The sequence below is a fragment of the Rattus rattus genome, chromosome 3 (genome assembly GCF_011064425.1).
Source record: "Rattus rattus isolate New Zealand chromosome 3, Rrattus_CSIRO_v1, whole genome shotgun sequence".
NCBI lineage: Eukaryota > Metazoa > Chordata > Mammalia > Rodentia > Muridae > Rattus > Rattus rattus.
In genome coordinates this window covers 197,636,487-197,762,253 of record NC_046156.1, presented here as the reverse complement: position 1 = coordinate 197,762,253, position 125,767 = coordinate 197,636,487, and the positions used below count along the sequence as shown (strand labels likewise).

Below are 125,767 nucleotides of genomic sequence, written 5' to 3'. Positions count from 1 at the left end.
TACACATATGAAATACTGACTTACGTAGTGGATTCATATATTTCAAGGTCACACCATAAGCTGCAATGTTGAGAGAGCAGCTGAGCAGCCTAAGGCCCCTTGGGGAACAGTGCTCCAGCTGGATACCGGGAGGCACAACCCAGAAGGTAAGAAAGTCCAAAACTCGATTCTTGTTAGGGTGGTATAAATGACAGAACACATCGAAGATAATGAGCCAGTTTTATTTATTTGCAGAGAATATTGCCAATATGCAAAAGGGGAGCTGTTGGAGGGAATTACAGTTGAAGATGTCAATATGAAGCTATGTTTAACTTTATATAGTTACAGAATCAAATGTAGACAGTCACTGTAAATGACAGGTGTACATGCAATTATTCCTCTCCACTGAGAAACAACTGTGGCAACTGTTTCTAAAGGGCAATTTTCTAGAAAATGGAAAAGTGGGAGAAGCCTGTGTCAGTGCACACAATCCATCAGCGTGAAGCAACTTCTGGGCCTTTTCACTCTTGCTAACCTCCACTGCAGTAACATGGCTTTCTCTTCATCCCCCTTTTCCTGGCGGCTGCTAAGACTTACAGCTTGCCTGCCTTGTTGCTCCCCTACAAGTCCCTGTTGGGGTTAAAGGTGTGCACCACCACTGCTTGACCATAATTTTCTCTTACAAATAAAATCTACTAAAATTGTTGAGCTTAAAAAAAACAAAAACCCCAGGGGTGGAGGTAGGTCAGACATTTTTTGTTGCCTAGGTTGGCCTTGAACTATTATAAGTGACTATAACTGACATTCCTGCCTCCACATTAGCACTACAGGCAAGACTCACACCACTAAATGTGTGCATTTTAAGGATTAAAATGTGTATATACACTGAAAACCAGAATGGTTATTTAAAAAAAACAAAAACAAAAACAAAAAAAAACAAAACACAAAAACAACCAGCCCACCTACCTAGCTAGCGACTTGGGGCTGAAGAGAGAGTTCAGCAGTTGACTTGGTTCTTCTCTTGCAGAGGCTCTGGTCAGTTCCCACCACCTGCCCTGGGCCTGCACTCAACTGCTGGACCTCCAGGACAGGACATTCTTTTCTGGCCTCACAACTCATACTTGAGAGAGCACGTATGTACTCAAAAACAAACCAACCTGTTACTTAGTAACCTTCTCACCTTTGCTTTTCAGAGCGGGCCTACAATCAAATGTTAACTATTTTGGTTTGCTGAGGTGTAGAAACAACAAACTCGATAAACATTTACACTATTTACCTTCCATGTACATTGGGCTGTCGTCTTTTTTTTTCCTTTTTCAAGACAAGGCTTCTCTGTGTAGCCTTGGCTGCCCTTGAAGTTTTGAGATCCACCTGCCTCTGCTTCCTCTGGGATTAAAGATGCGCACAACTGGCAGTCGACTAGACTAATGTTAACACACCATTACATAAGCTGGCCTGCGTCAGGCCTATTTTTATAAAGCATCACTAGTCCTGCTTGGTTTGTTTGTGCTCAATCTGCAAGTGTGATACTAAATATGGAGAGCTACTTACTCAAAGTAGTCTTGGAAGCTGAATTATGTACTATGACTGCCCAAATTTTCTAATTCCTGTTTGGTTTTGGGATATACATAAGTGGCTTTTCCCTGGGCACTCTAGAGAATATGTGTAGGTTTCTGTATTGCCTTTGGTAGTTCAGGTTTACTGAGTAAGGACAAACTCCTTCCAATGGTAAGTGTACTAGATCAACACCGAAGGTTCAGCTCTGCTGATGACGTGTCTTTCATTAGCAATATATACTGGATTTTTATTTATCAGTCTAGAGAATGTATAGATATCCAGTAGCCTCTCACTTTTACATAAAGTACCCAAGCAAAAATTCTGCTTCAGTCAGAAATGAAAACAAATTTCAAAACCATCACCTAAGATAAACAGCTGGAAGCTTCTTTTATTGAGCTTTTCCTGTTCACTGTTAAAACTTCATGGGGTTGGGGATTTAGCTCAGTGGTAGAGCGCTTGCCTAGTAAGCGCAAGGCCCTGGGTTCGGTCCCCAGCTCCGAAAAAAAGAAAAAAGAAGAAGAAGAAAAAAAAAAAAAAACCTTCATGCAGCGTTCAGCCTACACATTAACAAGTTACAGTCCAGGGAGAAGAGGCCCCACCAATCTTCTGTAGATAATCTATGAAGCTCAAGCATGTCTGTTGGGCACAAATGCCTATGTGGTTTGGGGCCTTTTCAGACTGCTCTATACCCTAAGGATCTCACTTTCCCTCACTGTTTAGGTGACCAAACTGGAGTTGGATTTCAACTCATGGCATGGCATACTCTTAGCACTTGAGTGCATCTGTCTGACAGTGGACTTAAGACCCATCCTGCTATTGTGGTAAAAGCATAGAGTAACACCCCCACCCCCAGCAAGAAACATAAACAGGTATCTCTGGGATACATGGATAGTGAAAACCTGCAAAGAAAAATAGATGAAACTGGAAGATATATAGTGAGGTAATCAGAACTCAAAACAGCAATACTCTATCATTTCATTTCTCTACGTGGATGCCAGCTTCTGAAGTAGATAGTCTAATGTTCAGATGTTTCTGGGCTTAGCACTGAGAAGTTACTTATTCCCAGCAGTAATCTGTATCATCGATCTGAAAATGCAGAACTGTTTCACTCTTATAATTTTTATTTCCTGCTTGCTTTTATGAACTAACTTTATCCAGTTAAGGAAAATTATAAATCTCCTGAAGGTGGTGTTAAAATTATCTCAAGCTACATCAACTTGATTTTCACAAGCTTCTACATTTTAGTTTTGTAAAATCAAAGACTTCATGCATGCACCCCACACCCTCCTACACATGTTCAGACGCAACACGCGTCTCTGTTTTTCTTTTTTTAAAGGTTTACATTTTATGTATTTAAGTTTTTATCTACATGTATCCACCATGTGAGTGCTGGAAATTGAACTCAAGAACAGTAAGTGTTCCTTTTAAGATTTATTTTATGTATGTGGGTACACTGTCGCTGTCTTCAGACACACCAGAAAAGGGCATCAGACCCCATTACAGATGCTTGTGAGCCACCATGTGGTTGCTGGGAATTGAACTCAGGACCTCTGGACAAGCAGATGGTGCTCTTAACCACTGAGCCATCTCTCCAGTCTCAACTTCTCTGGTTTTCTTTACTCACGTGAGTGCCAATGCTGGAATGCTTCACGTCTGGCCCCTGACTTTTTTCACGTCCTTTGCCATTCTTAGATATGATTTGATTTTCCCCTCCATAACAAGTTCAGTATATTGTCAAAGTCCTCGTTACTCCAAACCCAATCTTTCCGCCCGTCTCCAGTACTACTCTCCCCTGACCACAACAGCATCCCTCAGTGCCACAGGGTACTTACAATCAGTTGTTCATTTCCTACCTGTCTACAGAGTCCTTTCCATTGGCTTTTGGCGACCTTCCTTTAACCCTTCTCTTTCTCTTCCTTGCTGTAGACGCCTACCTAGTCAACATCCAAATACGTTACCATCCAGGCCATGTATCTCTGTTCCCTCACCTGAGACAATCTCCCCCAATCACCGACAGCCTCGCTCCTTCAGACTTTAATGCCATCCTCTCTGGCCTACTTTGATCTCCTTCAGCTCATGACAACAGTGCTTTCCCATCAGCTGCAGTCTTTACACCAGCACTAACTCTGACTGCATAACATGCTGCTTTACATAGCTCTCTCTCCACAAAGGCTAACTAAGCCTCGTGACTAGAAACAGTGTCTTGAATACAAGACTTGGCTAACTGTTAAATTTGTAATTTGAGACATACTTTTTATTCATAAAACTTCTTCAAAACAGAAATCTAAGCCATTAGACTACAACTTACAGTACACAAGGTGCTGCTGGCTATAAAAAAACAAAACAAAACAAAACAAAACAAAAAACTAACCCTACATATCACATAACCTTGCTGTAACTACTCTGTTTGGCCTGACTATTCCACCAAAAAGACCACTGCAAACGAAGGCCACGTTTAAGCATCCGCACACCATCAATTGTCCACTCTAACAGTGCGTGCAAGAGGACCACTGTAGAAGCCGTGGTATAAGTCAATCAAGTGTTATGTAGCTACAGCTATGTGCACCGCTTAGCTGACAAACCTGGACACATTACTGCCTAGGAACATTAACGCATTACTAGTAAAACACATTTGCTGTTCTTTTAAAGGTCCTCTCTATGTAGTCCTGGTTATCTTAGAACTTGCTATGAAGACCAAGCTGAGCTTGAAGTCAGATCCCTCTGCCTCTGCCTCTGCCTCCTAAGTGCAGTTCACTTCTTACTCACCCATTTAGCGACCTTCTTTAAGAGCCAACATAAAGGCTGAAGAGGCACACTTGGAATGGCCCTGGTAAGAGCGACTAACTGCTGACAGTCACTGATGGGAGCTGCACGGTAACTAGAGCATCTTCACACCACTGCCAGGGGACTGAAAGTCTCATTAAACTGTAGTAAGAAAGATGTCTCAGGAAACCACTGCTTTACAAACTAACTTAAGACTCAGTCAAGTCCCAATGGCAGTATCTCCCACTGCCAAGTGTACAACAAAGAAAACTCATCCAAGATTTGTATGTTTTCCACTGCCACTTTAATCGTGGCCCCAAAATAATCACATGATATACAATTGTTGACGTCAGATTGTGAATTCAGCATGGAAATGCCAGTTCAGAAATGGGTAGACCCATTCACTCACTTATTGATACAACTGTCTTGTAAACTGAGATTTTAAAAAATCATCTGGTGAATGAAACTCATGAGACTGCAGCTTCACTGAAATATCATTATTTTTATCTTCAGAAACAGTTGCTGTAGGAAGCAAATTAAAATCCAGAACTAATGACCAGAAGAAATTTTAATGAACTTCTCCCACAACCTTACTCCACACTCTAGAATCTTAAATTCCTTTTCCACGGTGTTTTAGAGGACACAGCATCTCAGTTCCATTCAACACAGTTTTGTTACCTCAAATACTTTTAGCAAAAGCAAGGAAATTCAAGCTTCCCTTAAGTGTCTGGGCTACAAGGACTCACCTCAGGCCCTATATTGTTCTACAGTAGTCTAGATCCTGAGTACAAAAACCACCCCCCTCACGGTGTTTACACATATACCCATACACCTACACTCTGGACAAGTGCTAACTCTCAAACTCAGAAGCCTTACTCCTCTGCGTGAAACCCCGCTTCTTAGCACTGCGCCTTCACCACCTCGGCACCGCTGCAGCTTCACCGTTAGCCATTCCTTTGGCACAGCAGTTATTCACCCAGATCTCCCTCAGCTCCAAGTGAAAAGCACCAGAAGTAGTTAACTTAAAATGTATGTGAAACTTTCATCCTACTGTAGCACATAAGGAAAAAAGTTGTTTGGTTGACAATAGGTCACTAACACACGTGTTGCTAAGGCACAGCAAGAGCACAACACACAACACTTTAATCCCTCCCCCACCCCCCAAAGAACAAAGTGGAAGAGGACAAAGATAACTTCTTTCTATTAAAAATCAAGAGTGCAACGTCTATAGTTAAACAACTTTATTAACATAGTCAAGCAGTGATTAACATTCACATCTATTATGTCACATCATACAAATGTAAATACAAAATTACTACAGTACAATATATATTCTCTGCATGATCCAAAATATTTGGTGGCCCCAAAAAACTCTCTTTAAAATTCAGCAGCTTATCAAAAATTAAAACCGTATTCTATTTAAAATGAAGATCTGTTAGCACAGAGTTAGACTTCAAGAACTACCAATTTAGTACAGTTTGAGAAGTTGCAGGATATGTTTGAAGGACACATTCTAACATAGTGTGGCAGGTACAGGAAACATCAGATTTAAAGCTTTTAAGCATAACTCATACAACCTAAGTTGTCAGCAGAAAGATCCAGTTATTTATAACTAAGCAGGTTCTACTAAGTTATTGCACCCAATGTTAACATGAATACTAAGTGTAAAACTCTCATAATATGAAGTGATTTACCACATTTAAGCATCTCTTAAGATGATAATCTACCAAGTAAAATTAATTACATAGTATTATCTAATTATTATCTCCATAAAAAACCAAAGAATCAGTCTGGTTATATATATATCCACATAGGAGAACAGTGACAGAAAGATGAGGGGAACGTCTTTATGAGGTGACCATTGGAGGAGACAACACTGCCTTGTAGGCTAAGCATGTTAGAGCAGGCATTTGACAAGATGACTAGACCCATGACATAGGGTTCCTTAGAACTGAGCCACAGTACGGCAGCGATGGATAACAAACAAAAGCTCCTACTGAAAGGGAAAAGAGCTTTGTAATTAGTGATCTCTGATTGGCAATACATTTGCCTTGGTTGTTCAATGTACAGAGGGGGGAAAGAAAACCAGCCTGAGCTTCCCTCAAGGTCATGCACACATTCTGCTGCTACACATCTTTTATGTCAACACAATAAACTCTGGGATACAAACTATAACAACAGTTGCTGCAATTATGCTTATACCTTACAAATGTATAATAATTAGGCATTGAGAATTATCTATATATATATATGTAATACCAACAGGGAGAAGATCTATATCAAGCCTGAAGTTAGATTCCAGTTACCTAGAAAGCACACAGGTAAGAGGAGCTAACTTTCATGTGAAACTTAACGTTAACGAGGCTTAGAAGCACTGCCATAGTTAATGCAGCATGAAATGCCCCAGCTGATATACAATGCTACCGCACGGCACTGAACTAGAGAAATCCTTACCAACACAGGCCACTCCTGCGCACGTGCCCACCTCAATTATCCCAGGGTGTTAACCAGTCTTCTTATAGCTTCCTATGACCACATCATTAAACAGCACTAGCAGCAACAATTAGTGTCCCCCCACCGTGTAACAGTTGCTGAAGTAGCTCCACAAGGAGGCTGTGTGCACCTGAAGCCCCAGAGGAGGGGCCAGGGCTGCAGCTGTGCACCACACACGCTTCCCTCGGGAAGAGTGCGTTTGCACTCTATCTGTTAATACATTCAATATGAATATAATAACTATGTGAAGCAAAAAAAAGTCACTGCAAAGGTGTTAAATGGAGACAAGAGTTCAACACATAATTTAATTCTGGCACCCCAACTTTGCAGAATTTTATGTAGGGAGAAAGGTTCCACTTTTGTATTTTGAGTGTCTGGAAAAAGAGAGGACCAAACTCAACTCATTTTCAGTTAAATCTCCGTATCAAATGTGAGGAGAGCCTTTTATTTCTCTCTCCAGTCTGATAAAACAATTGGAGAGGGGCGAAACTGACTAACTGGGAAGAAAACACATTAAATCCTAACAAAACAAAACAAAACAAAAAAAACCCAAACACCTCACAAACCCCCACAGACTAGAAGGTATGATGATCTTTCTTTATAAACATGTCACCAAAGCAAAAATGATACAAGGATATTCACCTGAGATAAAACTTGTATCTGAATATTTCATAACTGAGTAGACAAAGCAGTCAGAGGAAAGTCAGCTGAAATTATTTTAAAATATACATCTGACTCTATTTTACAATATATGCAATTTAAGCAATTCAGATCAATGAAAAAGTTTTAACCAAAAAAATCACAGTGTTTATCAATGTTAATTACAAAATGTTGCTACCTGTTTTGCTTTAAGATGTAATGGCTTGGTTAAGTGTTCTGCGATCTGAGATCTAGGCTGCATAACAAAATCAGGTAGCAGTGATGTAAAGCATCAAACTGGCTCTAAGGGTATTTACAAGTCAGTTATTTGGAAATAACCAACAAACAATACAAAAGTGATTTTTCTTACACAGTATGAAGTCATTAAAGAGATTAGACAATACAAAAAGCAAAACCATTTCCCAAGTAAATGAACACCTGTGGCACTAAGTTCACTTGCTAATTAATGGGCTGTGACATGGAACTGCCAAGTACGTGTTTCAACGACACTAGACATACTTTCTGTTTCCAACTTAGGTTGATCAGCAGCTTTTGTTCTGTTAGAATCCTTCAGAGAGAGAAGCTCAAACAGGAAAAAGAAGGCATATATAAAACAGTAAACACTGACCTCCTGAGGTTCCTACAACATAAAAATATTCAAGTAGAAAATCTACATCACTCAGCAGCGGCTATCTCTGTAGTTGAGCACACTAAGAGCAGTTTAGTGTGTGAGGAGCGGATGAAGTGAGCCGTGCTTTAAGCATGCCAAGAGGCAGAAACACTGGAATGTAACAATGACAAACTCACAACCTCATAGACATTTAGGCAACATTCAAAACTATCAACACTGCACCACAAGAATTAAGTTCTTTATATATATATATCCCATGATGTGTTACGTCTCATCAAAACAATAAATGCTAACTCAGCGCTGACCTCAAAAAACTTAAATGGCTTCTGCAAATTCCTGTGCTATATACGATGTTGTCTAAAATAGAATATAAATTTAAGAAGAAACAAAAGCCTCAACAGGGAAAGCTGCATTAGGAAAGAAAACCACCCTAGTTTTAGGTTTTAAGTAATATTTACTTAAGCTTCTATTTTAAAGTTATTAGATTTAGAAACAAATTTACTATAAAGCCAATATTGTTTTTGAGCTGCATAACTGCTAAATTGGAAATAAATTCTTAATTAGACAGGTAATAGAACTGCTCTTTTACTTAACAGAATTGTTTATCACAAGTCCAGAAAACGTTCCTCCACTTCTTATGCATTACTGGACAATGTGGCCGTTTCCTTATTCACTACTTACGTAAGACTATCTCTTATATTAACTTCCCCGAGTATCTGAGGCGCTGCAGGGAACACTACAACCTAAGGCTAGAACAGCTATTACACTCTAGCTTTAAAGGCCAACTCAGAAGCAAATTTTAAGCTTCCAGTAAGGTAATTTACTAAAAAGTGAAAATACCAGACACCCTCGAGTCTAGCTTACTGGGCACTACATATGGTTTTATTTCAGGCCCTACAGACTGAAATTTGCAAAGCCAAAATAAAAAGAAAGAAAGTAAAAGAACATGTTAAAACAAACATATACACGACAACAAAAACCTTTGTGCATGCTACCATGCATGTGAAATGTTTTAAAATTGTATTTATAAAGTCACACGCACACAGCTCACACTTCAGTGCAATGGCTGTTATCAGTCACTTTTATAGAACAGAACCATGCAAAGAGGAGCGACTGCTTATAAAAAACGGTTATTCGGTATTTATTCTGCAATGCAAAGGTGACAAAGTAAAATAGAAAAAGGCTGTTATGGCTTAACTTTTTTTGCAGATTAAATATGCAGCATTGAAAAATGGAAAGGTGTGGCTTCATCTCTGACCAGCAGAGCTAAAAGGAAAAATCTCTCCATTTTCCTTCATCATCATGGGATACACACTGCTCAGGCAATCCAAATTAATAAAGATTTGCACTTTCATATGGACATAAGATCAAGTGTACCAGTTAGGGTCTTCACATTCACAGTATATAAGAAAATACACATGGAAGGAAAAGTAAAGGGTTAACTTAACAAGGATTTATTCACAGAAATACATGTAAGTAGAGGGAAAAAAATAACAGAAAAGCCAAACAAATGAAATGAAGAGGATCCAAACCAACTCTCACTCTGTAGCTTTGTACGTGCCCTATGTGCACAAGCCTAGGACACAGAGGGCCACCAACATGCGCCAATACAGTGTAGGAACCCTGCATTACATCCATTAACTTAAACATATCTTTAAGATCATGCTTCGAACACAAATAAAAATAAAAAAAATTAAAGGAAAGCTTAGAGGCAATATGTTGAGTGGGAATAAACATTGAAATATAGCAATCATGTTTCAACTTCTACAATTGTCTTTATGTGCCAACTAACATTTATGCAGCCTTTTACAGATCTTTTACCATGTAATTTGAAATTTGATAAAATTACTAGTCGCATATAACCATGCAGAAAGCACACCACACTGACAGCACAGAGGCAAAGATTTTGCACAGGTATATCAGCTTTCCACATTGTGCAGGTTACACACAATACAATATCAATCTTATTCCTAACAGATCCTAAAAAGATATTTCAAGGCCTAGTTGTAAACTACAGTACTTTATATATCTATATTCTTAATAAAAATAAAATCCACGAATCTCAAAAGGAATTTTAAATGCAGGGCTATATTGAACTGGTAAACGGCAACCCAAACTGGCGCGACATCGGTGAATGGATACCAACCGCACTCTATGAGGCAAGCATGCTGCGGTCCACTAATGCACACCACGTCAATCACTATGAGCCCGAGCGCATGCCTGGACCTTAAACTGCACCTTAGATAACATGTTGGCCTAGAAATTAAATCTAAGAAGTACAACCATGAACTTATATCCACTAACATTTTAATGTAAAATTAGATGTCACCTTTCCTTTGACCCCGACCCCATTTATTCCTCCCTCCCTGCCCAGCCCGCAAAGGTAAAAGGAGTGGCGCGTCGGCATGTCACAGGGTGCTTCGTTGTTCAAATTTGTTTCCTTTTATTTCCAACTTTTTGGGGGTACCTTAAATTGTAACTTTCAAGAACCTGCGTCTACCAGGGGAGGCAGCTGATTTTAATCGTTAGTTCTAAGTAGCTCTTCATCAGCATGCAAAACAAGGCCCCATGATGTGGGAAAATTTATATAAAACCTTTAATAAAAAGCTTCCTTACTGTTGCAGCTTCCCACTCTTAGGTGTCCTTTGTTGTGGACCATGTGAGTTTCCTCCTCCTTATCCCTAGGCATTGCTTACGTGGTTCTTGTTTGGTACAATTCCCCATAATATTCCAGAAAGTACTGTTCTGTGAGTAGACGGAATAGTTTTTGCTTCTTCACATCCAGTGCAGAGTTGTAATTGGAGACAGATTTCCACCCACAAAGGCTCCAGATGTTAAAACATTTCCCAACATCGACTTAATACAGTGACGGCAACACCTCCCTCCCGCCCCTCCCAGTAGGGTTGGGATTGTACTGTATTCCCTACTGGTTTACCCTTCCCCCCTGTAAAGGGTAACATTTTCCCTGGGTGCAGAGGCTCCCATATAGTCTCCAAGACTGACGGACCTGCAAAGAACAAGACAAAGTTTATCTTCAATACCTTCCTCTGTTTCAAAGCCAATAGAGCATAAAACCAGTCCAGTAACAACTCTAGGTTTAGCTATAAACAAAGTAAGAAACTGGGCAAACCGAGATCATGCTGTGTTCCATGAGACTGTCAACATTCTGCATCAGACATGCAAGTGAGCCCACCGGGAACATACAATGGATCCCACCTTGCACAGTGTTACTCATCTTTACCTTCTTCAGCAGAATGGCCCCAAGTCCAAACTGAACATTTCCTGCATAATGTGACTTTACTTCCTATCCAATGTTTAAGACAACAAATTCTTATTTTACCCTACTAGGTCAGAACATGTGGTAATGTCCAAAAATAAAATTTAACAGCCATTTTCTTGATGTTCTTAATTAAACACTATTTGATTTGGTATTTTCTATATTCTCGGGCAATTTCATGTTGCTGATGTTAAGTTTTTAAATTGCTAACACAGTTTAATGTGAAGACAGACATAAGAAATCAAGGTTATTGAGCTGCTTAAACCAATGTCTGATAGTGGTTGTTTCACAAAAACACTACCAACCACTCATGTCAAACCTTGGACACTTGGGAAATGTTCATTATGAATTCACAGTGACAACCAGTCCCTATTGTCCTGCTTCAGCAAGGGAGCACAAGAAGCAAGAATGAAAGGCCCTGTCCCTCTTTTAAATCTAACTAGGAAACAATTACTTCACAGTTAACTCCTGTTGGTGGTGGCACCAGGAATGACAAACTCCCAAGACTTACTGACCCAACACTGAGTCTTTACAGCTAAGTCACCCCTCTATTGCAGTCGTAGGACCCGAGAAAGCAAACAGGATACCTTTCAAAATGCTGGAGCCGAGGGCTCTAACTAAAGTGGAACAACGCAGAAGAGCGGGAGAATCTGAGGCTACAAACTAATTTGTACTCCCTTCTAGGTTAGGTAACTTAAGACAATGAAATCTTTCTAGCTTGGATTAAACAAGCAGCTAGCAGAATCTAAAATGAGAATAATGCCATCCCTGTGGTATAACGGGTACTTCAGTTTAGTACCTGTTTTCACATCTATCCCGTCCTTTGGCTTTAGGATGGGTCTCAGATTCTGTTCAAACCCTGAAAACTTTACTTGCTCACTGTACTGGTCCAAACAGCGAGCTACTGTTTAGTTCAGTTTAACTCTCAACACAACTTGGCAAGGCAACTGGAGCTAACCAGCAGGCTAGCACCAATCAGGAGCTGTGAACAGAGACTATCAAGAGCAAAACCCCAGTGCAGGTGGCTCTGTACTTCCTCAGACTGAGACAGCCTTCCATGAACAACTTTGAAAGCATGCTGGGTACCTGACAAAGGGTGTTAAACATCATCTATTCCCAGAATTTGGTTTCAATATTGAATGTGTTTCCCTAAAGGTCATAACATACAGCCTCTTATCCTTGCCATGTGTAGGATTATAAAGTAAGGCTTCAAATGTGAACCACTGTGCCACCCCCCACCCCCACCCCATGAATTCAACCCCTATAGGGAAAAAGAGAGACTGAGAAGGATAAAGTAATATATAGATAGATATCAAACCAGTGTACCAACCAGGATTTCTGTTTATCTAAGATTCAAGGGGAGCCATTATTTGACCGCAGTATTAGTCTTTCACTCTGAAAGTTTCTAAAATTTATAACTTACCCCTAGTTTTGGGACTGCAGCTTAAGTGTATTAGGTTAAACACCATAAAAAGCCGCAAGACGCTCTTTTAAGGGAAGAGGAAACTGGTCAGAGAATCGCCTCCAATTTTCATCCCCAACTTGGTTTTTAAATCCATGAAGGATCTGCAAAGAGCGAAAAACTATTAACTTATTAATAAAGATAAAACCTCAGATCTAAGTAGCTTTAGAAATCAATTTAGTATTGATATTAATTATGACTTTTAGACATTTCAAAGTGGTAATTCTCAAACTCTGTTAATTAAGCTCTCTACATCCTATGACTTCACCAAAACACCTCCATATTTTAAAATTCAGGCAATGTCCTTAGCAACATGATGTGCTCAAGAAATCTCTGCATATCAAATTAAAAGAAAAAAAAAAAAACCCAATCAAACATAAAACCTATTCAATGGGTAAGTTTTTAAAAAGTGTTGGGTTATTTCAAGTTAGCAATGTACAAGCCCTGGGCCTCTGACTGTGAATGTCCTCACTAGGCTCACTATGGAGCTCCTCGGTGTAGCAGTGTTGCGTCTCTCACTGTTACAGCTGAGCACAGACTGTACTGAGAACAGAGCACTGATAAAGAAGAACATCGCTCCATCTCTGTGAAAGGAGTGTGTAGTTTAAACTTCTATTCCAAATTCATCGAGAACGTCAAGCCATTTCCACAATTGTAACAGTAAGACAGTATGAATTAGTAATATTAATTGGAAAAATACAGGCAAATGTTAGTTCTATATCCTAAGATCAAGCCAGGTTCTTTGCTAAAAATTTAGTTCACATAGTCATTCAATACTGCTCTAAAGAGTCCAAGTTTAAATAGAGAGGAACGCAAACGTCCGGGCTCTGAGTGAACAGTCACAAATGCTTATTAGTTACCTTACAGAACATGTCTCTGAGGTCGTCTTTGGGATTAATCCATGATGCAACAGCATCACAAAAAAATATAAAATCCTGTAACGAGCAAGAGGCATTTATTTACAAAATTCAGTAAAACACACCCAAACTTCAGTGCCTGCCACAACAGACTTAGCTAAAACAAAAACATTTAAAACCAACTACAACCATTATTGAATTAGAAGTAACTGCTGAACATTTCCATTACTTCATTAACTTCCAGTAATTTATATCACATTGGAGTTTAATGTCCTATTGTATTTTGTATTAAAAAGGAGCAAACCCAGCCTAGCAAATATTTAGTATTAGAAATGGTCTGAAAGTACCAGACAAAGTCAATAACGACAAGGTTCTGACTGGACCTGCAATCCTCCGACGTTAGACTACGGGACTAGGCTGAAATAGAGGAAGGGACTGATTTAAAAGCCACCTTGATGAAGTAAGCTCAAACTAGGAGCCTTCTGTCCTCCAAACCTCCACATCTTAGGTTAGAACCGTAACTAAGGCGCCGAAGAGAAGGCTCAGTAGTTAAGAGACTGGTTGCTTTCAGAGGACCTCGGTTCAGACCTCGGCACAACAGGTTGTACACAGTGAGATCCTATTTCAAAAGAACCAACCAGGGTCTGCAGAGACGGTTCAGGGCTAAAAAGATACTTGCTCTTGGAGAGGACCAACTAACCAACCAAAACCCAACCAACCCACCCACCAATCAAATACATGCTGAGTGTTTAACTTAGTGTTCATACACATTTTGTATTTTGGGGAAGTGGTGTAGAATTCAATGGTTTCTTCTATGCTGTGTCTGACAAACTGGCAGTTGGAACTTTTGATTCAACTCCCACATACAAAACCTAACACTAAATAATTAAATGTCAAGAGAGGGGTTGGAGAGATGGCTCAGCAGTTAAGACAGCATGAGCTCAGGAAATAAATTAAATGAATTAATAAGCTCTCAAAAACAATTTCACAGAATAAATTATTATTCTATTTTATTTGCTATTTTTAAGTTCAAACTCAGTAAAGCTGTATCCATGGACAGGAGGCATGTACAAAATTAATAAATGAGGGAATGTGCATAAAAAGGCCTGGTCCAGGAGCAAACAATGTAACCTTCCTCTCCCAATCTGCCAAGACAAGACACCAGTGGTATGCCGCCATGCCTTAGAACCTCAGGTCAGCCCCAAGAAAACCTACTTGTTAGAGGACAGAACTGACTTCTACAGGTTGTCCGGACTCTCACGTGTGTGCAATGGCACATGTGTGTCCACACACAATAAACAAATATAACTAAATACTTAAAATGTATTCCCTTTAAAAATGTATTATTTAGCACTCGGTCCACTCAAAACAAAGCCCTGTGAACACCTTACTTGGATTACGCCACTAGGATTCACACTGATCATGGTACAAATCCCACGGAATGCTGAATCTTTTTCTTCATTGTCTCTTATGTTTCTCAGAGAGGTACACCTATTGAATTACAGAACTGAATTTAGTATTTAAAGTAGAAAGCGGATCCAACACGATGCTCACAGACAGTATTTAATGGAATAGGCTTCACAACAGAGATGATGGTCACTACATTTTCAGGAAGCTTGCTTGACTTTCATCAAAGTTTCTCATACTCCTGTATTTCTGACCCATCTCAACAGTGTTAACAGTGAAGTTCACACTTTTTAATAGATTAAATCTATAAAAATAGACAACTGGTCTTTCTTACACAAACTATCAATCAGTCTGAGACAAAGAGAGTATAGTACCAAGTTATTTTTAAAAATTGTTTAATGTCTTGTATTCCATTAAACACTACTAGAAATGATTTGATTGAAAGATTATCAATTGAAAGAAGCAGAACACAGGCTATACTGTCACAATATAAACTATTACTATACACTTAGGGTGTAGATGTTTAACTCTGACATTAACAAGCAAATAAGATTTTATACGTAACAAATTTAAACATGTATTTAATGCAATCCAAGTTTCCAAATTAATTCTAAAGGAAATGTAATGCAAGAACCTAAATTTATAAAAATTTGCATGCATCTTAATCTCTCTGGTGGATATTTAAATGCTTTTATGTATAATCAAGCTTTTAAACACAGCAAGCATGTGACAATCTTATCCCATGCATCCATTAGTTGTTAGCCACAACATAAAATAAATAAACATGACGGTACTACTGAAAACCTCACAAACCTGATAGGACAAGATTAGTCACATGGTTGGCAATGATTAAGGATTGTGATTTTTGTAACCAACTGAAAATATATCTAAAAGTGAGATAGAGAAAGAAAGAGTGAAGAAAAATGAATTAAAAAAAAAGATTGAATAATACACACCAGGGTCTTATAAACTGCTGTAGCATGGGGGCCACCTCTTGAGGACAAACGTAACCAAGACGACCAATTGTTATTGCTAAGGTAACGCAATCACGGTTATACACCACCAAACGCCAACCAAGACATGAGCAAATGAGGGGGAAGGAGAAAAAATAAAGAAAAAACAACAAATAACTCAGAAACAGAAACCAACAGAATTTGTGTATGATAATAAACATAAGATCTCACCAGTGCTGGCTATTACCACCCCCGATGGAAGGGGCAGCAACACATATGGCATACTCTTAGAAAAGGAAAACAAAGGGATTAAATAACTAAAGCTTGAGAGAACACCAAAAACCGTCAAGTGCTTTGCTCGCTCACCTAAATGTCAAGTATGGTAAGAGCTGAGCGATTAAGTGAGCGGCTTGAGGGCCTTCATTCAGTGCCACTCAACATTGCAGAGGATGAAATCTTTCCCCAAGAATTACCAGGAAATGTGATTATGTTTATGAATAATTTATTCAAACATCAATCTCTGTAGCTGTATTAGTTCAAAATTTCAACTTTTTGTATGTGATTACACCTTTAGGGAAAAAAAAAATCACCTAGGGATATTAACCCAAATTTTGGTAGTTTTTAAGTTAACTTTTATCAAACTAATTAATGGGACTTTGCTGCTCATGTTAAAATCAGTTGTCAGACACGACGTACCATGGTGTCTACTGAATGAAACACTGAAAATTGCTCCAGCATATCAGAATCCACTCTGACTATCCTCTGATTACTCAGGTAACAGTCCACTAGCTTCTACCCACACACGAGATAAAATCCTAGCAAAGGAAATAAATTTACATAGTCCGTTGGGACGACGGTGATATGGACTGTAGGGAAAAAACCTTTGCTGTAAAAGGCCTGACCAAAATAGATAATGACAGAGTACATTATTTGATTTTTAAAAAAATTGAAGTGGGTAAACATTGTCCATCAAAATTAAAGAATCCCTAAGAGCTAAAAAGCTACAATCAGAACTGCATCTTGCAATTCAAAAATACATACATGTAAGTACATTTATACACAAAATACAAACAGAAAACAAACTATGAGGTGCTTTAATGGTGTTCTCTCAAAAACTTACAGGTTAACCTTTTATAAAAAAAGGGTGGGGTTGGGGAGTAAAGAAAAATGTTTAAGGATTACTTGAAGCAAACTACACAGATAATACTAAAATTCAGCAGATTCATATGAAGCAAGAGAAAGAAAACCTATGTTCAAAAGACACGAACTATGCAACATTCTCATTAAACAGGCAAGTATGAACAATCCAATGAGACATGCGAGAGAGCAGATGATGGTCCATTGAAAAAGTTCAGTGCAGGATATACGAGTTGGAAAACAAATAGACACACTAAGGAACTGACCTCAGGGAATAGCGAGGATATGGTTGTTAAGTCGCTAAACTGTACGGTGATTTTTAATAGTTTAAAACCCATTGTTCTGGGCAAGGAATGAAGAAGTCAATAACTTATGTGGCCACTGTGGCAAATATGACTCAGCGAATCTGGGTGTTTCCCATCCTGATTCACCAAGTTTACGGCATCATCAGCTATTTGATTATTACTTGGGTGTGATGATCATGCCAGAGTATAATCGGATAAAGCCAATTAGTTAAAGAAATATGCTGACATCCACCAGCTGATATCCCACAAGAAACTTCAGCATACATTACACTCAACATTTATTTCCAGTTATGCATTCACATTTAAAAATAAATAAACTTTTCTTTAGGTTCAACAATATATAGGTACTGCATTCTAGGAAGATAAAGATCTGCCAAGATTTCAAGACCACCCTACATGTAGACTGTTGTACTTTTCAAGAATAAAAAGTAATTTACTTTGCACTAAACAGTACCCATACAGCCAATCAGCCAGATAACTGTCCCATAATTAAAAGATTTCCTTCCATATCAATAAACGTTATAAGCTTTAGTTATTTGAGGATAAACTGTGTAATTTAAAAATATGAAATTAAAATGAAAGCTTTCATACTTAGAAAAACCTTATTTTAAACTTTATCCAGTTACTGTGGTAGGACTCACATTAACTATGAAACGACTAGAATCATTACCTCAGTATGTAAGGAAACTTAAGTATTAATTAGCAGCAGTCAGAGAGGGTGGAGGGAAAGGATGGAGTCGCCCTATGAGTGCTGTTGTATGGAGGCATTCATTCTTTAACACCAACATGCTTTCTATAAATGCAGGAGAGAAACCCCAACAGGAACCACTACGTTCCTGGTTTAAAAAGATTTTAGGATGAAATACAAAACACATGTGCCATTTTTAGCCAATCAGTTGCTGAATTACAATGTATTTCTGGCCATATGTAAATTATTGACCCAACTGATCTTATTTATTATATTTATTGTATCTTAGCAAAAATAACATTTTAGAGTACTAAATGAGAATTCACAGAAAAAAATTTTTTCAATGTTTCTGTAAACGGGCTATGGACACAGCTAGCCTAAGACATCAGTATGAATTCAAACACACAGTAAACAGTAAGCAGCTGGGTCTGCGAGCCTAGCTTTGCTTTGGTTTCTCTATGCATCTTGGTTCAGAGTTAGGAAGCAGGTCATTTTCCCTTCACCGCCTCAGCCACGCGGTACCTGTGTTCTCCAACAGCGTCTTTGGGGTGTTGGGTCTGTTAATGATCTCCACGAGCTGGTGCAGCACCATAGGGATGTAAGGCTGCATCTCTATGCCTAGCACAGCACAGGAAGAGAGAGAGACGAGAGACAGACAGTCAGACAGCGTCACCAACACTCCGCTTCCCTTCCAACTGTGAGCAAGTCTGTCTCTCCGCTCCCCTCCCTCCAACTCCGTCAGAAACTTAAGTATCAAAACTAATACAGAACAGTGACAAAAATGACTAAGGCACACATCTCCAAGAAAAACAGTCTCACCCATTTGAATTGATATTTCCCCAATTGCCCAGGTGGCGTTGTTGCAGACTGAAATAAACTCTGGATTTAGATTGGTTCCCAATATTGGCATGAAATCAGCTAGGAAAAACAAAAAAGAACAAAATAATAAAATAAAGTCAACAACAGACGTCTTACTTTTAAAGGAAATCTAGATAGAAACTGAAATCCGGGCTAAAATAAGTTTTATCAAAAAACAAACATCACAGTGTCAATTCTGAAACTGGTAAAAACATGCAAATAAATATTTTTACAGGAGCTGGTAATCCTTTTCTTAAAACTACAAGAGGTAATATCAGGTTACTGAATTCTCATACAAGGCCTAAGTCTACTTCAGGAAACAGCTCCCCATTACATTCATTTTTCTCTTATGTGACTGGATGTTTGCCTGCCTGCCTGCCTATGAACGCGTGCGTGCGCGCGCGCATGCACACGCACAGACGCACACACACCCCCACACACCCACCAACACTAGTAATACTAATTTACTTGAACAGAATATCTCTAGATACTGTAAAATTCCAAAGACAGCAAACCTAATCCAGGCTGAGAACCACTGTCTATTTAATAACCACTGTGATTGCCAGAGAGAAAAGCAGCTCAGTGGCTGACGGCACTTGCTGCTCTCCAAGAGAACGAGAGTCAGTTCCCGGCAACCACACTAGGTGGCTACAAGTCTGCAACTCTAGCTACAGGAGATCCATGCCCTTTGGCCTCCTTGGATATGTGTCTACACACAACCCAACAATGCATGCTGGCATACACACATGAACATAGATACAAATACTCCTCAAATAAAAACAAGCACACAAAACCACCTGTAAGCACTTTGGGAAAACCAACCTACAGAGCTCCACTCTAAAGCTGGAATCGAATTGAAGCTTAGCGTCTAGACCTAACTGAATTTATGGTGAATACTGAGGAATGGGGTGTGTATTAAAGACCCCAGAGGTGGGATCAGTACACTAAAATCGGCTGTAAATGCGTGACAAAACCTTGGATCCTTTTAGCAATGAAAACCATTACAAGAAAGAGACTTAGAGATAAGTTAAAAAAAAAAAATACTGAGTTTAAAAATACCATGGTCTTTTTGTCTATAAATAGCAACATATGGGAAACGTGACTTAATGTGTAACGACACATTAAGGGTTTGTCACACACTTTTGTAAACAGCTTCTCATATTGATGTATTATAATTTAGAGTATTAAGCCAATACTTAACGATTTAACATATCGCCATTGACATTATTTAAAAATCTAGAAACAGTTAAGATTAAAAAGCATATTCCTACTGGGTGTGGTAGCAAACACCTTTAATCCCAGTGCCAGGAGGTAGAGACAGGTCAACCTTTGTAAGTTCTAGGCCAGTCAGAACTATAAAATAAGACCCCCCTCCAAAAAAGGCAAATTCATGTCAAACAAAGCTAGCTACATTGTTACACGCTAATACTACATAAATTAAATAGTTGCAATCTAACATTCTCTATAAACTGATACTATTCAAACATTCCCAGATACAATGGTAACTCAGTAGCTGCTAATGGAAAACAACAGTTCCCTCAACCCTGTAAAAGGTACACTTTACTTTCAAATAAAAGAAACAGTTAAAACAAGTAGAACAGCCCACACCAAAAGCAGAAAACATTCATACCTATACAAGGCTTAACGTGCTGAAAGCAAGCTTTAGTCAGATCACCTAGTAATGCAAAAGAACTCTGCCGAACTTCGGGCATTTTATCCTATGAGAAATAAGAAGATGTTAGCTTCTTGTAACACAAAGAAGCAGGTTCCAAGTCCCCCACTGATACAAGTCTTACCTGCATGCATTGATACATCAGTGTCAGGATGTTACTTCGGGCCACCAGCTGCTCAATGTTGCCTCCCAGTCCTTCAGCCAGGCCACTGAGCAAGTCAAGAGCCACAATCATAAAGTCTTTATCTGGAGCTTCATATTGTTCTGGCTGAGCATTGTTTAGCTGAAATTAAACATATTATCTTTGTTGATGGACACTAAAAAAAGTGTACATATTATTTATACCTATCTCTAAAAAAAGTTTATGAGAGGAAGGAAAAAATAACTAAAAAAAGTGTATATACACACACATACCATGGCTTGTGCTAGTGTCTTCTGTACCAGGTTTACACAACGCTGATACACAGGTTCACAATATGGAAGGAAACCAGATTGCAAGGCTGTGGCAACAGATGAGAGGCACTAAAAAGAATCAAGCACACACACTAAGTTTTAGATTACAGTAGAGATATATGTGCTTTAAAGCAAGCAAAAAGGTTTCATTTATGAACCCGTTCTACAGTGCTACGATGACGGGTTTATCTTCTCAACCCTCACTCATAGCCAATCTGTCAATTCACCAGAAAAAAACTTAAACTTACACTGTATCAGGCTTTACAGGTAATCTAGATGTGCTTTAACTACACAGAGGTGTAGAGGACATGTAAAGGTTGTGTATGACAAACATGACAGGTAACTTGATCATACGAACAGACTTTTGAGTTTGAGGAAGTGAGTCTGCCAGGCAGACAACTATGCCTATGGTACAGTGGTGGCAGACTGTTAACAAAGGAACCGATTACTTTATAATTTAATCAGAGGCCTGTTCCACTGCAAAGAATTCATGCTTGGCACTGTAAACCTAGTCAAAAGTTCATGGCTAAGTAGTCATAAATTAATGATACCTTTAACCCCGGAGAGGGAAGCTTCTCTTTTATTGCACTGGGAAGCAGTCAAAAGCTGAGAGTGACTTCTGAACACTCAGCTCTAAATGGGACATCCATACCCCCACCAAGCTCAGTGAACGTCATGGACGAGGGGTTAGGAAGAATATAAAAGATGGAGGATGAGGAGGAGTGTTATGAAATGCTGTTCTGGATATGGCAAGACCACTGCACTCATGAACTCACAATGGCATAGCATCAAGTTAGGATGGGGGGATTGTGAGGGCCACCCCTAGCTAAGCAGCTATTAGCTGCTGAACAACAGGATAATTACTTCTCTTCAGGGGCATGGCCTCTGGTAGGTTGCTCGTCCTCTAGTGGACAGTTCCATACCCATGGACACACAAAGGCAACATTAATTAGAAACAACAGGTTATTTAAAAAGAAAAACAAAACAAAAGCTAGATATGGTGATGTACTCTTTTAATTCCAGAACCTAGGAGACAGGAACAGGCGGATGTCTATAAGTTTTAGGCCAACCTGGTCTACATAATGAATTTCAGAACATCCAGGGCTACATACATATTGAGATCTTGTCTCAAAATAAAACAAAGGACTTGGGAGTGGGAGGGAGGCACAAGTGCACTCTGGGTAGGTGTTGGGGTGGGTGGATATGTTAACTTTAGAAGCAGGAAAGGTGATTTGGGTTAAAAATGACCAAGATACATTCTATCGTCAAAGAACAAATTCTGCAAAAGGCAAGTTATATTCTACACAACTCAACAGAAATTATTCTCAAAAACTGTTATTTTACCACATGCACACATTTTGGTTCAGGACATGTATGTTTGTTCTTAAATGACAGTTAGAATAACATCACCAGTTCAACATACCTCAAGTAAAGGGAAAAGATCCTTGTCTTCATCTTTTAACATGTTCCACTTCTGGATCAGAGGAGGCATTAGCATCTGAATATATTCCTGTTTACAATAATAAACAAAAGGCTTCACTATTTTCTGTAAACATGCTCATTTGACACTATACAAATTAAAACCCATCTAGAGCAACTGTGCTAAATTTTTACATTTTAAGACTCACTCTTTACAGTTTCCTCAATATTTTTTCTGCTCTACCTCTCCTTTTTAATTCAGATGACCCTGATTTAAAGTAATCTGCATCTTTTCTAAAAGAAAACGTGTTATCAGTAAGTACCTTATTCCATTGAAACCTACTACTTGGGTTTTTTTCCTTATTCAGATGGTCTCACTGTGTAGCCCTGGCTGTCCTAGAATTCACTATGTAGTCAGAGCTGGCCCCAAAGCCAGAGATCCATTTGCCTCTGCCTCCCAAATGATGGTACTAAGTGTCACCAAACCCAGCATAATCCATAAGTTGGTAAATCACAAGCTTTAAAAAAAAAAAAAAAAAGGGCTGGAGAGATGGCTCAGTGGTTAAGAGTACCAACTGCTCTTCCAGAGGTCCTGAGTTCAAATCCCAGCAACCACATGGTGGCTCACAACCATCTGTAATGGGATCTGATGCCCTCCTCTGGTGTATCTGAAGACAGCTACAGTGAACTTATACATAATAATAAATAAGATCTTTAAAAAAAAAATTTATTTACTTATTTAATGTATACGAATGCTCTATCTGCATGTACTCCTGGATGCCTGAACAAGGCATCAGATCCCATTACAGATGGCTGTGAGCCACCATGTGGGTGCTGGGAATTGAACCCAGGACCTCTGGAAGAGCAGCCAGTGATCCCAAGCACAGAGTCATCCATCTCTGCAGTCCAAATCACAAGTTTCATTCTCAAGTGACATCTGTTCTCAGGTGGGAGGGGCTGGCTGTGGCCTGCACCATAGCGACTGCTGCTTTATAATGTACCCACATTAATTAAGTAAAAAGTACAGGCTGTAAAACGTGATCTACTCCTCAGCTAATCGAACCAGCCACTACCAAAGCAAAATAAAAGCAAAACTGTCTTGCTCAAATTTTGAGCATAATTAAAAAAAAAAACAAAAAATAACAAAAAACAAGAGTGAGTTAAGTTACTTACTGATAACGCATTTCCTACAGACTGTGTATCTTATCCAACAGTACTCAGCAGAGACATTTGACTCTGTTAAAATCCAAACCCTCGCCCCATGTTCTATACCACTACAGCCAATACACTTCTGCACTGCTACTCAGCAGTTTCAGCCGTCATTCCTGCTCTCACTTTCACAGAGGAGACACCTACAGTCTGGCACACTCTCAAGAGGAAGGAGTGTGTAGATCTTACCCTCTTTCTTCCAGACACTGTGAAGTGTACTCATGTGATATTACTAATTTCTGTACTAACCATGAGCTTACTTCAACTCTTTAAGATTTATATTTTCAGAGGTGCAAAAAAAAAAAAAAAAAAGCTAACTGTTCACACTTGCCAGTCTTTTTACTTTGAATATACACTATGTATTTATTGCAGCTCATTGTAATGTCCCCACAGCAGTCACCCTCAGGTCCTTACTGGCTTGTTTAAATGATGTCCTACTGAATCTGCTAGTGTCCCTATGGCATCGTACAGAATGAGCAGGTTCTTGTGCTGGTATTTACTGAAGGCGAAGACGAGGGTGTCGAGTATATAAGCAAGGTAGGGGACAAGCTCTGTACAAGCCTCCTCTTCTAACGTAGCAAAGGCACTACAATGAGAAAACAAACAACACATGAAGTCTCCAGTTCATAGATGATTACACTCTGTATCACATGTACCTCTCACTGCTTCACTCTGCATGATGCTTTGGTTTGAAAACATTTTTATTAAAAATTATTCATTTTTGTGTAGATGCCCGAGTCTGCATATGTGGTACCACGTGCATGTAGGAGCTCTTGACAATCATAGTAAGCCTCTAATCCCTGAAATGGAGTTACAGATGGTGGTGAGTTAACATGTATTGCTGGGAACTGAACCCAGGCCTTCTGCAAGAGTGGGTAAATGTCTCTAAGTGACATCTCTGATGTGAACAGAGTGCCCAAATCCAACAGGACAGCCACTGGCACTGACTCAGTAAGAGCCCAGCCCCACGGAGGACGTGTCAAAGTCTGCAGGACATTCTGTCTTCCAGTAAAGGCAATGGATCCACACACTGGAGAAGTACCTAAAATTGTTATTCTGTTGAGAACCACCAATACCTCAGGTGACAGAATGAGAAAGAAAGCAGAGGTTTATATCTTTAGCTAAAAGTCCCATTTTGTTTAGTAAAACCATTAGTAAATATATTTCAGAACCCCCTTGAAATGGCAACGTGTAAACGCTACCAATCAGTTCCATTAATATTTAACCAACGAAAACTAAATTTTCCATCATAACTGCAGCACTTTGTGGTATAAAAACCCCACTAACATTCTACTGCTGGTTCGAAACCAGGGTCTCATCTTCGTAACGGACACTGTGTTATGAATCTGTCCTACCTGCAAGCAGCTTCTTGTACTCTCTTGTTGCTATCCAGGATACGCTTCAGCAATTCTGTCATTAATGGCTTCAGGTATGTATCTGGTGGCTGGCTGACTACCCAGTGTGCATAGCGGCTTAGAGTCCAGCAGGTGATGGAACGCACAAGAGCCTTTTTGTCAGAAAGGCACTGAATGAGGTGAGGAATGAGCTCGGGCAGGTACGGAATCATGCCTTGCATGCAACCTAGAAAAGAACAGTAGTCTTTCAGGAAGTGCTAACTCAACCTACACAGAGAGCACACAGCATCCACAAAGAAACATTTATTATAGTCCCAGTGCTACAAATATAAAAGTTGATACCAAACTATTAAAAAATAACAAATCAGAGTTAATTATTGCTAGGTATCTTAAAGGAGGTTAAGACTTCATTCCATTTCTTTTTTTTTTGTCATGAAATTTCTGGTTTTCAAGATCATCTATAAATATTTTGAGACAGATGTTTACAGTGTAGACCGCCATTTTAGAGACATCCTTTAAAAAGAAGATCATGACACTTGTGTTATCAAGTTCCTAGATTTATCTGGGGAATGATAAAGCTATTTTACAAGAAACAGCCCTCACACATCAGATTTCTTTTAGTTTCATGTACAAAAACACCACAGAACATATGGTTGAGCTAGCTGGCTGGGGACAGGAGAAAGCCTCTGATTGTTTATACCTAGTAGCAGCTTACCTTAATTGGTGTGGATCAATCCTATATACCGTATCTGGCATTACAAGCAGATCCAGGGACAAGTCTCCGCTTACTCAATCATCAGCTCCTCACAGGAGCCTGCCTTACCGACTAACACCTAGCGAGAACGCGGGATTCAGCCCACATACCTTCAGCAATTGCTCCTAAAACCAAGATGCCAGACTCTTTCACAACCCATTCGTGATGGAAAAGCAATTCTTTCAAAAGTGGCAAAATGTGTGGCAAAAGCTCATCACGATAAACGTTTGCGAGAACATCGAGAGCAGCAGCAGAACACTTTCCTAAGGAAATGAATTTTGTGACAGAATTAGCCAATTTATTAAGATACTTTAGTCTGTACTTGATTACAGAAATCTTCCATCTTTATGGGAAAATCTAATGTTTCATTCAACCCAATGCTTCTAGAAGGCCATCGTTACTGTTAAAATTCTGTGGCAAAATGTGCTCACTTTAAGCAACAGATAAGAGGTCACAGCTAAGACTGAGTTCTACCCAGGACCAGGCCTGTAGTGGCATGTTTTCAATCCCAGCACTTCGGGGAAATCTCTCCAAAGCCAGCCCGCTTGACACTGAGTTCCAGGCCAGTTAGGGCTACATGACACCATGTCTCAAAAACAAAACAAATAAACAACAAACAAAACACCAACTTAGTTCTATTTAACAGTTCTAGTAGTAGATAATTTTGAATCAAGTATATAATTTTTTAATTGGAAGTTATCTAAGTATAAATTAAAATTACCAAACAAAATAAAATATACCAGAAAAAAAATCTTTAAAAGACTATAAACCAGCTAAAATTTCATTACCAAGATAATTACATTACAATAACAAGGATATAAAGTATAAACTTCTTACAATGTGAACTAGTTGATCACAAACTTTAGTCAACAGCAAACATTCTCTAACAGTAAAGATGCTATATTGCCCATAAGAAACCGGTAATCTCTTAGAAAAGTCTTAATCAACAAATGGTAGATTTGTGCAACTGAAGAGCATATGGGCAAAAAACAAAAGAGATTTTCTGTGTGCAGGGTATGAAGGTAACCGGATATAAGCATCTGCTGTCCATCCATCTATCCACACCACTCTGCAGAGTTCCCTTCTTACCTAAGGTTAATGGGATGACTACTGTGATATGTATACGAAGTCTCTGGCGTCGTGCACAGCAAACAAGACATTTTAAAACTTAAAAGATTATATATAAGAAATTAAGCACGCATAAAATTATGTGTTCCAGGATAATGCATTAAAAATTACTAAAAATTTCAAATACTTTCAAAATAGTAAGAAGTGGTGAGGGGGCTGGGAAGATGGCTCAGTGGTTTAAGAGCACTTACTGCTCTTCCAGAGGTCCTGAGTTCAAATCCCAGCAACCACATGGTGGCTCACAACCATCTGTAATAAGATCTGGTGCCCTCTTCTGGTGTGTCTGAAGACAGCGACAGTGCACTTATATATAATATATAAATAATTTAAAAAAAAAAAAAGGGTAAGCCCTTACGAGAGTGTTTTAGTTGCGGGGGTGTCTAGTAATGCATGGGAACACCACTGATTGTACGACAGCAACATATTAAATGTGCAAGACAATCCTTACAACAATCAAATTGTATGAACTCAAATGTGAATAATGTCAAGGGTGAGAAATCCTGAACCAGAGCAGACTTTAAAAACCAGCTAATGAGTAAAGACAACCACGGGCTGAGGTCCTTGCCATGTGGGAACCACACTGTGGCACTAAGGGCATCTTTTAACCAAGGAAATAAGTGGCATTTCTGTATATTAAGCTAGGGACAGTAGCATGCAGCCTTCCTTGACATGTAGATCCAATTATGTTGTGAAATCAGAACCAATTCTCAGAAGATGTACCATGATCTAGTCTATGGCTGGAAAAGAATGTAGTAAGGGCCTAGAGGTGAAATTCCAAGGCTTCAGGTAAGCAAGCCAGCAAGCTGCTACTCTTCAATTAGGAGTGTGGGCTGGGGGCTGCAGAGACGGCTCAGCAGGTAAAGTTTGCTGCTCTTGCAGAGGTCTGGGGTTCAATTCCCGGCACTCACATGGTAGCTCAGAACCATCTGTCACTGCACTTTGAGTTTATCAGATGCCCTGCTCTGGCCTCCTCAGGCACCAGTCACTTGATATAGAGACATATGCAGGCAAAACACCCAAACCAAACAACAACTTAAAAAGAAAAAAAAAAAGGATGTGGGTCAGAATGCCAGTTCCTTAGGTGATGAGCTTCCAGGTTTGTCAGGAAGAGAGCAAACAAGATGGAGATTCTCCCTTATTCTTAATGCCAACTATATATATCAAACATACAAAAACTTGTTGGGAAAACAGGAAGGGCCTTTTGAGGAATGCAGTGATGTGCTGGGTACAGTAATGGGCGTGTAACATGTACAATATGCACCCTGGAAGCTAACGGCAATTGGATTGATACAATCCAGAGGCCAGCCTGGTCTACACAGTAAAATCTAGACCTCCCAGTGAGACTCTGCCTAGAGAGGTATAATCCAACAAACAAGGTAAATATGATTATTAATTACAAGAATGTGTTATAAGGGTAATAAAAGCCAAAGATTCCTGGTTTTCATTAGCGACAACAGGACAAGAGACATGAATGTGAGAAACAAACACTGGTGCTGGTGTGGGAAGTACAGCAGTGCAGCCCCATGGAGAACATGCTCCGGTCAGAGCACCGTCGCCCAGGAACCTTGAGGTGGATGCACTGGCCAACAGACCAGAGAATCTGTCCACATAAAAACCTGCACATCGGGGTTCGGGATTTAGCTCAGTGGTAGAGCGCTTTTGCCTAGCAAGCACAGGGCCCTGGGTTCAGTCCCCAGCTCAAAAAAAAAAGAAAAAAAAAAAAAAAAAAAAAAAAAAAAAAAAAAAAACCTGCACATCAATCTTCATGGTTTGTTACTCCCCAAACCAAAATAGGAAACATAATGCAAGTAAGTAGCTACCTACTGATCCAGGAAAGAGCTATGGACACATGCTACAAAGTGGGTGAGCCTTAAAAACATCACACTAGGTAGAAGCCGCTGAGGGACAGCTAAGCAGCACATCCTCAGACAGACACAGACTGACAGCAGTGGGATGTGGGGATGCAGCTAACAATCATATCCTGCATTAATGACCATGGTGACAGTCAGACAGATTTACAAGTCAAACTCACGTATTACCAATACCTTTTCTTTGACAAAAGGCCTTGCTACATAGTTCAGGCTGATGACAAACATGTGAACCTTCTCTTCGGCTTCCTAAGAATTGGATCCCACACCAACAACAGAGTTACTCCATGTAAGCGACCGTGCTTTACCTATCCAACTTACTGAGATTCCAGTCAGAAATGGTATCGTCATCATCAATTTCATCGTCGTCGTCATCATCCTCTTCAATCCCATCCTCTTCATGCTGCTGAGCCACCGTCCTTGAGCGATGGAACCGTGGCCGTATATCCTGCTCACTATCAGGGATGGCCTCGTCTTCTTCAACATCACCCTGTGGTTATTTTACAGAAACCTTCAGTGGCTACTCTACGCTGTTAATACCAATGCAAGTAAAGGAACCGGAACATTATATGGGCTGAGTCACACACATACAGGCTGCTGGAGTGTGTCCCGATTGAGAACTACTCCCTTCTGCAGTGAACAGGTCCCTGTGAAAGGGACAATGGAGTATATGGCACTTGCTAAGTTAGAAGTAGTAGGCCCTGTCAACTATTACTTGGTACAATAAGAATAACCTGAATCAAATTCAGTGTATTTAAAATAAACCCCAGAGAAAATAAGATGGACTTAAAGAAAACACATTACAAACAACAATGACAACAACAAAACCAAAAAACTCCAAATAGTTTTGCTCAAAGTAAATAATGGAAAACCCAAAGTCACTGTCGATGAAGGTATGACTTCCTGCCATGAACATTCATCATGCTTGTTGTGGCCTAGCATATGTAACAGGGAGTCTTTCCATAGGGTCTATCCTAAAGAAGCATCCTCTGATCAAATCCAAAGCCTTATAATCAATATAGATATTACCCTCCCCAGTCAGAGAATGGCTTCCTTACCTTCAGCAGGATGATGTCTATATCTGAGTACTTCATGCCATTCACTAACACGGGAATCAACCTAGAAAGAATTCATGAAACAAAAATCTAAATATTAACGGTTTTAAGTTGTCTTTGCCAACCTTATCTGTACTAATTAAACCCACAGAGGCAGGATGTCTTTCAGCATATCCAGTGCTACATCACCGCCCCACCCCCAATAACTCAAGGAATACAGACAGGACACGTTTAACAAAGTTGGGCCAGTGCCAACCTTAATGTTCACAAAGTTCCAAAATAGAAGACCAATAGCAAGTGACTATTGCAATTATGTTTCTGTGTCTGGGCGGAGCTTCAGGACAGTGTCCTGACCTCCACACGCCTGTTCTGGTGCCTGTGCACCCACCCCCAAACACAGGGACAGACTATTTTTCACATTGTTTTAAAAAGGCAATCCTGGCAGTCTACTGATGGGGACAATGAAGCGGCTCTTTAGAAGACCCCTACAGCGCGAGGATGCACGCTCAGAGTACATATGGGTTTGCCGAGGACAAGCAACACTCGGCGCGGACACTTACTTAGGCAGATGCCTTACAAGTACATCTTTGCATATTGGCTGTTCAGCCAAAGTCAGCCAGAATTCACAGGCCTCCAGAGCCACATTCTCATCTTGGTCTTGGGTCCTCTGAAGCATGTACTGTGAAGAGAATCCATACTCTTGTTCACCAGCTTCATCTGGACAGCGACTAACAATCCAGCCCTGACCCCCACTGCAAACCACATCCCACCCGTGCTTCTCTCTCTCTTACAGCTCCCGGTGCGCCTTTAAAACAAGGCTGACATTCAAGAACCACTGCTTAAGAAGGAAGGTTTTATTTGTATGCACAAAAGGAAACTGCTATATATTCTGACATGTCAATGCTAATCAGAGAAAAGCAAAACTAACTCTACATAGCTTCCTTAAAATAATATAAAAAAACTAACACACTGTCTCTGTAGACAGACTTTCCCCCATATTTTAGAGTGAATATAATCAATCACTTTAATCTGGAAAGGTGTCTAGGTTGTTCCCCCTTTTTGCTTTTGTCTTCTGCAGACGGTCTCAGCGTGGACCCCGGGTTATATAGCCCATCTGGCCTCACACTCAGGATCCTCCTCCTGTCTCCAAAGTGCCAGGGCTACAGGTAAGCATCACCACACCTAGCTCTAACGGTCCTTCAGTATAGTTTGTAGCTTCAACAAGGCTTCATCATGGCCTCTGAGCATAACAAGCTGAATCACTCACGTACTTCCCAGTATGCCTGGGACTAGAATCAAGTCAACTGGTGCATTCCTAGTACACTCTCTCTTTTGGACTGAAACATACTGCATGGCAAATATGGAAAGAGCCACAGGCCTGCTCTACTGTATGTCAAATATTATGCTCCAGAGGACTGCTGATTAAAGTATTACCTAACATTATAAAATTAGGCCCCCTAGGTGTGACCTACACCAAGTAATACATTTTAAACTTTCCAATTACTTTCTGACTTTTAACTTTTCAATCTATTATAGCTGACTTCATAGATGAAACAGACTCAAAGACATAACTTCTATATTTCTGTCAACAGAAGATGCTGCAGAATGTGGATGCCAGCATTTTTCTAATACATTTAAAAAAGATTTACTTATGAATTTGGCATTTGTATGTATATTGTATGTGACTGCAAGTGTGAGGACCTTGTGCACAAAGTGTCACTGAAGTCGGAGGAGAGAGTGGACCTTTGGGAACTGGAGTTACAAGCAGCTGTGAGACTAGAACCCTCAGCCTCTAACCATCTCTGCAGAGCCTAGCACACTAACTCCATTTCTAAGAGACCCACTCTCAGCAGATTACAAGTGAGGCTCTGACGACGCTGCTTAAAGCACTTGGAAAGTCAAGTAATAAACAAATATGATTGTCCTCAGCAATGTGAAACTACAAGGTGGAGCCTGACTCTAGAGTAGTAAACAAGGCCTACACACCTGCTTTGTCACCTTACACAGCCCAACACTTAGTCAGCAAATTTACTTCAACTGTGTGAGAACTGAAAAGCCTTCAAAGTCCACATGGCTTGTTGACACTGTAATGGTCAACAGTCCTTTTCGTTTTTTTCCAGCCAGGGTTTCTCTGTGCAGCCTCTGCTGTCCTGGAACTCACTCTGTAGACCCCGCTGGCCTGCCTCTGCCTTTCCAGTGCTGGGATTAAGGGTGTGCCAATGTCCTTCTTAGAAACCTCAACCTTCCCATAAGTCACAAAAATCAAACGAATTATATTGATAACGAAACTATAAATTGATAATATCCCCAAAATACCTGTAACTTGGCATACCATTTTTAAAGAGAATTTCCTAGTTACAATGACCAAAACCTAGTCTCTATGCTTAAATAATTCCTCCAACAGTATCTTAACACTCTCTCTCTCTCTCTCTCTCTCTCTCTCTCTCTCTCTCATACACACACACATATGTACACACACAAGAGGATTTACAATTTTAAAACAATCATCTATTTTATGTCTTTTCCCTTAAAAGTGTCACAGAAAAAAAATCAGAAAAATTTATCTTTACATTACACATTTTGTGCCAAATATTTCTCTTGAAAAGAAATGAGGTAGGTAACAGTTGCGAGCTGTGGTTACCTCGACTATGTTATGCATGTGCGGCAGCAGACGGTCCATCCGGACTTCGAGCAGCATCACTAGCGCCCGGCACACGTTCTTCCGCACCTCGGCTTCCTCGTCACCAGCCAGTGCAAAGAGGTTCTGTTGTACAAGAAACACATTTTTCCCTCCTAGTTTAAAATCTCCCAAGCATTAAATAAAAAGGTTTATTTTAATAGGAATGCTAAGGTAACAGGGTTCAAAAAGACCAAACTGGAAGCTTGACATAGCACTTGACAGCTGAAGGCAGGAAGATTTTAAAGCTCAAGGCCAGAATGAGATCCTACAGACTTTTCTTCAAAAAACCCAAACCAACAAACATTCCCACACCCAGAATTGCCCTTCAAACAATTAATGATAAAACAGAACTAAGTAACTGTGGGATGGCAATTACCAAAGCCCACAATTGTGATATAAAGACAAAAGGCCATTTTCTTTCTCCTTTCTGGTTTTTGAGGAAAGGTCTCTGTATACTGCTGGCTTATCATATTGCTCTGTGTAGAGAAGGCTGGCCAGGAACTCAGAAATCCACTGCCTCTGCTGCCCAATGGCCAGGACTAAAATACGCACCCTAAGAATATATTTAAAAACGTTTATTTCTTTTTGTTATGTGCATGTACATGTCTGGGGGCTGCACACAGTACAAGTACCCATAGAGACTAAGAGGGTGTCAGTCCTTGGAGTTGGAGTTAAAGGTGGCTGTGAGCCATGTGATGTGAGTGTTGGGATTAGCTCAGGTTCTCTAGAGGAGTGGTCATGCTCCTGACACCCTCTCCAGGCCTAAAACACCATTCTTAATGACAGCTACACTTGGGGACGGTTTGTGTGCAGTATATACATGTAAGTGATGTGAGTACACGTGTGTGTGGAGTGTGTGCACATGGAGACCAGAGTATCAAACAGCCAATCTACACTGCTACTGCTACTGCTACTCCATCATCGTCCCCACCATCACCATCAGGCGAGCTCACTCCCTGAACTGAAGCCACACCAATTCTTCCAGACACTGCTGAATATCAAGCTTAAGGGATCTCCCCTCCTTGAACCCAACCCAGTGTTAGGGTTGCAGGGACACAATGCCATGCTTTTTATGTTGAGTTAGGGAAAATCTGAGCTCAAATCACTTTATAGACCGAGCCATCTTCTCAGCTGTTCAGCTGTAGTTTAAAGTAATTTTTAAGTTTTTTTGGTTGAGTTATTTTAGATTGTTGAATGTGCTGTGCTAGTCATCTTAAAGTGAGGCAGAAGTTATAGGCTACCCTACAGAGCTGACCCTGTTCCAAAGAACCAACCAACCAACTAATCAAACAAATGGAACTGTATCATCCAGGTCTAAGTGTTCACTCCCATACTGGAGCAGCAGAGGGGGCAGGATAACCACCAACCTAACCCTAAATCCTGCTGTTCACCCAGTCAACTACCACTAGTAGGAGGAAAGGGAACAGTGACCAAGGTAATGACTCCTGTGCGGTTTCTTACAAACTCCTAGAAGGTTAAGGGGCGGGAGCAAAAATAGACGACAGAGCAACATAGCCACTCACCACAGCCTGAGAGACTACTACTCATTTCACAGATGACTAAGCCAACTTCAGGATGGGCACAGCAGCTTGTGCTCTCTAGGTGTCCTGTCACCCCATCACTTGAGAGATGGGAGGTAGGATGACTAAGAGTTCAAGGTCACTCTAGGATACATTCAAGAAAACCTCAAAAATTGCTGAGAGTTGGCTCAGGGACTTGAACACGTGTGCTGTCTGAAAGTCTAAAGACCTGAGATTTATCCTTAGGACCATGTTTTGTTTTGCCTTTTTAAAGGGAGAAAACAGAAGAACCTGATGTAGTGATAGCGTTGGCAATGCCAGCAAGCCCGAAGGCCTGAGAGCTAGCAGTTCTGTGACGCAGGAACAGAAACAAGAAGCTCAGCGGGAACACGGTGGGGAGAAGTGACTTATGTGTGCGCTTCCCACAAATTCTTAACACAGCCGAGGTGGTGAACACCTTTACTGCCAGCACTGAGGAGGCCGAGGCAGGCGGATCCGCGAGTTAGAGGCTAGCCTGGTCCACAGAGTAAATTCAGAAAGAAGCTGTTAAGAAAATTGAAATGATTCCATCCCCTTGTAGAATTTCAGCTTGGATGCGCGCTGTAATCAAGCAGAGGTTCTGAAAGGAATTGCACTGCTGATGGATCACGGCCAGGTGTTAGGGTCTTAGTCTTCTTCGCTAATCCATCTATTCACTTTACATCCAGTAGCAGCCCACACCCCTCCCAGATCTACCCTCACAAATCCCTCCTCCCGTTACCCATACCCCCTTGGGCACCTGCCTGCCCGGGACATCAGGTAGCAGCAGGATTAAGCACATCTTCTCCCACTGAGGCCACACCAGTCAGTCCAGCTAGGGGAAGGGATCCAATGGCAGGCAGAGTCACAGATAGCCCTGATCCAATAGTTTAGGACCCACATGAGACCAAGCTGTACTTTTGTTACAAATATGTAGGGGGCCTCGGTCCAGCCCCCAAATGCTTTGGTTGGTGGCTCAGTCTCTGTGAGACCCCATGACGTCATTTATTCTTTCTGTATTTATGCCAGTAAGATGGCATTTAGTATTTAAGAGTGAATAGTTTGACTCCTCTGTATTCATAATGTAAATCAATGGAAGAATAAAAACCATTCCTAAATGGTCTGGACTACATACTGAGGTGATTTAAGACCACCATGCAATGCCCAGCCAACAGCCAGGTCAAGCATTATGCAGCTGTTCTTTCAGTGCGCACCTTTGGACTGTTACAGGCCACCTTCATCCAATCTCACTAGATACCTTGTGTTTGCTTGTTTCAAATGTTACTCATGGTCTAGGAAAATCAGTCTGCATGTACAAACTGTGTGCTGAGGAGGACGTCTAAGTAGTCAAGCTAGGAGGCTGGACTCCATATACTCAGCCCGTAACCCAACGTTCCATCACACAAAGAATGCTTTTATTCTCAGCTAGGAAGAACTAGTAATATTGTATCCAATTTTAATACCACCAGCAATAATAAGTATGTCTATATTGCAAATTCTTAGCTGTATACTGAAGGAGCAGCACAGGGCAGCCCTCTGCGGGCAGTGATGAGTCTTACCTCAATGAAGGAGTCGATGTGCAACATGAGCGCTTGGGTCCGACTGATGATGAACTGATTGACACATGCAACAGCGTGAGACCTAGAAACCAAGCCACACATTAATCAACATGCACTTACTGTGGTTACAAACTCAATATACATCTCTGGAGATCCTGTGATGTGTGTATCCATCAAAGTCTAAGCCGGAGTCCGTACATCCACGGCACAGCAGAATAGTCCTGGCACGGAGCCATTCACTTTGATTTAACTGATTTCTGAGGAAGACCTCCTCGATATCCTACAAATGGCACTTACTCAAATAACATGTTTTTACAGTGCCATTTCTTTCCTGTAGAACAAAATACTTGCAAATTGAAGAAAGACTAAAAGTGCTTTCTTTAGAAGCATCTGAATATTTAGTAAATGCAAACTTAAATAAAGCCAAACGCATTTCCACTCCAATTCCCATTTCGGGATGCTTGTACGGTTTAGGCGAGATAATGGCCTTTCTTCAACCCACTTTCAGTAGACAGAACTTTTGAAGTAAGTTTTCATCTCTTCTCGACAGTAGCTTGACACCATCACAACTTTCTTCTGTACCAGAGAAGAACTTGTAAGTGGAGTCCGTATTCCTGCAAGCATCCGCTGTCTTACCTCTTTTCTTGCCTCACTCCCAATTCTCTTTTATGAGCTATATTTTAAATGAATGTAATTTGCTAAAACCTCAAAAGTTCTTGTTCAAAGAGCAAACTACAGCCCAGTATGATATTGTGGTCATGAAACAAAAACACAGAAGGAGCTACATATACATGGAATTTACATTGACAAGTGAGACTTTTTTTTTTTTAAAACTAATGTGGGAATTTTTTTTTTCTTTTTTTGAGACAAGGTTTTCACCACATAGCCCCAGTTGGTCTCAAGCTCACTTGCCTCTGCCTCCCAAGATCTGGGATCAAAGGTGTATGTGATCATGCCTGGCAAAAGAACACATTACTTTAACGAACGTGTTAGTGTGGTAGTTGGAATGAGAATGGCCTCCATAGGCTGATATATTTGAGCCTAAGACGCTTAGTCACCAGGGAGTGGAACTGTCGGAAACAAATATTAGGACTGTAGCCTTGTTTGAGTGGGAGTGGTCTTGTTGGAGAAAGTGTCACTAGGGGTGAACTCTGAGGTTCCAAAGTCCATGCCAGGCCCAGTCTCTCTCTCTCTGTCTCTGTCTCCCTCTCCCCCCCCCCCGCTGTGCATCAGGACACACTGCTTAGTCACTGCTCTTCTGCATCTGCCTGCACACTTCTTCCAGGATGACAAGGACCAAATTAAATGCTTCCTTTTAGGAGTTGCCTTGATGGTGGTTTCTCTTCACAGCAATACAACCAAGACAGCTAGGGGGAAATAGACTATTCAAATGGAATCCTGACCTCCAGAGCAGCAGTCTGGGTTCTGACCCCTTTGGAGGTCAGATAACCCTTTCATAGGGGTCGAATATCAGATATCCTATCAGACATTATGATTCCCATCAGTAGTAAACTACAGCTGCAAATTAGTAAAAAAAATAATTTTATGGTTGGGGTCACCACAATGTGAGGAACTGTATTAAAGGTTTCAAGCATCAAGGAAGTTGAAAACAACTATGCTAGAGTCATGTGGTGGTCTGTACCCAGAAATCACGTGAAGGTCGAGATATATATGCAATGTGAGACCATTCTGAACAACATCATAGACTATCTTAAACAGAAGGAGATAGATCTGTAGACACCCAAAGATAAAATGAAAAAAGCAAAAAGTAATGCTTATAATTAATATGAAGAGGTAACAGCCTTAATGATAAAAAGTACACAATCAATGCAAAACATTCTATACCTTCCTGATTAGCAACATTTTAAATGTGATGAACAAAAATAAAATAAAAAATAAAACTATATCAAAATTCATACCAAAGATCCCAGGTAGGCAAAACCAATTCTTATTGAAAAGAGAAATGCTAGAGGAATCACCATTCCAGACCTTAGGATGTTACAGAGCCATAGTAACGAAAACTAACGTGAGCGCTACGTAGTGATGCACATATTAAATCCCAGTACTTGGGAAGCCGAGCTAGGCAGATTTCTGAATTCGAGGTCAGCATGGCGTACAAAGAGATCCAAGACAGCCAGGGCTACATAAAAAGACCCTATACAAAAACCAAAAACAACAACACCAACACCAACAATACACACACACCAAAAACCAAACCAAACAAACAAACAAAAAACCCCAATATGCCTCTGGCACAAGAACAGACATGCAGGCCACTGGAACAATAATCAAAGGCCCAAATATGAGCACGTGTGACTCCAGCTATTTCTGTGACAAATAATGCCAAAAGCATAGGCTACAGAAAAGAAAACAACTTTAACAAATGGTGATGGGAAAACTGGACATCCATATGTCTAAGAATGAAATTAAGACTCCTGTCTATCTTATGACCCTCATAAAATCTCCAAATGGATCAAACACCTAAATGTAAAACCTGAAACACTGGAACTGCTCCAAGAGAACACAGGTAGTCCCCTGTAAATGATTTAGGTGGAGGAAAAGACTTCCTGAATAGGATTTGACTTGCCCCAAAATAAAAATCAACAATTACTGACATGTGGTACTCAAAATTAAATAAATAAATAAATAAATAAATAAATATAAGTAAATAAATAAATGAAAGGTTTCTGCATAGCTGAGGAAACAGTCATCAACTAGGTAAGAGGAAGCCCACAGAACAGAGGGAAATGTCTACCAGCTACATACCAGACAAAGGACTAATATCCAAAATATATGTATAAACAAATGAAGAAATAAACCCATCACCAAATGGGTCTAGGACGTACAGTTCTTAAGTGAATTTAAAAATAAATGGCAAAGAAATATCTAAAAAATGTCCATTGCCTCTAGTAATTAGAAAAAGTAAATCAAAATAACTCTGAGATTTCATCTTACCCAGTCAGAATGGCAAAGATCAAGAGAAAACTCTACTACAAATGCTGGGGGGGAAGGGAGTTTGGAAAGGGAGCCATTACCCACTGCTGATGGGATGGCGGGCTGGTGCAGTCCCTACAGAAAGGCTGGGGAGTGATCATGAGGCTGACAGTGAATTTGGCGACTGCCCAGCTAGAGCACTCTTTGACACACACCCAGAGGGTGGAGCTCCTGGTCCACAGATGCTGCTAGGGCATGCTCGCTGCAGCCCTCCCTCGTCATAATAGCTAGGGAGTGCCAGCAACCTACATGAACGACAATGGAAGCCTAGTAGGTATGCTTATAGTGCAGGGTACTACTCGGCTATAAAGAAAAATGGAGTCATCACCTGTGCAGATAAATAAAATTAGGAAAGATCACACTGAGTGAGGTGACCCAGGCCCAGGAAAGACAGACACAATGTATGTTCTCTCGACTCAGAAGCTCAAAGCTTCTGATCAAAGTTCTATCAACTGTGATCCAACACTATCAACAACGGGCATGCTACCTATGGGTGCAGCAATGGCACACATGCTTTGGCAGTAACCAACAGCTCTTCAACTGGACTTAGCTCTGTTCAGCAAGAGGGAAGTCATGCCTGGTACTAAAAACCCAGCCAAGTACGCAAACGGATCTCGAAGAAGCACCTAAGTATATTCTAAATTATTTGTCCTTACACCCATAGATAAGTAGTCAGTCCTCACTCTGGTCCAGGACTCTCTTTGCAACAGACACAGACCATTCAGAAAACCACAGATGCAGGGCGGTGGAGTCCAGTACCAAGAGCCAAAATGAAACACGAATGTTTTGGAAGGGGCTGGGGAGGAAAGGCTGTAAAAGCCAGAGGCCTGGAGAGTTTGCTGTGGCATTGTGTCCTGGGACTATCAGACGCCACACCTGTCTCCCCAAGATGACTGTTTAACAATGAAGAATGAAGGCCATGCAACCTCAAAGACAGGAAGGAAGGGTGTAAGAAGAATTTGGAGGAAGAAAAAGGAAGGGTGGAAATGATGTGATTAATCTCAAAAAATAAATGTAGTAGAAGAGTGATAAAGCTAAACATAGCTCCAGTCACATGATGTCTGTGGCAGGCAGAAGAAAAGCAGAAGCCTCACCTGAAGGCAAGGCCCACACAGGACAAGCCTCTCTGAAACCTCAAATCTAGTCATGGTCCCTGCTGAGACCATGCCCTCTGTGCCAGGACAGATCAGCAGTAGGAAAGAGTTTCCAATAGGGCTGCGGCCCAGTGGGATCCTAAGAGGGATGCTAATGTTTAAAACTGAGCTAACCTGGGCATCTGAGAACAGAAAAGAATCGAAGTCATAGGACCTAAGTGCAATGTACCATTGTCCCAGAATGAGGGATAATTCTGGAAGTCAATTTCAACCAAAGGTAGCAGGTCCTCCGTGTAGGCAGAGGAGTATTTAGGGAAGGAGAAAGGCACCGTAGCCTCTGGTGCCCATGCAAACTCAGCTGCTGAGAGGAAGTCTAGAGTATTAAGGTCACACCTCCTGATGGCCGCAGGTGGAGTCACCTTTGGAGCAGCTACCATTACAGACTCAACTCTGAAGCTCCAGAGGAGCATGTGACATCCCGGCCCCATCCCACCAGCAGGGATTGAAGAGTAGCAAAGGAGTTTCGCCTGTGCAGCCCTCAGTGCCTGGGTTGCTGTCTACTCTCACTCTCAGGAAGCGGAGGAGAGAACTCCCCAGGGCACAGTACACAGGGTGAACCTTGGTGGGCAGAGAGCTCCGGAGCGCAACGAAGCCTAAGTGGAGACCACCAAAGCTTACACCAGAGAGGACTGAAGAAAGCCAAGAGCCCTCAGGCACAACTGTCCTTCCAACAATGTGCACATCCCCAGCATGCTCCAATTCAAAGGCCCAGTAAGACTCTACACCAGTGTGCTACTACTGGCTGTCCCTTTCCTTTTGGAGTTAGCATTTTTACTTTTTCATAGTTTACTACCTTTCATGTATTTGTGTGTGCATTCCCATCATCGGGCAAGTTTAATGTCTGATGAATCTTTTTTAGTATAAAAACTTCTAGTAAAACTTCTAATTAAAAAAAAAAGAAACAAATTTTTTTTGTATTCTGTCTCCAAGTGCTTTGTCAGCATGTGTATCTATCTGCACCATGTGTGTGTACGCATGTGGTATCTATCTGTATACCACATGTATGCAGGTCTGCAGAAACCAGAAAAGCAGCTGTGAGCTGCTATGTAGGTGCTGGGAATCAAACCTGACTCCACTCCAGCCACTGAGCCCTCTCTCCAGCCCAGGTTTTTAAATCACATGTATGTGTGTTTGTATATATGTATTTGTGCAGGTGACTGCAACGGTCCGTGGAGTGTCACATCTTTTTGTTTGTTTGAGACAGGGTTTCTCTGTGTATCCCTGGCTGTCCTCAAACTTGGGAGATCCACCTGCCTCTGCCTCCTAAGTGCTAGGATTAAACAAGTGAGCCACCACCACCCACTCAAGTAATCACATCTTAAAAGGTGGTTGTGAGCCTTAGTATGGGTCCTGGGAACTTAACTCAGGCCCTCTGAAATAGGGCCATCTCTCTAACATCTCTCTCTCTCTGTGATTTTTATTTGCTGTCTTGGAACTCACTATGTAGACCAACTACCTGGCCTCCAACCCTGAGATCCACCTGCCTGCCTCTGCCTCTTTGAATGCTGGAATTAAAGGCAATGCTGCCACACCCAGTTCCTATATTTGAAGAGCCTTTGTTATGTTAGCTTTATTCCCCCTACTTACTTGTATCTTACTCTGTTCACATATTTTCTCATTATTGGAGAATTCTTTTTATTTAACTGCCTGTTCTCTCTTCCCCCTCAGAATCTCCACAATCTCCCCCCCCCCACCCCAGCTGAGGACCGAACCCAGGGCCTTGCGCTTGCTAGGCAAGTGCTCTACCACTGAGCTAAATCCCCAACCCCTTCTTTTCCCTTTCTATTTACCTAACCTCATCTTCCCTGAGCTCCTGCCTCCTCCTTTCATCTGACCTGATTACCGTGTCCACATTCACTCTACATCTTCAGTTTCACGATACACTGACTACACTAATCTTCTTATCTTCGGCTGCTCAGTAGAATGAATGCCCACTGATTCTGACTGTGTACCTGTTGTGCACTGGTGCTGTAGCTGCTGCTACTATAACTCTATTTTCTCTTCACAAAGTCAAACTGGGAATTAACTGAGCCCACTAAAGTAGATAAATAAAGTAGTAAATAAGATCCCTACATAAAAGAGGAAGAGGAAACCCAGAGCTGTACAGACTGCAACATAGAAGCACAGAAGTGTGAAAGGCCAAGGCCACAAGACTCCTTTCAAGATCTTAACTTCACTTACGACTCAAGGTTAACAGCAAAAAGAATCAATGTTTTCAAGCAGGATATAAACAAGCAGATGGATTAAGAAAGAAATCAAGGCACCATCTAGAGGAAAGCCAGAAGCACAGAGAAGAAAGTTAGCAAAATGGTTGAGAACCTCAGCCACATAGCCAAAAAAGCAAAATGAGAGAAATTCAGTTAAATAAGTTGATATTGAGGGGTGGGGGTAGAAGAGGTATCAGAGATGAGAAATTCACATAAACTAAATTAAAAAGGGAAATAGAACATATCATCAACAGAATCAACAAGACAGAAGAGATTATCAGAGATGTAAAATAAGGCTACAGATGGTTCAGTAGTTAAAAGCACTGGCTGCTCTTCCAGAGGATCTAGGCTCTTCTCAGCACCCGCATGGCAGTTAACAACGGTCTGTAACTATAGTTCCAGACAGCCAAACCTAGCTTCTGGCCTCCATGGGCATCGCATGAATATGGCATCGACATACGTGCACACAAAACACCCAGACACATAAAATGTTTATTTTCTTTCAATTTTTAATTTCATGTGCGGTGGTGGTGGCGGTGGCAGTGTGTATATCTGGTCCCTTGAAACTGGAGTTCAGACAGATGTGAGCTGCTGTGTGGATGTTGTGAACTGAACTCAGGTCCTTAGTGCTCTTAAGCATTGAGCCATCATCTCTCTAACCCACAAAATAAAATACAAACAAACAACAAAAACCAAAGTCAAGGAGGCACTATGTTCAAACAGATATCCAAAGAAAAAAGCCACTCACAATGCCCAAATTAACACCAAGAACTTGTTCATAGAGTACATGGTGGTCAAAATGAGGTAGCAGGGAAAGTTCTAAGGGAAGGCACTAACTGGCAGTTAGTTCACTCATTCAGAGTCACAAAGACAATGGACAGACCTAGGACCCTAAGCACAGAGCAGTGCTAAAGGCAGCATGGTACCCGTCTCGGATTAGAGTCACAGCACTAGGAACTGCACCACAAACACAAAACACCCATGACATACAACACAGTCCAGAAGGAAATGCGCTTGTCCACAGCTACCAATCCTTGACAAAGGTCGCAGACACTGAAAAGGAGCCTCTTCTTCAAGGTCCCTGGGGAAACTGGGCATCTGCACAAGTAGAATGAACAACTAGACCCATACTTTACAAATTTGCAGAAAAATCAATTCAAAAATAAATCAAAGCCCTTAATGCCAGACCTGAAAACTGAAACTGCTAGAGGAAAACAGCATAGAAAATAGGAGAAAACATTTGACAACTATACACAGATCAATATGCAGAATATGAAGAACTCAAAAACATTAAAAAAAAAAAATCACATCACTAAATGGGATAATAACTGAAGAGACAGCTCTCAAAGAAATACATGAAATGATCAATAAATATTAGAAAGTGTTGCACATCTTTAGCATTAGTGAAATGTCAATTAAAACTACATGAGATATGGTCTTCCCCCTCCTGGAATGGCTACCACTTAACAAATGACTTACAATGTGTGCTGGCAAGGACACTGAGAACAGGAACTACTTTAGCTGATGATGGGAACAGCAACCATCATACAGTTTCCTCAAAAAACTAAAAACACAACCACCATACGATCTAGCTGGACCACGCCTGGTACACACACACAAATACCCTAAACCTAGAGACACTGCATGTCCATGCTCACTGACTCACCTACTGCAAAATGGACTTTTATTCACAGAGCTGTGAAGAACAAAATCATAACATGTGCAGACTCGGACAGAGCTGGAGATGTGAAATCCGCCTTATCCAGAGACTAAGTTCACATCGCACTAGGTTCATAAGCAGAACCTAGGTGTAAATTTAAATATACACAGGAAACACATCGAAGTTCAAAGAGGACCAGGGAAGGGGAAGGACAGTGTCAAAGAGGGAAACAGCTGCAGGACAATAACATAGACGGGGAATTTAACCAAGAAATAAATTCAGGTTAGCTCTCTGATCACAGTTGAAACAAGTCTGTGAGATAGAATACTGAACCCCAAGTATTAGCTGTAGTCTGCACTGAAGTTCATTTATCCTGAGTGACTGATTACTTTAGCCAATGATCCTTAGTCATATGCCAGTACATCTGTTTATTCTATGGAAACACAGGAAACAGTGACCAAAAAAAAAAAAAAGATATCAAAGGAACTAATAATTAGCAGAAACGGCAACACCTTCCTTAACAAGTTAGGAAACTCAACCAACCACACACCAAAACAAAAGGCAACAAGTTCAACAGCTCAGAAGGCTACAGGAGACAACAGAGTTGCACACTTGTAATAACACACTACAATTGCAGTTTCTAGGGAAAGTGACTGCATAGGTTTAACCAAGGCTCCCTTATCTTCAAATACAGCATCTTCACCATTACCCGGCAGATTCTCCACCATCCCTTTAAGATCTGCAACTGCTCAGGTGAAGACAAGACACTAGTCTAGACTAAGCTTGAGGAGCTGTCACATCAGACTATGTCATTTCAGAGTATTAAAAGGTTTTGGTGCCTATGTGTTTAAATGAGCCCTCCTCTCTGTAATTAGATGCAACACCTTCAAAGTAACAATAGCCACAACTCAATGAAAACATGTCTTCATGACAATTCAGACAAAATAGGGGTAAGGCAGGCACACTGGCTGGTTTTGTGTGTTAACTTGACACAAGCTGGAGTTATCACAGAAAAGGAGCCTTAGCTGTGGAAATGCCTCCATGAGACTCAGCTGTAAGGCATTTTCTCAATTAGTGATCAAGGGGGAACGACCCAGCACATTGTAAGTGGTACCGACCCTGGGCTGGTGGTCCTGGGTTCTATAAGAAAGCAAGCTGAGCAAGCCAGGGGAAGCAAGCCAGTAAGTAGCATCCCTCCATGGCCTCTGCATCAGCTCCTGCTGGATTTCCAGTCCTGACTTCCTTTGGAGTGAACAGCAAAGTGGAAGTGTAAGCTGAATAAACCCTTTCCTCCCCAACTTGCTTCTTGGTCACAATGCTTGTGCAGGAATAGGAACCCTGACCAAGACAGCAGTAAAGAGGACATGTTGTTTAAAAGCTCACAGAACATTAGCTACTCTTGCTGCCCTCAATGGGCATGTCAAAGTTGCACTGGAAGGCTTAGTCATTCAGTTATACATGAAGGTATTTGGATGTGACAAGGCAGATAATTTAAAACAATTTTCCCAAACTAATCTTGGTTTTAGACAAAATAGCTGACCAATACCGCTATATACGCACCTTATTTTGGGACTACTGTGCTTGAAAAACTGTAAGAACTTGGGGATCATGATGTTGAGAGGGCGATCCAAGACATCGCTGTCTAAAATCTCCGCGGAGTCCTCACATATCTTCTGAAGGGCACCGAATGCCCCCTGCAAGATAAGTTTGTAACGTTAGACTTCACTGGAATCAGTTACTAGTAGTCGGGGGCACAGCACGGTATCTGTAATCCCAGCTCTTGGGAGGCGAGACATGCACATCACAAACTAGTTTGAGACAACACGGCAAGATCCCATGTGAAAGAATTGGAACAAAGCTACACAAAGCAAAAACCCAAGATGTGTGAGATGCTAATTTAGGTACATTTATGTTCTCTGTCCACATATAATTTATAGAACTTAAAAACAATTCAGAGTAGTAAAATATTATCCTAATGATACATTTAATTTCTAGCATTAAGTAAGTTAAAAGTGGAAAATATTTTGGTTAGTTATAAATATCTAATCTCATCTAATTCCACTGAGATGCTCATCAATTTTAAGTCCATATTTAAATTTTCTTATTAAATGCTAAAATGAATGTAAAGCCATCTTTTCATAGGAATGCATTAAACCACTCTAACACATTTATTTGACTGCATAACTTATTAATACTTTAAAACAATCACATGAGGCATATATTGGAAACTGACAACGAACTAACAGAAGATTCAACTCGACCACTGTTTTCCTCACAAGAGGGTAGCCCAGAGTTCGTGTGCCTGGCATGACATTCTAAGTAGGTCTAGTGCTTTACTCTTTCTGCTCCCATCAATGACAACTTGGTATTCAACTGTAGTAGTTAGTTTATAACAGTGCTAACAAAAAGCAGTCTTTTAAGGTGATTATTTTAGAATTCTTTTTGGAATTTACAATGCCTCAAAAGTTAATTTCGAAATTTAAACCTAAAATTTTATCAAAACTATAAAGTCAGTCTTAGATTTACCATGCTAACCTAACATAGGTTTTAGCGATCTTAAAACAGATATATTGGGGATTGGAAAGATGGCTTGATGGTTAAGAGTCCTGGCTGCTCTTCCAGAGGTCCTGAGTTCAATTCCCAGCAACCACATGGTGGCTCATAACCATCTGTAATGGGATCCAATGATGTCCTCTTCTGATGTGTTTGAAGACACCAACAGTGTACTCACATACATAAAATAAATTTTAAAAATAGGTATATTCAAATATTAAGATTTTTGCACACAAGTTATATTTCTTTTTTTTTTTTCTTTTCTTTTTTTCGGAGCTGGGGACCGAACCCAGGGCCTTGTGCTTGCTAGGCAAGCGCTCTACCACTGAGCTAAATCCCCAACCCCACAAGTTATATTTCTGAAAGGCAATGACTGAAGTCAAATGTTCACTCATTTCCTATTGTGGGAATAACAATTTCAACCAACCAGCCACCAAAATAATAATAGAGAAGAATATATTGGCTTTATTTTTTTTTGTTTTGCAAGACAGGGTTCTCTTTGTACCCCTGGCTGGTCTAAAACTCACTCTGTAGACAACACTGGCCTTAAACACAGAGAGCCACCTGCCTCTGCCTCCACACTGGGATTAAAGACTTGTGCCACCCACCACTGTCTGGCAGAAGAATGCATTTTTAAAAAGACAAGGACAAAAGCAAAAATACAAACCAAACCCAACCAACCAACCAACCAAGCAAACAAAAAAAACTGACCAAATTTCCACTAATAACATTTAGAAATTATTCTGAACCAACATCTAGAAATCCTTCATCTTTAGCCATTAGTATAGTTTATACTTCTGTTCCCAGAAACTGCTTGGTTGTATCTGATCTTTTATATTTACCATATATCAAAGTGCTATTTAAGTTGTGCCACTGTGTTTCCTAGACTGCAGCATATATCTGAGAATTACATTTTGTTTTGTTTTTAAAAATGACTTACTTAATGTACATTGGTGTTCTGCCTGCATTCATTCGTGAAACAGGAGTTACAGATGGTGGTGAGCTGCCATGTGGGTGCTAGGAATTGAACCCAGGTACTCTGAAGAGCAGCCAGTGATCCCTACCACTGAGCCATCTCTCCAGCCCGAGAATTAAGTTTTTTAACGAGTGATTTAAAAGACTGCTTTGACAAAATCTCTCTTCTCCCCAGACTGCTGCTCCAGGCTGGTCATAAAATCATCCATACGATCTTGTTTTTTTATACCTCCAAGGAGTGTTGCTTTAGCGCCAAAGCATCTAACTGTTTCTGCCCCAGGACGACGTTCACTCTACCACTCAGAAGAAAGCTAGTTGGATCTCTAGGAGACATTCTAGGCTGCCCAGCGCTAGATTATGAGATTCTGTCTTGGAAGGAAGGAAGGAAGGAGGGAGGGAGGTAGGGAGGGAAGGTAGGTTGGTTCATTCTGTGTGCTAGTAAATCAAACACATTGGTGCTTATCAATATCAAGGATGTGTAAGAAAGGAACTCTAAATGGGCGTGGTGGGTCACGTTTGCAGTTCAATCCTGACGATTTGGGAAGTAGGTTAGGCAAGTCAGAAGAGTTCAAGGTCACATGAGACCTTGATCCAAACAACCCAAATCCAAACGACTTCTTTACTTCCTCAAGCATACATAATATATCTATATAATTTCCTAGTGGCAAGAAAAAGGCAACCCACACACCAAATAAATAAATACCAAGAAACTAAACCATGAAATCAAGATCAGAATCACAATTACTCTATGATTAGAAATGTTTGAGCCTTTTCTTGCATGTCATTAATTTAGAGAAAAAAAAAACAAAACAAACAAACAAAAAAAAACAACGATTTATGGTCTGGTGCTTTGGTAGATTTCAGTTTGTTTCTGTAAGTATGTGAAAGCATCAGCGAGGGCTGGCGAGAGCTTGCTGGTCAGGTTAACAGTGCTCTTGCAGAGAACACAAATCTGGTTCCCAGCACTCACATAGTAATTCAAAACCATCACTAACCCCAGCTGTAGGGAAATCTGATGACTTTCTGACCTTGAGAGCACACATGGTACACACATATACATTTCCACACATACAATTAAAATTTGATTAAATGCAGTATTAAACAGCTGTCAATCACATGCATGTAACACTTAAGAGTAACTTTAGAAAGACAAAGTATCTCCTTATTCCCAGAAGGCATAAAGGTTAACAACTATCAAGTACACAGGCAGCTGTTGGCTCTGAGCTCTGAAGCTGTCCGTTGCAGGAGCATCTCATCAGAGGTTAACCGGTGCTATGCAAAGACAGACAGACAGCCGTACCTCACAGGTGTTGTAGTCTTCAGAATCCAGCAGGCTACAGAGTTTTGGTAAGAGGTCAGGCCAATTCTGCAGTTCTCCCTTGGAGGCTATGGTTGTAATTAAAATACCTAGAAAGACAACACACATTTGGAGCGCACTGTACTGTGTGAGGTGTGCACAACACACATCAGTCACCATCACCCCACACCCATCAGATCTTTCTCATCTCGTTGCCCAATGTTTCCTCCAAATTTTAAAATTTTACCAAACATCTGTACAAAAAGCCTACAACTTGCTTTTCTATATATAATACCTGATACTTCCACTAATTAAAATTAACAAAATTTCATGAAAATCACCTACAGGTAAATAGAAAGACACCAACATGCCCCCAGAAGCTCTACCATTGAACAATGAGCTTATGATCTATATTATATGGCTTGTAATCAAGATTCACCAAAAAGCTAAGAATAAGGCAGGTGGTGGTGGTGGTGGTGGTGGTAGTGGCAGCACATGCCTTTGATCCCAACAGAGAAAGGAAGATCTCTGGTTGTAGGCTAACCTGGTCTACAGAGCAAGTTCCAGGACAGCCAGGGCTACACAGAGAAACCCTGGCTCATAAAAAGGAGAAGAAACTAAGACTGGCTTTCCACTGTAAATAGGAACCCAGCCACCAAGGACTACAGCAGGATAAACAAGCAGTTGTGAGCCTCACTGAGGCAGACTAATCCAGTCTGTCCACGTGCTTTCTCAGGCCCTGTGCTTATGTGTGTGAATGCTTGGCCAAAGGAAGTGGCACTATTAGGAGGTATGGCCTTGTTAGAGGAAGTGAGTCACTATGAGGACATTGAGATCCTAAATGTGAAAGTCTCCTTGCTGCCTGCAGACCAAGATGCAGAGCTCTCAGCTCTTCTCTAGAACCACCTGCCAGCACACCGCTGTACTTTCCACCGCCAGGGCTAATTGACGAAACCTTTGCAACCATGACCCAGCCCAAATTCAATGTTTTCCTTCCTAAGAGCTGCCTTGGTCCTGGTCTCTTCACTGTAATGAATCTCTAAGACAGACAGACCCCTACTTCAAGAAGACATTATGAAATGCTACAAGAGTCCGCACTGGTGGCACATTCTAACTAAGCATCTCCTTCTGACTGTGTTGTCACCATCCATTTCAGAAAACTTGGTGGCTGTGGATCTTTCCATAATACGAAGGTATAAACTGACAATAGGTAAATTATGTATAATCTAAGCTGCAAAACGAAAAAATAATTTCTTCATAGAGTTATTCTGAAAATTCAGGAAAACTCACACAAAATTGCCTGGCACCTAACAGATATCAAGATACTGAGCAAGCTGCAGAGTGAAGACAAGCTTTAACTTTCCCCTTTAGTTCTAACGAGAGTACTCTGAGCAATAAGCAAAACTGCTGACAGAGATTTAGCTTTTCACCCAGCAGTTACTGACGCACACCTTTAATCCCAGCAGAGGCAGGGGCAGGGGCAGGGGCAGAGGCAGGCAGATCTCTGTGGATTACAGGCTATCTGAGTTCTGGGTCAGCTAGAACTACATAGTAGTTTTTATTTTTAGTTTGTCACAAACAAACAAACAAACAAACAATTCACTTTTTAAAAGGTAATCAAGTAGAAAAACGAATAAACAAACCTTAAGTCCTGAAGACCTCTTAAAGCTACCCCTCTTACTCTTGGCCTTTAGGCGAGAATCTATTTGGTACCAAGACCTTGCTCTTCTTCATGTCAACCAGTCTGTCTTGTACTCACTATAGCTGCAATTGCAGACTTGGAAAGTGAAAGCAGGAAGAATACAAGCTCCAGCCAAACTAGGCCCAGTGCAGACAGCTTTCATTCCAGCACTGTGGAAAAAGGAAGGCAGATCTCCAAGTTCTAGGCCAGGATGATCTAGAGGTCTTTAAGGACCACATAGAGAATCCCTGTCTCAAAAACTCCAACCAAGCTCCGAACAAGAACAAAACCAAATAAAATTTCAGAGAAATCAAGTGTACCAAAAGAGACACAATCTACAACTTGAATGGCATCCCCTTTGCTAGGGAAACATTAAAGAATGTTGACAGATAGACAAACTCCAACGTATATATTCCTATAAGTCCATCTACTTCTGAAAAATAGCAAGAAGAGTTAAAAAAGGGTCACATACATAACTCCAACATGCAAGAGAACGGAGGTAGAAGATCAACAACTCTGCCAACCTGGACTACCTGAGACTTTCTCACAAAACCAAAAGAACAAATGAGAACTGTAATTGTGTTTGATAATACTTACTTAAAATCTTAAGAACTTAAAATAGTATCCTGGCCAATAAGGTTAGTTCTATGAATTAATCTCATATAAACTTTTCCACTAGTGTATAATTAGAATAATAACATTACAAGCAAGACATGTATCATTTGATAAGACAAGCAATTTATTCAGGCAATAGATTACCATACAATCATTAAAACAAAGTACCTTCCAAATGAGTTGAGAAGATTGACATCACACAAGACACGGAGAGAGAAAGAAAAAAAATTTGGGTACAGTGGGCACATGCCTGCAGCTACAGCTCAGGAGAATGGACAGAAAACAAGATACCATCTCAAAATACATCTTTAAGATTTTAAAATCTTTTCTCATGTGAACTAAGATTAACTAATCAAAAAAAAAAAAATCCCAGGTTTCTTGGAAACCATCATCTTACTAATATGCTTGTGTTTATTTTCCGGAAGGAAGCAAAAAAGCAAAAAAAAAAAAAAAAAAAAAAAAGCTAAAACAGCACTCCCACAATTCCAGGTAACTGTTTCCTGTGAGCCTACCTCCACCACAAAAGTACCTTATTGTGTCCTGTGCAATAATTTCTCTTCTCCTACTGTTCTACCATCTTTACTCTGCATCAAAACAGAGGAGAAGGACACCATTTTCAAGGTTTTTGTCCCTTGATAATTTTACACCCTTGATACTTCCACACTCATCTGCCTCTTTTTTCTTCACACCCCCTTTCCACATTCAGTCTTCCTTCTATGACCATCCTTTGAAGCTGTATATTGGAGCTTTGTGGATCACCAGTGGGCACACAAATGAAGACAATGACCATACTTCTCCCACAGTGTTTCAGATGCCACAGTTCAGCAGGTAGTGGGACCCCATGAACCCCACCTTTACCTATGACAGGCTGTTTACAGGACCAATCTGGTACAGTCCCAGGACAGGAGAATTCAACGGCCATGTCATGCCCAGAATACAGCATTCTGAAGCCCTGCTCACTGGCTGCCTGTACTTCCTCACACTCTTCCTGCCCTCGCCTTCCGGGATGTTCCCTGACAGGAACCTGTTTAGACAGGGTAGTAGACATGTGGCATCTGAGCTGAGCAGTCCACCACCTCTCATCCTCAGCATCATCCACAGCAGTAAACGTCTACAGTACACTGCTGTGCTTTCAGACACCTGAAGAGGGCACTGGATCCCGTTACAGATGGTTGTGAAGCACCATGTGGGTGCTGGAAACTGAACTCAGGACCTCTGGAAGAGCAGTCAGTGCTCTTAACCACTGAGCTATCTCTCCAGGCCTAATCTGCATATTTTTTTTCTTTTTTTCTTTCTTTTTTTTTTTTTTCCGGGCTGGGGAGCTGGGGACCGAACCCAGGGTCTTGCGCAAGCGCTCTACCACTGAGCTAAATCCCCAACCCCTAATCTGCATATTTTTAAGCTTTTGTTTTATTGTCTTGGAGTACCACTGGCCTTTCATTTTTAATTAACAACACAAAGCAAATAATTTAACTGGCCAATCTATTTAACTGGTAGCTTTCTGTAATTAGTATTTCAGACTTTTAAATACCAGAAATTATTAGCCAGCTATAGTGGCCCATGCCTTGAACCCCAGTACTCATGGGGGCAGAAGCAAGGAGACCTTGCCAGCGTGGTTTACATAGTGAGTTCAAGGCCACATAGAGATACAGTGAGATTGTCTCAGAACAGTCATATTTTATAGCAATGTGAATCCTGGTAAAGGTTGCCCAACTGGCAAAATATGTGAACATTCCAAAACCCCAAGAGATACTTAATCTGCACATGGAAGTGAAGATATCCAATGACTAACTGAAGGTACTCACCTCACACCCCAACCACGGCTTTAACTGTTCTACCCACAACAAGCCGGACTCACAATTACTCTTTACCCGTATTCCAGGCATCACTTGGAAACACACTGCACTTACACCTGAAGCTAGATTAAACTGTTGGTTATACTGAAAAATGTCAGTGGCCTCTCACAGTCAGAACACCAGAGTACATACCGAAAACAAGACCTAAGATCCAAGAATCATACAAACTTTAATGAAATGATATCAAGAAATACAAATTACAGTCATCAACATTTCTATTTTGAAATAAAAAAACAACAGATAATAATTAATTAATTTTAAACTTGATAAGGCACAGGGCAAGGTGTGGTTATCATGCCTACCTAAGGCCTTGGGTTCAATTTCTAGAACCACATGGGGAATGATCCTAAAATAAACCAGCCCAGAGAGGTTGGAAAGAAGTGCAGGCTTTACTCGCTGAAAGGTAAATGAGGACTCTTTCCAGTACTCCCAACCTCCACGGCCAAGCTACGGAGCACTATCAACTGGACACCAGAAATGGCAGGCTTATAACACAACTGTTCAGGGAGCCAAGAATCTCACTTAATCTTCATATCTCACCCATTCCTTGCCTTTCAGCTGAACTGCTTTTTCTCTGAGGAAACTACCTTTTTAATCCCATTTTGCTACATTTACAGTTTTCCCTTGGTTTTAAGTAGAGAATTGCTAGCCCACTCCATTCTTTTCATCACTGTCAAGAGCTGGCTGTACCTTTAAGAGGATCCACAAAGGCACGAGAATAATCTGCACCCCAAACTACAAATGGGCCACGCTCCTCAGAACTGAAGTCAGAGTAATGGCGTCTCTAACATGGAAACGCCTGAAGAGAGTCATGGAGCCTCAGATATGAACAGTACTTCTCAAACCTCCAAGAAAAACTGTATAAAAACAAAGGATCCTGGTAAAAGACGGCCTCTTAAAGGCTGGGCACACTACTGATGGTGGGGGCTTCTCTGAGTGCAGCTGCCTATTTCTGTGGTGAGCTCCTAACACACACTTACCAACAGCAGTTGTGTGCTCTCAACATGACTTATATCAGCTATTGTAATTATTTTAATTTACTATTTATTAAATAAACAGTTTCAATCCCTGAAAACAAGATGTACACTGAAGACTTTAAAAACAAAGAAACCAAACCCTGTTATTGAAGCAGATTTAAAGAAGGCTAGTACTGGAAGAGTAAACATTTAGAATCCTATACTTAAGACTGATGCTGCACCTTAGAGAGTGACACCAGAAATGATCCAAGGCATTACAGACAATGCCTGACAGCCCTCGATGCCCCATTCTAATCACCTCACTAGTTAGCAACCAGTGACTTAGAACTGTTACTGCCATGGTGAATGCTAAAGGAAGGATTTAAAAGGCTATGCTGTCTATCCCGAGTGAACTTGGAAAGCCTAAGCAAGGCTTCTGTGACTTGGCCTACTTACCAACAGTGGCCCTGATCAGCGGAGAGGAGTCCCCAATATTATTTAGACATTCACTCTTGATGAAGTCCGTCACACCGTTCGGGAAGTTCTGAAAATGAGCTTTCACATTGTTCTTCAAGATCAGACCGCTCAATGACCGTGTGGGCTCATCTGGAAGAAAGCCGTGACAGCACTGAGTGTTAAAGGAATTCTGTGTTTCCGGATGTCAAAAACATCCGGTTTTTGGTTGGTTGTTTTCTGCAACAGGGTTTCTCTCTGTAGCCCTGGCTGGCCATCCTGAATTCAAAGATCCACATGCCTCTGCCTCTGGGATGAAAAGCATGTTCTACCACTGTCAAGCATCAACAACAGTCATTTTAAAACCATTTATAGTCAGAGATTGATTCCAATTTCTTCTTGCTATAGTTAGTTTTTAAAAACTTATAAATTATAAAAAAAAAATCAGCTCTATAAGGCGTGGTTCAGTGTTTCTCAACTTTGGCATTACTGACATTTTCAAAGTAATTCTCTGGAGCAGGGTACTGGCTAAGTTCCTTTTTAAGATGCTTAGTGGAATTACTGGTCATAGATACCAGTGGCACCCATTCAGAACATGGCAATCTAAAATATTTTTACATAATGCTAAATGTCTTATTGAAAGAAAACTGTTCCTGAGAAGAAGAAAACAAACAAACAAACAAGAAACTTCCTGGTTGGAAAAACAAAAAAGCAAGCAAAGATATAAACAGGGTCACTGTCCTACACTACAACTGCAATGCTTGTCACTTGTCTGGGAGTGGAGAGTGGGGGGTGGGGCACAGCAAAGCAAAATTTCCCTCCCAAAGCATTAAAAATAAATTGACTTTAAAGTTGTTTAATGCTCACACGTGTCTTCTGAAAGACCACTAGTGCTAACGAATGACATGAGAATGCCTGACATGTTCTAAATACTTGTTATGCACTAACACCAACACAGTATCTACTATATTTAATCCTCACAACACACAAGTTAAGAAAACTGGAACTGAAGTCAAGGGACTTAAAACACAGGCCAAGTGTGATAACACACGCCTTTACTTTATCTACTTATTATTTCAGACTTTGAAATTATCTAAAATTATCAGCCAGGTACAGAGGCACCTAACCACCTGTGAGTAGGTGAGCTTGGTCTAGACAGTAGAACCAGGACTAAATAGAGGCCTGTCTCAAAATGAAGTCACCCAGAAGCCCTGAATGGAAAGACAAATGATCCACCTGAGGAAGTGCCTAGCACAACACATTCCCTGCTGCTCTTCACTGTATGCCCCTCCTCGATGCAAGATACAGAAATCAAGAGGGCTGGGGCGGGATAAGAACAGTTGCTACTATTAGAAGACAGAAGACACAAGTTTGGCTTCCAGCACCCACATTGGGTGGCTCCCAGCCACTGGTAACCCCATCCTCAAGGGACCTATTGACGACACCCACACACACAGCATACACCAACAGACAAGACAGAAGAACACACATAAATAAGAACAAGTGTAAAAGCTGACGTACTAAGTGTTGTGTACTATCACTGTCTGGCCTGCCCATTAACTAGTAAATTTCTACCTTGGACCTGGTCTAGTTAGTATGTGCTCTGCATTCTGACTGGCAAAGCCTCCAAAGGAAAGAGCAGTCTCTCAGAAGAAGCACCGAAGCAATGGAGACCAAGAGCTCTTGGCAACATACCTTTCTATTTCCAATTAGAGCATGTTTCAATAAGAGGCTTAAAATACATTAAAATTCTAAGTTTAAAACTTCATGGAAGGGCAAGGCAGTAGTGGTGGAAACCTTTAATTCCCAGCACTGGAGGGCAGAGACAGGTGGATCTCTTGAGTTTGAGGCTAGCCTGGTCTACAGAGTGAGTTCCAAGACAACCAGGAAAAATAAACATCTTCATTAAAAGACAAAGTTATATTCCTTCTGTAAAGTAGATGACCACAATGCTAACAGTAGAAGCTGGCCTGCCTTCTTTCTTAGAAAAAATTAGGTTTGGCACTCTACTGGGTTGAGAGGAAATAAATTTATCAGTGGCAAAAGAAGAAATAAAAGTTTTACAGAAACACAAAACTCCCGCTATATCCTTTGAAGGGTACCTAAAATAGATAAACGACAGGTCAAGAAAATGTGAATATCCTGTGGGTGTATAATTTAACAGGTCTGGCGGGGTAAGTTAGCGTTTCTAAAATTCAGAGTCTAAATACTACCCATTATTGAGTTATGTATTTTCCAAAATCATTTTTATGGGCTGGAGAGACAGCTCAGAAGAGCATTGTTCTTCCAGGTCCTGAGTTCAAATCCCAGCAACCACATGGTGGCTCACAACCATCTGTAATGGGATCTGATGCTTTCTCCTGGTGTGTCTGAAGACAGCGACAGTGTAGTTGTATACATTAAATAAATAAATAATAAGTAAATAAATTTACTTATACAACTACAGAGCAGAATGTCATTTGTAAGTTTGTATTATAGGAGGGTTCAGGGTCATACCAGGAGGATGGACTCGTGGGATTTGGGAGAGATTAGGGACCTACAGGAGTCTAACCTGGGTCCTCTGCAAATGTTGTGGCTGAATAGCAGTGTTCTTGTGGGCAAGCTAACAGAGAGAATGGAGGGTGTCCCTGACTCCTGCCTACTCACGAGACTCATTTCTTCCTAGTGGGTTGCCCTGTTCAGTATGGTATGGGCCAAATCTTATTGTAGCTTGCCAAGAGGGAATGCTCATCTGGGAAGCCTGCTCATCTGAAGGGAGTGGAGGATCTGTAGTTGGGATGTAATATGAGAATGATTAAACAACAACAACAACCAACCAAAGTATTTTACCCAGGTCTGGTGACACACACCTTTAATCCCAGCCCTCAGAGGCAGAGGATCTGAGTCTGAGATCTACGGCTTGGTCTACAGAATGGATTCCAAGACAGTCAGGGCTGCACTGAGAGATTCTGTCTCAACTTTACAACTCACCAAAAAGGTGTGTGTGCGATGAGGGAATGTCTGCAGCGTTACAGGCTTCACCCACGCTACTCTAAAATGAGCTACACCTCCAGCCAAGTGATTACTGATCACCACCAGCATGTGAGAGTTTTCTACACTAAGAAAAATAGTATATTCCCAAGTATCACCAAAGCAGAATAATCACTGATTTTAAAGATATACTAAAGTAATTTCTAGCTTAAAACCTAGATTTTAACATTTTTATTATGTCCTTCAGTCATAAAACCCACAAAATTCATTAAAAACCATCTGAGAACAAGTCAAAAGAATCGCGAGCGTGTGTATGAATTAGCAAATCTTTCCTCCTATGCATGCTAGGCTCTGGAGCTGAGATCTTACAGCATCTAAACATCTAGCAGGCATTTTCCGGCTGAAAGAAGCAAGAAAGGTTATAGGGCCTAGTGTCAGAGTCCTGACAGCGCTTAATCCATAAAGCAGTGTTTTAGCTTCTAAGGCACCCACTGCCAAACAAGGGCTAAGGCTCTTCTTGTTCAGAGGCCAGAAAACTGCTGATGCTTGTGTGAGCGCCTGTGGTGAGCTCCAGGAAGAGACATTCAAGGCCCAAACACAACCCTCAAGAGCAGCCCTCACGGTCCTATGAGCCCAACAGGAGCAATGGTCACTGTTTGTCTCATTCGTATTTCCCACGATGCACACGGCCTGACAAAGAAGCAGTGTCATGAATATATCATTTGTGAAATAAAGTCCAGAACAATATGTGGCATGCATTAGGAACAGACAAGTAGGAGTAATTAAATCTAAGCTGTAACACTTAAGGACTCCATCACTTGTAAATGACTTGCAAACACTATATAATCAGAAGTTAAAGCTCAGAGACAACAGTCACTGGATGGTTAATGTTTTCATTTTGGCTATATGGCTTTTCATGCTTTCCTACAATGAACATACACATATATCCAGGTAATGAGCGAGCCCTGCATTCAATTTGCATAGTTATACTCAGGGACGAACACCAAGATAGACTCTGCAACCCATTTTTCATTTTGCAAACAACAAGGGAACTTACATCAGCATCCAGTTAGCAAGAGAACGGTCCTTACCCATTAAATACTACAGAGGTAGTAACTCTAGGCAGCACATCTGACACCCATTAATTAGATGGCAAAATAAACCCTGACAGTAATAATTCACAGTATAAAGATCTTAACAGTGTTAAAGATATTTTTAGTTACTTAAGCTCTACTTACCTTCAGATTTTAATTTTGTAAGAACGAAAATTAAGTAGTTGTTAAAATCTGGATATTGATTAAGTTGTTCCAGTTTCTAGAACAAACAGTAGTTAAGGAAACTTCTCTATACAGTCTAAAAAAGAAATTAAGCATTTTAAAATCTAACAATTTTTAGCCTTCCATTTTCCTAAGAATAATATTCACTTATTAAATCAAACTTGATATGTTATTTACAACACACTAGTATTTGTTATAAAAAAAAAACCTTTCAGTTCTTTCTGGCTAAAATACTGCATTAAATATATTCAGTAAGACATAAATGAAGGCAATTGTCTGCACGCTCAATAAGGCACTTTTGAGCTCAAGAGCTTTGGAGGAAATGAGCAGGGTGCTTTTGGACTCCTTTGTTCTCTGGAAGTGAAAAGCAGAGAATGCCATTTATGCGCATCCCTACACCAACCCTCCTCAGACATGAAGTCCCATCCTCAAATCAGCTCCCTGTCATCCCAAGACACAACACACAAGGACACTAACGGCCAGGGACACAATGCTCTAAATCTCTCAAGCCCTGACTCTCAATCTGTAATGTGCTTGCTAGGGGTGTCTTTCCTGCACAAAGATTAAAATGTTTTTACTAAAGAAATCTAAATTAGTTATTAAATATACTAGGTTTACTAAATAGGCTTTTTACATACTGGAAATGGCCTTAAAATGTCTGGAGTTGGTATGTAAAGTCTAGCGAAATATAACTACTTTTCCAAGTAGAGCTCAAACAAGGATTCTTAGTTTCAGCATGCCAACCTTAATGTTTATCATTACCTCCTGATAAGACATGCTTCCATACAACTTAAGATACGCACACACATACATGTGTGTATCTGTGTAACTCAACAAATCTGCTCTAAGGACACAAAAGAACAGGCCATCGTGAGCACTCTAACCTCCCACGAGCTGTGATCACAGGGGTGGCGCGACCATGCTTGGTTAATTTGTTCTTTCTCACAGAACATAATATGCTCTCAATACCCAGAGTAAACTGTACATTGACTACTGGGCTGGCCCAAGCGTTTTACAATGGGAACTTAAAACAAGAAATAAAAAAACTTAGTGCTACAGAAAATACGATGCAATCCTGGACTTGGCTAATTTTATTATTTTGTAAAATAATACTTACATATTTTCAACTTCTACCACCCATGGAACTATGACAACACAAATTAAGACTGATCTGCACCGTCGAGTTCACATAAAAGCTCCATTATGCTCAAAACTACTATTTTCCCTAGTATCAAAGGTATTCAAACAAAATGGCTTTTTAAACAATCCAAGTAGAACTAAGTCATTATCCCATCCACTTTTAAATGGGCAGTGTCATAGTCAGTCATCTACTGGAGGGCTGAGGCTACAGCAATGCAGTACTTCTTGAAACCCCCTAGGAGCACCACTTCTGTGGATTTTTAAAATGAAATAAGCTCAAACACCAGGATCTTATTTAATTTACGAGATTCCCTTTTACATTATTTTGCTCCTTACTGGAAAGCATTACGAGGGAATCTGGTGTGAACACAAAAAATCTAAGTTTTTAAAGAATTAACTTGCTTGGACTTAACAGGAGTAAGAGGCTGCCATCTGCATGTTTGTTCCCCCTTCTGGAGCCTGCAGCTACCTTTCTCCAACTGTGGCAACAGGACCTCTACACCAGCACTCAACACACAGCAAGCCCTTGTGTAGCTCTAGTCCATCCAGCCTTGGGCCAAAGCCTTTAACATGTAAACCTCACTGGAGCGCCAAGGAGGCTGCAACAGGTGCTCGGGGTAAGCACCATAATCGCCGGCCATTCAGGCACGGCTGGAGAAAACCCCGGGCCCTCCGGACAGTTCAAACCCCGCGCCAGCTCCACCCCCGGCCGCGCCATGCTGCCTGGCTAAGCCCTGTTCGCAGGCCCGCCGCCCCCGCCTCGCCGATCATTGTGTGGGACCCTGCAGCTCCCTGCTCGGCGGCGGGGACGGCGGCGCGGCACGTGTGGCCTCCCCGGCGGCGGCCGAAACGGCGGCCGAGCCCCACGCGGCGGCGGCGGCGGCGGCGGGCCTGGCGGGCTGCGGCCGCGTGCACGGGCCGGCGGGGTGGGGTCCGCGGCCCAGAGGGGCGGCGGGCAGCGGGCAGCGGCGCAAGGCCCGGCATCGAACGGCAAGGATACTTGTTGCACGGTCCTCTGGATGGTGGTGTCTGGGGACTGGGACTCCTTGAGCAGCTGCAGAATCTGCTGAAGCCCTTGCTCGTCAGGTTTCCACTCATACTCCATCTTGGTTTGCTGCAAATAAAGCCAGACACAGGAAGAGACGAGCAGATGTTAGTCCCACGCATAGGCCCGCCGGGCGCCCGCGCACCCGCCCGCTGCCCACCACCCGCCGTCCAGCCCCAGCCGCGGCCCCAACCGAGGCTCGGACCCGAAGTCTGGCCGGACTGCTCCGTAGCTCCGCGCCAACGTCCGCTGTGTCTGTGCTGTGCGCCGCGGCCGCCTAGAGCGCCAGGAGCTGACCAGACTGAGTCACCACGAATTTGCAATCTGGCCCCAAGATCCGCTCACGGGAGCCCCCTGGGTCCTAGTGCCACGGAGCACTCTCAGACCAACACAACTCATGCAGCCGGGCTACTTAGACGAAGACTGCTCAAAAGCAAGCCCCTGAGAAGCCTCAGTAGAAATCGGATTCGGGTTATTATTTTAAATAAGCGTGGTGGAATGACGACAGCAGCTTTCGGAATGGGGGAAACTCCCTCTGACAGCTCAATAGTGGAAATAAAAACACTACAATGCTATTAGTCGTTCAAATAAAATATTGAGGGCACGTTACAATCATAACCACGACTCAAAAACATTAAATGCAACCTTTGTAGAACTTCACCCTTTGTAGAAAAATTCACCCTTTCATAAACTTCAACATTTGAACTCAGTAAGTGAAATAAATTCCATCACGAAATAATTGCCTTACACAAAGGGCTGTGGAATGAAGGATAAACAAAAAAAAAAATCATGTAAATTACAATTGGGTGGTGTTTAATTCTGTTACAGTATCCCCCTTCCCCCGACCCACTTGACTCTAAGACGAAAGTAAGGTGTATTATTTGCCCTCGCTAAAGCACAGGCGGCGGGCTGTGCACAGTACTGCAAAGGGTAATAGAATCAGTGCAGAGTGGGAGAAAGTGTGAGTTGCAGCTACTACAGCAAAGTGGGGCTGCTATGTTAATGCCAGTTTTGTTAAAGCTAAATTCTTGAACTAATAAAACTCAAGTATTAACTGTGAATTATTTTTAATAACTAAACCTGAGAGGTTTGGTGAAGGAGAGGATTTTTAATCAACTCTAGCACACATGTTTAGCAGTTTCACCTGGTAAGAGTTTTTTCTAGCAGATTATTTCTCTCCCTTCATCTTCTTACAATCCTCCATTTGACCTTGCCCTCTCCTCCAGTTTTTAAACATGTTTTCTTCTCCTCTCCTTCAGTTTCATACTTCGTATCCCTCACACGACTTTGCTTAACGTCTTCTATTGTCTCCCTAAACCGGGCAAATACAATCAACTGTTCTTACAAAAGGAACAACAACAAAGAGCCCAAAAACTACAGCAACCCACAGCCTACACCTCTCGTCTGGACATTACTGCTATTATTATAACAAATACTGCTATCTTACTGGTCTTACTCCAGCTTCCCTAGCATCTACTGCTACTACGTTTTAAGTACAGTGCACTTTAGATATTATGCAATAGTGAAATTGTCAGTTCTTCCCTGTTTGTATACTTACATGGTTTAAGAAAATATTTTGGAACAGACAGTATTCCATTCTATTGTTGTGCTGCAACCTTAAAAATTTTAAATTGGCAGTCACAGAACTATACAAATCATAAGCACATAACCGAATGGACTTCTACAAGTGAGCACACCTATTTGACCCTCCACCCAGTACAAGATGGAGGTCTCTCATATTCATTACCACAATAAACCTTAGTAGAGTTTCTATCACTATAGGTTATTGTTTTCTTTTTTCAATTTTTTTATTTTGTTTATTTATTTTTTTACACTCAGATTTTATCCCCCAAAAGTTCCACAGCCCATAACTCCACCACCACCACCACCCCACCAGGTTATTGTTTTGTTCTAACTTCCAAAAGCTTTTTAAAATTACAAGAACTACATTATACTAAAACGACACAGTTATATGATTAAAGCTGATTCAATTCTACCACCAAGATTATGTCTCTGAGATGATTAAATTTGGTATATTTTCAGTTGTCTAATCGAAATGACAGTGTTCTGGCTAGAACATAGAATGTCCTCCACAGGTCCATGTGTTTGCACTCTTGAGTTTATGGTAATACTACTGAGAGGTGCTGGGACCTTTAGGAGGTAGCACCTCCCAGGAGGATACAGATCACTGGGGGCGGGCCTTCAAGTTTTTTAGTCTTGTTTCTACTTCCTGTTCCTTTGAGATTCAAAGAAGAGGCAAGTTCCAGCCACACATTTCTAGGACTATGAAGCCGCAGGACACCATGCTTGCCTGACAAGATGGGCAGTTATTTTGCTATAATAGGTTGTATTTCCCCAGTAAACTGTAAACCAAGGTCAACTCTGCTCCCTTATGCTGCTTCTCTCAGAAAATGTATCACAGCAAAAAGAAAAAATAACTAATGCATATACTAATGCCACATTAATATTAACTCTGCAACCTTCCATATCTAATATAACATGACCATCATTCCAGGCCAAAGCATTCATTCAACACCTGCTGAAATAGCCCACTTATGCCTTCAGAGCCCTTTGAGAAACTAAAGCCAGGGCTAACTAACAGTTGCTCGGTTAGAAGAGCACAGCCATCACACTCATTCTAAAGGTGGTTGCCAAAAGACATATCAGACTTCCCTCTCCAGACCTGCATTCAAATAAACAGTATGTATGTATGTATGTATGTATGTATGTATGTATGTATGTATGTATGTATGTATTTTGAGGCAAGGCCTTACTGTGCAACAGATGATCCCCAAACTCAAAAATTACCTGATTGGTAGGATCAATGATGTGCCCCCCACTACATCCTGACCTATGTTTTCCCAACAGTTCAGTATTAATAGTATCTTATTCGGGGTTGGGGATTTAGCTCAGTGGTAGAGCACTTACCTAATAAGCGCAAGGCCCTGGGTTCGGTCCCCAGCTCCGACAAAAAAGAAAAGGAAAAAAAAAAAAATAGTATCTTATTCGAGCTGGGAAGAGAGTTTGACACCAGCCTAGTATACACAGTGAATTCCTGGAGAGCCAGGGCTATATAGAAAAAAACCTGTTTTGAAAAAAAAAAAAAACCAAAAACAAAAAGCCAAAAAAAATCTAATTATGGGGTTGGGAAGCTCAGTGGTAGAAAAATAGCCCAAGGCCCTGGTTGTCCCCAGCTCGAAAAAAAAAAAAAAAAAAAAAAAAAAGAAAAAAGAAAAAAAAAATATCTAATTTGAGGCTGGCGGCAGAAATCTTTAGTCCCAGCACTCAGGGTTAGAAGCAGAGAAGCAGGTGGATCTTCTGAGCTCTAGGCCAGACATATTTACAGAGCTAGTTCCTAGATAGCCAGGGCTACACAGGAAAACCCTCTAAATCTAATTTGATCAAATTACGATAATAAGTGTTCCCCAATACCTAATTCAAGTTATCTGTAACAAAAGCCTCTCAAAAATTTGACTGAGAATTGTTACTTTGAACTTCTGTATCGCACTTAAAAGCTGTGCAATACAAGGCGTGGTGGCATACGCCTACAGTCTCAGCAGCACTCAGGAGGATCCGTCAAGAGGACCAACTTGAAAGCCAGTCTTGGCTACAGAGCTCGAGCCTGCCATCAATAAGCAAGCATACTACTCAGTTATAACCAGGTCCCACTTGGCCACTCTTAGTGCACAGTTTAGCAGCATCAAGAACATTCTCATGACCGTGACGTCACGACCGCCTCCAGCACTCAGCACAGTTTAATAACAATTCAAATCTCAGAGTGGACAGAACCATTCCAAAGTCATTAGATATAACAATAACAAAGCATGCCGGCTTTATACAAGGTAGAAACCACTGCTTTAAAGAACATTTATGTCAATTAAATTGAATATCAAAAGTAATAAAGATTTTCTTCTAATATTTAAAAAATTAGTAGCTGACATATTTTTTCATTGTTGAAGACACAGAGCTAAATACCTCCCCCCCCAAAAAAGTAACACCCGATGGTAAATAAAAACTCAAAAGATAGTTCTTGGAGAGCTAACTAGAGGGGCTGGAGAGGTGGCTCAATGTTGAAGAACAGTTGCTATGGTTACACAGGACCAATTCCTAGTACCCACATAGCATCTCACAACCATCCATAAAGCCAAATCCTATATACCCTTTTCTAGCTTCTCTGGACTCCAGCCACATGATGGCAACATACATGCAGGCAAAACATCCATATAGGTAAATTAAAATAAATAAATCTAGTACAGAGGTATGGCACTGGACTAAAGGGCAACTTTGTAAGATTTAGGTTGCTGTGATAGGTTGCCTTCAGAAGGCAAAAACAAAATCGGCCCTAAATTCTTAAACTCAGATACAAATTTCCAAAGATAGAAAACAGTAAATTACCAAGCTTCCTCCCCAAAGGAGCTGTAAACTAGTTTAAAAAGCAGATGGGGGGGTTGGGGATTTAGCGCAAGGCCCCAGGTTGCCAAGGAAGCGCAAGGCCCTGGGTTCGGCCCCCAGAAAAAAAAAAAAGAAAAAAAAAAAAAAAGAAAAAAAAAAGCAGATGGGAGGCCAGCAAGATCGATCCACAGTGTAAAGGGACTTGCTACAACTAGCATTTTATCCTGTCAGCTCCACAAACTTACTCTCTGACCTCCATAGGTGTACACACACACACACACACACACACACGCACACACACCCCTTTAGAGGCAAGCAGATCTTTGAGTTAGAAGGCCAGTCTGATCCATAGAGTGAGCTCCAGGCCAGCCAAGGCTACATCACGAGACTGTCTCAAAATTAATTATTCTGGGGCATTTAAGATGTAAAAACCTATGAGTGTAAATCAATCCCTCTGAGTCATGGCTTCCCAACTATTATATGGAAATATGTCAATGCCAAATTAGATTATAGATACCTAGCAAAGAGTATGAATGATCTGGAAAAAATGGAGTTCTAAGAGTTAACCCAGGGGCTAGAGACATGGCCCAGTAGTTAAGGGCACCAGCTGCTCTTCCGAAGGACCCAGGTTCCATTCCCAGCACCCAAGGCCCACAACTGCCTGTTACTCCAGTTCCAGGGACATCTAGCAATGTCTCCTGGCCCGCAGGCACCTGTTATTTGTGGTGCTGCACAGACAGACACACACGACGGCAAAACCCCAACAAGTACACCTTTGATCCCAGCACTCAGAAGGCAGATCTCTGTGAGTTCTTAAGCCAGTCTAGTCTACATTGGGAGTATAAGGATACCTGGAGCTACTTAGACCTTGCCCCAGATAAAAAAGTTAACAAATAATGCTGGAGAGACGGCTTTACGAGCACGGGCTGGTCTTCTAGAGGACCAAGACTGGACTCTCAGGCTCACATCCCCTGCCTGGTAAGCACTGACCAAGTCAAAGGCAAGTGAAGCGCAGCTCGTACCTAGTGAGAGCCAGGTGAAGCACAGCTCGTACCTAGTGAGAGCCAGGTGAGGCACAGCTCGCACCTAGTGAGAGCCAGGTGAGGCACAGCTCGTACCTAGTGAGAGCCAGGTGAGGCACAGCTCGTATCTAGTGAGAGCCAGGTGAGGCACAGCTCGTACCTAGTGAGAGCCAGGTGAGGCGCAGCTCGCACCTAGTGAGAGCCAGGTGAGGCGCAGCTCGTACCTAGTGAGGGCCAGGTGAGGCGCAGCTCGTACCTAGTGAGGGCCAGGTGAGGCACAGCTCGTACCTAGTGAGAGCCAGGTGAAGCACAGCTCGTACCTAGTGAGAGCCAGGTGAGGCACAGCTCGTACCTAGTGAGAGCCAGGTGCACAGTCTACTGCGGGATGGATGGTAAGGAGAAAAGGCAAACGTGCTCTGCTAGCAGAGAGCCTGGCTTCCCTCATCTGCTTCAAAGCTCTTCCCCCACGCCACTCAAATGTAATCAGCTATGAGCCAAAGCGAAGTTCCCACATGCATGTTGCATCGCTGTGAAGAGACAGATGTTGCCAGCAGTGTCAGGACCTCCCCAAAGCTGTGCAGTGTTCCACAGGAGACAAGGTGAGCCATCCTTCAGTCACACTGCAGTTCACAACTAGAAAACTGTGTGTGTGCATGCACCAAAACAACCTTGCCACAAGTTTCATGTATATATGTAAACAAGAAAGTTAGGCTCTTGGCTCTGAAAACTATAAGCACATTTTTTGCTTGACCAATATGAGACACTATAGTGAAGCTTAGGACAGGGCTTCCTAGTAGTCATATAACAGCCTCTGTCCTACCCTGGAAATGAAAGAGTTCCTCTCAATCAGGCAATCACTCCTAGTGCAGCACTGTCTCCGTAGAGGAAGGTGCGGTAAGACAACAGAGCGCTAATCCAGTTAGGAGGCCAGGAAAGAACTTCCTTGAAGAACGGACTTTTCAGCTGAGATGGAACAGAGGAAGGCTAAGAGGGGGTGTGGGGGTGCCTTTATGACCCAGTGGCTAGTAAGTAGACAGGTAGTGAAGGCATAGTCACCCACCCACCGAGGAGAACTGAGTGCAGGACACTCCATGCTCTGCTCCAGACTCCAGTGCTGTCAGGCCAAACCCCTCAGGCCACAGTGACAGCAGGAGCCACCAGAAACTTAACTGTCCCAACTTCATCTTAAGTAGAGTTCCAGTGTCTAGAGAAAGGTAGTCATGTTTCACAGAAGGCAAACTCAAAGTTCTTGTCCTTACATTTTAAAAGACTTACACATGGTGGGCATGGTAGTGCTTGTGTTTATTCCCAGCACTAAAGAGGCAGAGGCAGAGCCTGGTCTACATAGTGAGTTCAAAGCCAGCCAAGGCTGAGTGGCAAGCCCCTATCTAAAGCAACAAGCCCAATGTATTATTATGTCAGTAAGAGTGGCAGATAATATTTTTGAGACAGGCAATCTTCTAGAGGCATTTACATATGATAACTAACTTAACTTCACAACTTTGATATGGTATTGCTAGAAACCACATGCAAATTGACACCCAGGGAAGTCACTTCTTAGTTACAGCAAGTACAGAATAAGACGAGGTCTCAACCCAAACTAACCTGGCTTCAGAGTACACTCTTGCCAGAGAGGTGGTGCTGTATCACAGTCCTGAGGGGCAGGGAGATGACAAATTCAAGACTTTGTCTCAAAACATCAAGCAAAGAACAACAAAACAAAGACCATCCACCAGTCCTCTCAGGTATCAAATAAGGGTCCAGGTCTCTTAGAAATATCAGTCTGTAATCTGGGAAACCAATCGAAAACACACATACAACAAATACTGGATACCTCTGTCTGAGATAAAAGAGTAAAGGCACTCTTTACCATTGTAAAAACCCTAATATCTGAAAAATCAGTATATAGCCTGATAACTAAAAGTGAGATATTTTGACAACACTGAGTTAAAACATCCTAAATCTAAATCTAAGTCTGCTTTTGTGTGTGTGTGAGAGAGAGAGAGAGAGAGAGTGTGTGTGTGTGTGTGTGTGTGTGTGTGTGTATTACTTTCATTTAACAAGCAGAGCTTAAGAATTGTGGTGAATAATCTGAAGAATAAAAATGAGACACCATTTCACAGTAAATATCTCTTTGTTTTGTCTTATTAGAAAAAAGAAGCTAAGATGAGCAAAAAAGTGGGAAACCAGATCTCCATGGGTTGTGGAAAGAATGTTCACGGGGAGGGAAGGGATGGGTAGGGAGCTTGTGTGAGACGAATCTATAAGCTGAACCTAACCTAGTTCAGGAACCAAGTTCAATTAGACTAGAAGGCAACAAGAGCAGCACTGTTGGTGGGGCATGGGGCGGGGACGGGGGGTGAGGGTGTGTGTGTGAAGGAGACTGAATCCAGGGCTCCGTACACCTAGATAAATACTGTGCCTTGGAGCTACATTCCCAGCAAGACAGTATGGAACATGGCAGTAGACATGTGAGTTTGAAACACTCTGCATTGGTTGACTGCTTAGGGTAAGTGGTTCAGTGTGCTGCTGGGAAGAAAGATGCTAAGCTTTTAGTTTTCCAGTATTACGGACTCATTGCTGCCAATAAGGGCTGTAAGACAGACAGAATAGAGAGAAAACAGAAAACAGGAACCAAGAAAAACTTTTAAAAATGTATTCTTAGCATGAGGGAAGGAAGACTTTTCACAAATATGCTAGTCAAATGCAAAAGTATACACAGTACCATGAATAGGTGTGGTACCTTAGTGACCGACACTGGAGAAAGGTGTGACCCCAAATTCAACCCAATCTATACCCAGGCACCCTTTACGCTTTAGTCACTAGCATCCCCGACAACGCCATGAGCCAGCTCCTAATCCACTGCAAATGGGAGCAGGTCGGGAGTGGCCCTGCAGAGTCTATGTTCAGCTCACGCATGGCAGAGGCGCTATTCAACACCAATATACTAGCCCCAGATCTGTACAGATCCAAGTACTCAAAGGCTTTACACTGCTGTTTAAATGCCAGACCTCATCCAATCCTATGCATATATACCATTATTATCTCTACTTTCCAAAAGGGGAGGGCGCCTAAGGAAAGTCACCAAGAGTGAAAACAGGAAGCCAGGATTCCAGCCCAGGGCTGCCTGACTAGAGCCAACACATCCTCTCACCCTACCTAGCCTGTTCCCCATCGCTCCACATGTGATGAGCCACTCACAGAACATAACAGTGGGCAAACAACGACCACTCTTGGGTGCACTTCTTTTCCCATCATCTGTAGCACCGAGAACTCAGCACCCTCCTCAATCTACTGTCTCCAGCTCAATCACTTGGGGTATGACAAACTGAACCTTGTTTTAGAGTTCCTTGGAGGGGGTGCAGGGGCACTCATGTATGTGAGGGCCAGAGGGAAAACTCAGGTGTCATTCCTCAGGTGTTGTCCAGTTTGAGATAAGGTCTCTGACTCACTAGAGCCTACTATTACACTAGGCTGGCTGGCCTCGCCCTGCCTTCCCAGTGCTGGGACTATGAGCATGCACCACCATGCCTGACTTTTTGCATATTTTTGTTTTTTAACGTAGATGTTGAAGATCAGACTAACAGATCTATCTAATGGGCCCCATTTTTAGACTTTTCACCTTTAATCAAAACATAAGGCTGATAGGGCTGATATCGCTTTATATTTAGCTTTTGGTAATATTAGTCATTTGCAGAACAGCAACTCCTTGTTGAGTTCTATAACAAATTTAACCATCGAAGTGGGTCTCCATCTCTGTGTATCTTTAAGCAACTTGAGCCAGTGGTTTCTAAAGTCTAACCACATAGTATAGTCACTAGAGACTCGCAGCTGGATGAGAACCAGTCTCCTAACTAAATAGATCTGCTCCTGGAAATGCTCACTGCTTCTTTCTCTAGCGAGCAATTTCTGAACTACAAAGTGGCAGAATCCAAAAACCTAGAAGGAACAGATTGCAGACTTAAGTGATTAATATGGAAGCCCCGCTGTCAGAGTCTGATGAAAATCATTACTTAAGAACATACTGTAGGGCTGGAGAGTTGATGGCTCAGAGGTTAAGAGCACTGACTGCTCTTCCAGAGGTCCTGAGTTCAAGTCCCAGCAACCACATGGTGGCTCACAACCACCTGTAGTGTGATTCAGTGCCCTCTTCTGGTGTGTCAGGAGGGAGGGAGGGAGGGAGGGAGGAAGAGAGAGAGAGAGAGAGAGAGAGAGAGAGAGAGAGAGAGAGAGAGAGAGAGAACACTCATACATAAAATAAAGAGTTAAAAAGAAAAAAAAAAGAGCGTACTGTAGTATCTATCTGTATTACAGAAGCTGGCTCCAGTCTACAGTGGACAGTCCTTACAGTTACAGGAGGCTCAGAAACACCTCTAGCCCCAGTTTCGGGGGGATCGTGTGCCTATTGGCCTCTCAGGCACCTGTACTTCTGTGCACAGACATATACACACCAGTACACAGAGAGGGTGAGGAGGAGAGAATGTTAAGAACCAACAGAGCAGGTTGGGGATTTAGCTCAGTGGTAGAGCGCTTGCCTAGGAAGCGCAAGGCCCTGGGTTCGGTCCCCAACTCCGGAAAAAAAAACAAAAAACAAACAAACAACAACAGAGCAAGGACAAGCCAGAGGCTTTCTCTTTTTTTTTTTTTTTTTTTCTGAGCTGGGGACCGAACCCAGAGCCTTGCCCTTGCTAGGCAAGCGCTCTACCACTGAGCTAAATCTCCAACCCGAGGCTTTCTCATTTAATGGTACCAAACACTTGGTAAGGATCTGCACTTAAGCCCAACAACAGAGAAAAGAACCTAGGTTGTTTGGGGTTATTTCTCTGAACTGAATTAGTACCATTGCTTACTGGAGTAGTTTTTATTTCTGGGATGTGGATTTAAGGGAAAGCTCTTATAAAGTCTCCTCTAACTATTACAACATGATTATACTTTTTATCTCAGAATATTGATTTTGCCAAGGTTTTAATATAGTATTTAATAATTTTTAAATGCTTTTGTATTTTTCAAAATTCTAACTTGAATTGAAGAGCTAGCTTTAGTGATGCCAGCTCACTCACTAAAAGTCACTTCTACTAAATGTTAAAGTCAGCTGCTGGAGAGAGAGTCAGCAGTTAAGAGGACTTGCTGCTCTTGCAGAGGACTGGGGTTTGGTGCCCACGCTCCAAGGAGGCTTATAACTATTAACCCCAGGGTCTCCAGCACCCTCTTCTGGGCTTATGCAGTCAAAACATTCATGCACATAAGCAAAAGTAATAAAAAATAATTGAGCTGGAATGTCTTCCTATTATTTTGGATCCAATGTTTTTAGTACTCTAAACTGCTTTAGTTCATAGATAATTACAATCAATAAAACTGCAGCCCATTTGATTTCTGAATTCACTGGTTTAAATGCTGGCACACATAGACGATGGAGGTGAACCTGTACTGGTGTCACAAGCACGCAGTGCTCAGGCAAGTCATGGTATTGAGTTATTTAAAACACGCCAGCATCACGTGAGTTACTGCTCTTACCAAATGTAAGGAACTGGGAGACTAGGAGAAGCATGACAAGGATGACAACAGCTAAACATTCTTCCTGTGAAACACTGAAATCGTCAAGTCAATAAGAGAAATGGTCTGATACTTTTAGATTCTGGTGTCCATCTTTATTGTGAAGCCATGCTAGTATAGTCAATGTGAAACCAAACTGATTTCTAAGAAGACTTGCTAGCACATGGATGGGGATAACACTACACGCCACTCGGATGACAAGCATGCCATCTGACGGTTAGACTGCTCTGACGGTCTAACTCAAGTGCCATTTCTCACTTATACTTCAGCCTATACTCAAGTACAATGTATTGATTTGGTTGGTATCTTACCATTTCAAGGAAAACAGAAAAAGGAGCACTCTTAAGGACTAAATGAGAAAATGCCCAGAGCAGTTTCAAGAGTAAGATAAAATGGTTTTTAAAAACAGGTAGGTAAGCAGTTAGAACTGCGATTAGCTGTGTGGTGCCCAAATCGCCCATTTGTTTGCTGAAAGCCCACTCCAACACTAAGAGGAGCACAGCTCAGTGACCACTCGGTCACAGCAGGATGGACAGAGCAGAAAAACACAGCAAGGGAAACTGTTTTAGAGAGGTTGTGTGTGCGTGCATTATGTTTTTATCTACATGTATCTACATACACCACATGCGTACCTGGTGCCCAAGGAGATCATAAGAGGGTATGAAGAGTGGGTGTCCTCAGTAAGAGCAGGGATGACTTCGATGGTTTTGGCTCCTGGGCTAGCCACTGTCTGACCTGACTGCTGGCCTGCCTCTCTATTCCACCTTTTCAGGGAACTTTCTGAGCATTGGTTTCACTGTCTGTGAAATGGGCTGATGAAAAGGTCAGACAAGGACAAAGTGCCACACATAATACTGCTCATTCCCTCACATTGCGCTTCCCAGGAAAACTGTTGCTAACCCTCCAGATTTCCCCACTGCTGCCTACACCATCAGACTATAGGAAGATGAAGAATACAGACATTAGTTGTGTATAAACAAAGAATATTCAAGGAAAGTGGGCTGTTCAACTTGTCATTCAAATGGGAGAGTGAGTATGGTTTGAATGTTACATTGAAACTCATTTTCCAGAGGATAGCAACACATGGGTCTCTGGAGAGTGAAAGGGTGTCCTTAGAAGAGGGCTGAGGTGGACTTCTGACCCTTCCTCTCACTCCAACATATGCTATAACGTCATGAGGATACAGCAGGAAGGCACCATTCACAGACCAAGAGGGACTCCACCCAGTCTAAAGTACTTTACTGCAGTGGCATGAACAGACTCAGGTAATGATACCGTAGAACCAGAAAACCTGGAAAACATTAGAGAAGAATGAGAAACAGAAGAGGGGCATCACATGGTGACTATTAAGTCAGATATGAGGGTAATAAGCCTGCAAAAATTATGTATGCGAAACACTAGGAGGTTGGCTGCTAGTGATCTCCAAAGTCCTCAGAGTCAGATTAAATATATCACAAGAACACTTTATAGGTAATCAAACATGGAGAAAATGTGCAGGGATGAAAGTGCAACCACATAACTCAAAACGCAATGTGATGTAGTCCATGCGTGCTCGAGGATGCTTTTTCTTTTCAAAAAGTGTTTATATTCAACACCTTATTGACTTACCAAAGTAAAAGGAGCACACGTCCATCACATAATATAGTGGCTCATACACTCCATGCTAGAGATGTATCAACACTCTGTATCGCTCTAAATATTTGGTTTGAAATATTGCTTTTGTTTCCTATTTTCTGTCCTGTCTTCTATTCTCTGAAGACGTTTTCTCCTAATTGCTGTGAGGCTAATTTGCAGCACACCTAAATGGTATGGGAAACAGCAGAAAAATCACATGGCATGAATAGTAACCCCAACATTGGCTAATGTCATTGAGAACAACTTGGAACCATGAACAGAGAGAGGCTGTTTTCCTTTTAATGTAATAAAAAACAATGAAGCTTAATGAGAAATTCATAAATGAAGGCCAGGCATCATGGCACAAGTCCCTGCACTTGGGAAGCAGAGGCAGGGGGATCTGAGCTTGAGGCCAGTGTGGGATACAGATCAAGTTCCAGAATGGCTAGGGCTACCCAGAAAGAACCTGTCTCAAACCGACTCCCCATCCCCGAGTTAATAAATAATAAAATGAGGTAATGTAAGAGTATGAACATGGGATAATGATAACCAACCATCACCCACAAGACAGCATTTAGTTGTTGTCTGACCCTATAGCTGGACGTTGGCCTAGGTAACTTACGTCAGTTTCTCTCTCAAGCAGAGGGTATTTAATGTCCAGGGAGTATCATTCACCCCTCATTCTACAGAACTGGAGTTCATTAATTAGAATAGAACTGTAGTTGGAGAAGAATAGTCATTTAACCACGAGAACATAAAGAATGCTAGACAGTAGTTAGTCGATCTTTTTTATTTAAAAATAAGATTCAGAAATCAAAATTACAAAAATTAAGAGGAAGAATTTTATTTCTGATTTTAAGAAGGGAGCGTTCAGTTTTATGAGACCCTCCTACCTCCATGTTTGAATGGTTCACTGACATATGATAAGCACTTCAGTAAAGCCACAGACCCCTTCTCTAAGGAATTGGTAGCTCATAGCCCATGTCTCAGGGAGGAAAATAATGGCAAAGTTTACTTGGTGACTTCATTTTCTAAGCACAACTGATAAAACCGGACAATGACCTTCCATGTGATGAATCCTAGCACGAAAACATGAACTCACTCTATTGAATTTCCTTTCCTGGGAAGACTATCAGAAGTACTAAGAGAGTTACCATTTGCCAGTTCCAAAAGCTTAAGCTAAAAGGTCACAACTGATAGGCAGGTAAACACATCCAAGGCAAAATTACATAGATCAGAAATTCTAAGCAGAGGATTGTAAAGAGCTGAGCAGGATCTTTTGGGCTGCCAGGTTCCTGATTGTAATTCCTTTGTAATTCTAATCCATGAGTGATTTAAATGGAACTCACCCTTGCTTTTAAAATAATTGGTATACATTTCTTTTTGTTGAAAGAAGTTCAGCCAGAGCCAGACAAGGCGCATGCCTTTAATGCCAGCCCAGTGGAGTTCGAGGCTAGCCTCGTCTACAATGCAAGCTCCAAGACAGCTAGAACTACAGAGACCGTCTCAAAACACAAAACAAAAACCCCCAAACAAACAAAACAAAACAAGAAAAAGAAAAGAGCCTAGCTAAAAAAGAGATACCAACTAACTATTAAAATACCTATACGTAACTAAACATACCATATGATTGTAACAATAGGAGCAACAACCTTCCCAAGTGTTCTGGCTTCATCTGAATACTTGCAGTTCTCTGGGAACTGCTGAATTGGTACAACAATGGCTCGAGATAATCTTGGGAACGAATTTCCTTAGCAGCATTAATTAGCAGTCAAGCATCAAAGTCTATGAGAGATACTGGGTATAATGAATAAATCCACACATATAAGGGAGAAAGAAAGCTGAGTAGGAGAGTAAGTCAGCAACCAATAAAGGCATGCATCCTCCTTTATTAAATTCTTGTTATTACTCACTGTCCTTCCTTTCTTTTATGGGTATGCATACCCATGTTAACGCATATTTGCAAGTATATAGGAAGGACTAGGGCAAGTAACATTCCTTATGAACCACCCACATTTAGAGAGTATATGTGTGTATGTATGTATATGTATATACATATATTATACATATAAATGTACATTTACACACATACATATATGCACATTTGTTTATTTTTGAGACAGGTTTCTCTGTGTAGCCTTGGCTGTCCTAGAACTCGCTCTGTTTTAGGCTGGTCTCAAACCAGGCCTCAACCAGGCTGGTCTCAAACTCAGAGATCCACCTGCCTCTGCCACCACTGTGCTGGGATTAAAGCAATACCCCACCACTGCCCAGCTTTACCATGTATTTTTAAAAAACAGACTCTCAGTAACCTAGAACTTCCCAAGTCAGCTAGGCTGGCTGGCCAGGGCACGCACCAGAGATCCTCCTGTCTTTGCTGCTACAGTGCTGGCACAGGTGCATATGCCATTATACCTAAGGTTTGTTTTTTTTTTTTTTTTTTTTTTTTTTTTTTCGGGGCTGGGGACCGAACCCAGGGCCTTGCGCTTCCTAGGCAAGCGCTCTACCACTTAGCTAAATCCCCAACCCCTATACCTAAGGTTTTAAAAGTGCCTTTGAAAGCCAGCACTTTACTGAGCTATGTCTCCAGGTCCCATGTTCTATTTCCATTTGAGGAGGAAGGGCAGCCACCTCATCACATTCGCCATGTAGGACAGCGGCACTTTCTCCCTACTATGATGCCAGTTTAAGGATGCTACTTGTTTCCCAAGATCCTTCCCCTCGCCTGCATTTTTAAGGGGTAAATTGGTAGACCAACGTGTGCTTTACTTGGACAAATGTGAAGGCACTACAGACAGCATGGTCTCTCAGTGCAAGCTGATAAACCCTATAGAGTAATACATAAGTGACGTCACCTTCACAGGACGCAGGAGGCCATGGCGCCTCAGCATCAAGTAATAAATGCAGCAGCAAAGTAACTCTTTAATAGTTTTTAGTAATAAAGAGTTTTAGTTTACGGTGATAAATACATGTTAGCCATGATAGACTAAAACTAACACAATCTACTGGAAATAAACTCAGTGTGCATGAGACTTAGACATGCTTACTTTTGCTTCCCTCAAGGTTAGTTCTCTAAGCTTGTATTCTGAGTGTATTAAATACAGAAAAGGGTTAACTTAAATTTATTTTTATTCCAGGATTATTTCTGCTAAAGTGAATCTATAGGTAAGAAGCATAACGCTTAATTAATGAGCCAACAAAAAGTTGGTAATTTCTGTGATGACATGAAATATGGTTGTGCCTAAGTGGTAAAAAGAAAACAGAAGCTGCATTCACAGTATAATCACAAACATACATAAAATAACTTGTATGAACTGAGATATTCTCATAACAGTAATACATAAATAACTTAATCTGGAAAACTAATTTAGCACCAAAAGACAGTAGTACATAAAAGAAAATTCACAAGAGAAACTCCAGCCTTACCCAAACACACACTCACACTCTCTCTCTCTCTCTCTCTCTCTCTCTCTCTCTCTCTCTCTTACACACACACACACACACACACACACACACACACACACACACACACACACACACACAGAGGACTGGACAAAAACAAAAAAGTAGGTTATCAAAGTGTTAGTGTCATAAGGTATTTTTCCTCATAATGTTTTAAAACTGTGGGTTTAATGCTTGTAATGAAAAAAAAAAATCAATCTTCCCCTGGTAGAGTTATTGGAAGTCATATATAGCTAGAGCATAGACTAACCTCCCCAACCCTCAAAATTACAGCTAGTTCATAATACAATGTTGCCATTCGAAGCAGTGACTTAAGTCATAGAACTTACACTTTGAAAATGTGCTAAGTAGAGCCAGTGGGAGAGCTCAGTAGTTAAAAGCACTGGATACTCTTAGAAAAGACCCAGGTTCAATTCCCAGTAGTAGCCCCTTGGCAGCTCACAACTATTAACTCCAGTTCCATATGCTATACGCTATACAGGTAAAACACCAGGAGGTTCAACTTTCATACAGATACACATGCAGGAAAAGACCAATTTAAATGGCCATTTTTTAAAAATGCGTTAAAGTGTTGGAGAGCTGGCAACCACTAAGGACCAGGGTTCGACTCCCAGGGTTTGACTCCAGTTCCTGGGATCCACACATCTAGCACCTTCTGGCCTCTTCCAGCACCAATCATGCACATGGTACACAATTAAAATACTCAGACATAGAAAAAATAATATAATGAAAATTAAAAATAATTTGAAAAAGAAAACTATTTAAAAGACACAAAAGCATGAATACAGACTAAATATAGAAAAAATCCCTGAAGGTTATCACATTTGACAGGCCAAGTCTTGGGGGCTGGTGAGACTGCTCAGCTGTCAAGAGCACTCACTCACTGCTCCTCTGCAGAGGACCTGGCCTTGATTCTTAGCGCCCACACTGTGGCTCATAACCAACCCAAACGCAGTTCTCAGGAATCTGATGCCTTCTTCTAACCTCTACAGGCACTGGGCACAGGCATGCAAAACACTCATACACATAAAATAAAAAAATACCTTTTTAAAAAGTTTAAAGAAAGCAGTCAAGTCTTAGTTAACTATAAGGTTCATGTACTTGGAACTACTCTCTCCCAAATTATGGCACTGAAATGAGTAAATATAATAATTAAAAAGAAAACAAACTTCATAGGAATGAAAAAACCAAAAAGCGAGCCGGTGATTCCATTAGAATTATGTCAGAAAAGCTGACCTGAACAGATGTCAGAAACTCCATTTTTCCTTAAGGAACAGAAGTAACTGGAAAGTCCACTACGATAGCCATTCTAACTCTGTGGAGCCTATTAACAATGGCATCACAGAAAGAGAATACTGTTCGGACTTAAGCATAAAATATCAAGTAAAGACAGAAAGAAGCAGTTTCGCTGCCCAAAACTGAACATAAGAACCAACACCAAGATTTCACCAACTTTCAAAAGAAACAGCACTGTATGCGCCCGTCAGCAATTTCTAAGTTCTCAAGACACCAACGTGTAACTGTGAAAAGGCCAGGTCGGAAACCAAGCTACGACACGGACTGTGAGCAGGTAAGACAAACTCCTCAGACAGACAAAACAGACAAGAGCCACCCAGAAAGGAAAGCCTGACTCTACACTGGGTCTTGAGACTTCGGTAATAGTAAGTGGGCAGGTTTTCAAGAAATTATAACTATAATATCTGAGAGAGGCTTACGTAGTGATGCACTACAAGAACCTAAATGGGCTCCTCCTCAAATGACAAACTGTCCGTGCGTGCTCACCTGACAGAGTTAATGGAGTTGCACTTGCTAAGAACATTTAAATCATTTTTTAAAAAACTTCAGAAGGGGCTGGGGATTTAGCTCAGTGGTAGAGCGCTTGCCTAGAAGCACAAGGCCCTGGGTTCGGTCCCCAGCTCCAAAAAAAAGAGGAAAAAAACAAAAACAAAACTTCAGAAAACAGCAAATGAAAGTGCTCACAGCTTAAGTGCTGCGGATGGGGTCAACTCAGTGAAGCTAGTCTGGTAAGAAGGGGTGAGAGACTGGAAGTGAGGCTCACCCTGGTTTAGAGCCAGGCACAGTTCCAGAGTCTGCATCACCCTCTGAGAAGATAACCATTGGAGACTTCATACACTTACAAGCCACAAGTGTATTGACTTTCAAATACACAAGGTGCACTGTAAGCACCTTGCAGCAATCCCGAAAGTCTCCAAGACACTGATGTCTACTAGTAAAACTGCCACACGGACAAACACCAACAGACAGACACAGGAAGTGCGAGGCAATGCCTCAGAGGGCTCACTGCTCCTATCACAGCAAGCTGATTCTTGTCGTATAAAACAAATTCCTAAACCTTTCCCTGGAGAAGGGTGGGGGCAGGGACAACAAATCTCTACGGAAGTCGCTGTGAAGTGACCTTTCACTTAAAAACAAGTGCAGGCGGCAACCACCTCTAACATGTAGAGTTAACAAAATCATACATCTTTGTCTCACCACGTTGCCCCCAGGCTGGTTTAGAACTCAAAGGCTCTCCTGGCACAAGCAGCACTGTGCTCACCTTGGGCCACACACGCTCCTAAGTACTAAGTACTAAGTACCCTCCGAGGTGAGTTAGAATCCTGAGTGCTCTCCTAGTTCTGAAACTCTGACACGGAAATACTATTCCATATTCTAGCCCGTGATTCGGTACTATTTAGGCTAAACAAGATTGGGGAAAATTCGCGAACTTTACAGGAGTTCTACTGTTTCACATCCTTTATTTATTTGAGCAAAAGATTTGGGCCAAAGGGATGGTATTTGGCAAGGTGATCCAAACTCACAGCTAGAGCCTGCAGGGAGCTAGAGCCAGCAGCCAGCTTTACAAAAACTGCCTCCCTCCAATAGGCTCTAAGTCTCAGGGCCGGGGAGGAGGGCGGGGTAGGGTGTGGCATTTTCAGACTCCATTCTCAATCCTCTGCACTGACAGTAACCGCTGAGCATGCTACACTAACTATTTAAACCCTTTGGCTTATTTCTTCACATAAAGTCAACTGAAGGCTGACCATCTGCCTTTCAGCTTCTAGAAGTAAAGCTTTAATAACTGTAAATAGTGACTGATAAATGGTTAAAATGTACAAAAGGGGCCTCATTTCTTTAAGCTACTGCAACTTTCCAAGCCTCCCCTCCCCCCACCTTCTAGAAACTGCTATTCTAGTCAATCATGCAAGTCATGCCCTCAGATGCTACTCAGAGCTACCTGTCTGTCACCTGGTTCTCCCTAAGACCATGGGCTCCTGTAGAGGCGCGGGGTTAGGGCAGCGCTTTCCTGGGCTCACCCCTCACGCAGTCGCACTGAGCAGGAGGATTACTGCTGAGCTGGGCACGGTGGCTATGGTTTTCATCCCAGACTCAGGAAGCAAATACAGGAAGATGTCTATGCGCTCCAGGCCAGACTAGTCTACACAGTGAATCTGAGGGAGCTTAGTCTACACAGTGAGTTACAGGACAGGCAGGACTACACAGTGAGGACCTGTCTCAAAGACAAAAAAAAAAAGAAAAAGAAAAAAAATGTACTGTTTTAGCTGAAACCAACTGCAACAGATTAAATGGTTTCTGTTCATTGGTTTGGATTTTTTTTGGTCTGTGTCTGTTTTTTTCTGGAGACAGGGTCTCTCTATGTAGCCCTGGCTGGCCTGGAACTCAGAGAGATCTGCCTGTCTTTGGCTCCTGAGTGCTCGGATTGAAGGCGTGTATCGTGAGGCTTGCCTCAGATCCAGTGTTTGAATTTTATCCAGATACTAACTGACCTTAGCACAAGAGGATTAATTCATTTTATAGAAATTTCTAAACAAAGTTCTGTCTTAAATCACAACAAGAAAAAAGACCTCTCTTCTAAAAAAGTGTTAACAACTGGATATAACACAAGGGTCTGACTGCACTGCGCACTGAAATAAAAACACAACTAGTATACAGGATAGTACTGAAACAAGCAACTAGTATACAGGGTAGTACTGAAACAAGCAACTAGTATACAGGGTACTACTGAAACAAGCACTTCTCTGTGCATTTGAAATTCCTTCATAAACATCTAAAGACTACAAAAAGACCAGCCACCTTACTCATACCCAAGTGTCTGTAGGACTGAGGAACAACTGCCTCACCTCAGCTGTAGCAGTCTTCAAGCTTTCTTAATGTCACTGTTAGGCTCCTTAGATGACTCGCTGCCCCTAAATACTTTATGACCTCTTCTTTTCTCCATATCCATGATTTACCCCTGTGTCTGTGAGACAGTCATAGTCAGGTAGGAGAAACAGAGAAGACTGCCTTTGTAGCTCTGATGGCTTGGAACTTACAATCTAGCTTCAAGACCTGTCATTCCAAACTAGCCCTGAAAGACAAGTCTTGATCCCCTCCTACCCTCCTCAGTCTGTTATCACTAAATGTCACGAGTTTCACCCTGCTGCTCAGATCAAAGCATCAAAAGGCCATCCTTGATTTCCTAAAACGCCCACACTGCTGTTCAAATATACCTTCAACTGTGTCTCCTCCGCCTGCTCCCTGCAGGAGCTAAGTCCAGACACCATGCTTTCTAAGAACGTGACCTGTACAACATTTCCGGGCCTCCGTTTTATTCCCTAGAGATAAAGCAGCAAAGACAACTCAGTGAACCCTGTAATTAACCGTGGGTGGAGTTCACAGTCCTGGGGTAGCCTTCAGGGATGTTATTTAATGTAGGTCTGCACTTCTCTGACTGCATTGCTGCCTACCTTGGTCGCCATGCTTCAGTCACATCTGCTCCTCGCCATCTTCAACTTGTCCCTGCTACCGCCACTGGCTCCCCCTTCCCTAGACCGTGACACTTCAGAAAGGCAATGTCCTCCTCTTCCTCTCCACCCTACTCATCTATTTCTCTCACTACTTTGCTGTTTTTAAAAGTATCTATTTCATTATTTTCCTTTTATTTCATTAAAAAACCTCCAATAAAAATTAATAAGACTCTTTGCATTGCCAGGAAAACAATATGAATTCCAGCTCCCTAGAACCATCTCGCAATCTTGGTTCCCTTCCCAGAAGCACTCTGGGATGTGCTTTTGTATTATCTGTGTAAAGTTCTCTTTTGTGCATCTAAATATGTAGAAACAATAAAGCATTTTATTTCTGCTCTGTAACAAAGCATTCAAAATGTGCCTTAGCTTCCCTAGTCACTGTCTAGAGAATGACAGTATAGTCCATAGACTGAGTGACCTACAGTATAGATCACTGATGAGTACTTACCTACTAACCATCTTAAACCTATGAAAGCCATTTTACTGGGTATACACTGTAGGGTTTCTATAGCTGTTATGTTTTAAACAGGACAGAGGATAGATTAGGAAGGGCTGGGACTATGTAACAGAATGCTTCCCCAGCATGTGTAAGGCCCTGGGTTAACTCTCTGGAGCACACACGCGCGCACACACCCACCAATAAAAATGAACACTCCCACCAATACCAAACAAAACAAACATTAGGCTCTACAGGCCACAGATGCGTTACATGCTCTTTACAACCCTGTAGAAAGTAAGATCTGAACAAGGACTTAGAGGTAAAGACACTGAGCCAAGCAGGTGAAGACTGCAGCCCCTGCAGTTGGTAGAAACAGCAACATGGCGGGAAAGAGACAAAGCGTCTTCAGGAAGGGAGGCCAGGAAAGGAAGAATGGGTTGAACAGACCAGGCAGAACTTCAGAGTTCAGTGTAGGGCCTAGCTCTGTGAGGAGCACTGGTTAGGAATATTTGCGTATGTACAGGCTGCTATAACCAAATTACGAGTTAGTTAATTAAACACAGTGGCAGTCTCTCACCATCTGCTAGTCAGGAAACCCATGATTAAACTACTGAGAGAATCTGGTCAGGGCCCACTTTCTGGCTCACAGAGAGCTTCCTTTTTGCTGTATCCTCCAAAGGACATCCTTTTTTCCCCTTAGATTTATTTATTTTATGTATGAGTACACTATAGCTACACACCAGAAGAGGGCATCAGATCCCACTACAGGTGGTTATGAGCCACCATGTGGGTGCTGGGAATTGAACTCAGGACCTCTGGAAGAGCAGTCGGAGCTCTTAACCACCAAGCCATCTCTCCAATCCTCATCTTTTTTTCTAATTTATTTATTTATTTACTTATTTACTTATTTATTTATTGTGTACTGGTGTTTTGTCTGCATATATATCTGTATAAGGGTGTCAGATCTCCTGGAACTGGAGTTACAGGAAGTTGTGAGCTGCCACGTGGGTGCTGGGAATTGAACCCAGGTCCTCTGGAAGAGCAGCCAGTGATCTTAACTGCTGAGCCATCTTTCCAGCTCCAAAGACATCTTTTAGGAAGAGCACTACAACTATTCACGAGGACCTGACTTGTCTAACTTAATCACTACAATCCCCATTTCATGGGATTGTATCCTATCACCATGGGAGTCAGGGTCCCTGCATGAGTTTTGGGAGGATACATGGTTTTCAGAGCACAGTAGAAACTGCTGTGGATGGGATGGAAAAGTAGCAAGGGCTGTAATGATGTGCAGCAGCCTCGCTCTGACTAATGAACTAAAAAAACACTGATTGGAGAGGCCAGGTAGAATGGGCAGAGCACATAGTAACACACTGCTGTCAATGAGCAGGCTGCAAGGGCAGTGGCTGGGACCAGCTCTTCAATGTATTTGAAAGATACAGAAAATAGGCTGACCTAAGAGAGGAAGTGAAGTCCAGAAAAAGGCCCCAGTTTCAGAAGATGCTTTTCCTATTGTAAGAAAGGAAGGTTGTGGAGAGCAGCATCAGGCACAAAGTTTAGGACTAGGCTTGAACATCTGGGTTTAACAGCTACCATTAGACACTAAGGTAGACACAATAAATAAGACTGGGGCAGAGAGGCCAACAATACACATTCCATCGAGCACTGCTGACATTTAGAAGACATGTCAAACCGTAAGACTAAAAAGAGGAAATATGGATGGAGAAGTGTTGCCGGCAGGACAGAGGCCAAGAGCTTTGCAGCATTAAGAAAGAACCAGAGAGCAGTTACAAGGAGCTGCCCTGGGGGAGTGAATAATGAGGAGTGTTGTAACCTGGAAGCAAAGAAGCAAGCTTGTCAAGACGAAGGGGAGGAAACGGCTGGGACGGATGCTGCCAGTTCAAGTTGATACCTGAGAAGCCATTGGTTGAACTGGTGGAGGCAAAGACCTGGTTGCAGAAAGATTAGGAGAATATGGAGGAACAAAGTTGGCAATCGCAAGGGCTGACAATTTTGCTGAACGGCACTACTACAAAGGAAACAAAATAGGAGAAGTAAGCGCTGAAGTGGGTCAATTTATTTTGGGGGGGGGGAGTGTCAGTTCTTAGGGTGAGAGAAATACAGTTGTCCCCTCTGAACAGTAGCGAGGGCAGACTGAAGCTATGAGGGCAAATAAAACCATGTCTAGTAAACATGACTCAGACTCTTATTTCCTAAACAATACAGTAAGGATAACAGCCAATAACACAGAATTTACATTCAGTATTATAAATCATCTAAAAATGGGTTCTATACAAATACTTCGCCACATTATAAAAGGGATTTGTACATCTGTAAATTTTGGTACCCTGGTTGGGGAGGAAGGGTGTCCTGGAAACAATGCTTCACAAACACTGAGATGACTGTAATAGCTGCTTAGAGAAATAATTCCATAATGAAAATGAAATAAGCCAGACATACAGTGGTACACACTCTTAATCCCTGCACTTGGGAGGCAGAGGCAGACAGATCTCTGTGAGTTCGGATCAGCCTGTTCTATGTAATGAGTTCCAGGCTAGCCAGGGGACTACACAGTGAAACTGTGTCTCCCAAAACAGACAGACAGACAAACAAACAGGAAATGTATAATTCTTATTCATGAGTGAAAAAAAGTCTAAGGGAAGGACAGGACTGCTCCTATGTATGGATGAGAAAATGTATTGTAGTTAAAAGGACAGCACACATCTGGGAGATCAGAATGGTCATAACTTTGAGTCATTCCAGAAGAACCATGTGCAGGAGCTAAGAGGTCAAAGGGACAAAAGGGGTGGGTAACTAAGATGGCTGAACAGGTAGGGAGGGACTGGGGGTGGGAAGCTGGTGGCCAGGTCTGCTTTGATATGCTAAATAGACACCACAGCCATTAGTCCCAGGGTGGGACTTGACAAAGAATAAAGCAATATTGTTACGCAGATGAAACAAGAGGGAGCTAGAACAAAATCAGACAAAAGAACCATAAGGTCACAGGCAGGAAGACCGCACACACTAACGCAGATGCTTGGGAGTCCCTGGGGATGGCAGGAGTGTGGAGATTCTCTTCACATGACTTCAGTTTTCTTACAAGAGTAGAAAGCCCATGACCTATCATGGGCTTCAAGTGAGGATGGGAGAAGAGACATGAGTTTGTAAAAAGAGAAGCCATGAAACAGTCACTTAATAGCAGACAGGAAATATAGGAAGGAACACCAGGCATCATGTGGGCCATGCGGTTTATGGTCAAGTGAGGCTGTACAGTTGTATAGTCTGTCCACATACAAAAGAAGGTACAAAGCAAAGCAGAGAACTGGGTTTAACAAACCTGGCTCTGCTAAACAACAAAAATAAGCAAAGAACAAGGAAGGAGATCTAAAATTCTATGACAAACATGGAATTTAAGCTGAGTGAACGCCATGTAAAACAGTGAAAACAAGTCAGCGAGCGGCAGGGGGGGCAGTGATGGGTGTGGGATGCTCCACTATGGCAGAAGCTGGCAGGGGTGAGCAAAGGAGTCGTCAGCACTGGGTCAAACACCTCACAATATACAGAGAGCAGGTGGTACTAGGAATAAACACGTATGCAGGTCTTTAGGACAGAACCCAAGGCTGAGGACTGGGGAGAGAATAGCCTAATAGCAGGAAAGAGACTTCAAGATGTTGTTCCCACTTCTAGGAAATACGAAAAATATGCAAAATCAACCAACTAACTCAGGCAAACTGTGCCAGGTTCCCAGCAAGACAAGAAAGGAGTGCAGTGGCACATGGAGGCAGAAGTAGGACTGAGTTTGAGACCAGTCTGAGATCCTAGGTAATGCTTAGATAATGACAGAGTAGATGGACAGATGCCGATGGAGAAAGAGGGATGCTTCTCAGTGTGTTGAAGGGCTGCAGAATTGCCAGAGCGTTTCCGAGTACTTGTTCTTGCTGAAGACCCAGGTCTGGTTTCCCGCATGCACAGGACTCCTCACAACCTTCTGCTATTCTAGTCCCAGGGGATGGGAAGCCCTTTCTGACCTTCCCTGGCACCAGGCTTGCACATGGTGCACACATACGCATACAAGCCAACCTCTCATGTATAGAAAATAAATCTAAGAAGTATTTTTAAAAGAAAGAACATGTTGAAAGGGGCTGGGGAAATGGCTCAGTGGTCAAGAACAGTTGCCCATCTTGCTGAGGACTCAGCTTTAGCACTCAGAGTCACTCACGACAGTCCCTAACTCCAGATCCAGTGGACTGGATGTCTTCTGATTTCCTCAGACTCCATGCATGTACAATGCACATGCATACATGTAAGCAAAACACTCACACATAAAAATAAATAACCCTTAAAGAAGAACAAAACTATGCTGAAAGTTCTGTTTGGTAGGTGGACAGTAAATCCCGGAGGACATAGTAAGGTAAGAAGGGTTAGGATGGGGAGGTGGGTGGTGATATGACTGAACAGATCCAGGAGCCTCTGCTGTTACTGACAAAGACATCCTGACACCTGACTACCCATCCTGGGAAAAAATAGAAGCTACTATGGTAAAAATGGTTTCACTTTAAAACACCTAGGTTGGGTGTGGTAGCATACACCTTTAATCCCAGCACTCTTGAGAGGCAGAAGCAGGAAGATCTCTGTGAGTTCCAGGCTAGCCTGGTCTATGTAGTAAGTTCTAGGCCAGCCAGGGCTATACAGTCTGTTGCAAAAGAACAGTAATAAAGTAATTGAATTGTTTTCCTTTTTATGTATTTCAGAATTTTAAAAAATCCATTCTGTTCTTGATGATTTATACAATGAACATGTTTCATTTTGAAATTTCATTCTAGTGTAATGTGAATTAAAATACTTGAGGCAAATCTGACCACACCAGTTAGTGTCCTCACTGCTTGAAACTGCTCTGCACTACAATGACAAGGCCAGTATGAGCCAGAGTAGGAAATATCTACAATCTACCGTGTATAGCAAAAAGCACGGAACTGACCCTATGCCATACAGGTAGGACCCTGAGCTGCTCAGTGGACTAAGAAACAGTTGGTGCTTACTCGCCCATCCTCAGGGGGGAGGGGGCTTCTATCTCCTAACGCTCTACCCATGCTCTACTCTACTCATGGACTCTACCCAGTCCTCCCTGGGCCCGGCATCAAACCTGTCTGTCACCCTCTCACTGTGCTTATGGCATCCGCTGCTCACATCTCTCCACAGCCACATGCAACAGCCAGTCTTAGAACCGAGCAGCCTCCAAGACCTTCCTGCTTTAACTTACTGACTTCTGCAAACCGCCTTAGTTTATTAAATACTGGTGTGTGCATGTGTCCGTGTGAGTATCCAGAGGACACCCCTGTGTGTCAGTGCCTCACTGCCGAGTATACCAGGCTGACTGGCCTGCGAGCTTCTGCAGAGTCTTGTGTCTCTGCCTCCCACCTCTGTAGAAGCGGGTGACCCGTGTTCTGGGATCGAAGCTTGCTCACGTTCATGGCAAGCACCTGACCTATGGAGCCACCTCCTTAGCTCACATAGTTTTTAAAAATGTTAATTCCTAATGGAACACAAACGGAAGTGGCTCTGTAACTCTGTTCATTTTTAATGATGTGATTGTCACCATCTAGTTAAGCGTTTGTTTGCAGAAATACAACAATAGTTTGGGACATTCAATTATTTCTCTCCTAGAATTTTTTTTTTGTTAGTAAAGACAAAAGTGATAGGAAGGCGCTGTGTCCTTTCTGAGATAAGCACTTCCGGCGGGCATGACTAGGGGTGCAATGTCACTATTTCATCGCTGTTTCAGTCAGCTGTAAAATGCAGCCCACCTACATGTGTGGGGTTTGCTTGCCTTCTGTTTTCGGCATGAAATCATCTATTCCTTTATGTTAAACAGCTCCAGTCTTCTTGGTTTGTTTCCCATTAAGACTTTCATTTATTTCACCAGTAATGGGCTTCATCAAGTGTGTTTTTCAATTCAATTACTTAATGGGCCTTTAAACTTCTCTTAGTCACTAAATTTAATCAAATTTGTGATTTCTTTGGTTTTTCCTTTTCCCATTTGTTGTAGAACATTAATAAGAATGCTGAGTCCACATATTCTTGCTGCATTTATTTTAGAATCCAGATCTCTCTCTCCCTCCTTCCCTCTCTCCCTCTCTCCTTCTATCTATCTATCTATCTATCTATCTATCTATCTATCTATCTATCTATATCTATCTATCCACACACACACACAATTATATTTCCTCCAGGTAAAGAATATTTTTTTTTTTTCTAAAATGTGAAAAGTTATATTTGAACAGTGTGGTCTATAGGCTACAGGTAGTTAGAAATAGAACATTTTGAAGTTTTTTCTTACATAGAAATGTACACTAATGTCTTTTATTTGGACAGACCTAGATTCAGAGTCAGGCTTGCACACCCAGCCCTTGTGCAAACTGCATCTCCACCTTTTCCCACCAATTAAAGGAAAATAATTTCCATTTATAGCACAGGACTGATGATGAGAATTCCGTATAAGAAATGATATATACCAGCTAGATGACCACAGGTAACTCCTGGCACACTACAATGGAGTACTAATTCAGTCCTTCTTCCCTTGTCTCCCATCAGGAGGGCACTGATATTATGCTGCTTAAGCAAGCCTAGGGTAGTAGTGAACATCTCAGCACGGGGATGCTGGCAGCAGAAGGACAGAACCTGAGCAACAGAGAGGCAGCCTAACGGTAAAGGCTTGTAAGCATATGCTAAAGCAAGAGCATTAAGAGTTTAAGGGTTGCCTGGACTAGAGTGAGTTCCAGGCCAGCGTTCATAACTTAGTCCTTTCTCAACATGTATAGCGGACATGGAGTTATGAGTTCAATCTTCACCACTGCTCACACTGACAGTAACAGCAAGGAAGAACAAACCACGACCAAGAGCAGAGCATGGTGGCCCACACCATCAATCCCAGCACCCAGGAGGCAGAGGCAAGCAGACCTCTGTGAGACTGAAGCCAGCCTGGTCTACTTATGATGCTCCCACACATGTTGGGGATTTAGCTCAGCGGTAGAGCGCTTGCCTAGCAAACGCAAGGCCATGGGTTCAGTCCCCAGCTCCGAAAAAAAAAGAAAAAGAAAAAAAAAATGATGTTCCCACACAGCCAGGGCTATGTAGAGGGACCCTGTCTCAAAACACAAACCACCACAAGAAATAAGCGTGCTGTAAGCAAAAGCAGCCTGACAATATGAATTCAGAAACGTGGATGATGCCTAGCATCTGAATGAAACATCTAAAATGCAGCTATTGTCCTATGCACAAAGATTTCAGTTGTGTTTCTTATGTAACTGTAAAAACAACTAAAAACTCTTTAATGAGGAGAAATTCACAAACATCACATAAGTCATAAAAACAAACACTATAACTAGCTAGCTTAAGAAAAAGCTGTACCATGTATCTTTTTAAAAAAGCAGAAAATTACTTATGCAATAAAATCTCAACTGTGTAAATATACATATTTGAAGGAAACACACCGAAGGGCTTGCAGAAATTACTGTACCATCTTGAAATTGGCAATTTTAAGTTTACTTCTTATAGTTTTAAAATGATCAACAATGAAAATGACAATGACGAGAACATTAGTGATTTGTGGAGCATTCACTCCATGTAGGCCCAGTTCTGAGAGCTTATCATGTGAACCCATTTAGTTCTCAGAATACTACTAATTGAGACACTGTAATTTGTTTCACATTACACTGACAATTACAAAGGGCCTAGCTGAGACTGCCCATCCACACATAGGACACCTTCTCTCTCTCTACCTTGTATCATAAAGTCATTAGAACAGCACCTATGACTCAAGCTCGTCACACCAAGAGCCACCAGTCTCCTTTGCAAACTGAGTTCAAACAGTTCCACTGTCACTGACTGCCTTTTGGAAACAAGATGTGGCCATCATTCTTGTACACATTTTATCTCAGAAAAATCTGAAGACAGACACATGTGGTGCAAGCACTGGGGGGGGTTGAAGGGGGAGTATTGGTTCTTCATGGATTTGAGTCCAGCCTGGTCTACAAAGTGAGTTCCAAGCCAACCAAACTATACAGTGAGCCCTTGTCTCAAAAAAAAGTTTAAGACAAATTTCCATCCTCATTTCCTGTTTTGATAGTTTGAGCATGAAGATGCTTGAAAGCTAATATTTTTACTCATGACACCAACTGACAGTACTTCTAAGAACACTACCTAGAAGTGTCAGAACCACTCGAGCACTGAGTACCTCCCTTCACTAACCTCTACCTGCCTAACCTCGATCCACACACTCTCACAGACTTCTGTCCAACAGTGAACTCACCCCTCTAACCTGCTACAGCCTTACTAACACTAGCCAAGCAGGACCTTGTGAGAGATTTCACCCCAACCCTTCCTTTTTGAAGGGGCACCATCCCACATGGTTTTGAAAACATCACCAGTTACACTCTAGCTCAGCTCTCTCAATCTCTTTGGCAGTTGGGGGAAAGGTGGGGGAGTGAGAGGAGGGCCAAATCTTTGGCATCATATACCACATTCCTTTCTTTCTTTCCTGTTTTGTTTGGTTTTGGAGACAGGGTTTCTCAGTTGTAGCCCTGGCTGTCCTGGAGCTCAATCTGTAGACCAGGCTGGCCTTGAACTCAGAGACCTGCCTGCCTCTGCCTCCCTGGGGCAGGGATTATACCTGGCAAAGAAAGGCAGCCAGTCCCCACTGCTGCTGCCTTCTTCCCTCCTGTTTACATCAGTTAAATTTACTTCACTTTAACAAAATCTAAGTAGAGAAAATTAGTCATGAAAACAATGTAACAAATATTGATACAGGAAATAGTCACAGCTAGGATATTTGTTTTTAGACAAAATTCTATTCTGTTCACACTATGTAACAGCAAAAAGGCTTTTAGAAATAGAGGGAGAAATACAAAAATATTTTCTATAGGTCTTTCAGTGGGAGGAATTCAGTACTTCCTGGCCAGGGCATGATGGAAAAGCACGGGAAGGCTAACGGAGTCTCTCTTCAGAAAGGGAAAACGGAACACCCATATTGCAACAGGCGTACACGGACTCAAATAAAAGCCGTATTGCCAAACCACTATTCACCCACACATTGCAAGTGTCGAGGATTTTAAAAGAAATCTGCCGCCTCTAAACTAGTATTTTTCCTTTGCTGCTATAAGTTTCCACATAGAGCAGTCATTCTCTAGAACAACCAGGATGCAGGGTTGAGGAGCAGTAAAAAGCATGATTTCTCCCAAAATACAAACCGTACACTACTTACTTCATTAAGCGCACTTTCTCACCACACTTAAGTGAAAGTTTCTATAGGGAGACTCAAAACCCAGCAGTTACATCTGAACCGGCACACTGCAGACAGGTCAGTTTCAAATACTGATTTCACTCAATAGTTTGCATTTAAGAGTCGTCTTTGGGGGTGAGGGGGGAGGCACTGCTTACGTACTCATTGAAGCCATCACTGTTTTAGAGCAGGACATACTAAGCTTCTTAATACAATCTCCCCAATTAGTGGACAGCCTCCAACTTCGTTTCTACAGTCACAGCAGCTGATTTGCGACTGGCACAACAAAGTGAAACTGTCAACAATCCCTGCAAAACCCACGTGACTTAAAAAAAATTAAACACCGCGAGATCACTTCTAAGAGGAAGAAAGGCTTTCTAAAACCAGTTTGATTGTGGTGGCGGGTCTGTTTCTCGGCAGCCGTTCCCGGTGGCGTGGGCGGATAGGACAGAGGCAGACGTGCAAAACCCACAGACCTAAACGAAACCCATAGTTACAAACATTCAAATTATGTACACAGGTCGCGAGGCCAGAGGGCCCTCAGGAGAGACGGAGCAGCTGGCTGCAGAAACCAGAGTGTGCGAGGCTCCGGGACAAAGACGGGCGACCTCGGGCCCTCGCACCGTGCGGCCTGACAGGCAACGCAGCAGCTCGCCCCGCCAGCCGCCGGCCTCCCCGCCGCCCCAGGACCGACCTCCCGCCCCCGGGACATCGCTTGTCCCGTCCCGGTCCCGCAGGGTGCCCGGGACGGCAGCTGTTGGGCTTAGAACCGCGCCGTCGCCGGCGGGCTCCAAACGGCCAGGCCGGGTCCGAGAGGGCGGACAGCCGAGCGTGGTGCCCTCCGCACGGCGGCCGGTCGGAGCTCGCTCGGCCGCTTCCGCCTCTCTGCCCCGACCACGCACCCACACGCCAACCTACCCGGTCCCACACCATCCCAGAGGCCTCCGGCGCTCGGGCCTTTCTGCCGAAGCGGCGCTGCCTCCCGTCCGGGGCCTGAAATGGCTGCGGAACAAAGAGAATCCGGGCTCGGGCGAGCGCCGGTCCGATTGGCCGGGGGGCGGAGCCCGGCGCGGGAATCTTCGGCGGCGGTCGCCTTGGCAACGAAGACGGGGCTGGGAAAACTGCGGACTGGGCCTGCGGGCCTGCGTCGGGTGGCGCCCAGCAGCGGTTTCCCCAAGCGGGGTCCCGGGGTCGAGGCTTCGGCTTCGGCCCCGCGCCCTCCTCACACGCTCTCGCGCCCGCTGCAGCCCCCACAACCCAGCCTGGGGTTCAATCGCAGCCGGCGCTGCCCCGCCCTTGAGTGGGAACGCCCAGATTCAAGGCCCTTCCGGCAGGTGACGTGACCGGACCACACTCTTGTTTCCCCCGGGGACCGCCGAGCCCAGAGTCTTGCGACACCCTACAGGCCGCTCGAACTGTTACTGCTTCCCTGGCACAAGGCCGACGGGTGTGGGCGGACGGCTGCCCGCTTGTAACGCGCGGGGTGAAATGTGCTGATGTAGCGCGAAACTACTATCTATAAACCAAACGACATGATTTAGAAAACTAGCTTTACTTCTCTAGGTATGTTTCTAATATAAAGCTGGTTCCTTGAACTTGGAAATACTAAGCTCCTCTCTCCTTGTACAGCCACCAAGAGAGAAGAAGTACTGTAATTTCAAGCTGAAAATGTTTTAAATGGGGGAGGTAGGCACTTTTAAAGCCAGTTGTAATGATGGTAATGAATAGATGTGAATTGTTCTTCCCTGACCGATTATATTTACACACATTTACCCGGTATGAGTATTTTAAAATGTGCAGAGCAAGGAGGTCCTTATTTCCAAGGGTGAGCGGCCAGTGAGAATTATCTTCACATCAGCACTTTCAACTGCCTTAGTGTTAATGCACATCTCGTGTAGGAGTTATTGCACTTCATCGCTTTACAGGTAAAATTATAGCACCTAATTCTCTCTTTTTTTTTTCTCGGAGCTGGGGACCGAACCCAGGGCCTTGTGCTTCCTAGGCAAGCGCTCTACCACTGAGCTAAATCCCCAACCCCCCCCTAATTCTCGAAAATGCCAAATATTTACAACTTATTTATTAAGAAGGTTAAAGTCTTCACTTGTAGTACATTTTAGTGTTACAATTAGTTTAACTCAAAGTTTGAGGTTAGAATATGGTTTTATCATCAGAAAGTTGAACATTGAAAGGGAAAATATTTAAAATAACTAAAATATGGCCGGGCATGGTGGCCCATACTTTTAGCCCCATCACTCCAGAGGCAGAGGCAGGCAGAATGCTAAGTTCCTGGCCAGCCCGGTCTACAGAGGGAGTTCCAGGACAGCCAGGGCTACACAGAGAAACTCTGTCTCTATAGAATAAACTAAACATTTTAAATGTTGATTTAATAGAAGTTGGATAGAGTAGTGTTCTTGGAAAGGAATTTTCTAAGAAGGAATATATATTCCTAAGAAAAGCAATTTAATATAAACCTTCCTCCAGAGCAGTTTGGTGGGTCTGCAAGGAAATTTACTGCAAGGAAAATGTAAACAGGTCTTATTTTTATACTTAAAAGATTTCGTTGTAGAGTAGGGGCTTGTATAAGTCAGAGGACTGTGGTAACTTAATTTTACGTTGCTGGAGACTTAAAAAATAAAATAGCATTAAAATCTATGAGGGGCTGGGAAAATGGTTCAGGGCAACAACTCTTGTTTTACAGAATAATTGGGTTTTATTCTTGAAACCAGGAAGTATATCATAACTGTTCTTAAGTCCAGTTTCAGGAGTCCAATGCCCTCTGCTGACCTCCTCAGGGACCAGGCACACCCATGGTGTACATGTCAGCAAAACACTCACGCATAAAATAAATAAAATTAATCTGAAAGATTACCAATTAATGGTAATTATAGGACCTACCAAGTAATTAATATTAATTCATCTAAATAATACTTTGGGAATAAGTGAAGTTAATTGGAAGGAGGAAGGACTGAATATTAATTGGTATTATGTAAAAGAATTTATTCCCTGGAATCCTTTTTAAAGAAAAAAATCCTTGGTTATCAGATGTTATAAAGTTGAGATGGGTCTGGAGAGATGGCTCAGTGGTTAAGAGCACTGACTGCTCTTCCAGAGGTCCTGAGTTCAATTCCCAGCAACCACATGGTGGCTCACAACCATCTGTAATGGGATCTGATGTCCTCTTCTGGTGTGAATGAAGACAGTGTACTCACATACATAAAATAAACCTTTTTAAAAAATTGGGATGAGGTAGTCCAAGAATCTATTCTTTCATTATGTTGAAATGAGAATGCTATTCAGTGATTCTGGGTAGAGAGGCTTATAAGTGGTCTTTGTCTCTATCTAACCTTAAGTTAAAAATGTGTTTTAAACAGTAGCTCTTACTCATCTTAAGGCATATTCCCAAAACTTATTTAATTTTGCTTTTCATCAGTGCATACGATACTGGCTACCCAGTGATGTCTTCTCTTTACATTTCATGACGTGAGACTCTGCAGAATCGTTGGCATTTTTCAGTGACATATTTTGAAATTTAAGATAGTAAATACATTTTTTTTTGGTTCTTTTTTTTTTTTTGGAGCTGGGGGCCGAACCCAGGGCCTTGCGCTTCCTAGGCAAGCGCTCTACCACTGAGCTAAATCCCCAACCCAATAAATTTTGTTTTTAACCATACAACCTTTCTATTCTTTAATTAGAACCTCTATTATTTCTCAAATGACAAAGTTGACAAAAATAAGAACATGAAGGTTAGAAAATGGCACAGCAGCGAGAGAGTAGACACTTGGGAAAGGAAAGTTGTTTACCCTGTATGTTGGTTTCTATGTGCTTAGCGCAGGAAGTGGCACTATCAGGAGGTGTGGCCCTGTTGGAGTAGGTGTGTCACTGTGGGCATGGGCATAAGACCCTCACCCTAGCTGACTAGAAATCAGTCTTCTGCTAGCAGCCTTCAGATGAAGATGCAGAACTCTCAGCTCCTCCTGCCTGGATGCTTCCATGCTCCTGCCTTGATGATTATGGACTGAACCTCTGAACCTGTAAGCCAGCCCCAACTAAATGTTGTTTTTAATAAGACTTGCTTTGGTCATGGTGTCTGTTCACAGCAGTAAAGCCCTAAGTAAGACACCCTGTCAGATGCAGCATCAGCAAAACAAGCGTGAAGCTCTGGGTCCCAGGACCTGCCTCCGGACACCGGCTTCACCCTCTGAACTGCTGAACTGAACTGCTCTCGGTTCTGCCTCTCTGAGCTTCACGTTCTCTGTCTTAGAGAGGACACAGATGTAAGGAGTCCAACATCAGAAGCTAGGTGTGACCGTGCAATATAAAAAAGTATTGCTAGACATTAATAAATGTAAAAGAACATGTTCGCCCGTGAGGGAAATGACTTGGAAAAAGTAGATGTGGAAGTCCAAAACCGGCAATTAGTAGGCAATTATTACTAATACTTTTAATTATTTTAGTAATAATTTATTATGAATAGTAGATAGTTTTTATTAATTGTTAGTAATAAATAATTACTAATGCCATATAGAAGCCCATAAGATATACCTAGAGTAGTATCTGAGGTAGGTGATCTTTAGACTCCTTCTGGGAATCATTGCTTAGTTGTACCTCTAGAAAGACACTGCGACACTGCTGTCTTACCCTCCAACCTCCCCTTCTTTTTTTTCTTTTTCTTTTTTTTTTTTTTTCGGAGCTGGGGGCCGAACCCAGGGCCCTGCACTTGCTAGGCAAGGGCTCTACCACTGAGCTAAATCCCCAACCCCCCTTTTCCCCTTCTTAACTCTTGATTCTGTTTAGCACTGGACACTTTAAGGAACTGTCTTCTGCTTTGAAACATCTCCAGATTAACACTAAGGACCATCTTTTTAAAGTACTGATTTAGAAGAATTTAAATGCTGAAGGGACAGTTATAGTGCATTCAGAAATGTGTAAATAATCTACAGGCATTTCTTTTTTTTTTTTTTTTTTTTTTTTTTTTCCGGAGCTGGGGACCGAACCCAGGGCCTTGTGCTTGCTAGGCAGCGCTCTACCACTGAGCTAAATCCCCAACCCTGGCATTTCTTACTTAAAAGCAAACCCTTATATAAGGCTTTTTATAAAATGATAAATTAAGAAGTTATTTTTAACTGGGGAAGGATTAACTTCAAAGTTCCTTGAGCTATTAATAACTCCTAGTAATTAAAATATAATTCTATTTATAGAAAGGGCCTTCGTGCGCTCCTGCTTCTGGGAAGGTGCAGAAGACACACTGTCCACGGTTCTCAGCACACCTGAAGTCCCACACATTACATAGAAAACAAACAGAGGAAGAGGCTCTGGCAGGAAGCAAATAGACAAGCAGGGGTCCTGGGGCTCGAGGGATGGCATGAAGATGAATTCCCTGGGTTTCCTTTGGCCTTATCTATCTCGCACTTGAAACTGAACCTAGAAGTACCAGTGGCCCGACCAAAGCACAAAACAACAAAATGTCCCATCAAAACACTTCTCTCTCTAGCTGAAGGGGCAGCATAGAATACAGAAAGCTTTCAGACAAGAACTGGTTAAATCAGCAAAAATTAAAGGAAATTATGATATGTCCCACCCCACTGTCATGTCAACAGAGACTTAGCAGGGGAAGAATCTAGATTTCTACTTAGAGTAAGGTAGCTCCTCCCTCCTTGGACTTCTCTACCAAACTGGCCTTGTAGGTAGCACCTCCCCCCACCCCCCCTACCCTACTCATCTTGCTAGCACCCACTCAGAGAAAGTCAGCTAAAAGAGAGGACTTTAAAGTATCTTAAATCTTGAAGCACCACACTTCAAACATCATTGATTCAGCAGGAAAATATCAAGAACTAAAGATCTTGAGCCGTGTGGAACAGGAGGAGGGGAAGACATAGATGACAAACTGAGAATACAGAGGTGGCGCTGGCAAGTTGACTCAGCAGTTAAGAGCTCTGTCTGCTTTTTTTTTTTTTTTTTTTTTTTTTTTTTCTTTTCTTTTTTTGGAGCTGGGGACCGAACCAGGGCCTTGTGCTTGCTAGGCGCTCTACCACTGAGCTAAATCCCCAACCCGCTCTGTCTGCTTTGCAGAGAACCCAGGTTCGATCCGGCCCCAACATGATGGATCACAACTGCCTATAATTTTAGTTCCAGATCCGACCTCCCAGTTCTGACCTCCATGGGCAGCAAGCATATAGGTGGTACACAGACAGACAGACAGACAGACAGACAGAACACAAACAAAGCAAGTAGATCTATCTAAAAAACAACAAAAACAAAAATGATACAGTGATGTAAGAACTATCTAACCGAGGACAGGGCAGGGTGGCCCACTTTCATCCCAGCACTCGAGAGACAGGCAGATGCATCTCCGTGAGTTCCAGGCCAGTCAAGGTCACCTAGTCAGAAATGTTTTAGAGCTGAAAAATAAATATCATAATCATATGAAAACATAGAGATAAATTCAACTATGAGGATAGACAGTGGGGGAAACCCAAAGACCTTATTTAGACCTTACTTTTAAGGATGGTTCTTAAATGCTTTAACCTCTGTCTTAAGAGTTTTACTGCTGTGAACAGACACTATGACCAAGGCAAGTATTATAAAGGACAACATTTCATTGGGGCTGGCTTATAGGTTCAGAGGTCCAGTCCAGTATCATCAAGGTGAGAACATGGCAGCATCCAGGCAGGCATGGTATAGGAGGAGCTGAGAGCTCTACATCTTCATCTGAAGGCTGCTAACAGAATACTGACTTCCGGGCAGCTAGGACTAGGGTATTAAAGCCCATTCCAACTGTGGCACATCTACTCCAACAAGGCCACACCTCCAAATAATGCCATTCTCTGGACCAAACATACAATCCATCACAACCTCCCTTCTAGCCCACTACCCACCAGAGGTAGTGGAAAAGAAAGGATGCAGGGAAGTGGACCTGTTTAGAAATGGTTCTTTGGAGTAGTTGTCGGAACATCAGTAGTTCAGTTCACAGGTCAGCGAGGGCAGCTCAATTCACTCCCAAGCACTTCAGGGATATACTAGCAGTCCAGTTAGAGGATGGTGAACACAAATCAGCAATGGTGGCATGACCTAGCAGAGACAGCCAGGCCTCAGCCTCTGCACTGGTCAGCAGGAGGGACTAGAGCCAACAGGAATGCCAGGAAAAGTTCTTGGCTGGTGCCTTTCTCAGCAAAGCAAAGGTCATGGAAGATGTGAGATCCAAGCATTACACAGCTAGCTCTACCAGCAAGTCTCCTTTTTATCCTTCCTCCAAACATCACATGTCCTCCATTGGTCTTGCCTCCGCATGTGAGTTCGTCTCAGCTGACATCACTCTGCCAGTCAGCCTAAGTCTGAGGAAGCAGCAAGAAACTGAAAGACACAGCACGCCACCTGAAGTTTTTTGGTGCGTTTCTCTTCATGGAGTCCTGACAAATGGAGGTCAACTATGCAATGTAAGGCAGACCAGTACATGCATGTTGTTAGCAAAGAATCCTTCATCACACATGTCGTGTGTAATTTTAAAAACACGCTAGCTCTACCCGAGCTCCCTCAACTAGCTCCACGAGGTCGCCAACCACTGCCCCAGCCGTATCCTTTCTTTTGCCCCACTTAGTCTCCTCAGATGGGAAACACCAGACACGCTTAATGCTTTTAAAACTAGCCAGATAACTCAATGGCTGGACAAAGAATAAATACCTTGCTTCATCCTCCTTGACCTTCGCCCACCGAGGAGACTGCAAACCAGGGGCCCTGATACCTACACGTCTCTGCTCCACCGCCTGCTCTGAATCTCAATCGCTCTGTCTCCCTCTTCCTGTGGGGCCCGGAAACCCCACCGTTCTCTTTGCCCAGCAATTAGCTTCTGCCTCTCTTATTGAGGCAATCATAAACCAGTTAGGGAACCAGATTTTATCATCAGCTGCTCCCCTACATGTCCTTCGGGCGCTTGCTTTAGCAGAAATTCCTTTTACCTCTGTCTGCTTCAGCCAAACATTATTTCACGAGTCCGCCTCAGCCTTTCACACCTGACTCTGCTCAGGGAAACACTCCTTCACCTGTTTGCCCCAGCAAAACACCATCCGACACTGACTTTCCAAAGAGCCCTTAAGTTTCCACTTCAGAATGGTGTCACAGAACTGGGTGACCAGAGGAAATGGTCCGATAGTGGAATCGTCGGACGTCAGGCAGGAATAAAGAAAGGTTGAGGATAAAAAAAAAAAAAATTCTAAGAATAGCAGAAAGTATCTTGAGGTCTGTCAAAAGATATAAACTGGTGATTATAGAAGCTGAGGACGTGTGAACAAAGGTGTCAGCATCATTAATGGAGGTCATGCAGCTTCCTAAAAGCATAGTGCTGTTGCAGCTGTGCTTTAAACATAGGCCATGAAGTTCAACTGGTTCTTTGTATATCACACTGCATATGCAAAGTAACCCAAAGTGACTATGCAGCTATTTTCTTTTTTTCTTTTCTGTTTTTTTTTTTTTTGTTTTGTTTTGTTTTTTCTGAGACGGAGTTTCTCTATGTATCCCTGGCTGTCCTGGAACTACCTCTGTAGAAGGCTCTGGCCTTGAGCTCCCAGAGATACGCCTCCCTGTCTCCGTTACTGCCCAGAACGGGCATTCTTAGAAGAGAGAATGGAAGTAAATTTTGACCTTAAGAGAGGAATTCTTAGGCATGACTCCCAAACACCTCCAAAAAAAGTTCATAAAAAACAGAACAAAAGAAAATAAGTGGTCTTCATCGCAATTAAAGTCGTCATGCTTCAGGGCTACAGGTGGTGGTGTACACCTTTAATCTTAGAATTTGGAAGGCAGAGACTTTTGAGGCGAGCTTAATCTATATAGTGAATTCCAGTCCAGCTAAAACCACATATAAGACCTTGTCTCAACACAAACAAACAAAAACATTGGACTTCAAAGGACAACATGTGAGGTCCGATCTAAACCCCTTCTGGGACCCCTTGAATGAATCTCACAGAGGTAGTGATTGATGCAAAAGCAAGAGGAGCTTTATTGATCCGTCACATGCTGGGGTCAACTTCCTTCAGAGAGAGATGACCCTGAGCAAACTCTAGTAGGGAGTTATATATCTTCCATATAGGCAGATTTCTAATGATAAGGGCAGAATTTGAACAATGGTAACTAGGCAGGGTACTCTTTGTGGGGCAAAGTGACCTCCAAACTGACTCATGGTCAGTGTATCATTCCGGGACTTTCTGAGGGGGTCGGATGGGGAGTCACAGGTGGCTTTGTTCAACACTTTGGCTAAAACTAAAACTAGCTCTACTCCTCCTGGAAGGGAGAGGTCTTTCTGTGCTCAGAGGTTTGTGGTGGATCTTTCCCACTGGCCTCAGATTGACCCCAACTCTGACTCTTTCAAACATTAACAAAGTTAAGGAGCCATTCGGTGGTGAAGCAATCCTAGCACTATAGGGAGGCAGAGGCAGGCAGATCTCCGTGAGTTCAAGGCCAGCCTGATCTACAGAGTGAGTTCTGGGCAGTGATGGAGACAGAGGCGGGCGCATCTCTGTGAGAGAAAGGCCAGAGTCTTCAATAGAGGTAGATCCAGGACAGCCCGGACTACATAGAGAAACCCTGTCTCAGGAAAAAACAGACAGAGAACTGGAAAGAAGGAAGGCAGGCAGGCAGGCAGGCAGGCAGGCAGGCAGGCAGGCAGGCAGGCAGGCAGGCAGGCATGGCTGCACATGTTTTTAATCATAACAATCAAAAGTGAAAAAGGAAAGGAAGGAAGGAAGGGAGGGAGGGAGGGAGAGAGAGGGAAGGAAAGGAAAAGAAAGAAGTGTCCTAGGCTGAAAAGGACAATGGAGGTAGGATGTGCAGCAGGGAGGACAACCTGAATTCAAATCCTTACAACTCCTGTAAAAAGCTGGGTACAGTGGTGTCCACAGTAACCCTGCAGTCCCTGGCACTCTCTTCTGAGAGCCAGCCAGACCCACAGGGATGGGACGCTCCAGGCTCAGTGAGAGTCTCAGAAAACAAGCTGGAGAGTGAAGGAGGGACATACACAGCCTTGACCACTGGCTTCCACATGCACGTGCAAACACACACACACACACACACACACACACACACACACACTAATAATTTTATACATATGCTTTGGAATGGCGGCTGGAGTAGGTAAGCCAGGTTATAATACTCCCATAAGTTCCATTATTTCATGAACCTCTCTTTAATTTCGTAAAATCTGATTTTTTTTTTTTTTTTTTTTTTTTTTTTTTTTTTTTTTTTTTTTTTTTTTTTTTTTTTTTTTTTTTTTTTTTTTTTTGTGTTTTTTTTTTTTTTTTTTTTTTTTTTTTTTTAAATTTTTTTTATTTTTTTTTTATTTTTTTGGGGGTTTCTTTTTTTGTTTGGTTACTTTGTTTTTTTATTTTTTTAATATTTTTAAAGATGTGTTTATTTTAGCCTATGAGTACACTGTCGCTGTCCTCAGACACACCAGAAGAGGGCATCAGATCCCATTCCAGATGGTTGTGAGCCACCATGTGGTTGCTGGGATTTGAACTCAGGACCTCTGGGAGAGCAGTCAGTGCTCCTAACCACTGAGCCATCTCTCCAGCCCTGATTTTTTTTTTTTCTTAATTAAAAATATGGGTGAGTTCCAGGGAGAATTAACATCTTGAACTTGTAAACTGCAGCTAATGGAACATTGGCAGTTTAACTATAATTTATAAGTTTCTTTTGCAATATCAGAACATGTCTTAGGGCTTCTATTCCTACACAAAACATCATGACCAAGAAGCAGGTTGGGGAGGAAAGGGTTTATTCAGCTTACACTTCCACGTTGCTGTTCATCACCAAAGGAAGTCAGGACCGGAACTCAAGCAGGTCAGGAAGCAGGAGCTGATGCAGAGGCCATGGAGGGATGCTACTTACTGGCTTGCTTCCCCTGGCTTGCTCAGCTTGCTTTCTTATAGAACCCAGGACCACCAGCCCAGGGATGGCACCACCCACAAGGGGCTGTGTAGGATAAAGTGGCAGGGACCCACATCTGCTCTGCCAAAGGGCTTGGGCCACTTGTAGAGGCAGGACACAGGAAGTTTACCCTATGCTGTAGGGCGGGTGTTGGGCTGTGAGAAGCCACAGGACACTGCTCCAGGGGTGGGGAAGCCCAGTCTGAGCACTGGACACAGCTGGAGCTGACTCAGGGGTCCCTGGGACTGTAAGGAGGCTGGGGCTGTCTAGTTCTCTGGCTTTTGGGCATCCAGGTACTTCTGGAAGCCTCAGAATTGCTGAGAATGAACTGGGGGCCTTTAGGGCTAGATCTATTCCGGGGCCGAGGGGGGAAAAAGGGACGCTCTGGCTGGTCCCAATGGGAGAGTCCTTGGCTGACTGTGGTAGGCTGTAGGCTTGGGTGGCAGCCGCCACTGTAGATGCAGGGAAGCCTTCTGTGGGAGATTAGGCAGTGGCTCTGCAGGCCAAGGCCTTCTCTATGGCTCCCATGCGTATCCCATGAAAAGAGGCAGTCAATTTTAAGACATTTATTGTCATGGTGGAAAGTGACAATGAGTAAAATCGTACTGCACTTCTCAGAGTGGGACTGAGATTAAATACCTTTTGCAGGGAGGCGTGTCTGGGAAGAGGAGCTTCATTGGCTAAGCCTCTAAGCCTTTAGGTACCTCATTATAATGGAGATCTATCTTGAGCCTAAGTGACCTGTGGTCACATCCTCTACTTGTGAATGGGACTTGAGGGGGCTGCCCTTTACATGACTGATGGTCGCTAATCTATGGAGGGCCACAGGCCAGTGACCGGCCTGGTTTCCTAGGAGTCAGGCAAAACTCCTACCATCCCTTTCAGGATCTCCAGGGTTTAATCAGGAGCCAGGATGTCTTTCACTACCCCACAGGACTGGCCCCCAACCCCATCACTAGTTGAGAAAATGCCTTACAGCTGGATCTCATGAAGGCATTCCCTCAACTGATGATCCTTTCTCTGTGACAACTCCAGCTTGTGTCAAGTTGACACACGCACACACAAATTGACCCCTTGTCAACGTGACACACAAGCATCACTATTCAGCATCGACCTTTACTTTCTGAGAGGAGCCCTATGCCGAGCGACATCTTTTTTTTTTTTTTTTCTTTTTTTCGGAGCTGGGGACCGAACCCAGGGCCTTGCACTTGTTAGGCAAGCACTCTACCGCTGAGCTAAATCCCCAACCCCCGACCCTTACTTTCTTATTCATCCCCAAGATCTAAATAACTTTAAAAGTTCCACAGTTTTTACAAGTCCTTACATATTAACATTTCAATCCCTTTAAAATATCCAATATCTTTTAAAATTCAAAGTCTTTTTTCAATTCAAAGTCGATTAACGGTGGGCTCCACTAAAATACTTTCTTCCTTCAAGAGGGAAAAATATCAGGGCACAGTCATAATCAAAAGCAAAATCAGACTCCAGCCATCCAATGTCTGGGATCCACCCATGATCTTCTGGGCTCCTCCAAGGGCTTGGGTCACGTCTCCAGCTCTGCCCTTTGTAGCACACACCTTGTCTTCTAGGCTCCAGCTGCCTGTTCTCCACTGCTGCTGCTGCTCTTGGTGGTCACCTCATGGCACTGGCGTCTCCGGAACTCTGCTGTCTTCCGCTGCAACTAGGCTTCACCAATAGCCTCTCTATATGGTGCCAAGCTCAACTCCTTTGCATCGCAGCTTTAGTCCTGGGACATCAGTTGCAACTGAAGCTGCACCTTCACCGATGGCCTTCCACGGCCTCTCACAGTGCCGAGCCTCAGCTGCTCTTCATGACCCTTCCATGCCTTCAAAACCAGTACCACCAGGGTGACTCTTATACATTACCTAGTCCAGCCACATCACAAGGTGCAACCTTGGCTATCTCTGGAATACAGCCTCTTTGTGCTCTCAGAAAACACTTCCCAGAAGATTTCACCTCAGTCAACTGATTTCTTAGCTCCAGCTGACCAGCATCAATGGTCCCAGTGATGCAAAGGTTTCGCTTTAGTAGCTCTGGTATCTTGTTAATCACAGCTGATTCTTCAGCCCCAGCTAACCAAACCCACAGAATCTTCACAATCAAAATAGCAATGGCCTTGATAAGAGTCTTTAATCTTCCCTCTGAAATTTCACAAGCCAGGCCTCCATTTCTGAGCTGTTCTCAACATCATCTTCCAAGTTCCTACAACATATGCCAAAGAGCACTTAACATCCCAATGGCTCTTCTAGCCCAAAGTTCCAAAGTCCTTCCACAGTCCTCCCCGAAACATGGTCAGATTGTCACAGGAATACCCCATTATGCTGGTGAATTATCTAGCCAACTGCAGAAAGACATCTGGGGAAGAAATATGTGGACAGATCTCTCCAAATGGGCAAAGGATGTGAAGATGCTTGTGTCCCATGTGACTGTCCACCAAAAGGTGACTTCAGTTGAGGGGGAAGGAGTTCAATAATCAAGCAGATAAGATGACCTGTTCTATGGACAGTCAGCCTCTTTCCTCAGCCATCTCTGGCATTGCCCAATGGGCACATGAACAAAGTGGCTTCCACTCACCAAGGCTGGCCTGGCTACAGCTGCTGCTGAATGCCAGATCTGCCAATAGCAGAGACCAACACTAGGCCCAGATATGACACCATTCCACAAGGTGACCAGATAGCAATCTGGTGGCAGGTTGACTACATTGGATCACTTCCTCCATGGAAAGGACAACATTTTGTTCTTACTGGAGTAGATATTTATTCTAGTTACGGAGTTGCCTTTCCTGAACATAATGCTTCTGCCGAAACCATCATCTGTGGACTTACAGAATGCCTTATCCATCATCATGGTATTCCACACAAGGAACTCATTTCACAGCCAGAGAAGTGCGACAGTGGGCCCATGATCATAGAATTCACTGGTCTTACCATCATCCCGAAGCAGCTGGTCTGATAGGAAGACGGAATGACCTTTTGAAGACGCAGTTACAGCTCCAATTAGGTGGCAGCAGCATGGGCTGGGGCAAAGTTCTTCAGAAGGCAGTATATGCTTGAATCAGCATCTGATATATGGTACAGTTTCTCCCATAGCCAGGATCTATGAGTCCAGGAATCAAGGGGTGGAAAAGGGAATAGTTCCACTCATTGTCACTTCTAGTAACCCTCTAGGAAAATTTTTGCTTCCTGTCCCCACAACTCTATCTAGGTTCTGCTGGCTAGAAGTTTTGGTACCAGAGTGGGGAATGCTCCTACCAGGAGCCACAACAAACATTCCATTGAACTGGAAACTCATACTTCCCCCTGGTCATTTTGGGCTTCTAATGCCCTTAAACCAACGGGCTAAGAAAGGAATAACAGTGTTAAGAGGGGTGATAGATCCAGATTACCATGGGGAACCCACAATGGAGGTAAGAAGGGTTATGTCTGAAGTGCAGGAGATCCCTTAGGGCATTTCTTAGTACCACCATGTGCTGTGATTGAAGTCAATGGGAAACTACAACAGCCTAATCCAAGCAGGATATCAAAGGACTCGGACCCATGAGGAATGAAAGTATAGGTCACTCCTCCAGGAAAAGATCCAACATCGGTTGAGGAAATACAGAATGGGAAGTAGAGGAAGGCAGTTATAAATAACCAGCCAAGGCCATGGAACCAGTTGCAGAAATGAGGATTATAAAGTACTATGAATGCTTCTGTTTTATTTAAATAAAACACATTTGTCTTCCTTCCAATTTCTTTAACATCAATTGGTATTTAAGTTGAGATACTAAAAGAATGTTCCCAAGGGACATTGCCCCGTTGTAAATTCACAAGCGTTTGTGATTACATGAAAAATAGTTATATCATGTTAGGCATATTAATGACCTTGTTATTATTTCGTGTGGACATGAGATTTTATTTGTGTCACGTTGACAAGGGATGGACTGTAGTGACTATTCCTGGTTGTCAACTTGACCGTATCTGGAATGAACCACCATCCAGAACTGGAAGGCTCACCTTTGATCCTGATCTTGAGGCTGAGAGATACAAGTTTCTGACCTGCATCTTGAGGCAAAGTGGCTATGAATCCCAGGAGAGTAAAGCCAGGAGATCTCTGAGTTCAAGGTCATCTGGGACAAAGCAAGTCCCAGATCCAGGCGTGGTGGTACACACTTTTAATCTGGGCCACACCTTCTGCTGGAGACCTACATAAGGACCTTAGAAGAAGGAAGACTCTCTTGACTTCGCCTGCCTGTCTTGTAGGATTGAGCCACTGCTAGACCCTTGGACTTGCATTCATAGGCGCTGCTGACCATTGTTGGGGAGTTGGACTACAGACTGTAAGTCACCAACAAATTCCTTTACTATATAGAGGCTACCTGTAAGTTCTGTGACTCTAGAGAACCCTGACTAAGACAGAGCATACCCACAGTTTTGGAAACCCAACTTTTAATGGTGTAAACCGTCCATTCACTCTACAGTCAGTACCAAGGGCATTACTTTCATGTTACAAAGCTTGGCTGCCAGTTCTTATATAGGAATGCGTGACAGTGCAGCTTTTTATACCTCAACAAAAAGACATTGTTTTAAATCCTATCTTTTGTAAGTCTGGTTTCTAGGACAAGAATTACATAAAATATTATCCCAATTTAGAGGCATCTTTAGAGACCTGTTTTCCTGGGTTAGCTCATGCCACGTGCTGTTGTTTAGAATGAGACCAACCCCGAGCTACCAGTTTTAAGCCAACTTTTACTTACGTTACAAACTTTTAATCATCCCCGATATAATTTATAAGCCAATGATCTATAACCAAGACATACAGAACATATTTATACATTTGAAATCAGTCAGAAACAAACATGAAGCGGCTACACACATTTACTTATTTAGACCAGACAAAAATGTCCTTACTTTTTCTAGCTGTAATTTCAAGAGCGGAGCACCTTGTCACCTGCTGAACCCAATAATCGCAGCCGGAGATTTTTGTAGAAGAAACAACCTGTCCAGAGAAGCCAAGAAGCTGCTGACCCCTTTAAGAGAGGCTCCTATAGACTATCAGCTCCTGGCAGGGCTTCTCCAGCTGTGCTAGACTCCAGCTGTGGGTACAGGGTTCCAAAGGCAGGTTATCAATTTCTTTTTTTTTTTTTTTTTTTTTTTTTAGATTATCAATTTCTGTTTCGTCAATGGAGACTGCCTTAAAAAAAAAAAAAGAGTTAAGGCTAGATCAAGGGGTGAACAACCAGCAGATAAAATTTTAACCATTTTTTTTTTTAACATGAAACAGAGCAACAATCAAGCAATGAAACAAAAACACAGATATAAACGGACAGACATGGACAGATTGGCATGCCGAGGACAGACAATAGACAGAGAGGGAAGAGAACCAGTGTGCCACCAAAGGGACACAGATATCCTATGTAAGGGACCCAGTACCAGAACTAAGCATTCCCCAGTGGGAGCCAGAGAGGAGGCCGGCCTCCTGACCTCCTCCTGCCCCTCAGAGAGCTCTGGAACAGCTCACATTCATGTTCCTTCTCTTTTGCCAACACATCTGAAGATAGGCAGGGAGGACAACTTTTCTCAAACCATTCTCTCTCAGGTCTAGGGTCTAAACTATCTCTAGTTAGGGTCCAAAGACTAAAAGCATCTATGAGAATTATCTTCATTATCTTCGCTTCTCTAGATGTTAGCATAACTCTAAACACACACACACACACACACACACACACACACACACACACACACAGAGAGAGAGAGAGAGAGAGAGAGAGAGAGAGAGAGAGAGAGAGAGAGAAAGCATTCTACCATTGCCTTGTCCCTTTTTACAGGGTTTATTCACTGCTTGCCCAAATCTTCATTTTCCTTTGTGTGTGCTCCTTTTCCCAGTGTTTTTCACTGCACCCCTAATACTCACGCTCCAACACTGGATCGTCATCTAACCAAGTCAGTCAGTCAACAGGGTTTCAAGGGAGGGAGCAAGGGCTGAGAAGAAAAAGACAATTTGACAACCTTGTAGCACAACTCCAGCCAGTGTTGAGGCTGAAGTGGGTTTATTGTGTTTCAGTCTGCTTTTATACCGTTCTAAGTACACACAAAGAATAGAGTCAGTTCTAGGTCAAGGGACAAACAAAATCCCTGTGATATTCAAGGACTTATCAAGAAGATCTAGAAGATCTAGAGCCTACTCCCTTGTCTTTGCCCAAAGTCAAATTCCTGCCTGAGCCTACTTCCTTGTCCTAGCCCAGATAGAAGTTGCCCCACACAACAGACTATTATTTGGCCCTAAGAAATGAATAAGGTACCTTTACTAACTTTAAATACAAATGCTGTTATATGAGTGAAACCTGAAAAGATGCCACGTAAAGAGAAAGCCACTTAAAAGGAATCACATGCTGAATGGTCGTACTTATATGAAATGCCTGGCACAGGCAACCGTATAGAGACAGGAGGGGCATTAGTGCTCGCTAAGGGTGTAGGCGGGTTGGTAAAGGAACAAGTAGTGAGCGTAAGGTTTCTTTCTGACGTGGTGAAAGTGTTCTAAAATTAGATAAAAGGTTTCGAAACCCTGTAAATAATACCCAAAGCTTCTGAGCTGTGCATTTTAACAGGCTAGAATTTATGGCATATAGGTTATATCTCAATAAAGCTATTATCTAAAATGAAGCATGCCATCTAAGTAGTATAAATGCAAAGAAACTTGCGCCCAGACCCTGTGTCACTCAACTTTGGAGAATTAAAAGCAAGTATGGAAGGCAGAAGTAAACAGCACCATCCCTTCAGGGGAGAGTCATCTGCATGACAGTTGATTTCAGAAACCCCAGAAGGCACTCCTCATTTTGCAAGGGCAGAGAGGAATTGAGCTCAGGTCCTCTGAAAGAGCAATAAACCCCCTTAACCGTTGGGACATCGTTCCAGACCTCTCTCTGTATTCTTATTGATCATTTGCAATCATCTTTTGGAGAAATACCCATACAGATCAAATCCTGGCTTTGCCTCCTGGGGGATACCCATCACTTTGGAAAACCTTGGTTTCCTCATCTGCGCTATGAGACTAGTAATGACACTTACCTGGGGTGGCGAGGGGATTAGACAAGACCGTGCTTGTAAAGTGACGTCACTGTAAATGCCTGCAGTGGTTCTAATGCTCGGAATGAATATGGACAATAAGCTGATGCCGCTTCTAACATTACTAGCAGTAGACGTGGAGGCCTTCTGTTCTTTAGCATCCCTTGTCAAAAATAGTCTTTCTCTAGTTCTTTTCTCATCTATAGACTTATACCTTAAAAAAAAAAAAAAAATGCCCCTTTCTATCATTCTCAGGAGACAGGAAATATGCCTAGCAGGTTAAGTCAGAATTTTTGACACTGACAAACATTATTTCTTCCTTTCCTTTTTATGATGAAAACACATATTTAGAATTAGCTAGCTGGACTCTGTTTAGAAGATCCTAGTTTTCTTGGCAACATCCAGAGCATCCTAACCAGGAGCCTGAGGAACACAGACCTTCTTCTCTCCCTCAGCCTTATCAGGGCATTGACTTTGGCCACACTAGTGAGCGTTTCTTCACAGTCTGCTTGAGTCGGGGCCATGGTGGGGTATCCACTGGAGAAGACTGCTCAGACATGGGTTTAAGCCAACAGAAAGTCTTTATTAGTTAGTTGGCCAGTAGCCAAGGTCTGGGTCCTGTTACAGTGTTGGTGGCCTTGACATCCACAGTGAACACAAGTGTACGGTCTTCTTTCTTGACTGACTCAGTGGTCAGGGGAACCTTGTTGATTAGCATAGTGCGCAAGTTTGTTTCTCCTGGGCTCTCTTTCCAAGGTCCATGTGCTGTCTCTTCAGGCTCTTGGGCCACTGGAAGATGGGTGACATGCAGATTTTCTTCTTGTGTCTGCTAAGCCTCCCAGCACTGCCTTTTTGGTTTCCCAAGCTTTGGCTTCAACTTCCGGAGGGCCTCAATGCTAAGACCAACAAAATAGCTCCACTGGTAAGGGTTCTTGCTGCCCAACCTGACAGCTTGATTCTGTTCCCTGGCCACGAGTGGTGGAAGCAGAGTTTGACCCAATACCCACGAGTTATCCAAGAACACCGACGCACACAGAGACACGGTGAATGGGTGTAATGAAACAGTTTTAGTTCAGCTGTCGACATCCAAATGCTTTCTTATGTCTTAGTCCAGTTAAAAATGAAAGGGTGGGCCAAGAGCACTGGAGGCAAAGTATACACAGCCCCCTTGTTTTAGAGAGAAAGACACAAAGGGATGAACAACTGATCACAGTCCAACTGGACTGGAATCCAAGTGTTATTTCTTATTTTCATCTCCTTCCTTGTTTGGAAATATTTGGGTTTTTTTGTCTTTAAAATTTTTAGGGGTTGGGGATTTAGCTCAGTGGTAGAGCGCTTGCCTAGCGAGCACAAGGCCCTAGGTTCGGTCCCCAGCTCCGGAAAAAATAAATAAATAAATAAATAAATAAATAAATAAATAAATAAATAAATAAATTTTTAAAGAGAAACAATTCTTACATTTGTATAATCTTTGAATCAAAGTGTACAAAAATCTCAGATCTCACTGAGACTGTTAAAACATGAACACAAATAAGCAAATCCGAGATGATAGTGATATCTTGCACAGAGAGAAAAACATGTGGGAAGTGAAAAGTAGCGATGGGTGGTGACTGTTCAAGACCAGCAAGGAATCCCCCAGACCGAGGACTACTTGACAAAAAGAAAACTGTTTAAATAAATACCACTTAGTGACAACTTCAATAATAAAACCACAAAGTCATCTCAACAAAAGCCCTAAGTGACACACGACAAAATTCAACACTCAGTCTTAAAACACCTTAAAAATTGTTGGACTTTCTTCACACTAAAAACCAAAGGGCCTGGAGTATTAACTCTGTGATAAAGCATGCTGGGAAGTTGGTTTCATCCCTAGCAATGCAGCAATGAGGAAAAGACATGAAAGGTAAAAAAAAAAAAAAAAAACCTAAGAGATTCAGTAAAAATATTAAGGGGTAGAGCAAAACTAGCAAACATGTCCCTCTAAAAGATAGATAAATCAAAGGTGCCCTCACCTTTTAATGCCCATTTTAATGCCATTTTTAAAAACTATGATAGTATGCCTTCCAGAACTAAGGAGAAGTAAACATTGGCAAAAAAGTGAAATTAAAATCTGATTTAAAGAATCATGAAACGCAAATAAAGCATCCCTGCTACTGCAAAACTGTCAGGTACTAAGAGCATCCAGGGAGATGAACAGATACAAACTAACAAAAAACACCTAGAGTCTTCCCTAACCCTTACATTAGCGGTTAGCTGTGAGGCGCTTGTAGGGATAACTTGGAAGTTTTTGCAAACGATTAAAACATCAATGAAAGAACATTTTAAAAACAAATGACTGCAGAGACAAACTACTAAAAGTAAAGACACTTCTCAGGGTGACTGACAGGTGAGGCATGCTCCTGTCAAAAACCTCAGGATACTTTATAGAATTTGATAAAATGATTGCAAAAGTGTTTGGCCAAGCAGTTGAGCAGTATTGTCTAGCACAAAAAAATTATTCTTGCTAGATATTAATGTTTTAAAGGATATAAAGGAGAAATGACAGGAAAGTGATAAAAATGAATAATTGAATGGACTTCAAGTATGATAACCTCAGCTCAACTGAATAATCAGGAAAAGTAGCTGTCACTTAACAGCTAGCAAGAATCCAAGTTCAGGCTCACATAATGACCACATGGCTGTTATCCCTGCACTTCAGCTGAGGCATGAAGGTTATGGATTTAAAGCCAGTTTAGGCAACATAGCAAGGCTAGTCTTGGCACCACAGCTAATCCTGGCTCAAAAGAAATTAAACAAAAATCCCCAGAACAAAGAAAGGCATCTGGTGTCATTGTGGACAAGAGCTAACCCACACCACACCCTCACCACACAGTAGGTGCACTCATTCTGTAGGAGGCTGCCCAGACCTTCCAGCGTAGTAGGTACATTCATTCTGTAAGAGGCTGCAGGACAGGACTTGACTTGCTTTAGAATTTTGCATTAAATCATTTAAAAGTTGCAAGCTGTTTTCTTTCACCTGGCAAAATGAGACGGCCAATAGTCCACTTATGCCCTCAGGGCTCTTTGAATAATAGACCAAAGCCAGGGCTAAAAGTCATCCAGTCAGAGAAGCATAGTTATCTCACTCATTCTAAAGGTGGTTGCCAAAAGACCTAATATAATATCAGAATATTACCACTTTTTGTTCTCTAGATCTGCATTCAAATAAACAGGATGTTTGTTTGCTTATTTATTTATTTATTTATTTAGGGTTAGGATCTCACTGTGTAGCTTTGGCTGCCCTGGTATTTTAACCAGGCTGGCCATGAACTCACAGTGATCTACCTGTCTCTGATGCTTGAGTACTGGGATTAAAGCTATATGCAGCCCCAATCTCCCACCCCAAACCTGTTTTCTTTTCATAGGTGTTCAGTAAATATCATGTTCTTGCTTTTGGAGAATATTGAAGTCTCTGGTAAGCTAACAATCTTGGCTCTAAAGTATAAGTTGCGTTTGCTGGGCTTTTTTGTTTGTTTGTTTTTGCTTTTGCTTTTGCTCTGTTATTGTTTTCAGGATCAGAAAAGTATGTATCCCTGGAATATGGATTTAAGCCCCCACTTTTCTTCCAAAGTAGTTGATTTAAGGACAAAAAGGGAGGGAGGGGAGGAGGGAAGGAAGAAGAGAGAAGGGAAAAGAGGAGAGGATGGGAGAAAGAGAGGGAGGAAGAGACAGGCTGAAATATAGCACTAAGGTTGTGTAGATCTTGCCCTTGTCTAGAGATGAAATATAAAAAACAGGCTTTCAGTTGGAGCCAGGCTGTTAGAACACTGTTTAGATGGGACCATCAGTATCTTCCCCATGGTTTTATTTAAGACATAGTAACTCAGACCTGAGAAATATACTGCTGATAGATCATCACTGATCATTCCCTGATGGGAATTTTTACCACCAATTTCCTCTTTATAACTGCTTTTTGAGGAGAAACATGAAGTATAGAGATTCTCGTCTGTCTAACTGACTCCTTTCTTCCCACAGTTCTTAGGACTCTTGTCTAGAGTGTGGAGCTGTCTGGAGATTTCTGCTATTGGGGGTGAACAGGTCATCGCTGATTGGGTGTTCCAAGCCTGCTCAGTCAGTCAACAGGTTCTTCAGGGCAGGAACAAGGATTAAAAAGAAAAAGACAATTAGACAGCACTGTAGCATGACCCACCCCAGTCAGTTCTGAGGTTGAAGCTGGTTTATTATTTTCCATTCTGATTTTATACCACTTTAAGTTCATGTCAAATAATATCACTTCTGTGTCAAGGAACTTAAGCAAGGCAATTAAAAAAAAAAAAAAAAATCCGGGGCTGGGGATTTAGCTCAGTGGTAGAGCGCTTACCTAGGAAGCGCAAGGCCCTGGGTTCCGTCCCCAGCTCCTAAATAAAGAACCAAAAAAAAAAAAAAAAAAAAAAAAATCCTGTAAACACCTTTCTAGGGACTAGTCAAGATGACCAAAACAAAAGGCCTTTGATACCTGCTTCTGTTGAGCCTGCTCTGAGCTTTACATTAACTCAAATGTAAATGTTCCCAATCTGGGCCTATTCTCTGAGATCTGGCCCAAAGTCAGATTCCCACCTTGGGCTTACTTTTGTTCTGGCTGGATGTCAAATTCCCATCAAGTGTCTAGAAGCAAGTGGCCCCAAAAGGCTCTCCACATCTCCCCCTTATTTGTTTCATAAACAAGACTGCATCTGTCTTAGGTTCTGACAAAACCGCCTTCCTTACCTGTCGTGGATTATGTATTATCAAAAGCAATGCTATTCTGTTTTAGGTTGCGCAGAATCCTACACGTCCTTGGCTTGCCAGCCTGCTACATTAATAACCCTGTATGGGAATCCATTTTTAGTTTCAAGCCATGAATTTTGGCCACCAACATGTTCTAGCATGACCAAGCTATATAAACCATTCTGGAAACTTGATCAGGATGGGAATACTGACCTCAGGCCATGAATAATTTTTATCAGCAATATCTGCAGCATCAAATCTCAGTGGAGCAGCATTCTTTAAATCCATAATCTCAGTGTGCAAAATCAAAACATCCAGAGAGGTGTTAGAATTATGCCTAATACCCTGCAAGTGTCTTTGAACTTTTTCCCAGTTAAAGTGACTACCATTATAAATATTAGAAGTAAAACAAATCCATTGGTATTTAGCATGACACTCAAAATGGCTTCTTTTTTTTTCCTCTTTTTTTTTTTTTTTTTTCAGAGCTGAGGACCGAACCCAGGGCCTTGCGCTTGTGAGGCAAGCGCTCTACCACTGAGCTAAATCCCCAACTCCTCAAGATGGCTTCTTACTATTAAACTCTGACTCTCCTCTCCAATAATTTGAAAAGTATCATAAAGAGCATCAATCTGTTGTTCCAAATGCCTATCTAAATCCTCTTGAATACTCAGAACACTAGTACTATTTTTTTTTTTTTTGCTAAATGATTAACAAAAGTATCTGTCTTAACTTCTTGTATCAAAGCAATTGCAGAAGCAGTGGTGCTAACCATTAATGCAATTAAAGCTGCTCTACCAGCAATAATCAAGCCTACTACCTTCTTGCTTCTGCTTAAAGCCTGACTCACTTCCTCCAGTATTTGTAAGCCTTTTCTAGAATACCAGGGCCCTGTAATACTCACAGGCAACAGAACAAATCTGGTTGATAGATGACCATTACAGACATGCCAGATTTTCAACACATTAACGTAATTAGAAAGTGTGCAATCGGGTTGGGATTTAGCTCAGTGGTAGAGCGCTTGCCTAGCAAGCGCAAGGCCCTGAGTTCGGTCCCCAGCTCGAAAAAAAAAAAAAAAAAAAAAAAAAAAAAAAAAGAAAGTGTGCAATCAACACAACTCACATTAAATACTATAGAAGACAGAGAGGTGAATGCTCACAGCCAACCATTGAACTGAGAACCGGGTCCCCATTGGAGGAGTTAGAGAAAGGATTGAAGGAGCTGAAGGGGTTTGCAACCCCATAAGAACCACCATACCAACCAACCAGAGCTCCCAGGGAATAAACCACCATCCAAGGACAGACCCATGGCTCCAACTGCATATGTAGCAAAGGATGGACTGATGGAGCACCAAAGGGAGGCGAAGCCTTGGTCCTGCCAAGGCTGGTGCCTCCAGTGAGGGGAATGTCGGGGGGATGGGAAGGGGTGAGTGATTGGGTGATGGAAAGGGGATAACATTGAAATGTAAATAAAAAATATACAAGACAAGAAAAAGAAAAAAAAAAAAAGAAACAAAAGTAATTTTAACATGGCCAATTAAGGGTTGGGGATTTAGCTCAGAGGCAGAGTGCTTGCCTAGCAAGCGCAAGGCCCTGGGTTTGGTCCTCAGCTCCAAATAAACAAAAACAAACAAACAAAAAAAAACCAAAAAAAAACATGGCCAATTAATAAAAGATTAGGAGGCTTAACATATGTATTAACACTTGTTCGAAATCCAAATCCAGATCTTGTCCCAATTTTGTCTATAGCCAATGTAACGTCATAGAGACCTACAGCTAACTTCCAGGCCTATGGACATGTCCTTCTGCCCAATGTTTGACTAATTCCCTACCAAATCAATAATTCACATTTTACTGGAAACATTAAACCACGTTGGGGGTTGATTATAACATTTTTTCCATCTAATAACTTTGTTAAATGCCAGTTCCACATTCTCTGCAGGTTCAGATCCACAAGGTTGTATCTCATGAGGATCAGTGGCAATTCCCTTATAATATTTAAGCAGGCCCATCTCTATGCTCTGGGTTACAGTTTGTAAAATGTTTTTCTTCCAAATATGAGTAAACACAGAAATATACCCATCATTTGTACTATTCTTCACAAAGCAAACAGGAATCCCATTACCAAACACCTTGAAAGTCATCGTCTAATTATATAAGTCAACTCCTCTGTCCAGGGAGATCCAAGAAGCGGAGTATTGTTACTGGTCATGAGAATCTCTGGTCTGGACCACACTGCTGGGTGTATCAGTGGTGAGTCAGGAATGTAGACCCAGTAGACTTCACTGTCATCATCATCAGAAAGGGAATCAGCAGGACCAGCCTTTCTAGGCAGCCATCAATCCCCATTTTCTTCCTGTGAAAAAACACAAACGTGACCTAATCCCCATGTGAGTACAGGGCCGGGTCCATGCCATTTGTCTGTCACAGGATCCTTCCATTTCATCAAAGCATAGGTAGTGGAAGTGTGAGGATGCCAAAAATGCTCAGCAGCTGGATGCCCATAACCATTCAAACCCTAAAAATCTGAAAAAAGAGCATGATTTAAAATTTTTTGGTGTAAGGGGATATAACTCCCCCTTTTTTATTTTATGAAGATATTGAGCTCCTCCCACAATACCTTGTCCTTGAGGATTATAAGGAGTCCCAGCAATATGGCTAATATTAAATTGTCAACAGAAGAATGTTCAACTGCAATTGCCAGTTCTATTATCTGTCTTAATCTGATTTGGAACACCAGCATAGACAACGTAGGCAATGACTAATTAATTACATTTTTAGTTGTTTCTCATGTTACAACAGTTGCAACTAGAAAGTCTAAAAAGGTGTTGTTGGACCTGAAGGACCACCACCAAATACCCACTTGTAGCCAAAGACCACCAGAGCCAAGATTCGATGCAATCAGCAAGAGGTTTATTAATTTTGGCGCACCAGGCTTCCTCAGTCTTCAAGCGGGAGAAGAAGGAGAAGAACCCTGTCCTACAGATACAGGCTACTTTTATGCACAAAAACCACAAAAATCACAGGAATGGGGATGGATACATCGAGGTGCACAAGGATTGGTTGGAACCATTTGCCCTTTAACTTCATTGGTCCACGTCCTGGTCACACTATCTTTGGTGACCGCTTTGGGTGGTAGAAAGTCCCTCTGGTCCTGCCAGTCATGAGACTACCACCTGCCAGTCATAGAACCATGAGGACAGAGTGTAACTAGGTCATAAAACCACAAATGGGTGGGGGAGGTATAACTGGTGGAATTTCCCGGCAGGGGATTTTTCTTAGGGGAGGGGTGTAGCTTGTGGAATTTTCCTTCAGTTCCACAGTGTCAATAGTCACATGTACATATTTTAAAACTTTTTTTTTTAATATTTATTTACTATATATAAGTACACTGTAGCTGTCTTCACACATATCAGAAGAGGGCATCGGATCCCATTACAGATGGTTGTAAGCCACCATGTGGTTGCTGGGAATTGAACTCAGGACCTCTGGAAGAGCAGTCAGTGCTCTTAACCACTGAGCCATCTCTCCAGCCCACATGTACATATTTTAATTTTCCAAAATCAGAAATATGAGTAACATCCATTTGCCATAACTGATTAGGTAGGTAGAAGTCCTTGAGGATTAACACTACATTATGTGGTACAGGTAGAAATTGAGGACAATCAGGACAGGCTTTTACAATTTGATGCGAGCATTCTCCAGAAATACCAAATTGTTGTCTCAAGCTGTTACTATTTTGATGATGTAAAGAATGAGAATGTGGAGTTAGATTTAGCTCAGTGGTAGGCGCTTGCCAAGCGCAAGGCCCTGGTTCAGTCCCCAAAAAAAAAAAAAAAAAAAAAAAAAAAAAAAGAAATGAGAATGTTTGGCTAATTGTTCCTGTGTAAGGCCTATAATCTGCCTTGTATGCAAATCTGCTGTGGCATTGCCCTCACTAAGGGGTCCTGGCAATCCAGTATGAACTCTTAATTGTCCTATAAAGTAAGGGACAGAATGTTCTCTCAAATTAAGTTAAAATTGTATAAACAATTGCAAAATTTGAGAATTAGCAGTATCTAAAAAAGGAACAGTTTCAATCAATTATGAACCATTAGTTATATACTGGCTATCAGTATACAAATTAAAGGCTTGATTTTTTTTTTTCAGCATTTCTAAAACAGCAGCTACAGCACATAGTTCGATTTATTTGTGCTGAAGCAGGGGGAACTCAAGAGAATGAACATGTGATCCAATTATATATACTGACTGCCTTCCCATTAGATGAGCGATCTGTAAATACAGTAAATTCTGTGGTCTGCATGCATACATTTATAAGAAATACAAAAGCATGCATAGAGGCAAATTATATAACAACTTGTCCTTGGATAATTATTATCAATTTTGCCTGAAAAGTTTGTATATGCAATAGGCCAAATATCAGTATTCTGCAATAACCAATTTAATTGCTGTTTGGAATGAGGGACAAATTTTTAACAGGTTCTTTCCCAAAATACTTTCAAGATTCTAACCTACAATCCTGTATTAACACAGCTACAGCTTTTCTTTTTCTTTTTTTCTTTTTTCCCCCGGAGCTGGGGGCTGAACAGAGGGCCTTGTGCTTGCTAGGCAAGCGCTCTGCCACTGAGCTAAATCCCCAACCCCCTATAGCTTTATAATAGGGTGTTCAAACTTCACTTGGAGATGGAGAAAGATGAATCCGAATGAGTGGTCCCTTTTGCCATAGAACTGCTCTGGATGCCTTAGAAGTAGTAGGACCACAAACAGCATCTGTTGTTGGCTAATCGCTTCCTCTACATTCTGCAAAGCTATTCTCCCCTCGTGAGTTAATTGTCTTGTTAAGGAATTAGGATTCCCATCCTCCGTGGGAACAACAAACAGAGGCAAATAATCACAATTGAACATTTGTTGTGTAACTGTTATTTGGACTGTTTCAAAAGACTCTCATGTCCTTCATTATATCTCTTCCCTACAAATTAACAAGCAAGTTAGAAACAATGTAAGGTTGAAAACATCCTTGCTGTCTGTGATGGTTTGTATATGCTTGGCCCAGGGAGTGGCACTATTAGAAGGTGTGGTCTTGTTGGAGGAAGTGGGTCACTATTGGGGTGGGCTTGGAGACCCTCCTCCTAGCTGCCTTCAGGTGCAGATGTAGAACTCAGCTCCTCCTACACCTTGCCTTTCTGGATGCTGCCATGCTCCTGCCTTCATAATAATGGACTGAATCTCTGAACCTGTAAGCCAGCCCCAATTAAATGTTCTTTATAAAACTTATATTGGTCATGGTGTCTGTTCACAGCAATAAGACAATGAGCTTCTTCAATCCTTCCCAATGTAAGAACCAGGCGTAGGCCTGCGAAGTTTAAGAAAAAAGGACACATACTCGGGTCATTCGTGTTATGAGAATGACCAATCTTTTACTGTGGTTCACAGAATATATGCCCCAAGTTCACTGGGTGGAGAAATCTAGGAAGCACAGTGGAAAAACAGACTTATGCCCTCAGGAACAAAGAAACAGGAACAAAAAAAACAGGAACTGATTTAACAGTGTTACCTCCCAGGTGTACCACCCAGGCATACCGCCCAGGGCAAACAGAAAGGTCAAGGCATTCTCGTTAGGAACAAAAGGCTTCCACATGCCTCAATCAAGGCTCAGCAGGGGTCAAGCCCTGACGGGGCCCGGGAGGGTCTGACACTATCCCTTGTAATTGAGTAATGGTAATTGTTTTAGGCCAAGGTCTAGGCCATCTGCTCCTGTGTCCAGCAGCCATGTAAATATATTTCCATTTATTCTTAAGACTAATTCAGATCTTTTAGCTTTTATAGCTTGGACCCAATGAGCATCTGAAAAAACAAATCCTTTTGCTCCTCGGACGTTAGGTTTAACTTTATTTTTTGTCATAACCAATGATCTAAGCAGTAATTGAGCAATTCTCTGTCCTGTTTGAATGACAGAAATATGAGCAGGTGAAGTGATCATAATTTTAATTTCCTGGTATGATCTGCATCATACATCTCCTGGGTTAATCATCAATCCTGCTGTACTGGTGCTGCTTCTTCCCAGTAACAATCCTATAGCTCCTGACAGTAGCGGATCATGTATATTCCAGTAGGAAGAGCCTGCACCCCCATTTCAGGAGTTAATTCTGTGTTGTCGGAGGGACTGAGGTGCAGTCCTGCACTGTCTGGGGTGGCTTCGAAGAGATTCTGAAAGGATTGTTTTGTTGAGGAATGAACTGCATTGCCCCATAACATTGCTTTGGGTCTTGGGGCTAGCCCCCTCTCCTGTGTCCCTGATGGAGAAGATTTTCTGAGTCCTCTCTCTTAGACCTCATTAGCACAATGAGTCCCTCTCTTGCATCTTGGACAGAGCTCTGTTTTTCTCCCATTACTATCTCCCTTAGTTCTATTTGGACAATTCCTCACTTGATGCCCTATCTGTCCACTCCCAAAACAACCTCCAGGAGGCCCATTGCCTCCTCTTTCCTTTTCCAGTCTGTTGAAACAAAACTTCTCATATAGTATTTCCCTGTAGCACAGTGGCTATGGCCACACCCTGTACAAAAGAGGGACCAATATAGGAACATAATCTAATATAGTCTGTAATAGTTTTAGTCCTTCTATAAGGTCTTATGGCAGCCTGACAGAGTGTGTTTGCAGTCTCGAAAGTCAATTGTTTTACTAAAAGCATTCCAGCATTAGCATCTCCAAACACTCTCCCTGACACTTTAATCAGCCTATCAACAAACTCCTCAGGAGTTGGGGATTTAGCTCAGTGTTAGAGTGCTTGCCTAGCAAGTGCAAGGCCCTGGGTTCGGTCCCCAGCTCCGAACAAAAGAAAAAAAAAAACCTCCTCAAAAGACTCATCAGGTCTCTGCCTTATTTTTGAGATATCTTGAAACAAATTCCCTTTATTAGGCAAGGTATTCCAGGACCTACAAGCAGCACCACCAGTTTGGGCATAAGTACCAGGATTAAAGTGTAACTGATTCTGTATTTCCTGATATCGACCTTCTCCTGCTAACATCTCATAAGTAACCGGATTGTCAGCTCTAGCATTTAACTCTGCTGTCTGCTGACATCGTTCAAAAAAATTCCGGTTTTCATAACAGATAATATCCTCCCCCGAAACATGTACGAGCTAACTGTTTCCAATCTGCAGGTAGAAAAGCCTCAGTAGACAGGCCATCTAATATAGACACGGTGAATGGAACAGTAGGTCCATACTGAGGGCAGGGGGTTTTTAATTCCTTTAGCTGTTTAAAGGAAGTGAGAGTGTGGTATCTAATGGAATTCCCTTGCTGATCCTGCACCTCAAACATAGGGCATTGCAAAGCATATCCTTGTATTGTAAGGGTCGAAGTGAATCTTAACTACCGGGAGTTTCCCAAGTGAGACACGGGAATGGAGTTCAATGCAAACACAAGAAGTTTATTTTTGAGTGCATCGGGGTCAACCCTCAATCAGCCCCTTGTGGTGAGTGACTGGAAGCCGACCTCGAATGGCTATAATGAGAAGTTTTTTTTTTTTTTTTTCTAGTTTTTTTTTTTTTCGATGCTTGGGATCGAACCTAGGGCCTTGCGCTTCCTAGGCAAGCGCTCTGCCACTGAGCCAAATCCCCAACCCCCATGAGAAGTTTTTACACTTTTTAGGGGTACAAGTTACATCAGCAAGGTTACACTTTAAACTTATTGGTTAAGCATATTGACCTTTGAATCTATTGGCTAGCAAGCATATGACATGCATTCAAACTCTCTCTGGGACCAGAGAGTCAGGTGACCAGCAGTCACATCACAGTACATTCTGTGGTTTTTTCAAAAATGTCCCTGCTCATCTGGAGAACTGTGGGTGGAGAATTGAACTTGGCCTTGCCTTGACCCAAGGCGGGAAGCCTAATCTTGACCTGAGGCAGTGGGAGTAAAGCTGGCAAAAGCCCTTAGGATCCTTTACAGGAATTCCATAACCTACCTACTTTCTACCAGGCCAAGCCTCTTAATAGCTCTTACACTTCAGTAAGAACTGGGGCCCTTCAGTATGTCTTCCCCTCGTTCTACAGCTGGCTTCAGTCTTGCCTGAGGAGGTGATAACAGAGTAACACTAGGATTTAAAGTAAGAGGTTTCCCCTCATTCCTGTTACTCTTTAAAGTCACTGGAGGAAGCAGAATCTTCACTTTTGGCACTGCTACGGGTGCGTCCTCCTCAGAATCTGGACTGGAGCTACTCTTTTGTTCTGAGAACTTGCTCAAATCTTTCAACACGCTGAGCTAACTCCTTTTGTTTCATCTTCTTCTGTCTCTGGGATATCCTTGCCCGAGACTTTGGAAATAGGAGGTGCGGATGGAGCGGCTTTGTCCTTCTTCTTGCTTTCACTATCTGCTTCTTTCAATATCTTACTGTAAGACTCCAAGTGAGTCTTAAGTACCGGGAGAACACCCCCCCCCCAACCCCAAGTGAGACATGAGAACGGAGTTCGATGCAAACACAAGATGTTTATTTTCTGGCATGTTGGGGTCGACCCTCAATCAGACCCTCAATCAGCTCCTTGTGGTGTGAGCTGTCACATAGGTGCTAGAAATCAAACACATGTCCTCTGGGAGAGCAGCCAGTGCTCTAAACTGCTGATCCGTCTTCCCAGCCTCTGGCTCTAATTCCTCAGGATGGCGAGCCTTGTGTGCAAATGTGAATGCCGTTCTGTTCACTGTCTCAACCGTCCTTCCTCCCTCCAAGACAGAAGCCACTGTTTCCGCTCTGCTTTCGGGTGATGGATCTTCAGTGAGCTCTCGCTAATTTTGCTTACAGACTCCTCTAGATGTAATCATTCAGTTTGCTTAATTATAGAACAGCTTTATTTGCTGCTACTCAGAATAACTACCAGGCAGTGAGCATTCATCTTCTCCTCTCCATTGATCTGTGTTATAGTTTCCACTATAGTAACACTCATGGCTTCATGAATAGAAGGTGACCCAGAAAGGCAGTTTTTATACTTTTTAGGGGTTACATCAGCAAGGTTACAGTTTAAACTTATTGGCTAAGCATATTGACCTTTGAATCTATTGGCTAGCAAGCATGGGCAGATTATGACATGCATCTGTGACCAGAGGGTCAGGGGACTATCAGTCAGTACAGTCTTTGGTTTTTCAAGAAAGTTCCTGCTCCTCCCGAGAACTGTGGGTGGAGAAAGGAACCTGGCCTAGCAGGTGGGCGTAAGCCTGTCGGAAGCCTTCAGTATCTAATTTTATTCTTTCATGTCTTGGATCTAAAGTATCTCTAAGGTCCAAAGGCTAAAAGCATCTATGGGAATGTTTTTCAGGACCATACATTGTATAGTACCCTTTTATCCCTTCTCCCACTTTCTCCCATGTCTGTAAACTTCTTGTTCCTTTCTCAGGGAACCAAGGACAGATTTCTTCTATAAAAATCAGAAACTGGGTAGGCTGTTTTTGACTTATCTTTGCTTCTCTAGCTTTTTGTGGATCCTTAAGCACATACACACAAAAAAAGTATTTTACCATTATCCTGCCCCATTCTTATGGGGTTTACTCACCACTGGCCCAAATCTTCTTTACTTTCCTTCAGTGTCCTTCGCTGTATCCCGCTTACTGGAGCCCCTCGTTGAGGTGACACTTGACCAAACCAGCTCAGTCAACAGGTTCTCCAGGGCAGGAGTGAGGATTAAAAAGAAAATGACAATTAGACAACACTGTAGCATGAACCCAGCCAGTTCTGAGGCTGAAGCTGGCTTATTATTTTCCAGTCTGCTTTTATTCCACTTTAAGTACATGCGAAATAATAAGATCAGTTCTGAGTCAAGGAACAAGCAAGGCAATAAAAAAAAAAAAAAATCCGTGAACACCTTACTAGGGGCTAATCAGGATGATCAAGACAAAAAGAATGTCACAGTTGCCTCTGCTGAGCCTGCTCTGAGCTTTGCATTAACTCTAATGCTCTAATGTAAATGTTCTTAATCTGGCCTTATTCTCTGAGTCTGGGCCCAAAATCAGATTCCCACCTTGAGTTTACTTTTTTTGTCGTGTCTGGATGTCAAATTCCTGCCAAGTGTTTAGAAACAAGTGGTCCCAAAAGGCTCTCCACACCAATAGTTGCTGGCATCCATAGTATATTTACTTTTTCACATCCAAATCTGCTGGGCATGGTGGCAGTAAATGTCCTTAATCCCAGCACTCACTACTAAATAAAAACAAAACAAAACAACAACAACAAAAAATAATAATAAAAATCTGCAGCACATTTTTGTCAATTGACCAGTCAATCAATCACTTTTTGTGATACTGGTGATCAATCCGGTCCCTATATATGTTAGGCAAACACTTTTCCATTGAGAGAGCTCAAAGTCCATTCTCGGGAGAGAAACTAATAATGCAGAATGTCATTCTGGAGAAGTGTTACCAGATGACAGGGCGACCCTCTGGGACCCAGTAATAACAAGACCATGAGGACTGAATCGGTGGAGCAGTAATGGGCACCCGGGAGGCCAATCCCATGGAGAATTGGGTTTCTCAGAGACTAGAGCACGCAGGTATGTGGTTCTCCTAACTTGGCTATTAAATGTGGCCTTAGTGTGTGCTTCTGTGGTCTGTGGACTTCAGCCTACTCCTCTGTTATTCACTGCACAACTCTATTGGCTGTTGATTACACGCTGGAGCTAGACTAACTTCATAGGCACACCGATGGTTAACCATCTGCGCTTAAGGACAAAAAGACAGGAAGTTAAATATTAACAAATCTAGTGGTGAGGAATTAAAAAAAAAAGAGGAGAGGAAGCGGCGATGAAAAAAATAGAGGCTGGAAACACAGGTTTCCCTGAATATTTTAAATACCTCTAAACAAACAAACAAACAAACAAACAAAAGTAACAACAACGAAAACAAACAGATACAGCAAAAGAAGAACTCAAACAAGAGGTGGAGGAAATTCCTTGAAGGAAATTTAACGGACAGACGGACGTAGCAGCATTTTGAATTTGCCAGACTTCAGAGACAGCAAAGGCCTCGCAGCTCCTGGAGAGTAAACAAACAAGGAAAGAGTTGCGGGTAGCTGATCTGCAGCTTCATCTTCATGTGGGCGGGGACAACTGGAGGGGGGGTGAGGGAGGGGCTGGGATGGGGGTGGGGCTACCCCGGGAGCTGTTGCCTGTACCTGGGATATATTCTTCTAGCTGGGCTGCCTTGTCTGGTCTCAGTGCTGAGGAGAGAATGTGCCTAGTCCTGCAGAGACTTCCTGCCAGGGCGGGGCAATACCCAGGATGCCCACATGCTTAGAGGAAAACGGGAGGAGGGAGAAAGGAGGGATTGTGGGAAGGGGTGACCAGGAGGCCGGGCAGTGAGCAGGATGTAGAGTGAATATGTAAAAATAATAATAATAAATTAAAAAAAAAGAGTTTTCAGTCGCAATTACGTACCTCCACATCGAAAGCAACAACACAGTAATGCGTGAAATTTAATGTGCTTAAGGATAGGTCAAAAAACTATGAAGAAGCCATGCAAAAACACAGAGGCATCACCGACGTTGATATAGATCGAAGCAATATAGTCACTTAAAAATCCAGAACACGGTAACGTAAATGCCCTATTGCATTGAAGAATAAGCCAAGTTTCACTCTTAGTGTTAAAGCAGCTACCATCTAGGGTGCTTTCCTTGCATAAAGGACCTTTTCCTTTGGGGAGATTTAAGTATTGGTCCTGGGGCTTAAACTCGAGGTCATAAACATGCCAGGCTGGTCACCACCTCTGAACTATCTCCCCAACCCTCATTTTACATTTTCGAGACAAGTTGCCCAAGCTGAACTTGAATTCACTCCGAAGCTGAGGCAGATCTTGAGGTAGTGATATTCTTGCCTCCTGAGTCTCTGGGATGAGAGGCTTAACCATCTATCTGACCTGTGTTACACGAACATGTGTATCTATGAAATGGCTTCTCCTTCAAAGCTGCTG

At 42.2% G+C, this 125,767-nt stretch overlaps 1 protein-coding gene across 4 annotated transcripts; it reads right to left on the bottom strand.

Moving 5' to 3' along the window:
• Positions 1-5,525: 5,525 nt before the first annotated feature.
• Positions 5,526-92,109, bottom strand: Tnpo1 (transportin 1). 4 transcript variants are annotated; one of them, XM_032898983.1, is made up of 25 exons: positions 92,012-92,109; positions 60,485-60,598; positions 58,306-58,381; positions 54,101-54,250; positions 48,540-48,646; positions 45,272-45,405; positions 35,697-35,778; positions 32,561-32,683; positions 30,480-30,598; positions 29,923-29,983; positions 29,186-29,354; positions 25,979-26,131; positions 25,115-25,340; positions 24,174-24,345; positions 22,555-22,641; positions 21,093-21,200; positions 20,803-20,961; positions 20,637-20,724; positions 18,968-19,066; positions 18,671-18,766; positions 16,022-16,097; positions 15,050-15,149; positions 13,662-13,736; positions 12,763-12,905; positions 5,526-11,069 (listed from the first exon to the last, which is right to left on the bottom strand). In XM_032898983.1, exons 1-24 carry the CDS (start codon positions 92,024-92,026, stop codon positions 12,798-12,800), a joined length of 2,697 nt encoding a protein of 898 aa, XP_032754874.1. In that variant the 5' UTR covers positions 92,027-92,109; the 3' UTR covers positions 5,526-11,069; positions 12,763-12,797. The 4 variants fall into 4 exon arrangements, 3 of the variants coding, with proteins under 3 accessions (XP_032754874.1, XP_032754875.1, XP_032754876.1); XM_032898984.1 differs by lacking the exon at positions 92,012-92,109 and adding an exon at positions 60,735-61,243; XR_004387406.1 differs by lacking the exons at positions 5,526-11,069; positions 12,763-12,905; positions 16,022-16,097.
• Between the last annotated feature and the right edge of the window lie 33,658 nt (positions 92,110-125,767).

What these genes read in the sequence shown, in the direction of transcription:
- Tnpo1 (XM_032898983.1), bottom strand. An exon ending in CTTGTAAGGCATCTGCCTAA is followed by an intron (nt 29,984 to 30,479) that starts GTAAGTGTCCGC and finishes AATTCTTTCTAG; the next exon opens with GTTGATTCCCGTGTTAGTGA. An exon ending in TTTAGGAGCAATTGCTGAAG is followed by an intron (nt 25,341 to 25,978) that starts GTATGTGGGCTG and finishes GTTCTTTTCTAG; the next exon opens with GTTGCATGCAAGGCATGATT.